We start from the raw sequence: 144179 nt of genomic DNA, 5'->3' as shown, positions 1-144179 counted from the left end.
GGGCTGTGTGTGTAGTTGTATTAGTAATATGGGGCTGTGTGTAGTTGTATTAGTAGTAGGGCTGTGTGTGTAGTTTTATTAGTAGCATAGGGCTGTGTGTGTAGTTGTATTAGTAGTATGGGCTGTGTGTAGTTGTATTAGTAGTATGGGGCTGTGTGTGTAGTTGTATTAGTAGTATAGGGCTGTGTGTGTAGTTGTATTAGTAATATGGGGCTGTGTGTAGTTGTATTAGTAGCAGGGCTGTGTGTGTAGTTGTATTAGTAATATGGGGCTGTGTGTAGTTATATTAGTAGTATAGGGCTGTGTGTGTAGTTGTATTAGTAGTAGGGCTGTGTGTGTAGTTGTATTAGTAGTATAGGGCTGTGTGTGTAGTTGTATTAGTAGTATAGGGCTGTGTGTGTAGTTGTATTAGTAGTATAGGGCTGTGTGTGTAGTTGTATTAGTAGTATAGGGCTGTGTGTCTAGTTGTATTAGTAGTATGGGGCTGTGTGTGTAGTTGTATTAGTAATATGGGGCTGTGTGTAGTTGTATTAGTAGTAGGGCTGTGTGTGTAGTTTTATTAGTAGTATAGGGCTGTGTGTGTAGTTGTATTAGTAGTATGGGGCTGTGTGTGTAGTTGTATTAGTAATATGGGGCTGTGTGTAGTTGTATTAGTAGTATGGGGCTGTGTGTAGTTGTATTAGTAGTAGGGCTGTAAGTGTAGTTGTATTAGTAATATGGGGCTGTGTGAAGTTGTATTAGTAGAAATGAGGCTGTGTGTAGTTGTATTAGTAGTATAGGGCTGTGTGTGTAGTTGTATTAGTAGTATAGGGCTGTATGTGTAGTTGTATTAGTCGTAGGGCTGTGTGTGTAGTTGTATTAGTAGTATAGGGCTGTGTGTGTAGTTGTATTAGTAGTATAGGGCTGTGTGTGTAGTTGAATTAGTAGTATATGGCTGTGTGTGTAGTTGTATTAGTAGTATAGGGCTGTATGTGTAGTTGTATTAGTAGTAGGGCTGTGTGTGTAGTTGTATCAGTAGTAGGGCTGTGTGTGTAGTTGTATTAGTAGTATAGAACTGTGTGTGTAGTTGTATTAGTAGTATACGGCTGTGTGTCTAGTTGTGTTAGTAGTATAGGGCTGTGTGTGTAGTTGTATTAGTAGTATAGGGCTGTGTGTGTAGTTGTATTAGTAGTATAGGGCTGTATGTGTAGTTGTATTAGTAGTATAGGGCTGTGTGTGTATTTGTATTAGTAGTATAGGGCTGTGTGTGTAGTTGTATTAGTAGTATAGGGCTGTGTGTGTAGTTGTATTAGTAGTATAGGGCTGTGTGTGTAGTTGTATTAGTAGTATAGGGCTGTATGTGTAGTTGTATTAGTAGTATAGGGCTGTGTGTGTAGTTGCATTAGTAGTATAGGGCTGTATGTGTAGTTGTATTAGTAGTAGGGCTGTGTGTGTAGTTGTATTAGTAGTATAGGGCTGTGTGTGTAGTTGTATTAGTAGTATAGGGCTGTGTGTGTAGTTGTATTAGTAGTATAGGGCTGTGTGTGTAGTTTTATTAGTAGTATAGGTGTTGTATGTGTAGTTGTATTAGTAGTAGGGCTGTGTGTGTAGTTGTATTAGTAGTATAGGGCTGTGTGTGTAGTTGTATTAGTAGTATAGGGCTGTGTGTGTAGTTGTATTAGTAGTATAGGGTTGTGTGTAGTTGTATTAGTAGTAAAGGGCTGTGTGTGTAGTTGTATTAGTATTAGGGCTGTGTGTGTAGTTGTATTAGTAGTAGGGCTGTGTGTGTAGTTGTATTAGTAGTATATGGCTGTGTGTGTTGTTGTATTAGTAGTATAGGGCTGTATGTGTAGTTGTATTAGTAGTATAGGGCTGTGTGTAGTTGTATTAGTAGTATAGGGCTGTGTGTGTAGTTGTATTAGTATTAGGGCTGTGTGTGTAGTTGTATTAGTAGTAGGGCTGTGTGTGTAGTTGTATTAGTAGTATGGGGCTGTGTGTAGTTGTATTAGTAGTATAGGGCTGTGTGTAGTTGTATTAGTAGTATAGGGCTGTGTGTGTAGTTGTATTAGTAGTAGGGCTGTGTGTGTAGTTGTATTAGTAGTAGGGCTGTGTGTGTAGTTGTATTAGTAGTATAGGGCTGTGTGTGTAGTTGTATTAGTAGTATAGGGCTGTGTGTGTAGTTGTATTAGTAGTAGGGCTGTGTGTAGTTGTATTAGTAGTATGGGGCTGTGTGTAGTTGTATTAGTAGTATAGGGCTGTGTGTGTAGTTGTATTAGTAGTAGGGCTGTGTGTGTAGTTGTATTAATAGTATAGGGCTGTGTGTGTAGTTGTATTAGTAGTATAGGGCTGTGTGTGTAGTTGTATTAGTAGTATGGGCTGTGTGTGTAGTTGTATTAGTAATATGGGGCTGTGTGTAGTTGTATTAGTAGTAGGGCTGTGTGTGTAGTTTTATTAGTAGCATAGGGCTGTGTGTGTAGTTGTATTAGTAATATGGGGCTGTGTGTAGTTGTATTAGTAGTAGGGCTGTGTGTGTAGTTTTATTAGTAGCATAGGGCTGTGTGTGTAGTTGTATTAGTAGTATGGGCTGTGTGTAGTTGTATTAGTAGTATGGGGCTGTGTGTGTAGTTGTATTAGTAGTATAGGGCTGTGTGTGTAGTTGTATTAGTAATATGGGGCTGTGTGTAGTTGTATTAGTAGCAGGGCTGTGTGTGTAGTTGTATTAGTAATATGGGGCTGTGTGTAGTTATATTAGTAGTATGGGGCTGTGTGTAGTTCTATTAGTAGTAGGGCTGTGTGTGTAGTTGTATTAGTAATATGGGGCTGTGTGAAGTTGTATTAGTAGAAATGAGGCTGTGTGTAGTTGTATTAGTAGTATAGGGCTGTGTGTGTAGTTGTATTAGTAGTATAGGGCTGTGTATGTAGTTGTATTAATAGTAGGGCTGTATGTGTAGTTGTATTAGTAGTATAGGGCTGTGTATGTAGTTGTATTAGTAGTAGGGCTGTGTGTGTAGTTGTATTAGTAGTATAGGGCTGTGTGTGTAGTTGTATTAGTAGTATAGGGCTGTGTGTGTAGTTGTATTAGTAGTATAGGGCTGTGTGTGTAGTTGTATTAGTAGTATAGGGTGGTGTGTGTAGTTGTATTAGTAGTATAGGGCTGTGTGTAGTTGTATTAGTAGTATGGGGCTGTGTGTAGTTGTATTAATAGTAGGGCTGTATTTGTAGTTGTATTAGTAGTATAGGGCTGTGTGTGTAGTTGTATTAGTAGTGTAGGGCTGTATGTGTAGTTGTATTAGTAGTATAGGGCTGTGCGTGTAGTTGTATTAGTAGTATAGGGCGGTGTGTGTAGTTGTATTATTAGTAGGGCTGTGTGTGTAGTTGTATTAGTAGTATAGGGCTGTGTGTGTAGTTGTATTAGTAGTATAGGGCTGTGTGTGTAGTTGTATTAGTAGTATGGGGCTGTGTGTGTAGTTGTATTATTAGTAGGGCTGTGTGTGTAGTTGTATTGGTAGTATAGGGCTGTGTGTAGTTGTATTAGTAGTATAGGGCTGTGTGTGTAGTTGTATTATTAGTAGGGCTGTGTTTGTAGTTGTATTAGTAGTATAGGGCTGTGTGTAGTTGTATTAGTAGTATGGGGCTGTGTGTAGTTGTATTAGTAGTATAGGGCTGTGTGTCTAGTTGTATTAGTAGTATAGGGCTGTGTGTCTAGTTGTATTAGTAGTATAGGGCTGTGTGTGTAGTTGTATTAGTAGTATAGGGCTGTGTGTGTAGTTGTATTAGTAATATGGGGCTGTGTGTGTAGTTGTATTAGTAATATGGGGCTGTGTGTAGTTGTATTAGTAGTAGGGCTGTGTGTGTAGTTGTAATAGTAGTATAGGGCTGTATGTGTAGTTGTATTAGTAGTATAGGGCTGTGTGTGTAGTTGTATTAGTAGTATAGGGCTGTGTGTGTAGTTGTACTAGTAGTATGGGGCTGTGTGTGTAGTTGTATTAGTAGTATAGGGCTGTGTGTGTAGTTGTATTAGTAGTATAGGGCTGTGGGAGTAGTTGTATTAGTAGTAGGGCTGTGTGTGTAGTTGTATTAGTAGTATAGGGCTGTGTGTGTAGTTGTATTAGTAGTATAGGGCTGTTTGTGTAGTTGTATTAGTAATATGGGGCTGTGTGTAGTTGTATTAGTAGTAGGGCTGTGTGTAGTTGTATTAGTAGTAGGGCTGTGTGTCTAGTTGTATTAGTATTATAGGGCTGTGTGTGTAGTTGTATTAGTAGTAGGGCTGTGTGTGTAGTTGTATTAGTAGTAGGGCTGTGTGTCTAGTTGTATTAGTAGTATGGGGCTGTGTGTAGTTGTATTAGTAGTATAGGGCTGTGTGTGTAGTTGTATTAGTAGTAGGGCTGTGTGTGTAGTTGTATTAGTAGTATAGGGCTGTGTGTGTAGTTGTATTAGTAGTATAGGGCTGTGTGTGTAGTTGTATTAGTATTAGGGCTGTGTGTGTAGTTGTATTAGTAGTAGGGCTGTGTGTAGTTGTATTAGTAGTAGGGCTGTGTGTAGTTGTATTAGTAGTATAGGGCTGTGTGTAGTTGTATTAGTAGTAGGGCTGTGTGTAGTTGTATTAGTAGTATAGGGCTGTGAGTAGTTGTATTAGTAGTATAGGGCTGTGTGTGTAGTTGTATTAGTAGTATAGGGCTGTGTGTGTAGTTGTATTAGTAGTATAGGGCTGTGTGTGTAGTTGTATTAGTAGTATAGGGCTGTGAGTAGTTGTATTAGTAGTATAGGGCTGTGTGTGTAGTTGTATTAGTAGTAGGGCTGTGTGTAGTTGTATTAGTAGTATAGGGCTGTGTGTGTAGTTGTATTAGTTGTATAGGGCTGTGTGTGTAGTTGTATTAGTTGTATAGGGCTGTGTGTGTAGTTGTATTAGTTGTATAGGGCTGTGTGTGTAGTTGTATTAGTAGTATAGGGCTGTGTGTAGTTGTATTAGTAGTATAGGGCTGTGTGTAGTTGTATTAGTAGTATAGGGCTGTGTGTGTAGTTGTATTAGTATTAGGGCTGTGTGTGTAGTTGTATTAGTAGTAGGGCTGTGTGTTTAGTTGTATTAGTAGTATGGGGCTGTGTGTAGTTGTATTAGTAGTATAGGGCTGTGTGTAGTTGTATTAGTAGTATAGGGCTGTGTGTAGTTGTATTAGTAGTATAGGTTTTTTGTGTGCGTTGTATTAGTATTAGGGCTTTGTTTGTAGTTGTATTAGTATTAGGGCTGTGTGTGTAGTTGTATTAGTAGTAGGGCTGTGTGTGTAGTTGTATTAGTAGTAGGGCGGTGTGTGTAGTTGTATTAGTTCTATAGGGCTGTGTGTGTAGTTGTATTAGTAGTATAGGGCTGTGTGTGTAGTTGTATTAGTAGTATAGGGCTGTGTGTAGTTGTATTAGTAGTATAGGGCTGTGTGTGTAGTTGTATTAGTAGTATGGGGCTGTGTGTGTAGTTGTATTAGTAGTATAGGGCTGTGTGTAGTTGTATTAGTAGTATAGGGCTGTGTGTGTAGTTGTATTAGTAGTATAGGGCTGTGTGTAGTTGTATTAGTTGTATAGGGCTGTGTGTGTAGTGGTATTAGTAGTATAGGGCTGTGTGTAGTTGTATTAGTAGTATAGGGCTGTGTGTGTAGTTGTATTAGTAGTAGGGCTGTGTGTGTAGTTGTATTAGTAGTAGGGCTGTGTGTAGTTGTATTAGTAGTATGGGGCTGTGTGTAGTTGTATTAGTAGTATAGGGCTGTGTGTAGTTGTATTAGTAGTATAGGGCTGTGTGTGTAGTTGTATTAGTAGTATAGGGCTGTGTGTGTAGTTGTATTAGTAGTAGGGCTGTGTGTAGTTGTATTAGTAGTATGGGGCTGTGTGTAGTTGTATTAGTAGTATAGGGCTGTGTGTAGTTGTATTAGTAGTATAGGGCTGTGTGTGTCGTTGTATTAGTAGTAGGGCTGTGTGTGTAGTTATATTAGTAGTATAGGGCTGTGTGTGTAGTTATATTAGTAGAATAGGGCTGTGTGTGTAGTTGTATTAGTAGTATAGGGCTGTGTGTGTAGTTGTATTAGTAATATGGGGCTGTGTGTAGTTGTATTAGTAGCAGGGCTGTGTGTGTAGTTGTATTAGTAGTATAGGGCTGTGTGTGTAGTTGTATTAGTAGCAGGGCTGTGTGTGTAGTTGTATTAGTAGCAGGGCTGTGTGTGTAGTTGTATTAGTAGCAGGGCTGTGTGTGTAGTTGTATTAGTAATATGGGGCTGTGTGTGTAGTTGTATTAGTAGTATGGGGCTGTGTGTGTAGTTGTATTAGTAATATGGGGCTGTGTGTAGTTGTATTAGTAGTATGGGGCTGTGTGTAGTTGTATTAGTAGTAGGGCTGTGTGTGTAGTTGTATTAGTAATATGGGGCTGTGTGAAGTTGTATTAGTAGAAATGAGGCTGTGTGTAGTTGTATTAGTAGTATAGGGCTGTGTGTGTAGTTGTATTAGTAGTATAGGGCTGTATGTGTAGTTGTATTAGTCGTAGGGCTGTGTGTGTAGTTGTATTAGTAGTATAGGGCTGTGTGTGTAGTTGTATCAGTAGTAGGGCTGTGTGTGTAGTTGTATTAGTAGTATAGGGCTGTGTATGTAGTTGTATTAGTAGTATAGGGCTGTGTGTGTAGTTGTATTAGTAGTATAGGGCTGTGTGTGTAGTTGTATTAGTAGTATAGGGCTGTATGTGTAGTTGTATTAGTAGTATATGGCTGTGTGTGTTGTTGTATTAGTAGTATAGGGCTGTATGTGTAGTTGTATTAGTAGTATAGGGCTGTGTGTAGTTGTATTAGTAGTATAGGGCTGTGTGTGTAGTTGTATTTGTATTAGGGCTGTGTGTGCAGTTGTATTAGTAGTAGGGCTGTGTGTGTAGTTGTATTAGTAGTATGGGGCTGTGTGTAGTTGTATTAGTAGTATAGGGCTGTGTGTAGTTGTATTAGTAGTATAGGGCTGTGTGTGTAGTTGTATTAGTAGTATAGGGCTGTGTGTGTAGTTGTATTAGTAGTAGGGGTGTGTGTAGTTGTATTAGTAGTATGGGGCTGTGTGTAGTTGTATTAGTAGTATAGGGCTGTGTGTGTAGTTGTATTAGTAGTATGGGGCTGTGTGTAGTTGTATTAGTAGTATGGGGCTGTGTGTAGTTGTATTAGTAGTATAGGGCTGTGTGTGTAGTTGTATTAGTAGTATGGGGCTGTGTGTAGTTGTATTAGTAGTATGGGGCTGTGTGTAGTTGCATTAGTAGTATAGGGCTGTGTGTGTAGTTGTATTAGTAGTAGGGCTGTGTGTAGTTGTATTAGTAGTATGGGGCTGTGTGTAGTTGTATTAGTAGTAGGGCTGTGTGTGTAGTTGTATTAGTAGTAGGGCTGTGTGTGTAGTTGTATTAGTAGTATAGGGCTGTGTGTGTAGTTGTATTAGTAGTATAGGGCTGTGTGTGTAGTTGTATTAGTAATATGGGGCTGTGTGTAGTTGTATTAGTAGCAGGGCTGTGTGTGTAGTTGTATTAGTAGTATAGGGCTGTGTGTGTAGTTATATTAGTAGTATGGGGCTGTGTGTGTAGTTGTATTAGTAGTATAGGGCTGTGTGTGTAGTTGTATTAGTAATATGGGGCTGTGTGTAGTTGTATTAGTAGTATGGGGCTGTGTGTAGTTGTATTAGTAGTATAGGGCTGTGTGTGTAGTTGTATTAGTAGTATAGGGCTGTGTGTGTAGTTGTATTAGTAATATGGGGCTGTGTGTAGTTGTATTAGTAGTATAGGGCTGTGTGTGTAGTTGTATTAGTAGTATAGGGCTGTGTGTGTAGTTGTATTAGTAATATGGGGCTGTGTGTAGTTGTATTAGTAGCAGGGCTGTGTGTGTAGTTGTATTAGTAGTATAGGGCTGTGTGTGTAGTTATATTAGTAGTATGGGGCTGTGTGTAGTTGTATTAGTAGTATAGGGCTGTGTGTGTAGTTGTATTAGTAGTATAGGGCTGTGTGTGTAGTTGTATTAGTAATATGGGGCTGTGTGTGTAGTTGTATTAGTAGCAGGGCTGTGTGTGTAGTTGTATTAGTAATATGGGGCTGTGTGTGTAGTTGTATTAGTAGTATGGGGCTGTGTGTGTAGTTGTATTAGTAGTAGGGCTGTGTGTGTAGTTGTAATAGTAATATGGGGCTGTGTGAAGTTGTATTAGTAGAAATGAGGCTGTGTGTAGTTGTATTAGTAGTATAGGGCTGTGTGTGTAGTTGTATTAGTAATATGGGGCTGTGTGAAGTTGTATTAGTAGAAATGAGGCTGTGTGTAGTTGTATTAGTAGTATAGGGCTGTGTGTGTAGTTGTATTAGTAGTATAGGGCTGTATGTGTAGTTGTATTAGTCGTAGGGCTGTGTGTGTAGTTGTATTAGTAGTATAGGGCTGTGTGTGTAGTTGTATTAGTAGTATAGGGCTGTGTGTGTAGTTGTATTAGTAGTATAGGGCTGTGTGTGTAGTTGAATTAGTAGTGTAGGGCTGTGTGTAGTTGTATTAGTAGTATAGGGCTGTATGTGTAGTTGTATTAGTAGTAGGGCTGTGTGTGTAGTTGTATCAGTAGTAGGGCTGTGTGTGTAGTTGTATTAGTAGTATAGGGCTGTGTGTGTAGTTGTATTAGTAATATAGGGCTGTGTGTCTAGTTGTGTTAGTAGTATAGGGCTGTGTGTGTAGTTGTATTAGTAGTATAGGGCTGTGTGTGTAGTTGTATTAGTAGTATAGGGCTGTGTGTGTAGTTGTATTAGTAGTAGGGCTGTGTGTAGTTGTATTATTAGTATAGGGCTGTGTGTGTAGTTGTATTAGTAGAATAGGGCTGTGTGTGTAGTTGTATTAGTAGTAGGGCTGTGTGTAGTTGTATTATTAGTATAGGGCTGTGTGTGTAGTTGTATTAGTAGAATAGGGCTGTGTGTGTAGTTGTATTAGTAGTATAGGGCTGTATGTGTAGTTGTATTATTAGTATAGGGCTGTGTGTGTAGTTGTATTAGTAGTATGGGGCTGTGTGTGTAGTTGTATTAGTAGTATAGGGCTGTATGTGTAGTTGTATTAGTAGTATAGGGCTGTGTGTGTAGTTGTATTAGTAGTATAGGGCTGTGTGTAGTTGTATTAGTAGTATGGGGCTGTGTGTAGGTGTAATAGTAGTATGGGGCTGTGTGTAGTTGTATTAGTAGTATAGGGCTGTGTGTGTAGTTGTATTAGTTGTATAGGGCTGTGTGTAGTTGTATTAGTAGCAGGGCTGTGTGTGTAGTTGTATTAGTTGTATAGGGCTGTGTGTAGTTGTATTAGTAGTAGGGCTGTGTGTGTAGTTGTATTAGTTGTATAGGGCTGTGTGTAGTTGTATTAGTAGTAGGGCTGTGTGTGTAGTTGTATTAGTAGTATAGGGCTGTGTGTGTAGTTGTATTAGTAGTAGGGCTGTGTGTAGTTGTTTTATTAGTATGGGGCTGTGTGTGTAGTTGTTTTATTAGTATGGGGCTGTGTGTGTAGTTGTATTAGTAGTATAGGGCTGTGTGTGTAGTTGTATTAGTAGTATAGGGCTGTGTGTGTAGTTGTATTAGTAGTATAGGGCTGTGTGTGTAGTTGTATTAGTCTCCAGCCTCCAGTATTTATGCTGCAGTAGTTTATGTGTCGGGGGGCTAGGGTCAGTTGGTTATACCTGGAGTACTTCTCCTGTCTTATCCAGTATCCTGTGTGAATTTAAGTATGCTCTCTCTAATTCTCTCGTTCTCTCTTTCTCTCTGAGAACCTGAGCCCTAGGACCATACGTCAGGACTACCGGGCATGCTGACACCTTGCTGTCCCCAGTCCGCCTGGCCTTGCTGCTATTCCAGTTTCAACTCTTCTGCCTGCGGTTATGGAACCACTACTTGTCCCAGACCTGCTGTTTTCAACTCTTAATGATCGGCTATGAAAAGCCAACTGAGATTTTTTCCTGATTATTATTTGACCATGCTTGTCATTTATGAACATTTTGAAAATCTTGGCTCTCTCTAATTTTCTCCTTCTCTCTTTCTCTCGGAGGACCTGAGCCCTAGGACCATACGTCGGGACTACCGGCCGTGGTGACTCCTTGCTGCCCCCAGTCCGCCTGGCCTTGCTGCTATTCCAGTTTCAACTCTTCTGCCTGCGGTTATGGAACCACTACCTGTCCCAGACCTGCTGTTTTCAACTCTTAATGATCGGCTATGAAAAGCCAACTGAGATTTATTCCTGATTATTATTTGACCATGCTTGTCATTTATGAACATTTTGAAAATCTTGGCTCTCTCTAATTTTCTCCTTCTCTCTTTCTTTCTCTCGGAGGACCTGGGCCCTAGGACCATGCGTCGGGACTGCCGCCCGTGGTGACTCCTTGCTGTCCCCAGTCCGCCTGGCCTTGCTGCTATTCCAGTTTCAGCTGTTCTGCCTGCGGTTATGGAAACGCCACCTGTCCCAGACCTGTTGTTTTTCAACTCTTAATGATCAGCTATGAAAAGCCAACTGAAAATTATTCATGATTATTATTTGACCATGCTTGTCACTTATGAACATTTTTGAACATCTTGGCATAGTTCTGTTATAATCTCCACCCGGCACAGCCAGAAGAGGACTGGCCACCCCTCATAGCCTGGTTCCTCTCTAGGTTTCTTCCTAGGTTTTGGCCTTTCTAGGGAGTTTTTCCTAGCCACCGTGCTTCTACACCTGCATTCTAGCTGTTTGGGGTTTTAGGCTGGGTTTCTGTACAGCACTTCGAGATATTATCTGATGTACGAAGGGCTATATAAAATAAAATTGACTGATTGATTGATTGATTAGTAGTATAGGGCTGTGTGTGTAGTTGTATTAGTAGTATGGGCTGTGTGTAGTTGTATTAATAGTAGGGCTGTGTGTGTAGTTGTATTAGTAGTATAGGGCTGTGTGTGTAGTTGTATTAGTAGTAGGGCTGTGTGTGTAGTTGTATTATTAGTATAGGGCTGTGTGTGTAGTTGTATTAGTAGTATAGGGCTGTGTGTGTAGTTGTATTAGTAGTATAGGGCTGTGTGTAGTTGTATTAGTAGTATAGGGCTGTGTGTAGTTGTATTAGTAGTAGGGCTGTGTGTGTAGTTGTATTAGTAGTATAGGGCTGTGTGTGTAGTTGTATTAGTAGTATGGGGCTGTGTGTGTAGTTGTATTAGTAGTATAGGGCAGTGTGTGTAGTTGTATTAGTAGTATAGGGCTGTGTGTGTAGTTGTATTAGTAGTAGGGCTGTGTGTGTAGTTGTATTAGTAGTATGGGGCTGTGTGTAGTTGTATTAGTAGTATAGGGCTGTGTGTAGTTGTATTAGTAGTATAGGGCTGTGTGTGTAGTTGTATTAGTAGTATAGGGCTGTGTGTGTAGTTGTATTAGTAGTAGGGCTGTGTGTAGTTGTATTAGTAGTATGGGGCTGTGTGTAGTTGTATTAGTAGTATAGGGCTGTGTGTAGTTGTATTAGTAGTATAGGGCTGTGTGTGTCGTTGTATTAGTAGTAGGGCTGTGTGTGTAGTTATATTAGTAGTATAGGGCTGTGTGTGTAGTTATATTAGTAGAATAGGGCTGTGTGTGTAGTTGTATTAGTAGTATAGGGCTGTGTGTGTAGTTGTATTAGTAATATGGGGCTGTGTGTAGTTGTATTAGTAGCAGGGCTGTGTGTGTAGTTGTATTAGTAGTATAGGGCTGTGTGTGTAGTTGTATTAGTAGCAGGGCTGTGTGTGTAGTTGTATTAGTAGCAGGGCTGTGTGTGTAGTTGTATTAGTAGCAGGGCTGTGTGTGTAGTTGTATTAGTAATATGGGGCTGTGTGTGTAGTTGTATTAGTAGTATGGGGCTGTGTGTGTAGTTGTATTAGTAATATGGGGCTGTGTGTAGTTGTATTAGTAGTATGGGGCTGTGTGTAGTTGTATTAGTAGTAGGGCTGTGTGTGTAGTTGTATTAGTAATATGGGGCTGTGTGAAGTTGTATTAGTAGAAATGAGGCTGTGTGTAGTTGTATTAGTAGTATAGGGCTGTGTGTGTAGTTGTATTAGTAGTATAGGGCTGTATGTGTAGTTGTATTAGTCGTAGGGCTGTGTGTGTAGTTGTATTAGTAGTATAGGGCTGTGTGTGTAGTTGTATCAGTAGTAGGGCTGTGTGTGTAGTTGTATTAGTAGTATAGGGCTGTGTATGTAGTTGTATTAGTAGTATAGGGCTGTGTGTGTAGTTGTATTAGTAGTATAGGGCTGTGTGTGTAGTTGTATTAGTAGTATAGGGCTGTATGTGTAGTTGTATTAGTAGTATATGGCTGTGTGTGTTGTTGTATTAGTAGTATAGGGCTGTATGTGTAGTTGTATTAGTAGTATAGGGCTGTGTGTAGTTGTATTAGTAGTATAGGGCTGTGTGTGTAGTTGTATTTGTATTAGGGCTGTGTGTGCAGTTGTATTAGTAGTAGGGCTGTGTGTGTAGTTGTATTAGTAGTATGGGGCTGTGTGTAGTTGTATTAGTAGTATAGGGCTGTGTGTAGTTGTATTAGTAGTATAGGGCTGTGTGTGTAGTTGTATTAGTAGTATAGGGCTGTGTGTGTAGTTGTATTAGTAGTAGGGGTGTGTGTAGTTGTATTAGTAGTATGGGGCTGTGTGTAGTTGTATTAGTAGTATAGGGCTGTGTGTGTAGTTGTATTAGTAGTATGGGGCTGTGTGTAGTTGTATTAGTAGTATGGGGCTGTGTGTAGTTGTATTAGTAGTATAGGGCTGTGTGTGTAGTTGTATTAGTAGTATGGGGCTGTGTGTAGTTGTATTAGTAGTATGGGGCTGTGTGTAGTTGCATTAGTAGTATAGGGCTGTGTGTGTAGTTGTATTAGTAGTAGGGCTGTGTGTAGTTGTATTAGTAGTATGGGGCTGTGTGTAGTTGTATTAGTAGTAGGGCTGTGTGTGTAGTTGTATTAGTAGTAGGGCTGTGTGTGTAGTTGTATTAGTAGTATAGGGCTGTGTGTGTAGTTGTATTAGGAGTATAGGGCTGTGTGTGTAGTTGTATTAGTAATATGGGGCTGTGTGTAGTTGTATTAGTAGCAGGGCTGTGTGTGTAGTTGTATTAGTAGTATAGGGCTGTGTGTGTAGTTATATTAGTAGTATGGGGCTGTGTGTGTAGTTGTATTAGTAGTATAGGGCTGTGTGTGTAGTTGTATTAGTAATATGGGGCTGTGTGTAGTTGTATTAGTAGTATGGGGCTGTGTGTAGTTGTATTAGTAGTATAGGGCTGTGTGTGTAGTTGTATTAGTAGTATAGGGCTGTGTGTGTAGTTGTATTAGTAATATGGGGCTGTGTGTAGTTGTATTAGTAGTATAGGGCTGTGTGTGTAGTTGTATTAGTAGTATAGGGCTGTGTGTGTAGTTGTATTAGTAATATGGGGCTGTGTGTAGTTGTATTAGTAGCAGGGCTGTGTGTGTAGTTGTATTAGTAGTATAGGGCTGTGTGTGTAGTTATATTAGTAGTATGGGGCTGTGTGTAGTTGTATTAGTAGTATAGGGCTGTGTGTGTAGTTGTATTAGTAGTATAGGGCTGTGTGTGTAGTTGTATTAGTAATATGGGGCTGTGTGTGTAGTTGTATTAGTAGCAGGGCTGTGTGTGTAGTTGTATTAGTAATATGGGGCTGTGTGTGTAGTTGTATTAGTAGTATGGGGCTGTGTGTGTAGTTGTATTAGTAGTAGGGCTGTGTGTGTAGTTGTAATAGTAATATGGGGCTGTGTGAAGTTGTATTAGTAGAAATGAGGCTGTGTGTAGTTGTATTAGTAGTATAGGGCTGTGTGTGTAGTTGTATTAGTAATATGGGGCTGTGTGAAGTTGTATTAGTAGAAATGAGGCTGTGTGTAGTTGTATTAGTAGTATAGGGCTGTGTGTGTAGTTGTATTAGTAGTATAGGGCTGTATGTGTAGTTGTATTAGTCGTAGGGCTGTGTGTGTAGTTGTATTAGTAGTATAGGGCTGTGTGTGTAGTTGTATTAGTAGTATAGGGCTGTGTGTGTAGTTGTATTAGTAGTATAGGGCTGTGTGTGTAGTTGAATTAGTAGTGTAGGGCTGTGTGTAGTTGTATTAGTAGTATAGGGCTGTATGTGTAGTTGTATTAGTAGTAGGGCTGTGTGTGTAGTTGTATCAGTAGTAGGGCTGTGTGTGTAGTTGTATTAGTAGTATAGGGCTGTGTGTGTAGTTGTATTAGTAATATAGGGCTGTGTGTCTAGTTGTGTTAGTAGTATAGGGCTGTGTGTGTAGTTGTATTAGTAGTATAGGGCTGTGTGTGTAGTTGTATTAGTAGTATAGGGCTGTGTGTGTAGTTGTATTAGTAGTAGGGCTGTGTGTAGTTGTATTATTAGTATAGGGCTGTGTGTGTAGTTGTATTAGTAGAATAGGGCTGTGTGTGTAGTTGTATTAGTAGTAGGGCTGTGTGTAGTTGTATTATTAGTATAGGGCTGTGTGTGTAGTTGTATTAGTAGAATAGGGCTGTGTGTGTAGTTGTATTAGTAGTATAGGGCTGTATGTGTAGTTGTATTATTAGTATAGGGCTGTGTGTGTAGTTGTATTAGTAGTATGGGGCTGTGTGTGTAGTTGTATTAGTAGTATAGGGCTGTATGTGTAGTTGTATTAGTAGTATAGGGCTGTGTGTGTAGTTGTATTAGTAGTATAGGGCTGTGTGTAGTTGTATTAGTAGTATGGGGCTGTGTGTAGGTGTAATAGTAGTATGGGGCTGTGTGTAGTTGTATTAGTAGTATAGGGCTGTGTGTGTAGTTGTATTAGTTGTATAGGGCTGTGTGTAGTTGTATTAGTAGCAGGGCTGTGTGTGTAGTTGTATTAGTTGTATAGGGCTGTGTGTAGTTGTATTAGTAGTAGGGCTGTGTGTGTAGTTGTATTAGTTGTATAGGGCTGTGTGTAGTTGTATTAGTAGTAGGGCTGTGTGTGTAGTTGTATTAGTAGTATAGGGCTGTGTGTGTAGTTGTATTAGTAGTAGGGCTGTGTGTAGTTGTTTTATTAGTATGGGGCTGTGTGTGTAGTTGTTTTATTAGTATGGGGCTGTGTGTGTAGTTGTATTAGTAGTATAGGGCTGTGTGTGTAGTTGTATTAGTAGTATAGGGCTGTGTGTGTAGTTGTATTAGTAGTATAGGGCTGTGTGTGTAGTTGTATTAGTCTCCAGCCTCCAGTATTTATGCTGCAGTAGTTTATGTGTCGGGGGGCTAGGGTCAGTTGGTTATACCTGGAGTACTTCTCCTGTCTTATCCAGTATCCTGTGTGAATTTAAGTATGCTCTCTCTAATTCTCTCGTTCTCTCTTTCTCTCTGAGAACCTGAGCCCTAGGACCATACGTCAGGACTACCGGGCATGCTGACACCTTGCTGTCCCCAGTCCGCCTGGCCTTGCTGCTATTCCAGTTTCAACTCTTCTGCCTGCGGTTATGGAACCACTACTTGTCCCAGACCTGCTGTTTTCAACTCTTAATGATCGGCTATGAAAAGCCAACTGAGATTTTTTCCTGATTATTATTTGACCATGCTTGTCATTTATGAACATTTTGAAAATCTTGGCTCTCTCTAATTTTCTCCTTCTCTCTTTCTCTCGGAGGACCTGAGCCCTAGGACCATACGTCGGGACTACCGGCCGTGGTGACTCCTTGCTGCCCCCAGTCCGCCTGGCCTTGCTGCTATTCCAGTTTCAACTCTTCTGCCTGCGGTTATGGAACCACTACCTGTCCCAGACCTGCTGTTTTCAACTCTTAATGATCGGCTATGAAAAGCCAACTGAGATTTATTCCTGATTATTATTTGACCATGCTTGTCATTTATGAACATTTTGAAAATCTTGGCTCTCTCTAATTTTCTCCTTCTCTCTTTCTTTCTCTCGGAGGACCTGGGCCCTAGGACCATGCGTCGGGACTGCCGCCCGTGGTGACTCCTTGCTGTCCCCAGTCCGCCTGGCCTTGCTGCTATTCCAGTTTCAGCTGTTCTGCCTGCGGTTATGGAAACGCCACCTGTCCCAGACCTGTTGTTTTTCAACTCTTAATGATCAGCTATGAAAAGCCAACTGAAAATTATTCATGATTATTATTTGACCATGCTTGTCACTTATGAACATTTTTGAACATCTTGGCATAGTTCTGTTATAATCTCCACCCGGCACAGCCAGAAGAGGACTGGCCACCCCTCATAGCCTGGTTCCTCTCTAGGTTTCTTCCTAGGTTTTGGCCTTTCTAGGGAGTTTTTCCTAGCCACCGTGCTTCTACACCTGCATTCTAGCTGTTTGGGGTTTTAGGCTGGGTTTCTGTACAGCACTTCGAGATATTATCTGATGTACGAAGGGCTATATAAAATAAAATTGACTGATTGATTGATTGATTAGTAGTATAGGGCTGTGTGTGTAGTTGTATTAGTAGTATGGGCTGTGTGTAGTTGTATTAATAGTAGGGCTGTGTGTGTAGTTGTATTAGTAGTATAGGGCTGTGTGTGTAGTTGTATTAGTAGTAGGGCTGTGTGTGTAGTTGTATTATTAGTATAGGGCTGTGTGTGTAGTTGTATTAGTAGTATAGGGCTGTGTGTGTAGTTGTATTAGTAGTATAGGGCTGTGTGTAGTTGTATTAGTAGTATAGGGCTGTGTGTAGTTGTATTAGTAGTAGGGCTGTGTGTGTAGTTGTATTAGTAGTATAGGGCTGTGTGTGTAGTTGTATTAGTAGTATGGGGCTGTGTGTGTAGTTGTATTAGTAGTATAGGGCAGTGTGTGTAGTTGTATTAGTAGTATAGGGCTGTGTGTGTAGTTGTATTAGTAGTAGGGCTGTGTGTGTAGTTGTATTAGTAGTATAGGGCTGTGTGTGTAGTTGTATTAGTAATATGGGGCTGTGTGTGTAGTTGTATTAGTAGCAGGGCTGTGTGTGTAGTTGTATTAGTAATATGGGGCTGTGTTTAGTTGTATTAGTAGTATGGGGCTGTGTGTAGTTGTATTAGTAGTATAGGGCTGTGTGTGTAGTTGTATTAGTAGTATAGGGCTGTATGTGTAGTTGTATTAGTAGTAGGGCTGTGTGTGTAGTTGTATCAGTAGTAGGGCTGTGTGTGTAGTTGTATTAGTAGTATAGGGCTGTGTGTGTAGTTGTATTAGTAATATAGGGCTGTGTGTCTAGTTGTGTTAGTAGTATAGGGCTGTGTGTGTAGTTGTATTAGTAGTATAGGGCTGTGTGTGTAGTTGTATTAGTAGTATAGGGCTGTATGTGTAGTTGTATTAGTAGTATATGGCTGTGTGTGTTGTTGTATTAGTAGTATAGGGCTGTATGTGTAGTTGTATTAGTAGTATAGGGCTGTGTGTGTAGTTGTATTAGTATTAGGGCTGTGTGTGTAGTTGTATTAGTAGTAGGGCTGTGTGTGTAGTTGTATTAGTAGTATGGGGCTGTGTGTAGTTGTATTAGTAGTATAGGGCTGTGTGTAGTTGTATTAGTAGTATAGGGCTGTGTGTGTAGTTGTATTAGTATTAGGGCTGTGTGTGTAGTTGTATTTGTAGTAGGGCTCTGTGTGTAGTTGTATTAGTAGTATGGGGCTGTGTGTAGTTGTATTAGTAGTATAGGGCTGTGTGTAGTTGTATTAGTAGTATAGGGCTGTGTGTGTAGTTGTATTAGTAGTAGGGCTGTGTGTGTAGTTGTATTAGTAGTATAGGGCTGTGTGTGTAGTTGTATTAGTAGTATAGGGCTGTGTGTGTAGTTGTATTAGTAGTATAGGGCTGTGTGTGTAGTTGTATTAGTAGTATAGGGCTGTGTGTCTAGTTGTATTAGTAGTATGGGGCTGTGTGTGTAGTTGTATTAGTAATATGGGGCTGTGTGTAGTTGTATTAGTAGTAGGGCTGTGTGTGTAGTTTTATTAGTAGTATAGGGCTGTGTGTGTAGTTGTATTAGTAGTATGGGGCTGTGTGTGTAGTTGTATTAGTAATATGGGGCTGTGTGTAGTTGTATTAGTAGTATGGGGCTGTGTGTAGTTGTATTAGTAGTAGGGCTGTAAGTGTAGTTGTATTAGTAATATGGGGCTGTGTGAAGTTGTATTAGTAGAAATGAGGCTGTGTGTAGTTGTATTAGTAGTATAGGGCTGTGTGTGTAGTTGTATTAGTAGTATAGGGCTGTATGTGTAGTTGTATTAGTCGTAGGGCTGTGTGTGTAGTTGTATTAGTAGTATAGGGCTGTGTGTGTAGTTGTATTAGTAGTATAGGGCTGTGTGTGTAGTTGAATTAGTAGTATATGGCTGTGTGTGTAGTTGTATTAGTAGTATAGGGCTGTATGTGTAGTTGTATTAGTAGTAGGGCTGTGTGTGTAGTTGTATCAGTAGTAGGGCTGTGTGTGTAGTTGTATTAGTAGTATAGAACTGTGTGTGTAGTTGTATTAGTAGTATACGGCTGTGTGTCTAGTTGTGTTAGTAGTATAGGGCTGTGTGTGTAGTTGTATTAGTAGTATAGGGCTGTGTGTGTAGTTGTATTAGTAGTATAGGGCTGTATGTGTAGTTGTATTAGTAGTATAGGGCTGTGTGTGTATTTGTATTAGTAGTATAGGGCTGTGTGTGTAGTTGTATTAGTAGTATAGGGCTGTGTGTGTAGTTGTATTAGTAGTATAGGGCTGTGTGTGTAGTTGTATTAGTAGTATAGGGCTGTATGTGTAGTTGTATTAGTAGTATAGGGCTGTGTGTGTAGTTGCATTAGTAGTATAGGGCTGTATGTGTAGTTGTATTAGTAGTAGGGCTGTGTGTGTAGTTGTATTAGTAGTATAGGGCTGTGTGTGTAGTTGTATTAGTAGTATAGGGCTGTGTGTGTAGTTGTATTAGTAGTATAGGGCTGTGTGTGTAGTTTTATTAGTAGTATAGGTGTTGTATGTGTAGTTGTATTAGTAGTAGGGCTGTGTGTGTAGTTGTATTAGTAGTATAGGGCTGTGTGTGTAGTTGTATTAGTAGTATAGGGCTGTGTGTGTAGTTGTATTAGTAGTATAGGGTTGTGTGTAGTTGTATTAGTAGTAAAGGGCTGTGTGTGTAGTTGTATTAGTATTAGGGCTGTGTGTGTAGTTGTATTAGTAGTAGGGCTGTGTGTGTAGTTGTATTAGTAGTATATGGCTGTGTGTGTTGTTGTATTAGTAGTATAGGGCTGTATGAGTAGTTGTATTAGTAGTATAGGGCTGTGTGTAGTTGTATTAGTAGTATAGGGCTGTGTGTGTAGTTGTATTAGTATTAGGGCTGTGTGTGTAGTTGTATTAGTAGTAGGGCTGTGTGTGTAGTTGTATTAGTAGTATGGGGCTGTGTGTAGTTGTATTAGTAGTATAGGGCTGTGTGTAGTTGTATTAGTAGTATAGGGCTGTGTGTGTAGTTGTATTAGTAGTAGGGCTGTGTGTGTAGTTGTATTAGTAGTAGGGCTGTGTGTGTAGTTGTATTAGTAGTATAGGGCTGTGTGTGTAGTTGTATTAGTAGTATAGGGCTGTGTGTGTAGTTGTATTAGTAGTAGGGCTGTGTGTAGTTGTATTAGTAGTATGGGGCTGTGTGTAGTTGTATTAGTAGTATAGGGCTGTGTGTGTAGTTGTATTAGTAGTAGGGCTGTGTGTGTAGTTGTATTAATAGTATAGGGCTGTGTGTGTAGTTGTATTAGTAGTATAGGGCTGTGTGTGTAGTTGTATTAGTAGTATGGGCTGTGTGTGTAGTTGTATTAGTAATATGGGGCTGTGTGTAGTTGTATTAGTAGTAGGGCTGTGTGTGTAGTTTTATTAGTAGCATAGGGCTGTGTGTGTAGTTGTATTAGTAATATGGGGCTGTGTGTAGTTGTATTAGTAGTAGGGCTGTGTGTGTAGTTTTATTAGTAGCATAGGGCTGTGTGTGTAGTTGTATTAGTAGTATGGGCTGTGTGTAGTTGTATTAGTAGTATGGGGCTGTGTGTGTAGTTGTATTAGTAGTATAGGGCTGTGTGTGTAGTTGTATTAGTAATATGGGGCTGTGTGTAGTTGTATTAGTAGCAGGGCTGTGTGTGTAGTTGTATTAGTAATATGGGGCTGTGTGTAGTTATATTAGTAGTATGGGGCTGTGTGTAGTTGTATTAGTAGTAGGGCTGTGTGTGTAGTTGTATTAGTAATATGGAGCTGTGTGAAGTTGTATTAGTAGAAATGAGGCTGTGTGTAGTTGTATTAGTAGTATAGGGCTGTGTGTGTAGTTGTATTAGTAGTATAGGGCTGTGTGTGTAGTTGTATTAGTAGTATAGGGCTGTGTGTGTAGTTTTATTAGTAGTATAGGTGTTGAATGTGTAGTTGTATTAGTAGTAGGGCTGTGTGTGTAGTTGTATTAGTAGTATAGGGCTGTGTGTGTAGTTGTATTAGTAGTATAGGGCTGTGTGTGTAGTTGTATTAGTAGTATAGGGTTGTGTGTAGTTGTATTAGTAGTAAAGGGCTGTGTGTGTAGTTGTATTAGTATTAGGGCTGTGTGTGTAGTTGTATTAGTAGTAGGGCTGTGTGTGTAGTTGTATTAGTAGTATATGGCTGTGTGTGTTGTTGTATTAGTAGTATAGGGCTGTATGTGTAGTTGTATTAGTAGTATAGGGCTGTGTGTAGTTGTATTAGTAGTATAGGGCTGTGTGTGTAGTTGTATTAGTATTAGGGCTGTGTGTGTAGTTGTATTAGTAGTAGGGCTGTGTGTGTAGTTGTATTAGTAGTATGGGGCTGTGTGTAGTTGTATTAGTAGTATAGGGCTGTGTGTAGTTGTATTAGTAGTATAGGGCTGTGTGTGTAGTTGTATTAGTAGTAGGGCTGTGTGTGTAGTTGTATTAGTAGTAGGGCTGTGTGTGTAGTTGTATTAGTAGTATAGGGCTGTGTGTGTAGTTGTATTAGTAGTATAGGGCTGTGTGTGTAGTTGTATTAGTAGTAGGGCTGTGTGTAGTTGTATTAGTAGTATGGGGCTGTGTGTAGTTGTATTAGTAGTATAGGGCTGTGTGTGTAGTTGTATTAGTAGTAGGGCTGTGTGTGTAGTTGTATTAATAGTATAGGGCTGTGTGTGTAGTTGTATTAGTAGTATAGGGCTGTGTGTGTAGTTGTATTAGTAGTATGGGCTGTGTGTAGTTGTATTAATAGTAGGGCTGTGTGTGTAGTTGTATTAGTAGTATAGGGCTGTGTGTTAAGTTGTATTAGTAATATGGGGCTGTGTGTAGTTGTATTAGTAGTAGGGCTGTGTGTGTAGTTTTATTAGTAGTATAGGGCTGTGTGTGTAGTTGTATTAGTAGTATGGGGCTGTGTGTGTAGTTGTATTAGTAGTATAGGGCTGTGTGTGTAGTTGTATTAGTAATATGGGGCTGTGTGTAGTTGTATTAGTAGCAGGGCTGTGTGTGTAGTTGTATTAGTAATATGGGGCTGTGTGTAGTTGTATTAGTAGTATGGGGCTGTGTGTAGTTGTATTAGTAGTAGGGCTGTGTGTGTAGTTGTATTAGTAATATGGGGCTGTGTGAAGTTGTATTAGTAGAAATGAGGCTGTGTGTATTTGTATTAGTAGTATAGGGCTGTGTGTGTAGTTGTATTAGTAGTATAGGGCTGTGTGTGTAGTTGTATTAGTAGTATATGGCTGTGTGTGTTGTTGTATTAGTAGTATAGAGCTGTGTGTGTAGTTGTATTAGTCGTAGGGCTGTGTGTCTAGTTGTATTAGTAGTATAGGGCTGTATGTGTAGTTGTATTAGTATTAGGGCTGTGTGTGTAGTTGTATCAGTAGTAGGGCTGTGTGTGTAGTTGTATCAGTATTAGGGCTGTGTGTGTAGTTGTATCAGTAGTATGGGGCTGTGTGTGTAGTTGTATTAGTAGTATAGAACTATGTGTGTAGTTGTATTAGTAGTATACGGCTGTGTGTCTAGTTGTATTAGTAGTATAGGGCTGTATGTGTAGTTGTATTAGTAGTATAGGGCTGTGTGTAGTTGTATTAGTAGTATAGGGCTGTGTGTGTAGTTTTATTAGTAGTATAGGTGTTGTATGTGTAGTTGTATTAGTAGTAGGGCTGTGTGTGTAGTTGTATTAGTAGTAAAGGGCTGTGTGTGTAGTTGTATTAGTATTAGGGCTGTGTGTGTAGTTGTATTAGTAGTAGGGCTGTGTGTGTAGTTGTATTAGTAGTATATGGCTGTGTGTGTTGTTGTATTAGTAGTATAGGGCTGTATGTGTAGTTGTATTAGTAGTATAGGGCTGTGTGTAGTTGTATTAGTAGTATAGGGCTGTGTGTGTAGTTGTATTAGTATTAGGGCTGTGTGTGTAGTTGTATTAGTAGTAGGGCTGTGTGTGTAGTTGTATTAGTAGTATGGGGCTGTGTGTAGTTGTATTAGTAGTATAGGGCTGTGTGTAGTTGTATTAGTAGTATAGGGCTGTGTGTGTAGTTGTATTAGTAGTAGGGCTGTGTGTGTAGTTGTATTAGTAGTAGGGCTGTGTGTGTAGTTGTATTAGTAGTATAGGGCTGTGTGTGTAGTTGTATTAGTAGTATAGGGCTGTGTGTGTAGTTGTATTAGTAGTAGGGCTGTGTGTAGTTGTATTAGTAGTATGGGGCTGTGTGTAGTTGAATTAGTAGTATAGGGCTGTGTGTGTAGTTGTATTAGTAGTAGGGCTGTGTGTGTAGTTGTATTAGTAGTATAGGGCTGTGTGTGTAGTTGTATTAGTAGTATGGGCTGTGTGTAGTTGTATTAATAGTAGGGCTGTGTGTGTAGTTGTATTAGTAGTATAGGGCTGTGTGTGTAGTTGTATTAGTAATATGGGGCTGTGTGTAGTTGTATTAGTAGTAGGGCTGTGTGTGTAGTTTTATTAGTAGTATAGGGCTGTGTGTGTAGTTGTATTAGTAGTATGGGGCTGTGTGTGTAGTTGTATTAGTAGTATAGGGCTGTGTGTGTAGTTTTATTAGTAGTATAGGGCTGTGTGTGTAGTTGTATTAGTAGTAGGGCTGTGTGTGTAGTTTTATTAGTAGTATAGGGCTGTGTGTGTAGTTGTATTAGTAGTATGGGCTGTGTGTAGTTGTTTTAATAGTAGGGCTGTGTGTGTAGTTGTATTAGTAGTATAGGGCTGTGTGTGTAGTTGTATTAGTAATATGGGGCTGTGTGTAGTTGTATTAGTAGCAGGGCTGTGTGTGTAGTTGTATTAGTAATATGGGGCTGTGTGTAGTTGTATTAGTAGTATGGGGCTGTGTGTAGTTGTATTAGTAGTAGGGCTGTGTGTGTAGTTGTATTAGTAATATGGGGCTGTGTGAAGTTGTATTAGTAGAAATGAGGCTGTGTGTATTTGTATTAGTAGTATAGGGCTGTGTGTGTAGTTGTATTAGTAGTATAGGGCTGTGTGTGTAGTTGTATTAGTAGTATATGGCTGTATGTGTAGTTGTATTAGTCGTAGGGCTGTGTGTGTAGTTGTATTAGTAGTATAGGGCTGTGTGTGTAGTTGTATTAGTAGTATATGGCTGTGTGTGTTGTTGTATTAGTAGTATAGAGCTGTGTGTGTAGTTGTATTAGTAGTGTAGGGCTGTGTGTGTAGTTGTATTAGTAGTATGGGGCTGTGTGTGTAGTTGTATTAGTCGTAGGGCTGTGTGTCTAGTTGTATTAGTAGTATAGGGCTGTGTGTGTAGTTGTATTAGTAGTATAGGGCTGTGTGTGTAGTTGTATTGGTAGTATAGGGCTGTGTGTGTAGTTGTATTAGTATTAGGGCTGTGTGTGTAGTTGTATCAGTAGTAGGGCTGTGTGTGTAGTTGTATTAGTAGTATAGAACTGTGTGTGTAGTTGTATTAGTAGTATACGGCTGTGTGTCTAGTTGTGTTAGTAGTATAGGGCTGTGTGTGTAGTTGTATTAGTAGTATAGGGCTGTGTGTGTAGTTGTATTAGTAGTATAGGGCTGTATGTGTAGTTGTATTAGTAGTATAGGGCTGTGTGTGTAGTTGTATTAGTAGTATAGGGCTGTGTGTGTAGTTGTATTAGTAGTATAGGGCTGTGTGTGTAGTTGTATTAGTAGTATAGGGCTGTGTGTGTAGTTGTATTAGTAGTATAGGGCTGTATGTGTAGTTGTATTAGTAGTATAGGGCTGTGTGTGTAGTTGCATTAGTAGTATAGGGCTGTATGTGTAGTTGTATTAGTAGTAGGGCTGTGTGTGTAGTTGTATTAGTAGTATAGGGCTGTGTGTGTAGTTGTATTAGTAGTATAGGGCTGTGTGTGTAGTTGTATTAGTAGTATAGGGCTGTGTGTGTAGTTTTATTAGTAGTATAGGTGTTGTATGTGTAGTTGTATTAGTAGTAGGGCTGTGTGTGTAGTTGTATTAGTAGTATAGGGCTGTGTGTGTAGTTGTATTAGTAGTATAGGGCTGTGTGTGTAGTTGTATTAGTAGTATAGGGTTGTGTGTAGTTGTATTAGTAGTATAGGTTTGTGTGTGTAGTTGTATTAGTAGTAGGGCTGTGTGTGTAGTTGTATTAGTAGTAGGGCTGTGTATGTAGTTGTATTAGTAGTAGGGCTGTGTGTGTAGTTGTATTAGTAGTAGGGCTGTGTGTAGTTGTATTAGTAGTAGGGCTGTGTGTGTAGTTGTATTAGTAGTATAGGGCTGTGTGTAGTTGTATTAGTAGTAGGGCTGTGTGTGTAGTTGTTTTATTAGTATAGGGCTGTGTGTGTAGTTGTATTAGTAGTATAGGGCTGTGTGTGTAGTTGTATTAGTAGTATAGGGCTGTGTGTGTAGTTTTATTAGTAGTAGGGCTGTGTGTGTAGTTGTATTAGTAGTATAGGGCTGTGTGTGTAGTTGTATTAGTAGTATAGGGCTGTGTGTGTAGTTGTATTAGTAGTATAGGGCTGTGTGTGTAGTTGTATTAGTAGTATAGGGCTGTGTGTGTAGTTGTATTAGTAGTATAGGGCTGTGTGTGTAGTTGTATTAGTAGTAGGGCTGTGTGTGTAGTTGTATTAGTAGTATAGGGCTGTGTGTGTAGTTGTATTAGTAGTATAGGGCTGTGTGTGTAGTTGTATTAGTAGTAGGGCTGTGTGTAGTTGTATTAGTAGTATGGGGCTGTGTGTAGTTGTATTAGTAGTATAGGGCTGTGTGTGTAGTTGTATTAGTAGTAGGGCTGTGTGTGTAGTTGTTTTAGTAGTATAGGGCTGTGTGTGTAGTTGTATTAGTAGTATAGGGCTGTGTGTGTAGTTGTATTAGTAGTAGGGCTGTGTGTGTAGTTGTTTTATTAGTATAGGGCTGTGTGTGTAGTTGTATTAGTAGTATAGGGCTGTGTGTGTAGTTGTATTAGTAGTATAGGGCTGTGTGTGTAGTTGTATTAGTAGTAGGGCTGTGTGTGTAGTTGTATTAGTAGTATAGGGCTGTGTGTGTAGTTGTATTAGTAGTATAGGGCTGTGTGTGTAGTTGTATTAGTAGTAGGGCTGTGTGTAGTTGTATTAGTAGTATGGGGCTGTGTGTAGTTGTATTAGTAGTATAGGGCTGTGTGTGTAGTTGTATTAGTAGTAGGGCTGTGTGTGTAGTTGTTTTAGTAGTATAGGGCTGTGTGTGTAGTTGTATTAGTAGTATAGGGCTGTGTGTGTAGTTGTATTAGTAGAATGGGCTGTGTGTAGTTGTATTAATAGTAGGGCTGTGTGTAGTTGTATTAGTAGTATAGGGCTGTGTGTGTAGTTATATTAGTAGTATAGGGCTGTGTGTGTAGTTGTATTAGTAGTATAGGGCTGTGTGTGTAGTTGTATTAGTAATATGGGGCTGTGTTTAGTTGTATTAGTAGTAGGGCTGTGTGTGTAGTTGTATTAGTAGTATAGGGCTGTGTGTGTAGTTGTATTAGTAGTATGGGGCTGTGTGTGTAGTTGTATTAGTAGTATAGGGCTGTGTGTGTAGTTGTATTAGTAATATGGGGCTGTGTGTGTAGTTGTATTAGTAGTAGGGCTGTGTGTGTAGTTGTATTAGTAGTATAGGGCTGTGTGTAGTTGTATTAGTAGTAGGGCTGTGTGTGTAGTTGTATTAGTAGTAGGGCTGTGTGTAGTTGTATTAGTAGTAGGGCTGTGTGTGTAGTTGTATTAGTAGTAGGGCTGTGTGTGTAGTTGTTTTATTAGTATAGGGCTGTGTGTGTAGTTGTATTAGTAGTATAGGGCTGTGTGTAGTTGTATTAGTAGTATAGGGCTGTGTGTGTAGTTGTATTAGTAGTAGGGCTGTGTGTGTAGTTGTATTAGTAGTATAGGGCTGTGTGTGTAGTTGTATTAGTAGTATAGGGCTGTGTGTGTAGTTGTATTAGTAGTAGGGCTGTGTGTAGTTGTATTAGTAGTATGGGGCTGTGTGTAGTTGTATTAGTAGTATAGGGCTGTGTGTGTAGTTGTATTAGTAGTAGGGCTGTGTGTGTAGTTGTTTTAGTAGTATAGGGCTGTGTGTGTAGTTGTATTAGTAGTATAGGGCTGTGTGTGTAGTTGTATTAGTAGAATGGGCTGTGTGTAGTTGTATTAATAGTAGGGCTGTGTGTAGTTGTATTAGTAGTATAGGGCTGTGTGTGTAGTTATATTAGTAGTATAGGGCTGTGTGTGTAGTTGTATTAGTAGTATAGGGCTGTGTGTGTAGTTGTATTAGTAATATGGGGCTGTGTGTAGTTGTATTAGTAGTAGGGCTGTGTGTGTAGTTGTATTAGTAGTATAGGGCTGTGTGTGTAGTTGTATTAGTAGTATGGGGCTGTGTGTGTAGTTGTATTAGTAGTATAGGGCTGTGTGTGTAGTTGTATTAGTAATATGGGGCTGTGTGTGTAGTTGTATTAGTAGTAGGGCTGTGTGTGTAGTTGTATTAGTAATATGGGGCTATGTGTAGTTGTATTAGTAGCAGGGCTGTGTGTAGTTGTATTAGTAGTATGGGGCTGTGTGTAGTTGTATTAGTAGTATGGGGCTGTGTGTAGTTGTATTAGTAGTAGGGCTGTGTGTGTAGTTGTATTAGTAATATGGGGCTGTGTGAAGTTGTATTAGTAGAAATGAGGCTGTGTGTAGTTGTATTAGTAGTATAGGGCTGTGTGTGTAGTTGTATTAGTAGTATAGGGCTGTGTGTGTAGTTGTATTAGTAGTATAGGGCTGTGTGTGTAGTTGCATTAGTAGTATAGGGCTGTGTGTGTAGTTGTATTAGTAGTATAGGGCTGTGTGTGTAGTTGTATTAGTAGTATAGGGCTGTGTGTGTAGTTGTATTAGTAGTATAGGGCTGTATGTGTAGTTGTATTAGTAGTATAGGGCTGTGTGTGTAGTTGCATTAGTAGTATAGGGCTGTATGTGTAGTTGTATTAGTAGTAGGGCTGTGTGTGTAGTTGTATTAGTAGTATAGGGCTGTGTGTGTAGTTGTATTAGTAGTATAGGGCTGTGTGTGTAGTTGTATTAGTAGTATAGGGCTGTGTGTGTAGTTTTATTAGTAGTATAGGTGTTGTATGTGTAGTTGTATTAGTAGTAGGGCTGTGTGTGTAGTTGTATTAGTAGTATAGGGCTGTGTGTGTAGTTGTATTAGTAGTATAGGGCTGTGTGTGTAGTTGTATTAGTAGTATAGGGTTGTGTGTAGTTGTATTAGTAGTATAGGGCTGTGTGTGTAGTTGTATTAGTATTAGGGCTGTGTGTGTAGTTGTATTAGTAGTAGGGCTGTGTATGTAGTTGTATTAGTAGTAGGGCTGTGTGTGTAGTTGTATTAGTAGTATGGGGCTGTGTGTAGTTGTATTAGTAGTATAGGGCTGTGTGTAGTTGTATTAGTAGTATAGGGCTGTGTGTGTAGTTGTATTAGTAGTAGGGCTGTGTGTGTAGTTGTATTAGTAATATGGGGCTGTGTGTAGTTGTATTAGTAGTATGGGGCTGTGTGTAGTTGTATTAGTAGTAGGGCTGTGTGTGTAGTTGTATTAGTAATATGGGGCTGTGTGAAGTTGTATTAGTAGAAATGAGGCTGTGTGTAGTTGTATTAGTAGTACAGGGCTGTGTGTGTAGTTGTATTAGTAGTATAGGGCTGTGTGTGTAGTTGTATTAGTAGTATAGGGCTGTGTGTGTAGTTGCATTAGTAGTATAGGGCTGTGTGTGTAGTTGTATTAGTAGTATAGGGCTGTGTGTGTAGTTGTATTAGTAGTATAGGGCTGTGTGTGTAGTTGTATTAGTAGTATATGGCTGTATGTGTAGTTGTATTAGTAGTATAGGGCTGTGTGTGTAGTTGCATTAGTAGTATAGGGCTGTATGTGTAGTTGTATTAGTAGTAGGGCTGTGTGTGTAGTTGTATTAGTAGTATAGGGCTGTGTGTGTAGTTGTATTAGTAGTATAGGGCTGTGTGTGTAGTTGTATTAGTAGTATAGGGCTGTGTGTAGTTGTATTATTAGTATAGGGCTGTGTGTGTAGTTGTTTTATTAGTATAGGGCTGTGTGTAGTTGTATTAGTAGTATGGGGCTGTGTGTGTAGTTTTATTAGTAGTATAGGTGTTGTATGTGTAGTTGTATTAGTAGTAGGGCTGTGTGTGTAGTTGTATTAGTAGTATAGGGCTGTGTGTGTAGTTGTATTAGTAGTATAGGGCTGTGTGTGTAGTTGTATTAGTAGTATAGGGTTGTGTGTAGTTGTATTAGTAGTATAGGGCTGTGTGTGTAGTTGTATTAGTATTAGGGCTGTGTGTGTAGTTGTATTAGTAGTAGGGCTGTGTATGTAGTTGTATTAGTAGTAGGGCTGTGTGTGTAGTTGTATTAGTAGTATGGGGCTGTGTGTAGTTGTATTAGTAGTATAGGGCTGTGTGTAGTTGTATTAGTAGTATAGGGCTGTGTGTGTAGTTGTATTAGTAGTAGGGCTGTGTGTGTAGTTGTATTAGTAGTATAGGGCTGTGTGTGTAGTTGTATTAGTAGTATAGGGCTGTGTGTGTAGTTGTATTAGTAGTAGGGCTGTGTGTAGTTGTATTAGTAGTATGGGGCTGTGTGTAGTTGTATTAGTAGTATAGGGCTGTGTGTGTAGTTGTATTAGTAGTAGGGCTGTGTGTGTAGTTGTTTTAGTAGTATAGGGATGTGTGTGTAGTTGTATTAGTAGTATAGGGCTGTGTGTGTAGTTGTATTAGTAGTAGGGCTGTGTGTGTAGTTGTATTAGTAATATGGGGCTGTGTGTAGTTGTATTAGTAGTAGGGCTGTGTGTGTAGTTGTATTAGTAGTATGGGGCTGTGTGTAGTTGTATTAGTAGTAGGGCTGTGTGTGTAGTTGTATTAGTAGTATAGGGCTGTGTGTGTAGTTGTATTAGTAGTATGGGGCTGTGTGTAGTTGTATTAGTAGTAGGGCTGTGTGTGTAGTTGTATTAGTAATATGGGGCTGTGTGAAGTTGTATTAGTAGAAATGAGGCTGTGTGTAGTTGTATTAGTAGTATAGGGCTGTGTGTGTAGTTGTATTAGTAGTATAGGGCTGTGTGTGTAGTTGTATTAGTAGTATAGGGCTGTGTGTGTAGTTGAGTTAGTAGTATATGGCTGTGTGTGTTGTTGTATTAGTAGTATAGGGCTGTGTGTGTAGTTGTATTAGTAGTATAGGGCTGTATGTGTAGTTGTATTAGTAATATAGGGCTGTGTGTCTAGTTGTGTTAGTAGTATAGGGCTGTGTGTGTAGTTGTATTAGTAGTATAGGGCTGTGTGTGTAGTTGTGTTAGTAGTATAGGGCTGTATGTGTAGTTGTATTAGTAGTATATGGCTGTGTGTGTTGTTGTATTAGTAGTATAGAGCTGTATGTGTAGTTGTATTAGTAGTATAGGGCTGTGTGTAGTTGTATTAGTAGTATAGGGCTGTGTGTGTAGTTGTATTAGTATTAGGGCTGTGTGTGTAGTTGTATTAGTAGTAGGGCTGTGTGTGTAGTTGTATTAGTAGTATGGGGCTGTGTGTAGTTGTATTAGTAGTATAGGGCTGTGTGTAGTTGTATTAGTAGTATAGGGCTGTGTGTGTAGTTGTATTAGTAGTATAGGGCTGTGTGTGTAGTTGTATTAGTAGTAGGGCTGTGTGTAGTTGTATTAGTAGTATGGGGCTGTGTGTAGTTGTATTAGTAGTATAGGGCTGTGTGTGTAGTTGTATTAGTAGTAGGGCTGTGTGTGTAGTTGTATTAATAGTATAGGGCTGTGTGTGTAGTTGTATTAGTAGTATGGGCTGTGTGTAGTTGTATTAATAGTAGGGCTGTGTGTGTAGTTGTATTAGTAGTATAGGGCTGTGTGTGTAGTTGTATTAGTAGTATAGGGCTGTGTGTGTAGTTGTATTAGTAGTATAGGGCTGTATGTGTAGTTGTATTAGTAGTATAGGGCTGTGTGTGTAGTTGTATTAGTAGTATAGGGCTGTGTGTGTAGTTGTATTAGTAGTATAGGGCTGTGTGTGTAGTTGTATTAGTAGTATAGGGCTGTGTGTGTAGTTGTATTAGTAGTATAGGGCTGTGTGTAGTTGTATTAGTAGTATAGGGCTGTGTGTGTAGTTGTATTAGTAGTAGGGCTGTGTGTGTAGTTGTATTAGTAGTAGGGCTGTATGTGTAGTTGTATTAGTAGTATAGGGCTGTGTATGTAGTTGTATTAGTAGTATAGGGCTGTGTGTGTAGTTGTATTAGTAGTAGGGCTGTGTGTGTAGTTGTATTAGTAGTAGGGCTGTATGTGTAGTTGTATTAGTAGTATAGGGCTGTGTATGTAGTTGTTTTATTAGTATAGGGCTGTGTGTGTAGTTGTATTAGTAGTATAGGGCTGTGTGTGTAGTTGTATTAGTAGTAGGGCTGTGTGTAGTTGTATTAGTAGTATGGGGCTGTGTGTAGTTGTATTAGTAGTATAGGGCTGTGTGTGTAGTTGTATTAGTAGTAGGGCTGTGTGTGTAGTTGTATTAGTAGTATAGGGCTGTGTGTGTAGTTGTATTAGTAGTATAGGGCTGTGTGTGTAGTTGTATTAGTAGTATGGGCTGTGTGTAGTTGTTTTAATAGTAGGGCTGTGTGTGTAGTTGTATTAGTAGTATAGGGCTGTGTGTGTAGTTGTATTAGTTATATGGGGCTGTGTGTAGTTGTATTAGTAGTAGGGCTGTGTGTGTAGTTGTATTAGTAGTATAGGGCTGTGTGTGTAGTTGTATTAGTAGTATGGGGCTGTGTGTTTAGTTGTATTAGTAGTATAGGGCTGTGTGTGTAGTTGTATTAGTAATATGGGGCTGTGTGTAGTTGTATTAGTAGCAGGGCTGTGTGTGTAGTTGTATTAGTAATATGGGGCTGTGTGTAGTTGTATTAGTAGTATGGGGCTGTGTGTAGTTGTATTAGTAGCAGGGCTGTGTGTGTAGTTGTATTAGTAGTATAGGGCTGTGTGTGTAGTTGTATAAGTAGTATAGGGCTGTGTGTGTAGTTGAATTAGTAGTATATGGCTGTGTGTGTTGTTTTATTAGTAGTATAGGGCTGTGTGTGTAGTTGTATTAGTAGTATAGGGCTGTATGTGTAGTTGTACTAGTAGTATAGGGCTGTGTGTGTAGTTGTATTAGTAGTATAGGGCTGTGTGTGTAGTTGTATTAGTAGTATAGGGCTGTGTGTAGTTGTATTAGTAGTATAGGGCTGTATGTGTAGTTGTATTAGTAGTATAGGGCTGTGTGTGTAGTTGTATTAGTAGTATAGGGCTGTATGTGTAGTTGTATTAGTAGTAGGGCTGTGTGTGTAGTTGTATTAGTAGTATAGGGCTGTGTGTGTAGTTGTATTAGTAGTATAGGGCTGTGTGTGTAGTTGTATTAGTAGTATAGGGCTGTGTGTGTAGTTTTATTAGTAGTATAGGTGTTGTATGTGTAGTTGTATTAGTAGTAGGGCTGTGTGTGTAGTTGTATTAGTAGTATAGGGATGTGTGTGTAGTTGTATTAGTAGTATAGGGCTGTGTGTGTAGTTGTATTAGTAGTATAGGGCTGTGTGTGTAGTTTTATTAGTAGTATAGGTGTTGTATGTGTAGTTGTATTAGTAGTAGGGCTGTGTGTGTAGTTGTATTAGTAGTAGGGCTGTATGTGTAGTTGTATTAGTAGTATGGGGCTGTGTGTAGTTGTATTAGTAGTATAGGGCTGTGTTTAGTTGTATTAGTAGTATAGGGCTGTGTGTGTAGTTGTATTAGTAGTAGGGCTGTGTGTGTAGTTGTATTAGTAGTATAGGGCTGTGTGTTTAGTTGTATTAGTAGTATAGGGCTGTGTGTGTAGTTGTATTAGTAGTATAGGGCTGTGTTTAGTTGTATTAGTAGTATAGGGCTGTGTGTGTAGTTGTATTAGTAGTATAGGGCTGTGTGTGTAGTTGTATTAGTAGTATATGGCTGTGTGTGTAGTTGTATTAGTAGTATAGGGCTGTGTGTGTAGTTGTATTAGTAGTAGGGCTGTGTGTAGTTGTATTAGTAGTATGGGGCTGTGTGTAGTTGTATTAGTAGTATAGGGCTGTGTGTGTCGTTGTATTAGTAGTAGGGCTGTGTGTGTAGTTGTATTAGTAGTATGGGGCTGTGTGTAGTTGTATTAGTAGTAGGGCTGTGTGTGTAGTTGTATTAGTAGTATAGGGCTGTGTGTGTAGTTGTATTAGTAGTATGGGGCTGTGTGTTTAGTTGTATTAGTAGTATAGGGCTGTGTGTGTAGTTGTATTAGTAATATGGGGCTGTGTGTAGTTGTATTAGTAGCAGGGCTGTGTGTGTAGTTGTATTAGTAATATGGGGCTGTGTGTAGTTGTATTAGTAGTATGGGGCTGTGTGTAGTTGTATTAGTAGCAGGGCTGTGTGTGTAGTTGTATTAGTAATATGGGGCTGTGTGTAGTTGTATTAGTAGTATGGGGCTGTGTGTAGTTGTATTAGTAGCAGGGCTGTGTGTGTAGTTGTATTAGTAGTATAGGGCTTTGTGTGTAGTTGTATAAGTAGTATAGGGCTGTGTGTGTAGTTGAATTAGTAGTATATGGCTGTGTGTGTTGTTTTATTAGTAGTATAGGGCTGTGTGTGTAGTTGTATTAGTAGTATAGGGCTGTATGTGTAGTTGTACTAGTAGTATAGGGCTGTGTGTGTAGTTGTATTAGTAGTATAGGGCTGTGTGTAGTTGTATTAGTAGTATAGGGATGTATGTGTAGTTGTATTAGTAGTATAGGGCTGTGTGTGTAGTTGTATTAGTAGTATAGGGCTGTGTGTGTAGTTGTATTAGTAGTATAGGGCTGTGTGTGTAGTTTTATTAGTAGTATAGGTGTTGTATGTGTAGTTGTATTAGTAGTAGGGCTGTGTGTGTAGTTGTATTAGTAGTATAGGGCTGTGTGTGTAGTTGTATTAGTAGTATAGGGCTGTGTGTGTAGTTGTATTAGTAGTATAGGGCTGTATGTGTAGTTGTATTAGTAGTATAGGGCTGTGTGTGTAGTTGTATTAGTAGTATAGGGCTGTATGTGTAGTTGTATTAGTAGTAGGGCTGTGTGTGTAGTTGTATTAGTAGTATAGGGCTGTGTGTGTAGTTTTATTAGTAGTATAGGTGTTGTATGTGTAGTTGTATTAGTAGTAGGGCTGTGTGTGTAGTTGTATTAGTAGTATAGGGCTGTGTGTGTAGTTGTATTAGTAGTATAGGGCTGTGTGTGTAGTTGTATTAGTAGTATAGGGCTGTCTGTGTAGTTGTATTAGTAGTATAGGGCTGTGTGTGTAGTTTTATTAGTAGTATAGGTGTTGTATGTGTAGTTGTATTAGTAGTAGGGCTGTGTGTGTAGTTGTATTAGTAGTATAGGGCTGTGTGTGTAGTTGTATTAGTAGTATAGGGCTGTGTGTGTAGTTGTATTAGTAGTATAGGGCTGTGTGTAGTTGTATTAGTAGTATAGGGCTGTGTGTGTAGTTGTATTAGTATTAGGGCTGTGTGTGTAGTTGTATTAGTAGTAGGGCTGTGTGTGTAGTTGTATTAGTAGTAGGGCTGTATGTGTAGTTGTATTAGTAGTATGGGGCTGTGTGTGTAGTTGTATTAGTAGTATAGGGCTGTGTTTAGTTGTATTAGTAGTATAGGGCTGTGTGTGTAGTTGTATTAGTAGTAGGGCTGTGTGTGTAGTTGTATTAGTAGTATAGGGCTGTGTGTGTAGTTGTATTAGTAGTATAGGGCTGTGTGTGTAGTTGTATTAGTAGTAGGGCTGTGTGTAGTTGTATTAGTAGTATGGGGCTGTGTGTAGTTGTATTAGTAGTATAGGGCTGTGTGTTTAGTTGTATTAGTAGTATAGGGCTGTGTGTGTCGTTGTATTAGTAGTAGGGCTGTGTGTGTAGTTGTATTAGTAGTATAGGGCTGTGTGTGTAGTTGTATTAGTAGTATAGGGCTGTGTGTGTAGTTGTATTAGTATTATAGGGCTGTGTGTGTAGTTATATTAGTAATATGGGGCTGTGTGTAGTTGTTTTAGTAGTAGGGCTGTGTGTGTAGTTGTATTAGTAGTATAGGGCTGTGTGTGTAGTTGTATTAGTAGTATGGGGCTGTGTGTGTAGTTGTATTAGTAATATGGGGCTGTGTGTAGTTGTGTTAGTAGTATGTGGCTGTGTGTGTAGTTGTATTAGTAGTATAGGGCTGTGTGTGTAGTTGTATTAGTAATATAGGGCTGTATGTGTAGTTGTATTAGTAGTATAGGGCTGTGTGTGTAGTTGTATTAGTAGTATAGGGCTGTGTGTGTAGTTGTATTAGTAGTATAGGGCTGTGTGTGTAGTTGTATTAGTAGTATAGGGCTGTATGTGTAGTTGTATTAGTAGTATAGGGCTGTGTGTGTAGTTTTATTAGTAGTATAGGGCTGTGTGTGTAGTTGTATTAGTAGTAGGGCTGTGTGTGTAGTTGTATTAGTAGTATAGGGCTGTGTGTGTAGTTGTATTAGTAGTATAGGGCTGTGTGTGTAGTTGTATTAGTAGTATAGGGCTGTGTGTGTAGTTTTATTAGTAGTATAGGTGTTGTATGTGTAGTTGTATTAGTAGTAGGGCAGTGTGTGTAGTTGTATTAGTAGTATAGGGCTGTGTGTGTAGTTGTATTAGTAGTATAGGGCTGTGTGTGTAGTTGTATTAGTAGTATAGGGCTGTGTGTAGTTGTATTAGTAGTATAGGGCTGTGTGTGTAGTTGTATTAGTATTAGGGCTGTGTTTGTAGTTGTATTAGTAGTAGGGCTGTGTGTGTAGTTGTATTAGTAGTAGGGCTGTATGTGTAGTTGTATTAGTAGTATGGGGCTGTGTGTAGTTGTATTAGTAGTATAGGGCTGTGTTTAGTTGTATTAGTAGTATAGGGCTGTGTGTGTAGTTGTATTAGTACTATAGGGCTGTGTGTAGATGTATTTGTAGTATACGACTGTAAGTGTAGTTGTATTAGTAGTATAGGGCTGTGTGTGTAGTTGTATTAGTAGTAGGGCTGTGTGTAGTTGTATTAGTAGTATGGGGCTGTGTGTAGTTGTATTAGTAGTATAGGGCTGTGTGTGTCGTTGTATTAGTAGTAGGGCTGTGTGTGTCGTTGTATTAGTAGTATAGGGCTGTGTGTGTAGTTGTATTAGTAGTATAGGGCTGTGTGTGTAGTTGTATTAGTAGTATAGGGCTGTGTGTGTAGTTATATTAGTAATATGGGGCTGTGTGTAGTTGTTTTAGTAGTAGGGCTGTGTGTGTAGTTGTATTAGTAGTATAGGGCTGTGTGTGTAGTTGTATTAGTAGTATGGGGCTGTGTGTGTAGTTGTATTAGTAATATGGGGCTGTGTGTAGTTGTGTTAGTAGTATGTGGCTGTGTGTGTAGTTGTATTAGTAGTATAGGGCTGTGTGTGTAGTTGTATTAGTAATATAGGGCTGTATGTGTAGTTGTATTAGTAGTATAGGGCTGTGTGTGTAGTTGTATTAGTAGTATAGGGCTGTGTGTGTAGTTGTATTAGTAGTATAGGGCTGTGTGTGTAGTTGTATTAGTAGTATAGGGCTGTATGTGTAGTTGTATTAGTAGTATAGGGCTGTGTGTGTAGTTTTATTAGTAGTATAGGGCTGTGTGTGTAGTTGTATTAGTAGTATAGGGCTGTGTGTGTAGTTGTATTAGTAGTATAGGGCTGTGTGTAGTTGTATTAGTTGTATAGGGCTGTGTGTGTAGTTGCATTAGTATTAGGACTGTGTGTGTAGTTGTATTAGTAGTAGGGCTGTGTGTGTAGTTGTATTAGTAGTAGGGCTGTGTGTAGTTGTATTAGTAGTATAGGGCTGTGTGTGTAGTTGTATTAGTAGTAGGGCTGTGTGTGTAGTTGTATTAGTAGTATAGGGCTGTGTGTGTAGTTGTATTAGTAGTATAGGGCTGTGTGTGTAGTTGTATTAGTAGTAGGGCTGTGTGTAGTTGTATTAGTAGTATGGGGCTGTGTGTAGTTGTATTAGTAGTATGGGGCTGTGTGTGTAGTTGTATTAGTAGTAGGGCTGTGTGTGTAGTTGTATTAGTAGTACAGGGCTGTGTGTGTAGTTGTATTAGTAATATGGGGCTGTGTGTAGTTGTTTTAGTAGTAGGGCTGTGTGTGTAGTTGTATTAGTAGTATAGGGCTGTGTGTGTAGTTGTATTAGTAGTATGGGGCTGTGTGTGTAGTTGTATTAGTAATATGGGGCTGTGTGTAGTTGTGTTAGTAGTATGTGGCTGTGTGTGTAGTTGTATTAGTAGTATAGGGCTGTGTGTGTAGTTGTATTAGTAATATAGGGCTGTATGTGTAGTTGTATTAGTAGTATAGGGCTGTGTGTGTAGTTGTATTAGTAGTATAGGGCTGTGTGTGTAGTTGTATTAGTAGTATAGGGCTGTGTGTGTAGTTGTTTTAGTAGTATAGGGCTGTATGTGTAGTTGTATTAGTAGTATAGGGCTGTGTGTGTAGTTTTATTAGTAGTATAGGGCTGTGTGTGTAGTTGTATTAGTAGTAGGGCTGTGTGTGTAGTTGTATTAGTAGTATAGGGCTGTGTGTGTAGTTGTATTAGTAGTATAGGGCTGTGTGTGTAGTTGTATTAGTAGTATAGGGCTGTGTGTGTAGTTTTATTAGTAGTATAGGTGTTGTATGTGTAGTTGTATTAGTAGTAGGGCTGTGTGTGTAGTTGTATTAGTAGTATAGGGCTGTGTGTGTAGTTGTATTAGTAGTATAGGGCTGTGTGTGTAGTTGTATTAGTAGTATAGGGCTGTGTGTAGTTGTATTAGTAGTATAGGGCTGTGTGTGTAGTTGTATTAGTATTAGGGCTGTGTGTGTAGTTGTATTAGTAGTAGGGCTGTGTGTGTAGTTGTATTAGTAGTAGGGCTGTATGTGTAGTTGTATTAGTAGTATGGGGCTGTGTGTAGTTGTATTAGTAGTATAGGGCTGTGTTTAGTTGTATTAGTAGTATAGGGCTGTGTGTGTAGTTGTATTAGTAGTAGGGCTGTGTGTGTAGTTGTATTAGTAGTATAGGGCTGTGTGTGTAGTTGTATTAGTAGTATAGGGCTGTGTGTGTAGTTGTATTAGTAGTAGGGCTGTGTGTAGTTGTATTAGTAGTATGGGGCTGTGTGTAGTTGTATTAGTAGTATAGGGCTGTGTGTGTCGTTGTATTAGTAGTAGGGCTGTGTGTGTAGTTGTATTAGTAGTATAGGGCTGTGTGTGTAGTTGTATTAGTAGTATAGGGCTGTGTGTGTAGTTGTATTAGTAGTATAGGGCTGTGTGTGTAGTTATATTAGTAATATGGGGCTGTGTGTAGTTGTTTTAGTAGTAGGGCTGTGTGTGTAGTTGTATTAGTAGTATAGGGCTGTGTGTGTAGTTGTATTAGTAGTATGGGGCTGTGTGTGTAGTTGTATTAGTAATATGGGGCTGTGTGTAGTTGTGTTAGTAGTATGTGGCTGTGTGTGTAGTTGTATTAGTAGTATAGGGCTGTGTGTGTAGTTGTATTAGTAATATAGGGCTGTATGTGTAGTTGTATTAGTAGTATAGGGCTGTGTGTGTAGTTGTATTAGTAGTATAGGGCTGTGTGTGTAGTTGTATTAGTAGTATAGGGCTGTGTGTGTAGTTGTATTAGTAGTATAGGGCTGTATGTGTAGTTGTATTAGTAGTATAGGGCTGTGTGTGTAGTTTTATTAGTAGTATAGGGCTGTGTGTGTAGTTGTATTAGTAGTATAGGGCTGTGTGTGTAGTTGTATTAGTAGTATAGGGCTGTGTGTAGTTGTATTAGTTGTATAGGGCTGTGTGTGTAGTTGCATTAGTATTAGGACTGTGTGTGTAGTTGTATTAGTAGTAGGGCTGTGTGTGTAGTTGTATTAGTAGTAGGGCTGTGTGTGTAGTTGTATTAGTAGTATGGGGCTGTGTGTAGTTGTATTAGTAGTATAGGGCTGTGTGTAGTTGTATTAGTAGTATAGGGCTGTGTGTGTAGTTGTATTAGTAGTAGGGCTGTGTGTGTAGTTGTATTAGTAGTATAGGGCTGTGTGTGTAGTTGTATTAGTAGTATAGGGCTGTGTGTGTAGTTGTATTAGTAGTAGGGCTGTGTGTAGTTGTATTAGTAGTATGGGGCTGTGTGTAGTTGTATTAGTAGTATGGGGCTGTGTGTGTAGTTGTATTAGTAGTAGGGCTGTGTGTGTAGTTGTATTAGTAGTACAGGGCTGTGTGTGTAGTTGTATTAGTAGTATAGGGCTGTGTGTGTAGTTGTATTAGTAGTATAGGGCTGTGTATGTAGTTGTATTAGTAGTATAGGGCTGTGTGTGTAGTTGTATTAGTAGTAGGGCTGTGTGTAGTTGTATTAGTAGTATGGGGCTGTGTGTAGTTGTATTAGTAGTATAGGGCTGTGTGTGTAGTTGTATTAGTAGTAGGGCTGTGTGTGTAGTTGTATTAGTAGTATAGGGCTGTGTGTGTAGTTGTATTAGTAGTATAGGGCTGTGTGTGTAGTTGTATTAGTAGTATGGGCTGTGTGTAGTTGTTTTAATAGTAGGGCTGTGTGTGTAGTTGTATTAGTAGTATAGGGCTGTGTGTGTAGTTGTATTAGTAATATGGGGCTGTGTGTAGTTGTATTAGTAGTAGGGCTGTGTGTGTAGTTGTATTAGTAGTATAGGGCTGTGTGTGTAGTTGTATTAGTAGTATGGGGCTGTGTGTTTAGTTGTATTAGTAGTATGGGGCTGTGTGTAGTTGTATTAGTAGCAGGGCTGTGTGTGTAGTTGTATTAGTAATATGGGGCTGTGTGTAGTTGTATTAGTAATATGGGGCTGTGTGTAGTTGTATTAGTAGCAGGGCTGTGTGTGTAGTTGTATTAGTAATATGGGGCTGTGTGTAGTTGTATTAGTAGTATGGGGCTGTGTGTAGTTGTATTAGTAGCAGGGCTGTGTGTATAGTTGTATTAGTAGTATAGGGCTGTGTGTGTAGTTGTATTAGTAGTATAGGGCTGTGTGTGTAGTTGTATTAGTAGTATAGGGCTGTGTGTAGTTGTATTAGTAGTATAGGGCTGTGTGTGTAGTTGTATTAGTAGTATAGGACTGTGTGTGTAGTTGAATTAGTAGTATATGGCTGTGTGTGTTGTTGTATTAGTAGTATAGGGCTGTGTGTGTAGTTGTATTAGTAGTATAGGGCTGTATGTGTAGTTGTATTAGTAGTAGGGCTGTGTGTGTAGTTGTATCAGTAGTAGGGCTGTGTGTGTAGTTGTATTAGTAGTATAGGGCTGTGTGTGTAGTTGTATTAGTAGTATAGGGCTGTGTGTGTAGTTGTATTAGTAGTATAGGGCTGTATGTGTAGTTGTACTAGTAGTATAGGGCTGTGTGTGTAGTTGTATTAGTAGTATAGGGCTGTGTGTGTAGTTGTATTAGTAGTATAGGGCTGTGTGTAGTTGTATTAGTAGTATAGGGCTGTATGTGTAGTTGTATTAGTAGTATAGGGCTGTGTGTGTAGTTGTATTAGTAGTATAGGGCTGTATGTGTAGTTGTATTAGTAGTAGGGCTGTGTGTGTAGTTGTATTAGTAGTATAGGGCTGTGTGTGTAGTTGTATTAGTAGTATAGGGCTGTGTGTGTAGTTGTATTAGTAGTATAGGGCTGTGTGTGTAGTTTTATTAGTAGTATAGGTGTTGTATGTGTAGTTGTATTAGTAGTAGGGCTGTGTGTGTAGTTGTATTAGTAGTATAGGGCTGTGTGTGTAGTTGTATTAGTAGTATAGGGCTGTGTGTGTAGTTGTATTAGTAGTATAGGGCTGTGTGTGTAGTTGTATTAGTAGTATAGGGCTGTGTGTGTAGTTGTATTAGTAGTATAGGGCTGTGCTTAGTTGTATTAGTAGTACAGGGCTGTGTGTGTAGTTGTATTAGTAGTAGGGCTGTGTGTGTAGTTGTATTAGTAGTAGGGCTGTATGTGTAGTTGTATTAGTAGTATGGGGCTGTGTGTAGTTGTATTAGTAGTATAGGGCTGTGTGTGTAGTTGTATTAGTAGTATAGGGCTGTGTTTAGTTGTATTAGTAGTATAGGGCTGTGTTTGTAGTTGTATTAGTAGTAGGGCTGTGTGTGTAGTTGTATATAGTTGTATTAGTAGTAGGGCTGTATGTGTAGTTGTATTAGTAGTATAGGGCTGTATGTGTAGTTGTATTAGTAGTATAGGGCTGTGTGTGTAGTTGTATTAGTAGTATAGGGCTGTGTGTGTAGTTGTATTAGTAATATGGGGCTGTGTGTAGTTGTTTTAGTAGTAGGGCTGTGTGTGTAGTTGTATTAGTAGTATAGGGCTGTGTGTGTAGTTGTATTAGTAGTATGGGGCTGTGTGTGTAGTTGTATTAGTAGTAGGGCTGTGTGTAGTTGTATTAGTAGTATGGGGCTGTGTGTAGTTGTATTAGTAGTATAGGGCTGTGTGTGTCGTTGTATTAGTAGTAGGGCTGTGTGTGTAGTTGTATTAGTAGTATAGGGCTGTGTGTGTAGTTGTATTAGTAATATGGGGCTGTGTGTAGTGGTTTTAGTAGTAGGGCTGTGTGTGTAGTTGTATTAGTAGTATAGGGCTGTGTGTGTAGTTGTATTAGTAGTATGGGGCTGTGGTTGTAGTTGTATTAGTAATATGGGGCTGTGTGTAGTTGTGTTAGTAGTATAGGGCTGTGTGTGTAGTTGTATTAGTAGTATAGGACTGTGTGTGTAGTTGTATTAGTAATATAGGGCTGTATGTGTAGTTGTATTAGTAGTATAGGGCTGTGTGTGTAGTTGTATTAGTAGTATAGGGCTGTGTGTGTAGTTGTATTAGTAGTATAGGGCTGTGTGTGTAGTTGTATTAGTAGTATAGGGCTGTATGTGTAGTTGTATTAGTAGTATAGGGCTGTGTGTGTAGTTTTATTAGTAGTATAGGGCTGTGTGTGTACTTGTATTAGTAGTATAGGGCTGTGTGTGTAGTTGTATTAGTAGTATAGGGCTGTGTGTAGTTGTATTAGTTGTATAGGGCTGTGTGTGTAGTTGTATTAGTATTAGGGCTGTGTGTGTAGTTGTATTAGTAGTAGGGCTGTGTGTGTAGTTGTATTAGTAGTAGGGCTGTGTGTGTAGTTGTATTAGTAGTATGGGGCTGTGTGTAGTTGTATTAGTAGTATAGGGCTGTGTGTAGTTGTATTAGTAGTATAGGGCTGTGTGTGTAGTTGTATTAGTAGTAGGGCTGTGTGTGTAGTTGTATTAGTAGTATAGGGCTGTGTGTGTAGTTGTATTAGTAGTATAGGGCTGTGTGTGTAGTTGTATTAGTAGTAGGGCTGTGTGTAGTTGTATTAGTAGTATGGGGCTGTGTGTAGTTGTATTAGTAGTATAGGGCTGTGTGTGTAGTTGTATTAGTAGTAGGGCTGTGTGTGTAGTTGTATTAGTAGTACAGGGCTGTGTGTGTAGTTGTATTAGTATTATAGGGCTGTGTGTGTAGTTGTATTAGTAGTATGGGCTGTGTGTAGTTGTATTAATAGTAGGGCTGTGTGTGTAGTTGTATTAGTAATATGGGGCTGTGTGTAGTTGTATTAGTAGCAGGGCTGTGTGTGTAGTTGTATTAGTAGTATAGGGCTGTGTGTGTAGTTGTATTAGTAGTATAGGGCTGTGTGTGTAGTTGAATTAGTAGTATATGGCTGTGTGTGTAGTTGTATTAGTAGTATAGGGCTGTGTGTGTAGTTGTATTAGTAGTATGGGCTGTGTGTAGTTGTTTTAATAGTAGGGCTGTGTGTGTAGTTGTATTAGTAATATGGGGCTGTGTGTAGTTGTATTAGTAGTAGGGCTGTGTGTGTAGTTGTATTAGTAGTATAGGGCTGTGTGTGTAGTTGTATTAGTAGTATGGGGCTGTGTGTTTAGTTGTATTAGTAGTATAGGGCTGTTTGTGTAGTTGTATTAGTAATATGGGGCTGTGTGTAGTTGTATTAGTAGCAGGGCTGTGTGTGTAGTTGTATTAGTAATATGGGGCTGTGTGTAGTTGTATTAGTAGTATGGAGCTGTGTGTAGTTGTATTAGTAGCAGGGCTGTGTGTGTAGTTGTATTAGTAGTATAGGGCTGTATGTGTAGTTGTATTAGTAGTATAGGGCTGTGTGTGTAGTTGAATTAGTAGTATATGGCTGTGTGTGTTGTTGTATTAGTAGTATAGGGCTGTGTGTGTAGTTGTATTAGTAGTATAGGGCTGTATGTGTAGTTGTATTAGTAGTAGGGCTGTGTGTGTAGTTGTATCAGTAGTAGGGCTGTGTGTGTAGTTGTATTAGTAGTATAGGGCTGTGTGTGTAGTTGTATTAGTAGTATAGGGCTGTGTGTCTAGTTGTGTTAGTAGTATAGGGCTGTGTGTGTAGATGTATTAGTAGTATAGGGCTGTGTGTGTAGTTGTATTAGTAGTATAGGGCTGTATGTGTAGTTGTACTAGTAGTATAGGGCTGTGTGTGTAGTTGTATTAGTAGTATAGGGCTGTGTGTGTAGTTGTATTAGTAGTATAGGGCTGTGTGTAGTTGTATTAGTAGTATAGGGCTGTATGTGTAGTTGTATTAGTAGTATAGGGCTGTGTGTGTAGTTGTATTAGTAGTATAGGGCTGTATGTGTAGTTGTATTAGTAGTAGGGCTGTGTGTGTAGTTGTATTAGTAGTATAGGGCTGTGTGTGTAGTTGTATTAGTAGTATAGGGCTGTGTGTGTAGTTGTATTAGTAGTATAGGGCTGTGTGTGTAGTTTTATTAGTAGTATAGGTGTTGTATGTGTAGTTGTATTAGTAGTAGGGCTGTGTGTGTAGTTGTATTAGTAGTATAGGGCTGTGTGTGTAGTTGTATTAGTAGTATAGGGCTGTGTGTGTAGTTGTATTAGTAGTATAGGGCTGTGTGTAGTTGTATTAGTAGTATAGGGCTGTGTGTGTAGTTGTATTAGTATTAGGGCTGTGTGTGTAGTTGTATTAGTAGTAGGGCTGTGTGTGTAGTTGTATTAGTAGTAGGGCTGTATGTGTAGTTGTATTAGTAGTATGGGGCTGTGTGTAGTTGTATTAGTAGTATAGGGCTGTGTTTAGTTGTATTAGTAGTATAGGGCTGTGTGTGTAGTTGTATTAGTAGTAGGGCTGTGTGTGTAGTTGTATTAGTAGTATAGGGCTGTGTGTGTAGTTGTATTAGTAGTAGGGCTGTGTGTAGTTGTATTAGTAGTATGGGGCTGTGTGTAGTTGTATTAGTAGTATAGGGCTGTGTGTGTCGTTGCATTAGTAGTAGGGCTGTGTGTGTAGTTGTATTAGTAGTATAGGGCTGTGTGTAGTTGTATTAGTAGTACAGGGCTGTGTGTGTAGTTGTTTTAGTAGTATGGCTGTGTGTGTAGTTGTATTAGTAGTATAGGGCTGTGTGTGTAGTTGTATTAGTAGTATGGGGCTGTGTGTGTAGTTGTATTAGTAATATGGGGCTGTGTGTAGTTGTGTTAGTAGTATAGGGCTGTGTGTGTAGTTGTATTAGTAGTATAGGGCTGTGTGTGTAGTTTTATTAGTAGTATAAGGCTGTGTGTGTAGTTGTATTAGTAGTATAGGGCTGTGTGTGTAGTTGTATTAGTAGTATAGGGCTGTGTGTAGTTGTATTAGTAGTATAGGGCTGTGTGTGTAGTTTTATTAGTAGTATAAGGCTGTGTGTGTAGTTGTATTAGTAGTATAGGGCTGTGTGTGTAGTTGTATTAGTAGTATAGGGCTGTGTGTAGTTGTATTAGTTGTATAGGGCTGTGTGTGTAGTTGTATTAGTATTAGGGCTGTGTGTGTAGTTGTATTAGTAGTAGGGCTGTGTGTGTAGTTGTATTAGTAGTATGGGGCTGTCTGTAGTTGTATTAGTAGTATAGGGCTGTGTGTAGTTGTATTAGTAGTAGGGCTGTGTGTGTAGTTGTATTAGTAGTAGGGCTGTGTGTGTAGTTGTATTAGTAGTACAGGGCTGTGTGTGTAGTTGTATTAGTAGTATAGGGCTGTGTGTGTAGTTGTATTAGTAGTAGGGCTGTGTGTGTAGTTGTATTAGTAGTACAGGGCTGTGTGTGTAGTTGTATTAGTAGTATAGGGCTGTGTGTGTAGTTGTATTAGTAGTACAGGGCTGTGTGTAGTTGTATTAGTAGTAGGGCTGTGTGTGTAGTTGTATTAGTAGTATAGGGCTGTGTGTGTAGTTGTATTAGTAATATGGGGCTGTGTGTGTAGTTGTATTAGTAGTAGGGCTGTGTGTGTAGTTGTATTAGTAGTATAGGGCTGTGTGTGTAGTTGTATTAGTAGTATGGGGCTGTGTGTGTAGTTGTATTAGTAATATGGGGCTGTGTGTAGTTGTATTAGTAGCAGGGCTGTGTGTGTAGTTGTATTAGTAATATGGGGCTGTGTGTAGTTGTATTAGTAGCAGGGCTGTTCGTAGTTGTATTAGTAGAAATGAGGCTGTGTGTAGTTGTATTAGTAGTATAGGGCTGTGTGTGTAGTTGTATTAGTAGTATAGGGCTGTATGTGTAGTTATATTAGTCGTAGTGCTGTGTGTGTAGTTGTATTAGTAGTATAGGGCTGTGTGTGTAGTTGTATTAGTAGCAGGGCTGTGTGTAGTTGTATTAGTAGAAATGAGGCTGTGTGTAGTTGTATTAGTAGTATAGGGCTGTGTGTGTAGTTGTATTAGTAGTATAGGGCTGTATGTGTAGTTATATTAGTCGTAGTGCTGTGTGTGTAGTTGTATTAGTAGTATAGGGCTGTGTGTGTAGTTGTATTAGTAGTAAAGGGCTGTGTGTGTAGTTGAATTAGTAGTATATGGCTGTGTGTGTTGTTGTATTAGTAGTATAGGGCTGTGTGTGTAGTTGTATTAGTAGTATAGGGCTGTATGTGTAGTTGTTTTATTAGTAGTAGGGCTGTGTGTGTAGTTGTATTAGTAGTATAGGGCTGTGTGTGTAGTTGTATCAGTAGTAGGGCTGTGTGTGTAGTTGTATTAGTAGTATAGGGCTGTATGTGTAGTTGTATTAGTAGTATAGGGCTGTGTGTGTAGTTGTATTAGTATTATAGGGCTGTGTGTGTAGTTGTATTAGTAGTAGAGGGCTGTGTGTAGTTGTATTAGTAGTATAGGGCTGTATGTGTAGTTGTATTAGTAGTATAGGGCTGTGTGTGTAGTTGTATTAGTAGTATGGGGCTGTGTGTGTAGTTGTATTAGTAGTATAGGGCTGTGTGTGTAGTTGTATTAGTAGTATAGGGCTGTGTGTGTAGTTGTATTAGTAGTATAGGGCTGTGTGTGTAGTTGTATTAGTAGTATAGGGCTGTGTGTGTAGTTGTATTAGTAGTAGGGCTGTGTGTGTAGGTGTATTAGTAATATGGGGCTGTGTGTAGTTGTATTAGTAGTATAGGGCTGTGTGTAGTTGTATTAGTAGTATAGGGCTCTGTGTAGTTGTATTAGTAGTATAGGGCTGTGTGTGTAGTTGTATTAGTATTAGGGCTGTGTGTGTAGTTGTATTAGTAGTAGGGCTGTGTGTGTAGTTGCTTTATTAGTATAGGGCTGTGTGTAGTTGTATTAGTAGTATAGGGCTGTGTGTGTAGTTGTATTAGTAGTATAGGGCTGTGTGTAGTTGTATTAGTAGTATAGGGCTGTGTGTAGTTGTATTAATAGTAGGGCTGTGTGTGTAGTTGTATTAGTAGTATAGGGCTGTGTGTAGTTGTATTAGTAGTATAGGGCTGTGTGTGTTGTTGTATTAGTAGTATGGGACTGTGTGTGTAGTTGTATTAGTAGTATAGGGCTGTGTGTAGTTGTATTAGTAGTATAGGGCTGTATGTGTAGTTGTATTAGTAGTATAGGGCTGTTTGTGTAGTTGTATTAGTAGTATTAGGGCTGTGTGTGTAGTTGTATTAGTAGTATTAGGGCTGTGTGTGTAGTTGTATTAGTAGTAGGGCTGTATGTGTAGTTGTATTAGTAGTAGGGCTGTGTGTAGTTGTATTAGTAGTATGGGACTGTGTGTAGTTGTATTAGTAGTATAGGGCTGTATGTGTAGTTGTATTAGTAGTATAGGGCTGTTTGTGTAGTTGTATTAGTAGTATGGGGCTGTGTGTGTAGTTGTATTAGTAGTATAGGGCTGTGTGTGTAGTTGTATTAGTAGTATAGGGCTGTGTGTGTAGTTGTATTAGTAGTATGGGCTGTGTGTAGTTGTATTAATAGTAGGGCTGTGTGTGTAGTTGTATTAGTAGTATAGGGATGTGTGTGTAGTTGTATTAGCAATATGGGGCTGTGTGTAGTTGTATTAGTAGTAGGGCTGTGTGTGTAGTTGTATTAGTAGTATAGGGCTGTGTGTGTAGTTGTATTAGTAGTATGGGGCTGTGTGATTAGTTGTATTAGTAGTATAGGGCTGTGTGTGTAGTTGTATTAGTAATATGGGGCTGTGTGTAGTTGTATTAGTAGCAGGGCTGTGTGTGTAGTTGTATTAGTAACATGGGGCTGTGTGTAGTTGTATTAGTAGTATGGGGCTGTGTGTAGTTGTATTAGTAGTAGGGCTGTGTGTGTAGTTGTATTAGTAATATGGGGCTGTGTGAAGATGTATTAGTAGAAATGAGGCTGTGTATAGTTGTATTAGTAGTATAGGGCTGTGTGTGTAGTTGTATTAGTAGTATAGGGCTGTATGTGTAGTTGTATTAGTAGTAGGGCTGTGTGTGTAGTTGTATAAATAGTATAGGGCTGTATGTGTAGTTGTATTAGTAGTATAGGGCTGTGTGTGTAGTTGTATTAGTAGTATAGGGATGTATGTGTAGTTGTATTAGTAGTATAGGGCTGTGTGTGTAGTTGTATTAGTAGTATAGGGCTGTATGTGTAGTTGTATTAGTGGTAGGGCTGTGTGTGTAGTTGTTTTAGTAGTATAGGGCTGTGTGTGTAGTTGTATTAGTAGTATGGGGCTGTGTGTGTAGTTGTATTAGTAGTATAGGGCTGTGTGTGTAGTTGTATAAATAGTATAGGGCTGTATGTGTAGTTGTATTAGTAGTATAGGGCTGTGTGTGTAGTTGTATTAGTAGTATAGGGCTGTGTGTGTAGTTGTATTAGTAGTATAGGGATGTATTTGTAGTTGTATTAGTAGTATAGGGCTGTGTGTGTAGTTGTATTAGTAGTATAGGGCTGTATGTGTAGTTGTATTAGTAGTAGGGCTGTGTGTGTAGTTGTATTAGTAGTATAGGGCTGTGTGTGTAGTTGTATTAGTAGTATAGGGCTGTGTGTGTAGTTTTATTAGTAGTATAGGTGTTGTATGTGTAGTTGTATTAGTAGTAGGGCTGTGTGTGTAGTTGTATTAGTAGTATAAGGCTGTGTGTGTAGTTGTATTAGTAGTATAGGGCTGTGTGTGTAGTTGTATTAGTAGTATAGGGATGTATGTGTAGTTGTATTAGTAGTATAGGGCTGTGTGTGTAGTTGTATTAGTAGTATAGGGCTGTATGTGTAGTTGTATTAGTAGTATGGGGCTGTGTGTAGTTGTATTAGTAGTAGGGCTGTGTGTGTAGTTGTATTAGTAGTATAGGGCTGTGTGTGTAGTTGTATTAGTAGTATAGGGCTGTGTGTGTAGTTGTATTAGTAGTATAGGGATGTATTTGTAGTTGTATTAGTAGTATAGGGCTGTGTGTGTAGTTGTATTAGTAGTATAGGGCTGTGTGTATAGTTGTATTAGTAGTATAGGGCTGTGTGTGTAGTTGTATTAATAGTATAGGGCTGTGTGTGTAGTTTTATTAGTAGTATAGGTGTTGTATGTGTAGTTGTATTAGTAGTAGGGCTGTGTGTGTAGTTGTATTAGTAGTATAAGGCTGTGTGTGTAGTTGTATTAGTAGTATAGGGCTGTGTGTGTAGTTGTATTAGTAGTATAGGGCTGTATGTGTAGTTGTATTAGTAGTATAGGGCTGTGTGTAGTTGTATTAGTAGTATAGGAATGTGTGTGTAGTTGTATTAGTAGTATAGGGCTGTGTGTAGTTGTATTAGTAGTATAGGGCTGTGTGTGTAGTTGTATTAGTAGTAGGGCTGTGTGTGTAGTTGCATTAGTAGTATGGGGCTGTGTGTAGTTGTATTAGTAGTAGGGCTGTGTGTGTAGTTGTATTAGTAATATGGGGCTCTGTGTAGTTGTATTAGTAGTATGGGGCTGTGTGTGTAGTTGTGTTAGTAGTATAGGGCTGTGTGTGTAGTTGTATTAGTAATATAGGGCTGTGTGTGTAGTTGTATTAGTAGTATAGGGCTGTGTGTGTAGTTGTATTAGTAGTATAGGGCTGTGTGTGTAGTTGTATTAGTAGTAGAGGGCTGTGTGTAGTTGTATTAGTAGTATAGGGCTGTGTGTGTAGTTGTAGTAGTAATATGGGGCTGTGTGTAGTTGTATTAGTAGAAATGGGGCTATGTGTAGTTGTATTAGTAGTATGGGACTGTGTGTAGTTGTATTAGTAGTATAGGGCTGTGTGTGTAGTTGTATTAGTAGTAGGGCTGTGTGTGTAGTTGTATTAGTACTATGGGGCTGTGTGTAGTTGTATTAGTAGTAGGCCTGTGTGTGTAGTTGTATTAGTAGTATAGGGCTGTGTGTAGTTGTATTAGTAGTATAGGGCTGTGTGTGTAGTTGTATTAGTAGTATGGGGCTGTATGTAGTTGTATTAGTAGTATGGGGCTGTATGTAGTTGTATTAGTAGTATGGGGCTGTGTGTGTAGTTGTATTAGTAGTATGGGGCTGTGTGTGTAGTTGTATTAGTAGTATAGGGCTGTGTGTGTAGTTGTAGTAGTAATATGGGGCTGTGTGTAGTTGTATTAGTAGAAATGGGGCTATGTGTAGTTGTATTAGTAGTATAGGGCTGTGTGTGTAGTTGTATTAGTAGTATAGGGCTGTATGTGTAGTTGTATTAGTAGTAGGGCTGTGTGTGTAGTTGTATTAGTACTATAGGGCTGTGTGTGTAGTTGTATTAGTAGTATAGGGTTGTATGTGTAGTTGTATTAGTAGTATGGGGCTGTGTGTAGTTGTATTAGTAGACATGGGGCTGTGTGTAGTTGTATTAGTAGACATGGGGCTGTGTGTAGTTGTATTAGTAGTATAGGGCTGTGTGTGTAGTTGTATTAGTAGTATAGGGCTGTATGTGTAGTTGTATTAGTAGTAGGGCTGTGTGTGTAGTTGTATTAGTAGTATAGGGCTGTGTGTGTAGTTGTATTAGTAGTAGGGCTGTGTGTGTAGTTGTATTAGTAGTATAGGGCTGTGTGTGTAGTTGTATTAGTAGTGTAGGGCTGTGTGTGTAGTTGTATTAGTAGTATAGGGCTGTGTGTGTAGTTGTATTAGTAGTATAGGGCTCTGTGTGTAGTTGTATTAGTAGTATAGGGTTGTATGTGTAGTTGTATTAGTAGTATGGGGCTGTGTGTGTAGTTGTGATAGTAGTATAGGGCTGTGTGTAGTTGTATTAGTAGTATAGGGCTGTGTGTAGTTGTATTAGTAGTATAGGGCTGTATGGGTAGTTGTATTAGTAGTAGGGCTGTATGCGTAGTTGTATTAGTAGTATAGGGCTGTGTGTAGTTGTATTAGTAGTATAGGGCTGTGTGTAGTTGTATTAGTAGTATAGGGCTGTGTGTGTAGTTGTGATAGTAGTATAGGGCTGTGTGTAGTTGTATTAGTAGTATAGGGCTGTGTGTGTAGTTGTGTTAGTAGTAGAGGGCTGTGTGTAGTTGTATTAGTAGTATAGGGCTGTATGGGTAGTTGTATTAGTAGTATAGGGCTGTATGTGTAGTTGTATTCGTAGTATAGGGCTGTATGTGTAGTTGTATCAGTAGTATAGGGATGTTTGTGTTGTTGTATTAGTAGTACGGCTGTCTGTGTAGTTGTATTAGTAGTATAGGGCTGTGTTTGTAGTTTTATTGGTAGTATAGGGCTGTGTGTAGTTGTATTAGTAGTAGGGCTGTGTGTGTAGTTGTATTAGTAGTATAGGGCTGTGTGTGTAGTTGTATTAGTAGTATGGGGCTGTATGTGTAGTTGTATTAGTAGTATAGGGCGGTTTGTGTAGTTGTATCAGTAGTAGAGGGCTGTGTGTGTAGTTGTATTAGTAGTAGAGGGCTGTGTGTGTAGTTTTATTAGTAGTATAGGGCTGTGTGTGTAGTTGTATTAGTAGTATAGGGCTGTGTGTGTAGTTTTATTAGTAGTGTAGGGCTGTGTGTGTAGTTGTATTAGTAGTATAGGGCTGTGTGTGTAGTTTTATTAGTAGTGTAGTTGTGTCACCTTAATATAGATGTTGTGCTTTTCCTCTCTAACTCTATCTAGGTTACGATGAGTAAACAATCCCAATTGTTTCAGAATGTTTGATGTGTTTTGTTGTTGTCAGGTCGTCCTCAAGGCTGGAACATCGGGTCCTGTGCTCCAAGGGAACGGAGACGTCGGAACCAAAACAATGAGGTCCTTGATCCCATAGCAGTTAGATTCCCCTCTTCAGGCTTGGCTTTGAAATGATTGAACATGTCTGGTGTAATATGACTGTTTTTAAAAAATGTGCTTGAATTGATGATTAAACTAATTCAGTTTGACGTCTGATTGCAGTCAGTGCTTATGAACTGTAATACACTCACAGAAGATCTGGGCCCTTATTCACACAACATCTTAGAGTAGAAGATCTGGGTCCTTATTCACACAACATCTTAGAGTAGAAGATCTAGGTCCTTATTCACACAACATCTTAGAGTCTAAATCTGGGCCCTTATTCTCAAAGTGTCGCAGAGTAGAAGATCTGGGCCCTTATTCACAAAGTGTTTCAGAGTAGAAAATCTGGGCCCTTATTCACAAAGTGTCTCAGAGTAGAAGATCTGGGCCCTTATTCACAAAGTGTCTCGGAATAGAAGATCTGGGCCCTTATTCTCAATGTGTCTCAGAGTAGAATATCTGAGCCCTTTTCACAAAGAGTCTCAGAGTAGAAGATCTGGGCCCTTATTCACAAATTGTCTCAGATTAGAAAATCCAGACCTTTTTCACACAACGTCTCAGAGTTGAAGATCTGGGCCCTAATTCACAAAGTGTCTCAGATTAGAAAACCTGGGCCCTTTTCACAAAGTGTCTCAGAGTTGAATATCTGGGCCCAGAGTGTCTCAGAGGAGAAGAACTTGGATTTGTATATATTGTATGTAGCTGAGTGCTCCTCTGCCGCTCCCCCCTCCTTGATCGCCTTTATCTGGTTGTGTAGCCTACAAACTTCATGTTGTACACCAAACTGTTCTGTTACATTCCCTCTGTAGTCTATTCATTGATAGGGATGTGACATTACAACAGAAAGTCTTCAGTTGGGCTACAGGTGATCATGCTGAATACCAGATGGGTTACAGGTGATCATAGTGAATAACAGATGGGTTACAGGTGATCATGCTGAATACAGATGGGTTACAGGTGATCCTGGTGAATAACAGATATGTTACAGGTGATCATGCTGAATAACAGATGGGTTACAGGTGACAATGCTGAATTACAGATGGGGGACAGGTGATCATAGTGAATAACAGATGGGTTACAGGTGACAATGCTGAATTACAGATGGGTTACAGGTGATCATGCTGAATAACAGATGGGCTACAGGTGATCATGCTGAATAACAGATGGGTTACAGGTGATCGTGCTGAATTTTTACATTTACATTTACATTTAAGTCATTTAGCAGACGCTCTTATCCAGAGCGACTTACAAATTGGTGCATTCACCTAATGACATCCAGTGGAACAGCCACTTTACAATAGTGCATCTAAATCTTTTAAGGGGGGGGGGGGGCAGAAGGATTGCTTTATCCTATCCTAGGTATTCCTTGAAGAGGTGGGGTTTCAGGTGTCTCCGGAAGGTGGTGATTGACTCCGCTGTCCTGGCGTCGTGAGGGAGTTTGTTCCACCATTGGGGTGCCAGAGCAGCGAACAGTTTTGACTGGGCTGAGCGGGAACTGTACTTCCTCAGTGGTAGGGAGGCGAGCAGGCCAGAGGTGGATGAACGCAGTGCCCTTGTTTGGGTGTAGGGCCTGATCAGAGCCTGAAGGTACTGAGGTGCCGTTCCCCTCACAGCTCCGTAGGCAAGCACCATGGTCTTGTAGCGGATGCGAGCTTCAACTGGAAGCCAGTGGAGAGAGCGGAGGAGCGGGGTGACGTGAGAGAACTTGGGAAGGTTGAACACCAGACGGGCTGCGGCGTTCTGGATGAGTTGTAGGGGTTTGATGGCACAGGCAGGGAGCCCAGCCAACAGCGAGTTGCAGTAATCCAGACGGGAGATGACAAGTGCCTGGATTAGGACCTGCGCCGCTTCCTGTGTGAGGCAGGGTCGTACTCTGCGGATGTTGTAGAGCATGAACCTACAGGAACGGGCCACCGCCTTGATGTTAGTTGAGAACGACAGGGTGTTGTCCAGGATCACGCCAAGGTTCTTAGCGCTCTGGGAGGAGGACACAATGGAGTTGTCAACCGTGATGGCGAGATCATGGAACGGGCAGTCCTTCCCCGGGAGGAAGAGCAGCTCCGTCTTGCCGAGGTTCAGCTTGAGGTGGTGATCCGTCATCCACACTGATATGTCTGCCAGACATGCAGAGATGCGATTCGCCACCTGGTCATCAGAAGGGGGAAAGGAGAAGATTAGTTGTGTGTCGTCTGCATAGCAATGATAGGAGAGACCATGTGAGGTTATGACAGAGCCAAGTGACTTGGTGTATAGCGAGAATAGGAGAGGGCCTAGAACAGAGCCCTGGGGGACACCAGTGACAGTGAATAACAGATGGGTTACAGGTGATCATGGTGAATAACAGATGGGTTACAGGTGATCATGGTGAATAACAGATGGGTTACAGGTGATCATGGTGAATAACAGATGGGTTACTGGTGATCATGCTGAGTAACAAATGGGTTACAGGTGACCATTGTGAATAACATATTTTATATGGGTTACTGGTGATCATGCTGAATAACAGATGGGTTACAGGGGATCATGGTAAATAACTGACAGGTTAAAGGTGATCATGCAGAATAATAGATGGGTTACAGGTGATCATGCTGAATAACAGATGAGTTACAGGTGATCATGCTGAATAAAAGATGGGTTATAGGGGATCATGGTAAATAACAGATATGTTACAGGTGATCATGCTGAATAACAGATGGGTTACAGGTGATCATGTTGAATAACAGATGGGTTACAGGTGATCATGCTGAATAACATATGGGTTACTGGTGACAATGCTGAATTACAGATGGGTTACAGGTGATCATGCTGAATAACAGATGGGCTACAGGTGATCATGCTGAATAACAGATGGGTTACAGGTGATCATGCTGAATAACATATGGGTTACAGGTGATCATGGTGAATAACATATGGGTTACAGGTGATCATGCTGAATAACAGATGGGTTACAGTTGATCATGCTGAATAACAGATGGGTTACAGGTGATCATGCTGATTAACAGATGGGTTACAGGTGATCATGCTAAATAACAGATGGGTTACAGGTGATCATGGTGAATAACAGACGGTAAACAGGTGATCATGCTGAATAACAGATGGGTCACAGGGGATCATGGTAAATAACTGATAGGTTAAAGGTGATCATGCAGAATAACAGATGGGTTACAGGTGATCATACTAAGTATCAGATGGGTTACATGTGGGTCACATTTGATCATGGTAAATAGCAGATTGAATATGGGCAACAGGTGATCTTGGTGAATTACAGATGGGCTACAGGTGATCATGCTGAATAACAGATGGGTTACAGGTGATCATCCTGAATATTAGATGGTAAACAGGTGATCATGCTGAATAACAGATAGGTTACAGGTGATCATGCTGAATAAAAGATAGGTTACAGGTGATCATGCTGAATAAAAGATAGGTTACAGGTGATCATGCTGAATAACAGATGGCTTACAGGTGATCATGGTGAATAACAGATGGGTTACAGGTGATCATAATGAATAACAGATGGGCAACAGGTGATCATGCTGAATAACAGATGGGCAACAGGTGATCATGCTGAATAACAGATGGGTTACAGGTGATCATGCTGAATAACAGATGGGCAACAGGTGATCATGCTGAATAACAGATAGGTTACAGGTGATCATGCTGAATAACAGATAGGTTACAGGTGATCATGCTGAATAACAGATGGGTTACAGGTGATCATGGTGAATAACAGATGGGTTACAGGTGATCATGCTGAATAACAGATGGGCAACAGGTGATCATGCTGAATAACAGATGGGCAACAGGTGATCATGCTGAATAACAGATGGGCTACAGGTGATAATGCTGAATAACAGATGGGTTATAGGTGATCATGGTGAATAACAGATGGTAAACAGGTGATCATGCTGAATAACAGATGGGTTACTGGTGATCATGCTGAGAAACAAATGGGTTACAGGTGACCATTGTGAATAACATATTTTATATGGGTTACTGGTGATCATGCTGAATAACAGATGGGTAACAAGGGATCATGGTAAATAACTGACAGGTTAAAGGTGATCATGCAGAATAATAGATGGGTTACAGGTGATCATGCTGAATAACAGATGGGTTACAGGTTATCATGGTGAATAACAGATGGGTTACAGGTGATCATGCTGAATAACAGATGGTAAACAGGTGATCATGCTGAGTAACAGATGGGTTACAGGTTTTCACGCCGAAAAACAGATGGGTTACAGGTGATCATGCTGAATAACAGATGGGCAACAGGTGATCATGCTGAATAACAGATGGGTTACAGGTGATCATGCTGAATAACAGATGGGGTACAGGTGATCATGCTGAATAACAGATGGGCAACAGGTATTAATGCTGAATAACAGATGGGTTACAGGTGATCATGCTGAATAACAGATGGGTTACAGGTGATCATGCTGAATAACAGATGGGTTACAGGTTATCATGGTGAATAACAGATGGGTTACAGGTGATCATGCTGAATAACAGATGGTAAACAGGTGATCATGCCGAATAACAGATGGGTTACAGGTGATCATGTTGAATAAAATATGGGTTACACGTGATCTTGCTGAATAACAGATTGGTTACAGGGGATCATGGTAAATAACAGATGGGTTACAGGTGATCATACTAAGTAAGAGATGGGTTACATGTGGGTCACATGTGATCATGGTGAATAGCAGATTGGATATGGGCAACAGGTGATCTTTGTGAATTACAGATGGGCTACAGGTGATCATGCTGAACAACAGATGGGTTATAGGTGATCATGGTGAATAATTGATGGGTTACAGATGATCATGCTGAAAAACAGATGGGTTACATGTGATCATGCTGAATAACAGATAGGATACAGGTGATCATGCTGAATAACAGATGGGTTCCAGGTGATCATCGTGAATAACAGATGGGTTACAGGTGATCATGCTGAATAACAGATGGGCAACAGGTGATCATGCTGAATAACAGATGGGTTACAGGTGATCATGCTGAATAACAGATGGGCAACAGGTGATCATGCTGAATAACAGATAGGTTACAGGTGATCATGCTGAATAACAGATGGGTTACAGGTTATCATGGTGAATAACAGTTGGGTTACAGGTGATCATGGTGAAGAACAGATAGGTTACAGGTGATCATGCTGAATAACAGATGGGTTACAGGTGATCATGGTGAATAACAGATGGGTTACAGGTGATCATGCTGAATAACAGATGGGCAACAGGTGATCATGCTGAATAACAGATGGGCAACAGGTGATCATGCCTAATAACAGATGGGCAACAGGTATTAATGCTGAATAACAGATGGGTTACAGGTGATCATGCTGAATAACAGATGGGTTACAGGTGATCATGCTGAATAACAGATGGGTTACAGGTTATCATGGTGAATAACAGATGGGTTACAGGTGATCATGCTGAATAACAGATGGTAAACAGGTGATCATGCCGAATAACAGATGGGTTACAGGTGATCATGTTGAATAAAATATGGGTTACACGTGATCTTGCTGAATAACAGATTGGTTACAGGGGATCATGGTAAATAACAGATGGGTTACAGGTGATCATACTAAGTAAGAGATGGGTTACATGTGGGTCACATGTGATCATGGTGAATAGCAGATTGGATATGGGCAACAGGTGATCTTTGTGAATTACAGATGGGCTACAGGTGATCATGCTGAACAACAGATGGGTTATAGGTGATCATGGTGAATAATTGATGGGTTACAGATGATCATGCTGAAAAACAGATGGGTTACATGTGATCATGCTGAATAACAGATAGGATACAGGTGATCATGCTGAATAACAGATGGGTTCCAGGTGATCATCGTGAATAACAGATGGGTTACAGGTGATCATGCTGAATAACAGATGGGCAACAGGTGATCATGCTGAATAACAGATGGGTTACAGGTGATCATGCTGAATAACAGATGGGCAACAGGTGATCATGCTGAATAACAGATAGGTTACAGGTGATCATGCTGAATAACAGATGGGTTACAGGTTATCATGGTGAATAACAGTTGGGTTACAGGTGATCATGGTGAAGAACAGATAGGTTACAGGTGATCATGCTGAATAACAGATGGGTTACAGGTGATCATGGTGAATAACAGATGGGTTACAGGTGATCATGCTGAATAACAGATGGGCAACAGGTGATCATGCTGAATAACAGATGGGCAACAGGTGATCATGCTGAATAACAGATGGGCTACAGGTGATAATGCTGAATAACAGATGGGTTATAGGTGATCATGGTGAATAACAGATGGTAAACAGGTGATCATGCTGAATAACAGATGGGTTACTGGTGATCATGCTGAGAAACAAATGGGTTACAGGTGACCATTGTGAATAACATATTTTATATGGGTTACTGGTGATCATGCTGAATAACAGATGGGTAACAAGGGATCATGGTAAATAACTGACAGGTTAAAGGTGATCATGCAGAATAATAGATGGGTTACAGGTGATCATGCTGAATAACAGATGGGTTACAGGTTATCATGGTGAATAACAGATGGGTTACAGGTGATCATGGTGAATAACAGATGGTAAACAGGTGATCATGCCGAATAACAGATGGGTTACAGGTGATCATGCTGAATAACAGATGGTAAACAGGTGATCATGATGAGTAACAGATGGGTTACAGGTTTTCACGCCGAAAAACAGATGGGTTACAGGTGATCATGCTGAATAACAGATGGGCAACAGGTGATCATGCTGAATAACAGATGGGTTACAGGTGATCATGCTGAATAACAGATGGGGTACAGGTGATCATGCTGAATAACAGATGGGCAACAGGTATTAATGCTGAATAACAGATGGGTTACAGGTGATCATGCTGAATAACAGATGGGTTACACGTGATCTTGCTGAATAACAGATTGGTTACAGGGGATCATGGTAAATAACAGATGGGTTACAGGTGATCATACTAAGTAAGAGATGGGTTACATGTGGGTCACATGTGATCATGGTGAATAGCAGATTGGATATGGGCAACAGGTGATCTTTGTGAATTACAGATGGGCTACAGGTGATCATGCTGAACAACAGATGGGTTATAGGTGATCATGGTGAATAATTGATGGGTTACAGATGATCATGCTGAAAAACAGATGGGTTACATGTGATCATGCTGAATAACAGATAGGATACAGCTGATCATGCTGAATAACAGATGGGTTCCAGGTGATCATGGTGAATAACAGATGGGTTACAGGTGATCATGCTGAATAGCAGATGGGCAACAGGTGATCATGCTGAATAACGGATGGGCAACAGGTGATCATGCTGAATAACAGATGGGTTACAGGTGATCATGCTGAATAACAGATGGGGTACAGGTGATCATGCTGAATAACAGATGGGTTACAGGTGATCATGCTGAATAACAGATGGGTTACACGTGATCTTGCTGAATAACAGATTGGTTACAGGGGATCATGGTAAATAACAGATGGGTTACAGGTGATCATACTAAGTAAGAGATGGGTTACATGTGGGTCACATGTGATCATGGTGAATAGCAGATTGGATATGGGCAACAGGTGATCTTGGTGAATTACAGATGGGCTACAGGTGATCATGCTGAACAAAAGATGGGTTACAGGTGATCATGGTGAATAATTGATGGGTTACAGATGATCATGCTGAAAAACAGATGGGTTAAATGTGATCATGCTGAATAACAGATAGGATACAGGTGATCATGCTGAATAACAGATGGGTTCCAGGTGAAAATCGTGAATAACAGATGGGATACAGGTGATCATGCTGAATTGCAGATGGGCAAGAGGTGATCATGCTGAATAACAGATGGGCAACAGGTATTAATGCTGAATAACAGATGGGTTACAGGTGATCATGCTGAATAACAGATGGGCAACAGGTGATCATGCTGAATAACAGATGGGTTACAGGCGATCATGCTGAATAACAGATAGGTTACAGGTGATCATGCTGAATAACAGATGGGTTACAGGTTATCATGGTGAATAACAGTTGGGTTACAGGTGATCATGGTGAAGAACAGATAGGTTACAGGTGATCATGCTGAATAACAGATGGGTTACAGGTGATCATGGTGAATAACAGATGGGTTACAGGTGATCATGCTGAATAACAGATGGGCAACAGGTGATCATGCTGATTAACAGATGGGCAACAGGTGATCATGCTGAATAACAGATGGGTTACAGGTGATAATGCTGAATAACAGATGGGTTACAGGTGATCATGGTGAATAACAGATGGTAAACAGGTGATCATGCTGAATAACAGATGGGTTACTGGTGATCATGCTGAGAAACAAATGGGTTACAGGTGACCATTGTGAATAACATATTTTATATGGGTTACTGGTGATCATGCTGAATAACAGATGGGTAACAGGGGATCATGGTAAATAACTGACAAGTTAAAGGTGATCATGCAGAATAATAGATGGGTTACAGGTGATCATGCTGAATAACAGATGGGTTACAGGTGATCATGCTGAACAACAGATGGGTTACAGGTGATCATGCCGAATAACAGATGGGTTACAGGTGATCATGTTGAATAAAATATGGGTTATAGGTGATCTTGCTGAATAACAGATGGGTTACAGGGGATCATGGTGAATAACAGATGGGTTACAGGTGATCATACTAAGTAACAGATGGGTTACATGTGGGTCATATGTGATCATGGTGAATAGCAGATTGGATATGGGCAACAGGTGATCTTTGTGAATTACAGATGGGCTACAGGTGATCATGCTGAATAACAGATGGGTTACAGGTGATCATGCTGAATAACAGATGGGCAAGAGGTGATCCTGCTGAATAACAGATGGGCAACAGGTATTAATGCTGAATAACAGATGGGTTACAGGTGATCATGCTGAATAACAGATGGGCAACAGGTGATCATGCTGAATAACAGATGGGTTACTGGCGATCATGCTGAATAACAGATAGGTTACAGGTGATCATGCTGAATAACAGATGGGTTACAGGTTATCATGGTGAATAACAGTTGGGTTACAGGTGATCATGGTGAAGAACAGATAGGTTACAGGTGATCATGCTGAATAACAGATGGGTTACAGGTGATCATGGTGAATAACAGATGGGTTACAGGTGATCATGCTGAGTAACAGATGGGCAACAGGTGATCATATTGAATAACAGATGGGCAACAGGTGATCATGCTGAATAACAGATGGGTTACAGGTGATAATGCTGAATAACAGATGGGTTAGAGGTGATCATGGTGAATAACAGATGGTAAACAGGTGATCATGCTGAATAACAGATGGGTTACTGGTGATCATGCTGAGAAACAAATGGGTTACAGGTGACCATTGTGAACAACATATTTTATATGGGTTACTGGTGATCATGCTGAATAACAGATGGGTAACAGGGGATCATGGTAAATAACTGACAGGTTAAAGGTGATCATGCAGAATAATAGATGGGTTACAGGTGATCATGCTGAATAACAGATGGGTTACAGGTGATCATGCTGAATAACAGATGGGTTACAGGTGATCATGCTGAATAACAGATGGGTTACAGGTGATCATGCTGAATAACAGATGGGTTACAGGTGATCATACTAAGTAACAGATGGGTTACATGTGGGTCACATGTGATCATGGTGAATAGCAGATTGGATATGGGCAACAGGTGATCTTTGTGAATTACAGATGGGCTACAGGTGATCATGCTGAATAACATATGGGTTACAGGTGATAATGCTGAATAACAGATAGGTTACAGGTGATCATGCTAAATAACAGATAGGTTACAGGTGATCATGCTGAATAACAGATGGGCAACAGGTGATCATGCTGATTAACAGATGGGCAACAGGTGATCATGCTGAATAACAGATGGGTTACAGGTGATAATGCTGAATAACAGATGGGTTACAGGTGATCATGGTGAATAACAGATGGTAAAGAGGTGATCATGCTGAATAACAGATGGGTTACAGGTGATCATGGTGAATAACAGATGGGTTACAGGTGATCATGCTGAATAACAGATGGGCAACAGGTGATCATGCTGATTAACAGATGGGCAACAGGTGATCATGCTGAATAACAGATGGGTTACAGGTGATAATGCTGAATAACAGATGGGTTACAGGTGATCATGGTGAATAACAGATGGTAAACAGGTGATCATGCTGAATAACAGATGGGTTACTGGTGATCATGCTGAGAAACAAATGGGTTACAGGTGACCATTGTGAATAACATATTTTATATGGGTTACTGGTGATCATGCTGAATAACAGATGGGTAACAGGGGATCATGGTAAATAACTGACAAGTTAAAGGTGATCATGCAGAATAATAGATGGGTTACAGGTGATCATGCTGAACAACAGATGGGTTACAGGTGATCATGCCGAATAACAGATGGGTTACAGGTGATCATGTTGAATAAAATATGGGTTATAGGTGATCTTGCTGAATAACAGATGGGTTACAGGGGATCATGGTGAATAACAGATGGGTTACAGGTGATCATGCCGAATAACAGATGGGTTACAGGTGATCATGTTGAATAAAATATGGGTTATAGGTGATCTTGCTGAATAACAGATGGGTTACAGGGGATCATGGTGAATAACAGATGGGTTACAGGTGATCATACTAAGTAACAGATGGGTTACATGTGGGTCATATGTGATCATGGTGAATAGCAGATTGGATATGGGCAACAGGTGATCTTTGTGAATTACAGATGGGCTACAGGTGATCATGCTGAATAACAGATGGGTTACAGGTGATCATGCTGAATAACAGATGGGCAAGAGGTGATCATGCTGAATAACAGATGGGCAACAGGTATTAATGCTGAATAACAGATGGGTTACAGGTGATCATGCTGAATAACAGATGGGCAACAGGTGATCATGCTGAATAACAGATGGGTTACTGGCGATCATGCTGAATAACAGATAGGTTACAGGTGATCATGCTGAATAACAGATGGGTTACAGGTTATCATGGTGAATAACAGTTGGGTTACAGGTGATCATGGTGAAGAACAGATAGGTTACAGGTGATCATGCTGAATAACAGATGGGTTACAGGTGATCATGGTGAATAACAGATGGGTTACAGGTGATCATGCTGAGTAACAGATGGGCAACAGGTGATCATATTGAATAACAGATGGGCAACAGGTGATCATGCTGAATAACAGATGGGTTACAGGTGATAATGCTGAATAACAGATGGGTTACAGGTGATCATGGTGAATAACAGATGGTAAACAGGTGATCATGCTGAATAACAGATGGGTTACTGGTGATCATGCTGAGAAACAAATGGGTTACAGGTGACCATTGTGAACAACATATTTTATATGGGTTACTGGTGATCATGCTGAATAACAGATGGGTAACAGGGGATCATGGTAAATAACTGACAGGTTAAAGGTGATCATGCAGAATAATAGATGGGTTACAGGTGATCATGCTGAATAACAGATGGGTTACAGGTGATCATGCTGAATAACAGATGGGTTACAGGTGATCATGCTGAATAACAGATGGGTTACAGGTGATCATGCTGAATAACAGATGGGTTACAGGTGATCTTGCTGAATAACAGATGGGTTACAGGGGATCATGGTGAATAACAGATGGGTTACAGGTGATCATACTAAGTAACAGATGGGTTACATGTGGGTCACATGTGATCATGGTGAATAGCAGATTGGATATGGGCAACAGGTGATCTTTGTGAATTACAGATGGGCTACAGGTGATCATGCTGAATAACATATGGGTTACAGGTGATAATGCTGAATAACAGATAGGTTACAGGTGATCATGCTAAATAACGGATAGGTTACAGGTGATCATGCTGAATAACAGATGGGCAACAGGTGATCATGCTGATTAACAGATGGGCAACAGGTGATCATGCTGAATAACAGATGGGTTACAGGTGATAATGCTGAATAACAGATGGGTTACAGGTGATCATGGTGAATAACAGATGGTAAAGAGGTGATCATGCTGAATAACAGATGGGTTACAGGTGATCATGGTGAATAACAGATGGGTTACAGGTGATCATGCTGAATAACAGATGGGCAACAGGTGATCATGCTGATTAACAGATGGGCAACAGGTGATCATGCTGAATAACAGATGGGTTACAGGTGATAATGCTGAATAACAGATGGGTTACAGGTGATCATGGTGAATAACAGATGGTAAACAGGTGATCATGCTGAATAACAGATGGGTTACTGGTGATCATGCTGAGAAACAAATGGGTTACAGGTGACCATTGTGAATAACATATTTTATATGGGTTACTGGTGATCATGCTGAATAACAGATGGGTAACAGGGGATCATGGTAAATAACTGACAAGTTAAAGGTGATCATGCAGAATAATAGATGGGTTACAGGTGATCATGCTGAACAACAGATGGGTTACAGGTGATCATGCCGAATAACAGATGGGTTACAGGTGATCATGTTGAATAAAATATGGGTTATAGGTGATCTTGCTGAATAACAGATGGGTTACAGGGGATCATGGTGAATAACAGATGGGTTACAGGTGATCATACTAAGTAACAGATGGGTTACATGTGGGTCATATGTGATCATGGTGAATAGCAGATTGGATATGGGCAACAGGTGATCTTTGTGAATTACAGATGGGCTACAGGTGATCATGCTGAATAACAGATTGGTTACAGGTGATCATGCTGAATAACAGATGGGCAAGAGGTGATCCTGCTGAATAACAGATGGGCAACAGGTATTAATGCTGAATAACAGATGGGTTACAGGTGATCATGCTGAATAACAGATGGGCAACAGGTGATCATGCTGAATAACAGATGGGTTACTGGCGATCATGCTGAATAACAGATAGGTTACAGGTGATCATGCTGAATAACAGATGGGTTACAGGTTATCATGGTGAATAACAGTTGGGTTACAGGTGATCATGGTGAAGAACAGATAGGTTACAGGTGATCATGCTGAATAACAGATGGGTTACAGGTGATCATGGTGAATAACAGATGGGTTACAGGTGATCATGCTGAGTAACAGATGGGCAACAGGTGATCATATTGAATAACAGATGGGCAACAGGTGATCATGCTGAATAACAGATGGGTTACAGGTGATAATGCTGAATAACAGATGGGTTACAGGTGATCATGGTGAATAACAGATGGTAAACAGGTGATCATGCTGAATAACAGATGGGTTACTGGTGATCATGCTGAGAAACAAATGGGTTACAGGTGACCATTGTGAACAACATATTTTATATGGGTTACTGGTGATCATGCTGAATAACAGATGGGTAACAGGGGATCATGGTAAATAACTGACAGGTTAAAGGTGATCATGCAGAATAATAGATGGGTTACAGGTGATCATGCTGAATAACAGATGGGTTACAGGTGATCATGCTGAATAACAGATGGGTTACAGGTGATCATGCTGAATAACAGATGGGTTACAGGTGATCATGCTGAATAACAGATGGGTTACAGGTGATCATACTAAGTAACAGATGGGTTACATGTGGGTCACATGTGATCATGGTGAATAGCAGATTGGATATGGGCAACAGGTGATCTTTGTGAATTACAGATGGGCTACAGGTGATCATGCTGAATAACATATGGGTTACAGGTGATAATGCTGAATAACAGATAGGTTACAGGTGATCATGCTAAATAACAGATAGGTTACAGGTGATCATGCTGAATAACAGATGGGCAACAGGTGATCATGCTGATTAACAGATGGGCAACAGGTGATCATGCTGAATAACAGATGGGTTACAGGTGATAATGCTGAATAACAGATGGGTTACAGGTGATCATGGTGAATAACAGATGGTAAAGAGGTGATCATGCTGAATAACAGATGGGTTACAGGTGATCATGGTGAATAACAGATGGGTTACAGGTGATCATGCTGAATAACAGATGGGCAACAGGTGATCATGCTGATTAACAGATGGGCAACAGGTGATCATGCTGAATAACAGATGGGTTACAGGTGATAATGCTGAATAACAGATGGGTTACAGGTGATCATGGTGAATAACAGATGGTAAACAGGTGATCATGCTGAATAACAGATGGGTTACTGGTGATCATGCTGAGAAACAAATGGGTTACAGGTGACCATTGTGAATAACATATTTTATATGGGTTACTGGTGATCATGCTGAATAACAGATGGGTAACAGGGGATCATGGTAAATAACTGACAAGTTAAAGGTGATCATGCAGAATAATAGATGGGTTACAGGTGATCATGCTGAACAACAGATGGGTTACAGGTGATCATGCCGAATAACAGATGGGTTACAGGTGATCATGTTGAATAAAATATGGGTTATAGGTGATCTTGCTGAATAACAGATGGGTTACAGGGGATCATGGTGAATAACAGATGGGTTACAGGTGATCATACTAAGTAACAGATGGGTTACATGTGGGTCATATGTGATCATGGTGAATAGCAGATTGGATATGGGCAACAGGTGATCTTTGTGAATTACAGATGGGCTACAGGTGATCATGCTGAATAAGAGATTGGTTACAGGTGATCATGCTGAATAACAGATGGGCAAGAGGTGATCCTGCTGAATAACAGATGGGCAACAGGTATTAATGCTGAATAACAGATGGGTTACAGGTGATCATGCTGAATAACAGATGGGCAACAGGTGATCATGCTGAATAACAGATGGGTTACTGGCGATCATGCTGAATAACAGATAGGTTACAGGTGATCATGCTGAATAACAGATGGGTTACAGGTTATCATGGTGAATAACAGTTGGGTTACAGGTGATCATGGTGAAGAACAGATAGGTTACAGGTGATCATGCTGAATAACAGATGGGTTACAGGTGATCATGGTGAATAACAGATGGGTTACAGGTGATCATGCTGAGTAACAGATGGGCAACAGGTGATCATATTGAATAACAGATGGGCAACAGGTGATCATGCTGAATAACAGATGGGTTACAGGTGATAATGCTGAATAACAGATGGGTTACAGGTGATCATGGTGAATAACAGATGGTAAACAGGTGATCATGCTGAATAACAGATGGGTTACTGGTGATCATGCTGAGAAACAAATGGGTTACAGGTGACCATTGTGAACAACATATTTTATATGGGTTACTGGTGATCATGCTGAATAACAGATGGGTAACAGGGGATCATGGTAAATAACTGACAGGTTAAAGGTGATCATGCAGAATAATAGATGGGTTACAGGTGATCATGCTGAATAACAGATGGGTTACAGGTGATCATGCTGAATAACAGATGGGTTACAGGTGATCATGCTGAATAACAGATGGGTTACAGGTGATCATGCTGAATAACAGATGGGTTACAGGTGATCATGCTGAATAACAGATGGGTTACAGGTGATCTTGCTGAATAACAGATGGGTTACAGGGGATCATGGTGAATAACAGATGGGTTACAGGTGATCATACTAAGTAACAGATTGGATATGGGCAACAGGTGATCTTTGTGAATTACAGATGGGCTACAGGTGATCATGCTGAATAACATATGGGTTACAGGTGATAATGCTGAATAACAGATAGGTTACAGGTGATCATGCTAAATAACAGATAGGTTACAGGTGATCATGCTGAATAACAGATGGGCAACAGGTGATCATGCTGATTAACAGATGGGCAACAGGTGATCATGCTGAATAACAGATGGGTTACAGGTGATAATGCTGAATAACAGATGGGTTACAGGTGATCATGGTGAATAACAGATGGTAAACAGGTGATCATGCTGAATAACAGATGGGTTACTGGTGATCATGCTGAGAAACAAATGGGTTACAGGTGACCATTGTGAATAACATATTTTATATGGGTTACTGGTGATCATGCTGAATAACAGATGGGTAACAGGGGATCATGGTAAATAACTGACAGGTTAAAGGTGATCATGCAGAATAATAGATGGGTTACAGGTGATCATGCTGAATAACAGATGGGTTACAGGTGATCATGCTGAACAACAGATGGGTTACAGGTGATCATGCCGAATAACAGATGGGTTACAGGTGATCATGTTGAATAAAATATGGGTTATAGGTGATCTTGCTGAATAACAGATGGGTTACAGGGGATCATGGTGAATAACAGATGGGTTACAGGTGATCATACTAAGTAACAGATGGGTTACATGTGGGTCACATGTGATCATGGTGAATAGCAGATTGGATATGGGCAACAGGTGATCTTTGTGAATTACAGATGGGCTACAGGTGATCATGCTGAATAACAGATGGGTTACAGGTGATCATGCTGAATAACAGATGGGCAAGAGGTGATCATGCTGAATAACAGATGGGCAACAGGTATTAATGCTGAATAACAGATGGGTTACAGGTGATCATGCTGAATAACAGATGGGCAACAGGTGATCATGCTGAATAACAGATGGGTTACTGGCGATCATGCTGAATAACAGATAGGTTACAGGTGATCATGCTGAATAACAGATGGGTTACAGGTTATCATGGTGAATAACAGTTGGGTTACAGGTGATCATGGTGAAGAACAGATAGGTTACAGGTGATCATGCTGAATAACAGATGGGTTACAGGTGATCATGGTGAATAACAGATGGGTTACAGGTGATCATGCTGAATAACAGATGGGTTACAGGTGATCATGCTGAATAACAGATGGGTTACAGGTGATCATGCTGAATAACGGATGGGTTACAGGTGATCATGCTGAATTACAGATGGGTTACAGGTGATCATGCTGAATAACAGATGGGTTACAGGGGATCATGGTGAATAACAGATGGGATATGGGCAACAGGTGAACTTTGTGAATTACAGATGGGCTACAGGTGATCATGCTGAATAACAGATGGGTTACAGGTGATCACGCTGAAAAACAGATGGGTTACAGGTGATCATGCTGAATAACAGATGGGCAACAGGTGATCATGCTGAATAACAGATGGGTTACAGGTGATAATGCTGAATAACAGATGGGTTACAGGTGATCATGGTGAATAACAGATGGGTTACAGGTTTTCACGCTGAAAAACAGATGGGTTACAGGTGATCATGCTGAATAACAGATGGGCAACAGGTGATCATGCTGAATAACAGATGGGTTACTGGTGATCATGCTGAGAAACAAATGGGTTACAGGTGACCATTGTGAATAACATATTTTATATGGGTTACTGGTGATCATGCTGAATAACAGATGGGTAACAGGGGATCATGGTAAATAACTGACAGGTTAAAGGTGATCATGCAGAATAATAGATGGGTTACAGGTGATCATGCTGAATAACAGATGGGTTACAGGTGATCATGCTGAACAACAGATGGGTTACAGGTGATCATGCCGAATAACAGATGGGTTACAGGTGATCATGTTGAATAAAATATGGGTTATAGGTGATCTTGCTGAATAACAGATGGGTTACAGGGGATCATGGTGAATAACAGATGGGTTACAGGTGATCATACTAAGTAACAGATGGGTTACATGTGGGTCACATGTGATCATGGTGAATAGCAGATTGGATATGGGCAACAGGTGATCTTTGTGAATTACAGATGGGCTACAGGTGATCATGCTGAATAACAGATGGGCAAGAGGTGATCATGCTGAATAACAGATGGGCAACAGGTATTAATGCTGAATAACAGATGGGTTACAGGTGATCATGCTGAATAACAGATGGGCAACAGGTGATCATGCTGAATAACAGATGGGTTACTGGCGATCATGCTGAATAACAGATAGGTTACAGGTGATCATGCTGAATAACAGATGGGTTACAGGTTATCATGGTGAATAACAGTTGGGTTACAGGTGATCATGGTGAAGAACAGATAGGTTACAGGTGATCATGCTGAATAACAGATGGGTTACAGGTGATCATGGTGAATAACAGATGGGTTACAGGTGATCATGCTGAGTAACAGATGGGCAACAGGTGATCATATTGAATAACAGATGGGCAACAGGTGATCATGCTGAATAACAGATGGGTTACAGGTGATAATACTGAATAACAGATTGGTTACAGGTGATCATGGTGAATAACAGATGGTAAACAGGTGATCATGCTGAATAACAGATGGGTTACTGGTGATCATGCTGAGAAACAAATGGGTTACAGGTGACCATTGTGAACAACATATTTTATATGGGTTACTGGTGATCATGCTGAATAACAGATGGGTAACAGGGGATCATGGTAAATAACTGACAGGTTAAAGGTGATCATGCAGAATAATAGATGGGTTACAGGTGATCATGCTGAATAACAGATGGGTTACAGGTGATCATGCTGAATAACAGATGGGTTACAGGTGATCATGCTGAATAACAGATGGGTTACAGGTGATCATGCTGAATAACAGATGGGTTACAGGTGATCATGCTGAATAACAGATGGGTTACAGGTGATCATGCTGAATTACAGATGGGTTACAGGTGATCATGCTGAATAACAGATGGGTTACAGGGGATCATGGTGAATAACAGATGGGTTACAGGTGATCATACTAAGTAACATATGGGTTACATGTGGGTCACATGTGATCATGGTGAATAGCAGATTGGATATGGGCAACAGGTGAACTTTGTGAATTACAGATGGGCTACAGGTGATCATGCTGAATAACAGATGGGTTACAGGTGATCATGCTGAATAACAGATGGTAAACAGGTGATCATGCTGAATAACAGATAGGTTACAGGTGATCATGCTGAATAACAGATAGGTTACAGGTGATCATGCTGAGTAACAGATGGTAAACAGGTGATCATGATGAGTAACAGATGGGTTACAGGTTTTCACGCTGAAAAACAGATGGGTTACAGGTGATCATGCTGAATAACAGATGGGCAACAGGTGATCATGCTGAATAACAGATGGGTTACAGGTGATCATGCTGAATAACAGATGGGGTACAGGTGATCATGCTGAATAACAGATGGGCAACAGGTATTAATGCTGAATAACAGATGGGTTACAGGTGATCATGCTGAATAACAGATGGGTTACACGTGATCTTGCAGAATAACAGATTGGTTACAGGGGATCATGGTAAATAACAGATGGGTTACAGGTGATCATACTAAGTAAGAGATGGGTTACATGTGGGTCACATGTGATCATGGTGAATAGCAGATTGGATATGGGCAACAGGTGATCTTGGTGAATTACAGATGGGCTACAGGTGATCATGCTGAACAACAGATGGGTTACAGGTGATCATGGTGAATAATTGATGGGTTACAGATGATCATGCTGAAAAACAGATGGGTTACATGTGATCATGCTGAATAACAGATAGGATACAGGTGATCATGCTGAATAACAGATGGGCAACAGGTGATCATGCTGAATAACAGATGGGTTACAGGTGATAATGCTGAATAACAGATGGGTTACAGGTGATCATGGTGAATAACAGATGGTAAACAGGTGATCATGCTGAATAACAGATGGGTTACTGGTGATCATGCTGAGAAACAAATGGGTTACAGGTGACCATTGTGAATAACATATTTTATATGGGTTACTGGTGATCATGCTGAATAACAGATGGGTAACAGGGGATCATGGTAAATAACTGACAGGTTAAAGGTGATCATGCTGAATAACAGATGGGTTACAGGTTATCATGGTTAATAACAGATGGGTTACAGGTGATCATGCTGAATAACAGATGGTAAACAGGTGATCATGCCGAATAACAGATGGGTTACAGGTTATCATGTTGAATAAAATATGGGTTACAGGTGATCTTGCTGAATAACAGATGGGTTACAGGGGATCATGGTGAATAACAGATGGGTTACAGGTGATCATACTAAGTGACAGATGGGTTACATGTGGGTCACAAGTGATCATGGGGAATAGCAGATTGGATATGGGCAACAGGTGATCTTTGTGAATTACAGATGGGCTACAGGTGATCATGCTGACTAACAGATGGTAAACAGGTGATCATGCTGAATAACAGATAGGTTACATGTGATCATGCTGAATAACAGATGGGTTACAGGTGATCATGCTGAATAACAGATGGGTTACAGGTGATCATGCTGAATAACAGATGGTAAACAGGTGATCATGCTGAATAACAGATGGTAAACAGGTGATCATGCTGAATAACAGATGGTAAACGGGTGATCATGCTGAATAACAGATAGGTTACAGGTGATCATGCTGAATAACAGATGGTAAACAGGTGATCATGCTGAATAACAGATAGGTTACAGGTGATCATGCTGAATAACAGATGGTAAACAGGTGATCATGATGAGTAACAGATGGGTTACAGGTTTTCACGCTGAAAAACAGATGGGTTACAGGTGATCATGCTGAATAACAGATGGGCAACAGGTGATCATGCTGAATAACAGATGGGTTACAGGTGATCATGCTGAATAACAGATGGGGTACAGGTGATCATGCTGAATAACAGATGGGCAACAGGTATTAATGCTGAATAACAGATGGGTTACACGTGATCTTGCTGAATAACAGATTGGTTACAGGGGATCATGGTAAATAACAGATGGGTTACAGGTGATCATACTAAGTAAGAGATGGGTTACATGTGGGTCACATGTGATCATGGTGAATAGCAGATTGGATATGGGCAACAGGTGATCTTGGTGAATTACAGATGGGCTACAGGTGATCATGCTGAACAACAGATGGGTTACAGGTGATCATGGTGAATAATTGATGGGTTACAGATGATCATGCTGAAAAACAGATGGGTTAAATGTTATCATGCTGAATAACAGATAGGATACAGGTGATCATGCTGAATAACAGATGGGTTCCAGGTGAAAATCGTGAATAACAGATGGGATACAGGTGATCATGCTGAATAACAGATGGGCAAGAGGTGATCATGCTGAATAACAGATGGGCAACAGGTATTAATGCTGAATAACAGATGGGTTACAGGTGATCATGCTGAATAACAGATGGGCAACAGGTGATTATGCTGAATAACAGATGGGTTACAGGCGATCATGCTGAATAACAGATAGGTTACAGGTGATCATGCTGAATAACAGATGGGTTACAGGTTATCATGGTGAATAACAGTTGGGTTACAGGTGATCATGGTGAAGAACAGATAGGTTACAGGTGATCATGCTGAATAACAGATGGTTTACAGGTGATCATGGTGAATAACAGATGGGTTACAGGTGATCATGCTGAGTAACAGATGGGCAACAGGTGATCATGCTGAATAACAGATGGGCAACAGGTGATCATGCTGAATAACAGATGGGTTACAGGTGATAATGCTGAATAACAGATGGGTTACAGGTGATCATGGTGAATAACAGATGGTAAACAGGTGATCATGCTGAATAACAGATGGGTTACTGGTGATCATGCTGAGAAACAAATGGGTTACAGGTGACCATTGTGAACAACATATTTTATATGGGTTACTGGTGATCATGCTGAATAACAGATGGGTAACAGGGGATCATGGTAAATAACTGACAGGTTAAAGGTGATCATGCAGAATAATAGATGGGTTACAGGTGATCAAGCTGAATAACAGATGGGTTACAGGTGATCATGCTGAATAACAGATGGGTTACAGGTGATCATGCTGAATAACAGATGGGTTACAGGTGATCATGCTGAATAACAGATGGGTTACAGGTGATCATGCTGAATAACAGATGGGTTACAGGTGATCATGCTGAATAACAGATGGTAAACAGGGGATCATGCCGAATAACAGATGGGTTACAGGTGATCATACTAAGTAACAGATGGGTTACATGTGGGTCACATGTGATCATGGTGAATAGCAGATTGGATATGGGCAACAGGTGATCTTTGTGAATTACAGATGGGCTACAGGTGATCATGCCGAATAACAGATGGGTTACAGGTGATCATGCTGAATAACAGATGGTAAACAGGTGATCATGCTGAATAACAGATAGGTTACAGGTGATCATGCTGAATAACAGATAGGTTACAGGTGATCATGCTGAATAACAGATGGTAAACAGGTGATCATGATGAGTAACAGATGGGTTACAGGTTTTCACGCTGAAAAACAGATGGGTTACAGGTGATCATGCTGAATAACAGATGGGCAACAGGTGATCATGCTGAATAACAGATGGGTTACAGGTGATCATGCTGAATAACAGATGGGGTACAGGTGATCATGCTGAATAACAGATGGGCAACAGGTATTAATGCTGAATAACAGATGTGTTACAGGTGATCATGCTGAATAACAGATGGGTTACACGTGATCTTGCTGAATAACAGATTGGTTACAGGGGATCATGGTAAATAACAGATGGGTTACAGGTGATCATACAAAGTAAGAGATGGGTTACATGTGGGTCACATGTGATCATGGTGAATAGCAGATTGGATATGGGCAACAGGTGATCTTGGTGAATTACAGATGGGCTACAGGTGTTCATGCTGAACAACAGATGGGTTACAGGTGATCATGGTGAATAATTGATGGGTTACAGATGATCATGCTGAAAAACAGATGGGTTACATGTGATCATGCTGAATAACAGATAGGATACAGGTGATCATGCTGAATAACAGATGGGTTCCAGGTGATCATGGTGAATAACAGATGGGTTACAGGTGATCATGCTGAATAACAGATGGGCAACAGGTGATCATGCTGAATAACGGATGGGCAACAGGTGATCATGCTGAATAACAGATGGGTTACAGGTGATCATGCTGAATAACAGATAGGTTACAGGTGATCATGCTGAATAACAGATGGGTTACAGGTTATCATGGTGAATAACAGTTGGGTTACAGGTGATCATGGTGAATAACAGATAGGTTACAGGTGATCATGCTGAATAACAGATGGGTTACAGGTGATCATGGTGAATAACAGATGGGTTACAGGTGATCATGCTGAATAACAGATGGGCAACAGGTGATCATGCTGAATAACAGATGGGCAACAGGTGATCATGCTGAATAACAGATGGGTTACAGGTGATAATGCTGAATAACAGATGGGTTACAGGTGATCATGGTGAATAACAGATGGTAAACAGGTGATCATGCTGAATAACAGATGGGTTACTGGTGATCATGCTGAGAAACAAATGGGTTACAGGTGACCATTGTGAATAACATATTTTATATGGGTTACTGGTGATCATGCTGAATAACAGATGGGTAACAGGGGATCATGGTAAATAACTGACAGGTTAAAGGTGATCATGCAGAATAATAGATGGGTTACAGGTGATCATGCTGAATAACAGATGGGTTACAGGTGATCATGCTGAATAACAGATGGGTTACAGGTTATCATGGTGAATAACAGATGGGTTACAGGTGATCATGCTGAATAACAGATGGTAAACAGGTGATCATGCCGAATAACAGATGGGTTACAGGTGATCATGTTGAATAAAATATGGGTTATAGGTGATCTTGCTGAATAACAGATGGGTTACAGGGGATCATGGTGAATAACAGATGGGTTACAGGTGATCATACTAAGTAACAGATGGGTTACATGTGGGTCACATGTGATCATGGTGAATAGCAGAATGGATATGGGCAACAGGTGATCTTTGTGAATTACAGATGGGCTACAGGTGATCATGCTGAATAACAGATGGGTTACAGGTGATCATGCTGAATAACAGATGGTAAACAGGTGATCATGCTGAATAACAGATAGGTTACAGGTGATCATGCTGAATAACAGATAGGTTACAGGTGATCATGCTGAATAACAGATGGTAAACAGGTGATCATGATGAGTAACAGATGGGTTACAGGTTTTCACGCTGAAAAACAGATGGGTTACAGGTGATCATGCTGAATAACAGATGGGCAACAGGTGATCATGCTGAATAACAGATGGGTTACAGGTGATCATGCTGAATAACAGATGGGGTACAGGTGATCATGCTGAATAACAGATGGGCAACAGGTATTAATGCTGAATAACAGATGGGTTACAGGTGATCATGCTGAATAACAGATGGGTTACACGTGATCTTGCTGAATAACAGATTGGTTACAGGTGTTCATGCTGAATAACAGATGGGTTACAGGTGTTCATGGTGAACTACATATGGGCTAGAGGTGATCATGCTGAATAACAGATGGGTTACAGGTTATCATGGTGAATAGCAGATTGGATATGGGCAACAGGTGATCATGCTGAATAACAGATGGGTTACAGGTGATAATGGTGAATAACAGATGGGTTACAGGTGATCATGCTGAATAACAGATGGGCAACAGGTGATCATGCTGAGTAACAGATGGGCAACAGGTATTAATGCTGAATTACAGATGGGTTACAGGTGATCATGTTGAATAACAGGTGGGTTACAGGTGATCATGCTGAATAACAGATGGGTTACAGGTGATCATGCTGAGTAACAGATGGGTTACAGGTGATCATGTTGAATAACAGATGGGTTACAGGTTATCATGGTGAATAACAGATGGGTTACAGGTGATCATGGTGAATAACAGATGGGTTACAGGTTATCATGGTGAATAACAGATGGGTTACAGGTGATCATGTTGAATAACAGATGGGTTACAGGGGATCATGGTGAATAACAGATGGGTTACAGGTGATCACCTAAGTAACAGATGGGTTACATGTGTGTCACATGTGATCATGGGGAATAGCAGATTGGATATGGGCAACAGGTGATCTTTGTGAATTACAGATGGGCTACAGGTGATCATGCTGAATAACAGATGGGTTACAGGTGATCATGCTGAATAACAGATGGGCAACAGGTGATCATGCTGAATAACAGATGGGTTACAGGTGATCATGCTGAATAACAGATGGGGTACAGGTGATCATGCTGAATAACAGATGGGCAACAGTTATTAATGCTGAATAACAGATGGGTTACAGGTGATCATGCTGAATAACAGATGGGTTACACGTGATCTTGCTGAACAACAGATTGGTTACAGGTGTTCATGCTGAATAACAGATGGGTTACAGGTGATCATGGTGAACTACATATGGGCTAGAGGTGATCATGCTGAATAACAGATGGGTTACAGGTTATCATGGTGAATAGCAGATTGGATATGGGCAACAGGTGATCATGCTGAATAACAGATGGGTTACAGGTGATAATGGTGAATAACAGATGGGTTACAGGTGATCATGCTGAATAACAGATGGGCAACAGGTGATCATGCTGAATAACAGATGGGCAACAGGTATTAATGCTGAAATTCAGATGGGTTACAGGTGATCATGTTGAATAACAGGTGGGTTACAGGTGATCATGCTGAATAACAGATGGGTTACAGGTGATCATGCTGAGTAACAGATGGGTTACAGGTGATCATGTTGAATAACAGATGGGTTACAGGTTATCATGGTGAATAACAGATGGGTTACAGGTGATCATGCTGAATAACAGATGGTAAACAGGTGATCATGCCGAATAACAGATGGGTTACAGGTGATCATGTTGAATAAAATATGGGTTACAGGTGACCTTGCTGAATAACAGATGGGTTACAGGGGATCATGGTGAATAACAGATGGGTTACAGGTGATCATACTAAGTAACAGATGGGTTACATGTGGGTCACATGTGATCATGGGGAATAGCAGATTGGATATGGGCAACAGGTGATCTTTGTGAATTACAGATGGGCTACAGGTGATCATGCTGAATAACAGATGGGTTACAGGTGATCATGCTGAATAACAGATGGTAAACAGGTGATCATGCTGAATAACAGATAGGTTACAGGTGATCATGTTGAATAACAGATAGGTTACATGTGATCATGCTGAATAACAGATGGTAAACAGGTGATCATGATGAGTAACAGATGGGTTACAGGTTTTCACGCTGAAAAACAGATGGGTTACAGGTGATCATGCTGAATAACAGATGGGCAACAGGTGATCATGCTGTATAACAGATGGGTTACAGGTGATCATGCTGAATAACAGATGGGGTATAGGTGATCATGCTGAATAACAGATGGGCAACAGGTATTAATGCTGAATAACAGATGGGTTACAGGTGATCTTGCTGAATAACAGATTGGTTACAGGGGATCATGGTAAATAACAGATGGGTTACAGGTGATCATACTAGGTAAGAGATGGGTTACATGTGGGTCACATGTGATCATGGTGAATAGCAGATTGGATATGGGCAACAGGTGATCTTGGTGAATTACAGATGGGCTACAGGTGATCATGCTGAACAACAAATGGGTTACAGGTGATCATGGTGAATAATTGATGGGTTACAGATGATCATGCTGAAAAACAGATGGGTTAAATGTGATCATGCTGAATGACAGATAGGATACAGGTGATCATGCTGAATAACAGATGGGTTCCAGGTGAAAATCGTGAATAACAGATGGGATACAGGTGATCATGCTGAATAACAGATGGGCAAGAGGTGATCATGCTGAATAACAGATGGGCAACAGGTATTAATGCTGAATAACAGATGGGTTACAGGTGTCCATGCTGAATAACAGATGGGCAACAGGTGATCATGCTGAATAACAGATAGGTTACAGGTGATCATGCTGAATAACAGATGGGTTACAGGTGATCATGGTGAATAACAGATGGGTTACAGGTGATCATGCTGAATAACAGATGGGCAACAGGTGATCATGCTGAATAACAGATGGGCAACAGGTGATCATGCTGAATAACAGATGGGTTACAGGTGATAATGCTGAATAACAGATGGGTTACAGGTGATCATGGTGAATAACAGATGGTAAACAGGTGATCATGCTGAATAACAGATGGGTTACTGGTGATCATGCTGAGAAACAAATGGGTTACAGGTGACCATTGTGAATAACATATTTTATATGGGTTACTGGTGATCATGCTGAATAACAGATGGGTAACAGGGGATCATGGTAAATAACTGACAGGTTAAAGGTGATCATGCAGAATAATAGATGGGTTACAGGTGATCATGCTGAATAACAGATGGGTTACAGGTGATCATGCTGAATAACAGATGGGTTACAGGTTATCATGGTGAATAACAGATGGGTTACAGGTGATCATGCTGAATAACAGATGGGTTACAGGTGATCATGTTGAATAAAATATGGGTTATAGGTGATCTTGCTGAATAACAGATGGATTACAGGGGATCATGGTGAATAACAGATGGGTTACAGGTGATCATACTAAGTAACAGATGGGTTACATGTGGGTCACATGTGATCATGGTGAATAGCAGATTGGATATGGGTAACAGGTGATCTTTGTGAATTACAGATGGGCTACAGGTGATCATGCTGAATAACAGATGGGTTACAGGTGATCATGCTGAATAACAGATGGGTTACAGGTGATCATGCTGAATAACAGATGGGGTACAGGTGATCATGCTGAATAACAGATGGGCAACAGGTATTAATGCTGAATAACAGATGGGTTACACGTGATCTTGCTGAATAACAGATTGGTTACAGGTGATCATGCTGAATAACAGATGGTAAACAGGTGATCATGATGAGTAACAGATGGGTTACAGGTTTTCACGCTGAAAAACAGATGGGTTACAGGTGATCATGCTGAATAACAGATGGGCAACAGGTGATCATGCTGAATAACAGATGGGTTACAGGTGATCATGCTGAATAACAGATGGGGTACAGGTGATCATGCTGAATAACAGATGGGCAACAGGTATTAATGCTGAATAACAGATGGGTTACACGTGATCTTGCTGAATAACAGATTGGTTGCAGGTGTTCATGCTGAATAACAGATGGGTTACAGGTGATCATGGTGAACTACATATGGGCTAGAGGTGATCATGCTGAATAACAGATGGGTTACAGGTTATCATGGTGAATAGCAGATTAGATATGGGCAACAGGTGATCATGCTGAATAACAGATGGGTTACAGGTGATAATGGTAAATAACAGATGGGTTACAGGTGATCATGCTGAATAACAGATGGTAAACAGGTGATCATGCTGAATAACAGATAGGTTACAGGTGATCATGCTGAATAACAGATAGGTTACAGGTGATCATGCTGAATAACAGATGGTAAACAGGTGATCATGATGAGTAACAGATGGGTTACAGGTTTTCACGCTGAAAAACAGATGGGTTACAGGTGATCATGCTGAATAACAGATGGGCAACAGGTGATCATGCTGAATAACAGATGGGTTACAGGTGATCATGCTGAATAACAGATGGGTAACAGGGGATCATGGTAAATAACTGACAGGTTAAAGGTGATCATGCAGAATAATCGATGGGTTACAGGTGATCATGCTGAATAACAGATGGGTTACAGGTGATCATGCTGAATAACAGATGGGTTACAGGTTATCATGGTGAATAACAGATGGGTTACAGGTGATCATGCTGAATAACAGATGGGTTACAGGTGATCATGTTGAATAAAATATGGGTTATAGGTGATCTTGCTGAATAACAGATGGATTACAGGGGATCATGGTGAATAACAGATGGGTTACAGGTGATCATACTAAGTAACAGATGGGTTACATGTGGGTCACATGTGATCATGGTGAATAGCAGATTGGATATGGGTAACAGGTGATCTTTGTGAATTACAGATGGGCTACAGGTGATCATGCTGAATAACAGATGGGTTACAGGTGATCATGCTGAATAACAGATGGGTTACAGGTGATCATGCTGAATAACAGATGGGGTACAGGTGATCATGCTGAATAACAGATGGGCAACAGGTATTAATGCTGAATAACAGATGGGTTACACGTGATCTTGCTGAATAACAGATTGGTTACAGGTGATCATGCTGAATAACAGATGGTAAACAGGTGATCATGATGAGTAACAGATGGGTTACAGGTTTTCACGCTGAAAAACAGATGGGTTACAGGTGATCATGCTGAATAACAGATGGGCAACAGGTGATCATGCTGAATAACAGATGGGTTACAGGTGATCATGCTGAATAACAGATGGGGTACAGGTGATCATGCTGAATAACAGATGGGCAACAGGTATTAATGCTGAATAACAGATGGGTTACACGTGATCTTGCTGAATAACAGATTGGTTGCAGGTGTTCATGCTGAATAACAGATGGGTTACAGGTGATCATGGTGAACTACATATGGGCTAGAGGTGATCATGCTGAATAACAGATGGGTTACAGGTTATCATGGTGAATAGCAGATTAGATATGGGCAACAGGTGATCATGCTGAATAACAGATGGGTTACAGGTGATAATGGTAAATAACAGATGGGTTACAGGTGATCATGCTGAATAACAGATGGTAAACAGGTGATCATGCTGAATAACAGATAGGTTACAGGTGATCATGCTGAATAACAGATAGGTTACAGGTGATCATGCTGAATAACAGATGGTAAACAGGTGATCATGATGAGTAACAGATGGGTTACAGGTTTTCACGCTGAAAAACAGATGGGTTACAGGTGATCATGCTGAATAACAGATGGGCAACAGGTGATCATGCTGAATAACAGATGGGTTACAGGTGATCATGCTGAATAACAGATGGGGTACAGGTGATCATGCTGAATAACAGATGGGCAACAGGTATTAATGCTGAATAACAGATGGGTTACAGGTGATCATGCTGAATAACAGATGGGTTACACGTGATCTTGCTGAATAACAGATTGGTTACAGGTGTTCATGCTGAATAACAGATGGGTTACAGGTGTTCATGGTGAACTACATATGGGCTAGAGGTGATCATGCTGAATAACAGATGGGTTACAGGTTATCATGGTGAATAGCAGATTGGATATGGGCAACAGGTGATCATGCTGAATAACAGATGGGTTACAGGTGATAATGGTGAATAACAGATGGGTTACAGGTGATCATGCTGAATAACAGATGGGCAACAGGTGATCATGCTGAGTAACAGATGGGCAACAGGTATTAATGCTGAATTACAGATGGGTTACAGGTGATCATGTTGAATAACAGGTGGGTTACAGGTGATCATGCTGAATAACAGATGGGTTACAGGTGATCATGCTGAGTAACAGATGGGTTACAGGTGATCATGTTGAATAACAGATGGGTTACAGGTTATCATGGTGAATAACAGATGGGTTACAGGTGATCATGGTGAATAACAGATGGGTTACAGGTTATCATGGTGAATAACAGATGGGTTACAGGTGATCATGTTGAATAACAGATGGGTTACAGGGGATCATGGTGAATAACAGATGGGTTACAGGTGATCACCTAAGTAACAGATGGGTTACATGTGGGTCACATGTGATCATGGGGAATAGCAGATTGGATATGGGCAACAGGTGATCTTTGTGAATTACAGATGGGCTACAGGTGATCATGCTGAATAACAGATGGGTTACAGGTGATCATGCTGAATAACAGATGGGCAACAGGTGATCATGCTGAATAACAGATGGGTTACAGGTGATCATGCTGAATAACAGATGGGGTACAGGTGATCATGCTGAATAACAGATGGGCAACAGGTATTAATGCTGAATAACAGATGGGTTACAGGTGATCATGCTGAATAACAGATGGGTTACACGTGATCTTGCTGAACAACAGATTGGTTACAGGTGTTCATGCTGAATAACAGATGGGTTACAGGTGATCATGGTGAACTACATATGGGCTAGAGGTGATCATGCTGAATAACAGATGGGTTACAGGTTATCATGGTGAATAGCAGATTGGATATGGGCAACAGGTGATCATGCTGAATAACAGATGGGTTACAGGTGATAATGGTGAATAACAGATGGGTTACAGGTGATCATGCTGAATAACAGATGGGCAACAGGTGATCATGCTGAATAACAGATGGGCAACAGGTATTAATGCTGAAATTCAGATGGGTTACAGTTGATCATGTTGAATAACAGGTGGGTTACAGGTGATCATGCTGAATAACAGATGGGTTACAGGTGATCATGCTGAGTAACAGATGGGTTACAGGTGATCATGTTGAATAACAGATGGGTTACAGGTTGTCATGGTGAATAACAGATGGGTTACAGGTGATCATGCTGAATAACAGATGGTAAACAGGTGATCATGCCGAATAACAGATGGGTTACAGGTGATCATGTTGAATAAAATATGGGTTACAGGTGACCTTGCTGAATAACAGATGGGTTACAGGGGATCATGGTGAATAACAGATGGGTTACAGGTGATCATACTAAGTAACAGATGGGTTACATGTGGGTCACATGTGATCATGGGGAATAGCAGATTGGATATGGGCAACAGGTGATCTTTGTGAATTACAGATGGGCTACAGGTGATCATGCTGAATAACAGATGGGTTACAGGTGATCATGCTGAATAACAGATGGTAAACAGGTGATCATGCTGAATAACAGATAGGTTACAGGTGATCATGTTGAATAACAGATAGGTTACATGTGATCATGCTGAATAACAGATGGTAAACAGGTGATCATGATGAGTAACAGATGGGTTACAGGTTTTCACGCTGAAAAACAGATGGGTTACAGGTGATCATGCTGAATAACAGATGGGCAACAGGTGATCATGCTGTATAACAGATGGGTTACAGGTGATCATGCTGAATAACAGATGGGGTATAGGTGATCATGCTGAATAACAGATGGGCAACAGGTATTAATGCTGAATAACAGATGGGTTACAGGTGATCTTGCTGAATAACAGATTGGTTACAGGGGATCATGGTAAATAACAGATGGGTTACAGGTGATCATACTAGGTAAGAGATGGGTTACATGTGGGTCACATGTGATCATGGTGAATAGCAGATTGGATATGGGCAACAGGTGATCTTGGTGAATTACAGATGGGCTACAGGTGATCATGCTGAACAACAAATGGGTTACAGGTGATCATGGTGAATAATTGATGGGTTACAGATGATCATGCTGAAAAACAGATGGGTTAAATGTGATCATGCTGAATGACAGATAGGATACAGGTGATCATGCTGAATAACAGATGGGTTCCAGGTGAAAATCGTGAATAACAGATGGGATACAGGTGATCATGCTGAATAACAGATGGGCAAGAGGTGATCATGCTGAATAACAGATGGGCAACAGGTATTAATGCTGAATAACAGATGGGTTACAGGTGTCCATGCTGAATAACAGATGGGCAACAGGTGATCATGCTGAATAACAGATAGGTTACAGGTGATCATGCTGAATAACAGATGGGTTACAGGTGATCATGGTGAATAACAGATGGGTTACAGGTGATCATGCTGAATAACAGATGGGCAACAGGTGATCATGCTGAATAACAGATGGGCAACAGGTGATCATGCTGAATAACAGATGGGTTACAGGTGATAATGCTGAATAACAGATGGGTTACAGGTGATCATGGTGAATAACAGATGGTAAACAGGTGATCATGCTGAATAACAGATGGGTTACTGGTGATCATGCTGAGAAACAAATGGGTTACAGGTGACCATTGTGAATAACATATTTTATATGGGTTACTGGTGATCATGCTGAATAACAGATGGGTAACAGGGGATCATGGTAAATAACTGACAGGTTAAAGGTGATCATGCAGAATAATAGATGGGTTACAGGTGATCATGCTGAATAACAGATGGGTTACAGGTGATCATGCTGAATAACAGATGGGTTACAGGTTATCATGGTGAATAACAGATGGGTTACAGGTGATCATGCTGAATAACAGATGGGTTACAGGTGATCATGTTGAATAAAATATGGGTTATAGGTGATCTTGCTGAATAACAGATGGATTACAGGGGATCATGGTGAATAACAGATGGGTTACAGGTGATCATACTAAGTAACAGATGGGTTACATGTGGGTCACATGTGATCATGGTGAATAGCAGATTGGATATGGGTAACAGGTGATCTTTGTGAATTACAGATGGGCTACAGGTGATCATGCTGAATAACAGATGGGTTACAGGTGATCATGCTGAATAACAGATGGGTTACAGGTGATCATGCTGAATAACAGATGGGGTACAGGTGATCATGCTGAATAACAGATGGGCAACAGGTATTAATGCTGAATAACAGATGGGTTACACGTGATCTTGCTGAATAACAGATTGGTTACAGGTGATCATGCTGAATAACAGATGGTAAACAGGTGATCATGCTGAATAACAGATGGGTTACAGGTGATCATGGTGAATAACAGATGGTAAACAGGTGATCATGCTGAATAACAGATGGGTTACTGGTGATCATGCTGAGAAACAAATGGGTTACAGGTGACCATTGTGAATAACATATTTGATATGGGTTACTGGTGATCATGCTGAATAACAGATGGGTAACAGGGGATCATACTAAGTAACAGATGGGTTACATGTGGGTCACATGTGATCATGGTGAATAGCAGATTGGATATGGGCAACAGGTGATCTTTGTGAATTACAGATGGGCTACAGGTGATCATGCTGAATAACAGATGGGTTACAGGTGATCATGCTGAATAACAGATGGGCAACAGGTATTAATGCTGAATAACAGATGGGTTACACGTGATCTTGCTGAATAACAGATTGGTTACAGGTGATCATGCTGAATAACAGATGGTAAACAGGTGATCATGATGAGTAACAGATGGGTTACAGGTTTTCACGCTGAAAAACAGATGGGTTACAGGTGATCATGCTGAATAACAGATGGGCAACAGGTGATCATGCTGAATAACAGATGGGTTACAGGTGATCATGCTGAATAACAGATGGGGTACAGGTGATCATGCTGAATAACAGATGGGCAACAGGTATTAATGCTGAATAACAGATGGGTTACACGTGATCTTGCTGAATAACAGATTGGTTGCAGGTGTTCATGCTGAATAACAGATGGGTTACAGGTGATCATGGTGAACTACATATGGGCTAGAGGTGATCATGCTGAATAACAGATGGGTTACAGGTTATCATGGTGAATAGCAGATTAGATATGGGCAACAGGTGATCATGCTGAATAACAGATGGGTTACAGGTGATAATGGTGAATAACAGATGGGTTACAGGTGATCATGCTGAATAACAGATGGGCAACAGGTGATCATGCTGAATAACAGATGGGCAACAGGTATTAATGCTGAATTACAGATGGGTTACAGGTGATCATGCTGAATAACAGATGGGTTACAGGTGATCATGCTGAATAACAGATAGGTTACAGGTGATCATGGTGAATAACAGTTGGGTTACAGGTGATCATGGTGAATAACAGATGGTAAACAGGTGATCATGCTGAATAACAGATGGGTTACTGGTGATCATGCTGAGAAACAAATGGGTTACAGGTGACCATTGTGAATAACATATTTTATATGGGTTACTGGTGATCATGCTGAATAACAGATGGGTAACAGGGGATCATGGTAAATAACTGACAGGTTAAAGGTGATCATGCAGAATAATAGATGGGTTACAGGTGATCATGCTGAATAACAGATGGGTTACAGGTGATCATGCTGAATAACAGATGGGTTACAGGTGATCATGCTGAATAACAGATGGTAAACAGGTGATCATGCCGAATAACAGATGGGTTACAGGGGATCATGGTGAATAACAGATGGGTTACAGGTGATCATACTAAGTAACAGATGGGTTACATGTGGGTCACATGTGATCATGGTGAATAGCAGATTGGATATGGGCAACAGGTGATCTTTGTGAATTACAGATGGGCTACAGGTGATCATGCTGAATAACAGATGGGTTACAGGTGATCATGCTGAATAACAGATGGGCAACAGGTATTAATGCTGAATAACAGATGGGTTACAGGTGATCATGCTGAATAACAGATGGTAAACAGGTGATCATGCTGAATAACAGATAGGTTACAGGTGATCATGCTGAATAACAGATGGGGTACAGGTGATCATGCTGAATAACAGATGGGCAACAGGTATTAATGCTGAATAACAGATGGGTTACACGTGATCTTGCTGAATAACAGATTGGTTACAGGTGATCATGCTGAATAACAGATGGTAAACAGGTGATCATGATGAGTAACAGATGGGTTACAGGTTTTCACGCTGAAAAACAGATGGGTTACAGGTTATCATGCTGAATAACAGATGGGCAACAGGTGATCACGCTGAATAACAGATGGGTTACAGGTGATCATGCTGAATAACAGATGGGGTACAGGTGATCATGCTGAATAACAGATGGGCAACAGGTATTAATGCTGAATAACAGATGGGTTACACGTGATCTTGCTGAATAACAGATTGGTTGCAGGTGTTCATGCTGAATAACAGATGGGTTACAGGTGATCATGGTGAACTACATATGGGCTAGAGGTGATCATGCTGAATAACAGATGGGTTACAGGTTATCATGGTGAATAGCAGATTAGATATGGGCAACAGGTGATCATGCTGAATAACAGATGGGTTACAGGTGATAATGGTGAATAACAGATGGGTTACAGGTGATCATGCTGAATAACAGATGGGCAACAGGTGATCAGGCTGAATAACAGATGGGCAACAGGTATTAATGCTGAATTACAGATGGGTTACAGGTGATCATGTTGAATAACAGGTGGGTTACAGGTGATCATGCTGAATAACAGATGGGTTACAGGTGATCATGCTGAATAACAGATAGGTTACATGTGATCATGCTGAATAACAGATGGTAAACAGGTGATCATGATGAGTAACAGATGGGTTACAGGTTTCCCGCTGAAAAACAGATGGGTTACAGGTGATCATGCTGAATAACAGATGGGCAACAGGTGATCATGCTGAATAACAGATGGGTTACAGGTGATCATGCTGAATAACAGATGGGTTACAGGCGATCATGCTGAATAACAGATAGGTTACAGGTGATCATGCTGAATAACAGATGGGTTACAGGTTATCATGGTGAATAACAGTTGGGTTACAGGTGATCATGGTGAAGAACAGATAGGTTACAGGTGATCATGCTGAATAACAGATGGGTTACAGGTGATCATGGTGAATAACAGATGGGTTACAGGTGATCATGGTGAATAACAGATGGTAAACAGGTGATCATGCTGAATAACAGATGGGTTACTGGTGATCATGCTGAGAAACAAATGGGTTACAGGTGACCATTGTGAATAACATATTTTATATGGGTTACTGGTGATCATGCTGGATAACAGATGGGTAACAGGGGATCATGGTAAATAACTGACAGGTTAAAGGTGATCATGCAGAATAATAGATGGGTCACAGGTGATCATGCTGAATAACAGATGGGGTACAGGTGATCATGCTGAATAACAGATGGGCAACAGGTATTAATGCTGAATAACAGATGGGTTACACGTGATCTTGCTGAATAACAGATTGGTTACAGGTGATCATGCTGAATAACAGATGGTAAACAGGTGATCATGATGAGTAACAGATGGGTTACAGGTTTTCACGCTGAAAAACAGATGGGTTACAGGTGATCATGCTGAAAAACAGATGGGCAACAGGTGATCATGCTGAATAACAGATGGGTTACAGGTGATCATGCTGAATAACAGATGGGGTACAGGTGATCATGCTGAATAACAGATGGGCAACAGGTATTAATGCTGAATAACAGATGGGTTACACGTGATCTTGCTGAATAACAGATTGGTTGCAGGTGTTCATGCTGAATAACAGATGGGTTACAGGTGATCATGGTGAACTACATATGGGCTAGAGGTGATCATGCTGAATAACAGATGGGTTACAGGTTATCATGGTGAATAGCAGATTGGATATGGGCAACAGGTGATCATGCTGAATAACAGATGGGTTACAGGTGATAATGGTGAATAACAGATGGGTTACAGGTGATCATGCTGAATAACAGATGGGCAACAGGTGATCATGCTGAATAACAGATGGGCAACAGGTATTAATGCTGAATTACAGATGGGTTACAGGTGATCATGTTGAATAACAGGTGGGTTACAGGTGATCATGCTGAATAACAGATGGGTTACAGGTGATCATGCTGAATAACAGATGGGTTACAGGTGATCATGTTGAATAACAGATGGGTTACAGGTTATCATGGTGAATAACAGATGGGTTACAGGTGATCATGCTGAATAACAGATGGTAAACAGGTGATCATTCCGAATAACAGATGGGTTACAGGTGATCATGTTGAATAAAATATGGGTTACAGGTGATCTTGCTGAATAACAGATGGGTTACAGGGGATCATGGTGAATAACAGATGGGTTACAGGTGATCATACTAAGTAACAGATGGGTTACATGTGGGTCACATGTGATCATGGGGAATAGCAGATTGGATATGGGCAACAGGTGATCTTTGTGAATTACAGATGGGCTACAGGTGATCATGCTGAATAACAGATGGGTTACAGGTGATCATGGTGAATAACAGATGGTAAACAGGTGATCATGCTGAATAACAGATAGGTTACAGGTGATCATGCTGAATAACAGATAGGTTACATGTGATCATGCTGAATAACAGATGGGCAACAGGTGATCATGCTGATTAACAGATGGGCAACAGGTGATCATGCTGAATAACAGATGGGTTACAGGTGATAATGCTGAATAACAGATGGTAAACAGGTGATCATGATGAGTAACAGATGGGCAACAGGTGATCATGCTGAATAACAGATAGGTTACATGTGATCATGCTGAATAACAGATGGTAAACAGGTGATCATGATGAGTAACAGATGGGTTACAGGTTTTCACGCTGAAAAACAGATGGGTTACAGGTGATCATGCTGAATAACAGATGGGCAACAGGTGATCATGCTGAGTAACAGATGGGTTACAGGTGATCATGCTGAATAACAGATGGGGTACAGGTGATCATGCTGAATAACAGATGGGCAACAGGTATTAATGCTGAATAACAGATGGGTTACAGGTGATCATGCTGAATAACAGATGGGTTACACGTGATCTTGCTGAATAACAGATTGGTTACAGGGGATCATGGTAAATAACAGATGGGTTACAGGTGATCATACTAAGTAAGAGATGGGTTACATGTGGGTCACATGTGATCATGGTGAATAGCAGATTGGATATGGGCAATAGGTGATCTTGGTGAATTACAGATGGGCTACAGGTGATCATGCTGAACAACAGATGGGTTACAGGTGATCATGGTGAATAATTGATGGGTTACAGATGATCATGCTGAAAAACAGATGGGTTAAATGTGATCATGCTGAATAACAGATAGGATACAGGTGATCATGCTGAATAACAGATGGGTTCCAGGTGAAAATCGTGAATAACAGATGGGATACAGGTGATCATGCTGAATAACAGATGGGCAAGAGGTGATCATGCTGAATAACAGATGGGCAACAGGTATTAATGCTGAATAACAGATGGGTTACAGGTGATCATGCTGAATAACAGATGGGCAACAGGTGATCATGCTGAATAACAGATGGGTTACAGGCGATCATGCTGAATAACAGATAGGTTACAGGTTATCATGGTGAATAACAGTTGGGTTACAGGTGATCATGGTGAAGAACAGATAGGTTACAGGTGATCATGCTGAATAACAGATGGGTTACAGGTGATCATGGTGAATAACAGATGGGTTACAGGTGATCATGCTGAGTAACAGATGGGCAACAGGTGATCATGCTGATTAACAGATGGGCAACAGGTGATCATGCTGAATAACAGATGGGTTACAGGTGATCATGCTGAATAACAGATGGGTTACAGGTGATCATGGTGAATAACAGATGGTAAACAGGTGATCATGCTGAATAACAGATGGGTTACTGGTGATCATGCTGAGAAACAAATGGGTTACAGGTGACCATTGTGAATAACATATTTTATATGGGTTACTGGTGATCATGCTGAATAACAGATGGGTAACAGGGGATCATGGTAAATAACTGACAGGTTAAAGGTGATCATGCAGAATAATAGATGGGTTACAGGTGATCATGCTGAATAACAGATGGGTTACAGGTGATCATGCTGAATAACAGATGGGTTACAGGTTATCATGGTGAATAACAGATGGGTTACAGGTGATCTTGCTGAATAACAGATGGGTTACAGGGGATCATGGTGAATAACAGATGGGTTACAGGTGATCATACTAAGTAACAGATGGGTTACATGTGGGTCACATGTGATCATGGTGAATAGCAGATTGGATATGGGCAACAGGTGATCTTTGTGAATTACAGATGGGCTACAGGTGATCATGCTGAATAACAGATGGGTTACAGGTGATCATGCTGAATAACAGATGGGTTACAGGTGATCATGGTGAATAACAGATGGTAAACAGGTGATCATGCTGAATAACAGATAGGTTACAGGTGATCATGCTGAATAACAGATGGGGTACAGGTGATCATGCTGAATAACAGATGGGCAACAGGTATTAATGCTGAATAACAGATGGTTTACACGTGATCTTGCTGAATAACAGATAGGTTACAGGTGATCATGCTGAATAACAGATGATAAACAGGTGATCATGATGAGTAACAGATGGGTTACAGGTTTTCACGCTGAAAAACAGATGGGTTACAGGTGATCATGCAGAATAACAGATGGGCAACAGATGATCATGCTGAATAACAGATGGGTTACAGGTGATCATGCTGAATAACAGATGGGGTACAGGTGATCATGGTGAACTACATATGGGCTAGAGGTGATCATGCTGAATAACAGATGGGTTACAGGTTATCATGGTGAATAGCAGATTGGATATGGGCAACACGTGATCATGCTGAATAACAGATGGGTTACAGGTGATAATGGTGAATAACAGATGGGTTACAGATGATCATGCTGAATAACAGATGGGCAACAGGTGATCATGCTGAATAACAGATGGGCAACAGGTATTAATGCTGAATTACAGATGGGTTACAGGTGATCATGTTGAATAACAGGTGGGTTACAGGTGATCATGCTGAATAACAGATGGGTTACAGGTGATTATGCTGAATAACAGATGGGTTACAGGTGATCATGTTGAATAACAGATGGGTTACAGGTTATCATGGTGAATAACAGATGGGTTACAGGTTATCATGGTGAATAACAGATGGGTTACAGGTGATCATGCTGAATAACAGATGGTAAACAGGTGATCATTCCGAATAACAGATGGGTTACAGGTGATCATGTTGAATGAAATATGGGTTACAGGTGATCTTGCTGAATAACAGATGGGTTACAGGTGATCATGCTGAATAACAGATGGGGTACAGGTGATCATGCTGAATAACAGATGGGCAACAGGTATTAATGTTGAATAACAGATGGGTTACACGTGATCTTGCTGAATAACAGATTGGTTGCAGGTGTTCATGCTGAATAACAGATGGGTTACAGGTGATCATGGTGAACTACATATGGGCTAGAGGTGATCATGCTGAATAACAGATGGGTTACAGGTTATCATGGTGAATAGCAGATTAGATATGGGCAACAGGTGATCATGCTGAATAACAGATGGGTTACAGGTGATAATGGTGAATAACAGATGGGTTACAGGTGATCATGCTGAATAACAGATGGGCAACAGGTGATCATGCTGAATAACAGATGGGCAACAGGTATTAATGCTGAATTACAGATGGGTTACAGGTGATCATGTTGAATAACAGGTGGGTTACAGGTGATCATGCTGAATAACAGATGGGTTACAGGTGATCATGCTGAATAACAGATAGGTTACATGTGATCATGCTGAATAACAGATGGTAAACAGGTGATCATGATGAGTAACAGATGGGTTACAGGTTTTCCCGCTGAAAAACAGATGGGTTACAGGTGATCATGCTGAATAACAGATGGGCAACAGGTGATCATGCTGAATAACAGATGGGTTACAGGTGATCATGCTGAATAACAGATGGGTTACAGGCGATCATGCTGAATAACAGATAGGTTACAGGTGATCATGCTGAATAACAGATGGGTTACAGGTTATCATGGTGAATAACAGTTGGGTTACAGGTGATCATGGTGAAGAACAGATAGGTTACAGGTGATCATGCTGAATAACAGATGGGTTACAGGTGATCATGGTGAATAACAGATGGGTTACAGGTGATCATGGTGAATAACAGATGGTAAACAGGTGATCATGCTGAATAACAGATGGGTTACTGGTGATCATGCTGAGAAACAAATGGGTTACAGGTGACCATTGTGAATAACATATTTTATATGGGTTACTGGTGATCATGCTGAATAACAGATGGGTAACAGGGGATCATGGTAAATAACTGACAGGTTAAAGGTGATCATGCAGAATAATAGATGGGTCACAGGTGATCATGCTGAATAACAGATGGGGTACAGGTGATCATGCTGAATAACAGATGGGCAACAGGTATTAATGCTGAATAACAGATGGGTTACACGTGATCTTGCTGAATAACAGATTGGTTACAGGTGATCATGCTGAATAACAGATGGTAAACAGGTGATCATGATGAGTAACAGATGGGTTACAGGTTTTCACGCTGAAAAACAGATGGGTTACAGGTGATCATGCTGAAAAACAGATGGGCAACAGGTGATCATGCTGAATAACAGATGGGTTACAGGTGATCATGCTGAATAACAGATGGGGTACAGGTGATCATGCTGAATAACAGATGGGCAACAGGTATTAATGCTGAATAACAGATGGGTTACACGTGATCTTGCTGAATAACAGATTGGTTGCAGGTGTTCATGCTGAATAACAGATGGGTTACAGGTGATCATGGTGAACTACATATGGGCTAGAGGTGATCATGCTGAATAACAGATGGGTTACAGGTTATCATGGTGAATAGCAGATTGAATATGGGCAACAGGTGATCATGCTGAATAACAGATGGGTTACAGGTGATAATGGTGAATAACAGATGGGTTACAGGTGATCATGCTGAATAACAGATGGGCAACAGGTGATCATGCTGAATAACAGATGGGCAACAGGTATTAATGCTGAATTACAGATGGGTTACAGGTGATCATGTTGAATAACAGGTGGGTTACAGGTGATCATGCTGAATAACAGATGGGTTACAGGTGATCATGCTGAATAACAGATGGGTTACAGGTGATCATGTTGAATAACAGATGGGTTACAGGTTATCATGGTGAATAACAGATGGGTTACAGGTGATCATGCTGAATAACAGATGGTAAACAGGTGATCATTCCGAATAACAGATGGGTTACAGGTGATCATGTTGAATAAAATATGGGTTACAGGTGATCTTGCTGAATAACAGATGGGTTACAGGGGATCATGGTGAATAACAGATGGGTTACAGGTGATCATACTAAGTAACAGATGGGTTACATGTGGGTCACATGTGATCATGGGGAATAGCAGATTGGATATGGGCAACAGGTGATCTTTGTGAATTACAGATGGGCTACAGGTGATCATGCTGAATAACAGATGGGTTACAGGTGATCATGCTGAATAACAGATGGTAAACAGGTGATCATGCTGAATAACAGATAGGTTACAGGTGATCATGCTGAATAACAGATAGGTTACATGTGATCATGCTGAATAACAGATGGGCAACAGGTGATCATGCTGATTAACAGATGGGCAACAGGTGATCATGCTGAATAACAGATGGGTTACAGGTGATAATGCTGAATAACAGATGGTAAACAGGTGATCATGATGAGTAACAGATGGGCAACAGGTGATTATGCTGATTAACAGATGGGCAACAGGTGATCATGCTGAATAACAGATAGGTTACATGTGATCATGCTGAATAACAGATGGTAAACAGGTGATCATGATGAGTAACAGATGGGTTACAGGTTTTCACGCTGAAAAACAGATGGGTTACAGGTGATCATGCTGAATAACAGATGGGCAACAGGTGATCATGCTGAGTAACAGATGGGTTACAGGTGATCATGCTGAATAACAGATGGGGTACAGGTGATCATGCTGAATAACAGATGGGCAACAGGTATTAATGCTGAATAACAGATGGGTTACAGGTGATCATGCTGAATAACAGATGGGTTACACGTGATCTTGCTGAATAACAGATTGGTTACAGGGGATCATGGTAAATAACAGATGGGTTACAGGTGATCATACTAAGTAAGAGATGGGTTACATGTGGGTCACATGTGATCATGGTGAATAGCAGATTGGATATGGGCAATAGGTGATCTTGGTGAATTACAGATGGGCTACAGGTGATCATGCTGAACAACAGATGGGTTACAGGTGATCATGGTGAATAATTGATGGGTTACAGATGATCATGCTGAAAAACAGATGGGTTAATAGTGATCATGCTGAATAACAGATAGGATACAGGTGATCATGCTGAATAACAGATGGGTTCCAGGTGAAAATCGTGAATAACAGATGGGATACAGGTGATCATGCTGAATAACAGATGGGCAAGAGGTGATCATGCTGAATAACAGATGGGCAACAGGTATTAATGCTGAATAACAGATGGGTTACAGGTGATCATGCTGAATAACAGATGGGCAACAGGTGATCATGCTGAATAACAGATGGGTTACAGGCGATCATGCTGAATAACAGATAGGTTACAGGTTATCATGGTGAATAACAGTTGGGTTACAGGTGATCATGGTGAAGAACAGATAGGTTACAGGTGATCATGCTGAATAACAGATGGGTTACAGGTGATCATGGTGAATAACAGATGGGTTACAGGTGATCATGCTGAGTAACAGATGGGCAACAGGTGATCATGCTGATTAACAGATGGGCAACAGGTGATCATGCTGAATAACAGATGGGTTACAGGTGATCATGCTGAATAACAGATGGGTTACAGGTGATCATGGTGAATAACAGATGGTAAACAGGTGATCATGCTGAATAACAGATGGGTTACTGGTGATCATGCTGAGAAACAAATGGGTTACAGGTGACCATTGTGAATAACATATTTTATATGGGTTACTGGTGATCATGCTGAATAACAGATGGGTAACAGGGGATCATGGTAAATAACTGACAGGTTAAAGGTGATCATGCAGAATAATAGATGGGTTACAGGTGATCATGCTGAATAACAGATGGGTTACAGGTGATCATGCTGAATAACAGATGGGTTACAGGTTATCATGGTGAATAACAGATGGGTAACAGGTGATCTTGCTGAATAACAGATGGGTTACAGGGGATCATGGTGAATAACAGATGGGTTACAGGTGATCATACTAAGTAACGGATGGGTTACATGTGGGTCACATGTGATCATGGTGAATAGCAGATTGGATATGGGCAACAGGTGATCTTTGTGAATTACAGATGGGCTACAGGTGATCATGCTGAATAACAGATGGGTTACAGGTGATCATGCTGAATAACAGATGGGTTACAGGTGATCATGGTGAATAACAGATGGTAAACAGGTGATCATGCTGAATAACAGATAGGTTACAGGTGATCATGCTGAATAACAGATGGGGTACAGGTGATCATGCTGAATAACAGATGGGCAACAGGTATTAATGCTGAATAACAGATGGTTTACACGTGATCTTGCTGAATAACAGATAGGTTACAGGTGATCATGCTGAATAACAGATGATAAACAGGTGATAATGGTGAATAGCAGATTGGATATGGGCAACAGGTGATCATGCTGAATAACAGATGGGTTACAGGTGATAATGGTGAATAACAGATGGGTTACAGGTGATCATGCTGAATAACAGATGGGCAACAGGTGATCATGCTGAATAACAGATGGGCAACAGGTATTAATGCTGAATTACAGATGGGTTACAGGTGATCATGTTGAATAACAGGTGGGTTACAGGTGATCATGCTGAATAACAGATGGGTTACAGGTGATTATGCTGAATAACAGATGGGTTACAGGTTATCATGGTGAATAACAGATGGGTTACAGGTGATCATGCTGAATAACAGATGGTAAACAGGTGATCATTCCGAATAACAGATGGGTTACAGGTGATCATGTTGAATAAAATATGGGTTACAGGTGATCTTGCTGAATAACAGATGGGTTACAGGGGATCATGGTGAATAACAGATGGGTTACAGGTGATCATACTAAGTAACAGATGGGTTACATGTGGGTCACATGTGATCATGGTGAATAGCAGATTGGATATGGGCAACAGGTGATCTTTGTGAATTACAGATGGGCTACAGGTGATCATGCTGAATAACAGATGGGCAACAGGTGATCATGCTGAATAACAGATGGGTTACAGGTGATCATGCTGAATAACAGATGGGGTACAGGTGATCATGCTGAATAACAGATGGGCAACAGGTATTAATGCTGAATAACAGATGGGTTACACGTGATCTTGCTGAATAACAGATTGGTTGCAGGTGTTCATGCTGAATAACAGATGGGTTACAGGTTATCATGGTGAATAGCAGATTGGATATGGGCAACAGGTGATCATGCTGAATAACAGATGGGTTACAGGTGATAATGGTGAATAACAGATGGGTTACAGATGATCATGCTGAATAACAGATGGGCAACAGGTGATCATGCTGAATAACAGATGGGCAACAGGTATTAATGCTGAATTACAGATGGGTTACAGGTGATCATGTTGAATAACAGGTGGGTTACAGGTGATCATGCTGAATAACAGATGGGTTACAGGTGATCATGCTGAATAACAGATAGGTTACATGTGATCATGCTGAATAACAGATGGTAAACAGGTGATCATGATGAGTAACAGATGGGTTACAGTTTTTCCCGCTGAAAAACAGATGGGTTACAGGTGATCATGCTGAATAACAGATGGGCAACAGGTGATCATGCTGAATAACAGATGGGTTACAGGTGATCATGCTGAATAACAGATGGGTTACAGGCGATCATGCTGAATAACAGATAGGTTACAGGTGATCATGCTGAATAACAGATGGGTTACAGGTTATCATGGTGAATAACAGTTGGGTTACAGGTGATCATGGTGAAGAACAGATAGGTTACAGGTGATCATGCTGAATAACAGATGGGTTACAGGTGATCATGGTGAATAACAGATGGGTTACAGGTGATCATGGTGAATAACAGATGGTAAACAGGTGATCATGCTGAATAACAGATGGGTTACTGGTGATCATGCTGAGAAACAAATGGGTTACAGGTGACCATTGTGAATAACATATTTTATATGGGTACTGGTGATCATGCTGAATAACAGATGGGTAACAGGGGATCATGGTAAATAACTGACAGGTTAAAGGTGATCATGCAGAATAATAGATGGGTTACAGGTGATCATGCTGAATAACAGATGGGCTACAGGTGATCATGTTGAATAAAATATGGGTTATAGGTGATCTTGCTGAATAACAGATGGGTTACAGGGGATCATGGTGAATAACAGATGGGTTACAGGTGATCATATTAAGTAACAGATGGGTTACAGGTGATCATGCTGAATAACAGATGGGGTACAGGTGATCATGCTGAATAACAGATGGGCAACAGGTATTAATGCTGAATAACAGATGGGTTACACGTGATCTTGCTGAATAACAGATTGGTTGCAGGTGTTCATGCTGAATAACAGATGGGTTACAGGTGATCATGGTGAACTACATATGGGCTAGAGGTGATCATGCTGAATAACAGATGGGTTACAGGTTATCATGGTGAATAGCAGATTGGATATGGGCAACAGGTGATCATGCTGAATAACAGATGGGTTACAGGTGATAATGGTGAATAACAGATGGGTTACAGGTGATCATGCTGAATAACAGATGGGCAACAGGTGATCATGCTGAATAACAGATGGGCAACAGGTATTAATGCTGAATTACAGATGGGTTACAGGTGATCATGTTGAATAACAGGTGGGTTACAGGTGATCATGCTGAATAACAGATGGGTTACAGGTGATCATACTAAGTAACAGATGGGTTACATGTGGGTCACATGTGATCATGGGGAATAGCAGATTGGATATGGGCAACAGGTGATCTTTGTGAATTACAGATGGGCTACAGGTGATCATGCTGAATAACAGATGGGTTACAGGTGATCATGCTGAATAACAGATGGTAAACAGGTGATCATGCTGAATAACAGATGGGTTACAGGCGATCATGCTGAATAACAGATAGGTTACAGGTGATCATGCTGAATAACAGATGGGTTACAGGTTATCATGGTGAATAACAGTTGGGTTACAGGTGATCATGGTGAAGAACAGATAGGTTACAGGTGATCATGCTGAATAACAGATGGGTTACAGGTGATCATGGTGAATAACAGATGGGTTACAGGTGATCATGGTGAATAACAGATGGTAAACAGGTGATCATGCTGAATAACAGATGGGTTACTGGTGATCATGCTGAGAAACAAATGGGTTACAGGTGACCATTGTGAATAACATATTTTATATGGGTTACTGGTGATCATGCTGAATAACAGATGGGTAACAGGGGATCATGGAAAATAACTGACAGGTTAAAGGTGATCATGCAGAATAATAGATGGGTTACAGGTGATCATGCTGAATAACAGATGGGCTACAGGTGATCATGTTGAATAAAATATGGGTTATAGGTGATCTTGCTGAATAACAGATGGGTTACAGGGGATCATGGTGAATAACAGATGGGTTACAGGTGATCATACTAAGTAACAGATGGGTTACAGGTGATCATGCTGAATAACAGATGGGGTACAGGTGATCATGCTGAATAACAGATGGGCAACAGGTATTAATGCTGAATAACAGATGGGTTACACGTGATCTTGCTGAATAACAGATTGGTTGCAGGTGTTCATGCTGAATAACAGATGGGTTACAGGTGATCATGGTGAACTACATATGGGCTAGAGGTGATCATGCTGAATAACAGATGGGTTACAGGTGATAATGGTGAATAACAGATGGGTTACAGGTGATCATGCTGAATAACAGATGGGCAACAGGTGATCATGCTGAATAACAGATGGGCAACAGGTATTAATGCTGAATTACAGATGGGTTACAGGTGATCATGTTGAATAACAGGTGGGTTACAGGTGATCATGCTGAATAACAGATGGGTTACAGGTGATCATACTAAGTAACAGATGGGTTACATGTGGGTCACATGTGATCATGGGGAATAGCAGATTGGATATGGGCAACAGGTGATCTTTGTGAATTACAGATGGGCTACAGGTGATCATGCTGAATAACAGATGGGTTACAGGTGATCATGCTGAATAACAGATGGTAAACAGGTGATCATGCTGAATAACAGATAGGTTACATGTGATCATGCTGAATAACAGATGGGCAACAGGTGATCATGCTGATTAACAGATGGGCAACAGGTGATCATGCTGAATAACAGATGGGTTACAGGTGATAATGCTGAATAACAGATGGTAAACAGGTGATCATGATGAGTAACAGATGGGCAACAGGTGATTATGCTGATTAACAGATGGGCAACAGGTGATCATGCTGAATAACAGATAGGTTACATGTGATCATGCTGAATAACAGATGGGGTACAGGTGATCATGCTGAATAACAGATGGGCAACAGGTATTAATGCTGAATAACAGATGGGTTACACGTGATCTTGCTGAATAACAGATTGGTTGCAGGTGTTCATGCTGAATAACAGATGGGTTACAGGTGATCATGGTGAATAACAGATTGGATATGGGCAACAGGTGATCATGCTGAATAACAGATGGGTTACAGGTTATCATGGTGAATAGCAGATTGGATATGGGCAACAGGTGATCATGCTGAATAACAGATGGGTTACAGGTTATCATGGTGAATAGCAGATTGGATATGGGCAACAGGTGATCATGCTGAATAACAGATGGGTTACAGGTGATAATGGTGAATAACAGATGGGTTACAGGTGATCATGCTGAATAACAGATGGTAAACAGGTGATCATGCTGAATAACAGATGGGTTACTGGTGATCATGCTGAGAAACAAATGGGTTACAGGTGACCATTGTGAATAACATATTTTATATGGGTTACTGGTGATCATGCTGAATAACAGATGGGTAACAGGGGATCATGGTAAATAACTGACAGGTTAAAGGTGATCATGCAGAATAATAGATGGGTTACAGGTGATCATGCTGAATAACAGATGGGTTACAGGTGATCATGCTGAATAACAGATGGGTTACAGGTTATCATGGTGAATAACAGATGGGTTACAGGTGATCATGCTGAATAACAGATGGTAAACAGGTGATCATGCCGAATAACAGATGGGTTACAGGTGATCATGTTGAATAAAATATGGGTTATAGGTGATCTTGCTGAATAACAGATGGGTTACAGGGGATCATGGTGAATAACAGATGGGTTACAGGTGATCATACTAAGTAACAGATGGGTTACATGTGGGTCACATGTGATCATGGTGAATAGCAGATTGGATATGGGCAACAGGTGATCATGCTGAATAACAGATGGGGTACAGGTGATCATGCTGAATAACAGATGGGCAACAGGTATTAATGCTGAATAACAGATGGGTTACACGTGATCTTGCTGAATAACAGATTGGTTACAGGTGATCATGCTGAATAACAGATGGTAAACAGGTGATCATGATGAGTAACAGATGGGTTACAGGTTTTCGCGCTGAAAAACAGATGGGTTACAGGTGATCATGCTGAAAAACAGATGGGCAACAGGTGATCATGCTGAATAACAGATGGGTTACAGGTGATCATGCTGAATAACAGATGGGGTACAGGTGATCATGCTGAATAACAGATGGGCAACAGGTATTAATGCTGAATAACAGATGGGTTACACGTGATCTTGCTGAATAACAGATTGGTTGCAGGTGTTCATGCTGAATAACAGATGGGTTACAGGTGATCATGGTGAACTACATATGGGCTAGAGGTGATCATGCTGAATAACAGATGGGTTACAGGTTATCATGGTGAATAGCAGATTGGATATGGGCAACAGGTGATCATGCTGAATAACAGATGGGTTACAGGTGATAATGGTGAATAACAGATGGGTTACAGGTGATCATGCTGAATAACAGATGGGCAACAGGTGATCATGCTGAATAACAGATGGGCAACAGGTATTAATGCTGAATTACAGATGGGTTACAGGTGATCATGTTGAATAACAGGTGGGTTACAGGTGATCATGCTGAATAACAGATGGGTTACAGGTGATCATGCTGAATAACAGATGGGTTACAGGTGATCATGTTGAATAACAGATGGGTTACAGGTTATCATGTTGAATAAAATATGGGTTACAGGTGATCTTGCTGAATAACAGATGGGTTACAGGGGATCATGGTGAATAACAGATGGGTTACAGGTGATCATACTAAGTGACAGATGGGTTACATGTGGGTCACATGTGATCATGGGGAATAGCAGATTGGATATGGGCAACAGGTGATCTTTGTGAATTACAGATGGGCTACAGGTGATCATGCTGAATAACAGATGGGTTACAGGTGATCATGCTGAATAACAGATGGTAAACAGGTGATCATGCTGAATAACAGATAGGTTACAGGTGATCATGCTGAATAACAGATGGGCAACAGGTGATCATGCTGATTAACAGATGGGCAACAGGTGATCATGCTGAATAACAGATGGGTTACAGGTGATCATCCTGAATATTAGATGGTAAACAGGTGATCATGATGAGTAACAGATGGGCAACAGGTGATTATGCTGATTAACAGATGGGCAACAGGTGATCATGCTGAATAACAGATAGGTTACATGTGATCATGCTGAATAACAGATGGTAAACAGGTGATCATGATGAGTAACAGATGGGTTACAGGTTTTCACGCTGTAAAACAGATGGGTTACAGGTGATCATGCTGAAAACAGATGGGCAACAGGTGATCATGCTGAATAACAGATGGGTTACAGGTGATCATGCTGAATAACAGATGGGGTACAGGTGATCATGCTGAATAACAGATGGGCAACAGGTATTAATGCTGAATAACAGATGGGTTACACGTGATCTTGCTGAATAACAGATTGGTTGCAGGTGTTCATGCTGAATAACAGATGGGTTACAGGTGATCATGGTGAACTACATATGGGCTAGAGGTGATCATGCTGAATAACAGATGGGTTACAGGTTATCATGGTGAATAGCAGATTGGATATGGGCAACAGGTGATCATGCTGAATAACAGATGGGTTACAGGTGATAATGGTGAATAACAGATGGGTTACAGGTGATCATGCTGAATAACAGATGGGCAACAGGTGATCATGCTGAATAACAGATGGGCAACAGGTATTAATGCTGAATTACAGATGGGTTACAGGTGATCATGTTGAATAACAGGTCGGTTACAGGTGATCATGCTGAATAACAGATGGGTTACAGGTGATCATGCTGAATAACAGATGGTAAACAGGTGATCATGCTGAATAACAGATGGGTTACTGGTGATCATGCTGAGAAACAAATGGGTTACAGGTGACCATTGTGAATAACATATTTTATATGGGTTACTGGTGATCATGCTGAATAACAGATGGGTCACAGGTGATCATGCTGAATAACAGATGGGGTACAGGTGATCATGCTGAATAACAGATGGGCAACAGGTATTAATGCTGAATAACAGATGGGTTACACGTGATCTTGCTGAATAACAGATTGGTTACAGGTGATCATGCTGAATAACAGATGGTAAACAGGTGATCATGATGAGTAACAGATGGGTTACAGGTTTTCACGCTGAAAAACAGATGGGTTACAGGTGATCATGCTGAAAAAAAGATGGGCAACAGGTGATCATGCTGAATAACAGATGGGTTACAGGTGATCATGCTGAATAACAGATGGGGTACAGGTGATCATGCTGAATAACAGATGGGCAACAGGTATTAATGCTGAATAACAGATGGGTTACACGTGATCTTGCTGAATAACAGATTGGTTGCAGGTGTTCATGCTGAATAACAGATGGGTTACAGGTGATCATGGTGAACTACATATGGGCTAGAGGTGATCATGCTGAATAACAGATGGGTTACAGGTTATCATGGTGAATAGCAGATTGGATATGGGCAACAGGTGATCATGCTGAATAACAGATGGGTTACAGGTGATAATGGTGAATAACAGATGGGTTACAGGTGATCATGCTGAATAACAGATGGGCAACAGGTGATCATGCTGAATAACAGATGGGCAACAGGTATTAATGCTGAATTACAGATGGGTTACAGGTGATCATGTTGAATAACAGGTGGGTTACAGGTGATCATGCTGAATAACAGATGGGTTACAGGTGATCATGCTGAATAACAGATGGGTTACAGGTGATCATGTTGAATAACAGATGGGTTACAGGTTATCATGGTGAATAACAGATGGGTTACAGGTGATCATGCTGAATAACAGATGGTAAACAGGTGATCATTCCGAATAACAGATGGGTTACAGGTGATCATGTTGAATAAAATATGGGTTACAGGTGATCTTGCTGAATAACAGATGGGTTACAGGGGATCATGCTGAATAACAGATGGGCAACAGGTGATCATGCTGATTAACAGATGGGCAACAGGTGATCATGCTGAATAACAGATGGGTTACAGGTGATAATGCTGAATAACAGATGGTAAACAGGTGATCATGATGAGTAACAGATGGGCAACAGGTGATTATGCTGATTAACAGATGGGCAACAGGTGATCATGCTGAATAACAGATAGGTTACATGTGATCATGCTGAATAACAGATGGTAAACAGGTGATCATGATGAGTAACAGATGGGTTACAGGTTTTCACGCTGAAAAACAGATGGGTTACAGGTGATCATGCTGAATAACAGATGGGCAACAGGTGATCATGCTGAGTAACAGATGGGCTACAGGTGATCATGCTGAATAACAGATGGGGTACAGGTGATCATGCTGAATAACAGATGGGCAACAGGTATTAATGCTGAATAACAGATGGGTTACAGGTGATCATGCTGAATAACAGATGGGGTACAGGTGATCATGCTGAATAACAGATGGGCAACAGGTATTAATGCTGAATAACAGATGGGGTACATGTGATCATACTAAGTAAGAGATGGGTTACATGTGGGTCACATGTGATCATGGTGAATAGCAGATTGGATATGGGCAACAGGTGATCTTGGTGAATTACAGATGGGCTACAGGTGATCATGCTGAACAACAGATGGGTTACAGGTGATCATGGTGAATAATTGATGGGTTACAGATGATCATGCTGAAAAACAGATGGGTTAAATGTGATCATGCTGAATAACAGATAGGATACAGGTGATCATGCTGAATAACAGATGGGTTCCAGGTGAAAATCGTGAATAACAGATGGGATACAGGTGATCATGCTGAATAACAGATGGGCAAGAGGTGATCATGCTGAATAACAGATGGGCAACAGGTATTAATGCTGAATAACAGATGGGTTACAGGTGATCATGCTGAATAACAGATGGGCAACAGGTGATCATGCTGAATAACAGATGGGTTACAGGCGATCATGCTGAACAACAGATAGGTTACAGGTTATCATGGTGAATTACAGATGGGCTACAGGTGATCATGCTGAAGAACAGATAGGTTACAGGTGATCATGCTGAATAACAGATGGGTTACAGGTGATCATGGTGAATAACAGATGGGTTACAGGTGATCATGCTGAGTAACAGATGGGCAACAGGTGATCATGCTGAATAACAGATGGGTTCCAGGTGAAAATCGTGAATACCAGATGGGATACAGGTGATCATGCTGAATAACAGATGGGCAAGAGGTGATCATGCTGAATAACAGATGGGCAACAGGTATTAATGCTGAATAACAGATGGGTTACAGGTGATCATGCTGAATAACAGATGGGCAACAGGTGATCATGCTGAATAACAGATGGGTTACAGGCGATCATGCTGAATAACAGATAGGTTACAGGTGATCATGCTGAATAACAGATGGGTTACAGGTTATCATGGTGAATAACAGTTGGGTTACAGGTGATCATGGTGAAGAACAGATAGGTTACAGGTGATCATGCTGAATAACAGATGGGTTACAGGTGATCATGGTGAATAACAGATGGGTTACAGGTGATCATGCTGAATAACAGATGGGCAACAGGTGATCATGCTGATTAACAGATGGGCAACAGGTGATCATGCTGAATAACAGATGGGTTACAGGTGATAATGCTGAATAACAGATTGGTTACAGGTGATCATGGTGAATAACAGATGGTAAACAGGTGATCATGCTGAATAACAGATGGGTTACTGGTGATCATGCTGAGAAACAAATGGGTTACAGGTGACCATTGTGAATAACATATTTTATATGGGTTACTGGTGATCATGCTGAATAACAGATGGGTAATAGGGGATCATGGTAAATAACTGACAGGTTAAAGGTGATCATGCAGAATAATAGATGGGTTACAGGTGATCATGCTGAATAACAGATGGGTTACAGGTGATCATGCTGAACAACAGATGGGTTACAGGTTATCATGGTGAAAACAGATGGGTTACAGGTGATCATGCTGAATAACAGATGGTAAAATGGTGATCATGCCGAATAACAGATGGGTTACAGGTGATCATGTTGAATAAAATATGGGTTATAGGTGATCTTGCTGAATAACAGATGGGTTACAGGGGATCATGGTGAATAACAGATGGGTTACAGGTGATCATACTAAGTAACAGATGGGTTACATGTGGGTCACATGTGATCATGGTGAATAGCAGATTGGATATGGGCAACAGGTGATCTTTGTGAATTACAGATGGGCTACAGGTGATCATGCTGAATAACAGATGGGTTACAGGTGATCATGCTGAATAACAGATGGGCAAGAGGTGATCATGCTGAATAACAGATGGGCAACAGGTATTAATGCTGAATAACAGATGGGTTACAGGTGATCATGCTGAATAACAGATGGGCAACAGGTGATCATGCTGAATAACAGATGGGTTACAGGCGATCATGCTGAATAACAGATAGGTTACAGGTGATCATGCTGAATAACAGATGGGTTACAGGTTATCATGGTGAATAACAGTTGGGTTACAGGTGATCATGTTGAAGAACAGATAGGTTACAGGTGATCATGCTGAATAACAGATGGGTTACAGGTCATCATGGTGAATAACAGATGGGTTACAGGTGATCATGCTGAGTAACAGATGGGCAACAGGTGATCATGCTGAATAACAGATGGGCAACAGGTGATCATGCTGAATAACAGATGGGTTACAGGTGATAATGCTGAATAACAGATGGGTTACAGGTGACCATTGTGAATAACAAATGGTAAACAGGTGATCATGCTGAATAACAGATGGGTTACTGGTGATCATGCTGAGAAACAAATGGGTTACAGGTGACCATTGTGAATAACATATTTTATATGGGTTACTGGTGATCATGCTGAATAACAGATGGGTAACAGGGGATCATGGTAAATAACTGACAGGTTAAAGGTGATCATGCAGAATAATAGATGGGTTACAGGTGATCATGCTGAATAACAGATGGGTTACAGGTGATCATGCTGAATAACAGATGGGTTACAGGTTATCATGGTGAATAACAGATGCGTTACAGGTGATCATGCTGAATAACAGATGTGTTACAGGTGATCATGCCGAATAACAGATGGGTTACAGGTGATCATGTTGAATAAAATATGTGTTATAGGTGATCTTGCTGAATAACAGATGGGTTACAGGGGATCATGGTGAATAACAGATGCGTTACAGGTGATCATGCTGAATAACAGATGTGTTACAGGTGATCATGCCGAATAACAGATGGGTTACAGGTGATCATGTTGAATAAAATATGTGTTATAGGTGATCTTGCTGAATAACAGATGGGTTACAGGGGATCATGGTGAATAACAGATGGGTTACAGGTGATCATACTAAGTAACAGATGGGTTACATGTGGGTCACATGTGATCATGGTGAATAGCAGATGGGTTACACCTGATCATGCTGAATAACAGATGGGCAACAGGTATTAATGCTGAATAACAGATGGGTTACAGGTGATCATGCTGAATAACAGATGGATTACACCTGATCTTGCTGAATAACAGATTGGTTACAGGTGTTCATGCTGAATAACAGATGGGTTACAGGTGATCATGGTGAACTATATATGGGCTAGAGGTGATCATGCTGAATAACAGATGGGTTACAGGTTATCATGGTGAACAGCAGATTGGATATGGGCAACAGGTGATCATGCTGAATAACAGATGGGTTACAGGTGATCATGCTGAATAACATATGGGTTACAGGTGATCATGCTGAATAACAGATGGGCAACAGGTGATCATGCTGAATAACAGATGGGCAACAGGTATTAATGCTGAATTACAGATGGGTTACAGGTGATCATGTTGAATAACAGGTGGGTTACAGGTGATCATGCTGAATAACAGATGGGTTACAGGTGATCATGCTGAATAACAGATGGGTTACAGGTGATCATGTTGAATAACAGATGGGTTACAAGTTATAATGCTGAATAACAGATGGGTTACTAGTGACCATGTTAAATAACAGATGGGTTACATATGATCATGCTGAATAGCAGATGGGTCACAGGTGATCATGCTGAATAACAGATGGTATACAGGTGATCATGCTGAATAACAGATCCGTTACAGGTGATCATGCTGAATAACAGATTGGATATGGGCAACAGGTGATCATGCTGAATAACATACGGGTTACAGGTGATCATGCTGAATAACAGATGGGTTACAGGTGATCATGCTGAATAACAGATGGGCAACAGGTGATCATGCCTAATAACAGATGGGCAACAGGTATTAATGCTGAATAACAGATGGGTTACAGGTGATCATGCTGAATAACAGATGGGTTACAGGTGATCATGCTGAATAACAGATGGGTTACAGGTGATCATGCTGAATAACAGATGGGTTACAGGTGATCATGCTGAGTAACAGATGGGTTACAGGTGATCATGTTGAATAACAGATGGGTTACAGGTGATCATGCTGAATAACAGATGGGTTACATGTGATCATGCTGAATAACAGATGGGTTACAGGTGATCATGCTGAATAACTGATGGGTTACAGGTGATCATGCTGAATAACAGATGGGTTACAGGTGATCATGCTGAATAACAGATGGTAAACAGGTGATCATGCTGAATAACAGATGGGTTACAGGTTATCATGTTAAATAACAGATCCGTTACAGGTGATCATGCTGAATAACAGATTGGATATGGGCAACAGGTGATCATGCTGAATAACATATGGGTTACAGGTGATCATGCTGAATAACAGATGGGTTACAGGTGATCATGCTGACTAACAGATGGGCAACAGGTGATCATGCCTAATAACAGATGGGCAACAGGTATTAATGCTGAATAACAGATGGGTTACAGGTGATCATGCTGAATAACAGATCGGTTACAGGTGATCATGCTGAATAACAGATGGGTTACAGGTGATCATGCTGAATAACAGATGGGCTACAGGTGATCATGCTGAATAACATATGGGTTACAGGTGATCATGCTGAATAACAGATGGGCAACAGGTGATCATGCTGAATAACAGATGGGCAACAGGTATTAATGCTGAATTACAGATGGGTTACAGGTGATCATGTTGAATAACAGGTGGGTTACAGGTGATCATGCTGAATAACAGATGGGTTACAGGTGATCATGTTGAATAACAGATGGGTTACAAGTGATAATGCTGAATAACAGATGGGTTACTAGTGATCATGTTAAATAACAGATGGGTTACATATGATCATGCTGAATAGCAGATGGGTCACAGGTGATCATGCTGAATAACAGATGGTATACAGGTGATCATGCTGAATAACAGATCCGTTACAGGTGATCATGCTGAATAACAGATTGGATATGGGCAACAGGTGATCATGCTGAATAACATCCGGGTTACAGGTGATCATGCTGAATAACAGATGGGTTACAGGTGATCATGCTGAATAACATACGGGTTACAGGTGATCATGCTGAATAACAGATGGGTTACAGGTTATCATGGTGAATAGCAGATTGGATATGGGCAACAGGTGATCATGCTGAATAACAGATGGGTTACAGGTGATCATGCTGAATAACATATGGGTTACAGGTGATCATGCTGAATAACAGATGGGCAACAGGTGATCATGCTGAATAACAGATGGGCAACAGGTATTAATGCTGAATTACAGATGGGTTACAGGTGATCATGTTGAATAACAGGTGGGTTACAGGTGATCATGCTGAATAACAGATGGGTTACAGGTGATCATGCTGAATAACAGATGGGTTACAGGTGATCATGTTGAATAACAGATGGGTTACAAGTTATAATGCTGAATAACAGATGGGTTACTAGTGATCATGTTAAATAACAGATGGGTTACATATGATCATGCTGAATAGCAGATGGGTCACAGGTGATCATGCTGAATAACAGATGGTATACAGGTGATCATGCTGAATAACAGATCCGTTACAGGTGATCATGCTGAATAACAGATTGGATATGGGCAACAGGTGATCATGCTGAATAACATACGGGTTACAGGTGATCATGCTGAATAACAGATGGGTTACAGGTGATCATGCTGAATAACAGATGGGCAACAGGTGATCATGCCTAATAACAGATGGGCAACGGGTATTAATGCTGAATAACAGATGGGTTACAGGTGATCATGCTGAATAACAGATGGGTTACAGGTGATCATGCTGAATAACAGATGGGTTACAGGTGATCATGCTGAATAACAGATGGGTTACAGGTGATCATGCTGAGTAACAGATGGGTTACAGGTGATCATGTTGAATAACAGATGGGTTACAGGTGATCATGCTGAATAACAGATGGGTTACATGTGATCATGCTGAATAACAGATGGGTTACAGGTGATCATGCTGAATAACAGATGGGTTACAGGTGATCATGCTGAATAACAGATGGGTTACAGGTGATCATGCTGAATAACAGATGGTAAACAGGTGATCATGCTGAATAACAGATGGGTTACAGGTTATCATGTTAAATAACAGATCCGTTACAGGTGATCATGCTGAATAACAGATTGGTTATGGGCAACAGGTGATCATGCTGAATAACAGATGGGTTACAGGTGATCATGCTGAATAACATATGGGTTACAGGTGATCATGCTGAATAACAGATGGGCAACAGGTGATCATGCTGAATAACAGATGGGCAACAGGTATTAATGCTGAATTACAGATGGGTTACAGGTGATCATGTTGAATAACAGGTGGGTTACAGGTGATCATGCTGAATAACAGATGGGTTACAGGTGATCATGTTGAATAACAGATGGGTTACAAGTGATAATGCTGAATAACAGATGGGTTACTAGCGATCATGTTAAATAACAGATGGGTTACATATGATCATGCTGAATAGCAGATGGGTCACAGGTGATCATGCTGAATAACAGATGGTATACAGGTGATCATGCTGAATAACAGATCCGTTACAGGTGATCATGCTGAATAACAGATTGGATATGGGCAACAGGTGATCATGCTGAATAACATACGGGTTACAGGTGATCATGCTGAATAACAGATGGGTTACAGGTGATCATGCTGAATAACAGATGGGCAACAGGTGATCATGCCTAATAACAGATGGGCAACAGGTATTAATGCTGAATAACAGATGGGTTACAGGTGATCATGCTGAATAACAGATCGGTTACAGGTGATCATGCTGAATAACAGATGGGTTACAGGTGATCATGCTGAATAACAGATGGGTTACAGGTGATCATGCTGAATAACATATGGGTTACAGGTGATCATGCTGAATAACAGATGGGCAACAGGTGATCATGCTGAATAACAGATGGGCAACAGGTATTAATGCTGAATTACAGATGGGTTACAGGTGATCATGTTGAATAACAGGTGGGTTACAGGTGATCATGCTGAATAACAGATGGGTTACAGGTGATCATGTTGAATAACAGATGGGTTACAAGTGATAATGCTGAATAACAGATGGGTTACTAGTGATCATGTTAAATAACAGATGGGTTACATATGATCATGCTGAATAGCAGATGGGTCACAGGTGATCATGCTGAATAACAGATGGTATACAGGTGATCATGCTGAATAACAGATCCGTTACAGGTGATCATGCTGAATAACAGATTGGATATGGGCAACAGGTGATCATGCTGAATAACATACGGGTTACAGGTGATCATGCTGAATAACAGATGGGTTACAGGTGATCATGCTGAATAACAGATGGGCAACAGGTGATCATGCCTAATAACAGATGGGCAACAGGTATTAATGCTGAATAACAGATGGGTTACAGGTGATCATGCTGAATAACAGATGGGTTACAGGTGATCATGCTGAATAACAGATGGGTTACAGGTGATCATGCTGAATAACAGATGGGTTACAGGTGATCATGCTGAGTAACAGATGGATTACAGGTGATCATGTTGAATAACAGATGGGTTACAGGTGATCATGCTGAATAACAGATGGGTTACATGTGATCATGCTGAATAACAGATGGGTTACAGGTGATCATGCTGAATAACAGATGGGTTACAGGTGATCATGCTGAATAACAGATGGGTTACAGGTGATCATGCTGAATAACAGATGGTAAACAGGTGATCATGCTGAATAACAGATGGGTTACAGGTTATCATGTTAAATAACAGATCCGTTACAGGTGATCATGCTGAATAACAGATTGGATATGGGCAACAGGTGATCATGCTGAATAACATATGGGTTACAGGTGATCATGCTGAATAACAGATGGGTTACAGGTGATCATGCTGACTAACAGATGGGCAACAGGTGATCATGCCTAATAACAGATGGGCAACAGGTATTAATGCTGAATAACAGATGGGTTACAGGTGATCATGCTGAATAACAGATCGGTTACAGGTGATCATGCTGAATAACAGATGGGTTACAGGTGATCATGCTGAATAACAGATGGGTTACAGGTGATCATGCTGAATAACAGATGGGTTACAGGTGATCATGTTGAATAACAGATGGGTTACAAGTGATAATGCTGAATTACAGATGGGTTACACGTGATCTTGCTGAATAACAGATTGGTTACAGGTGTTCATGCTGAATAACAGATGGGTTACAGGTGATCATTGTGAACTACATATGGGCTAGAGGTGATCATGCTGAATAACAGATGGGTTACAGGTTATCATGGTGAATAGCAGATTGGATATGGGCAACAGGTGATCATGCTGAATAACAGATGGGTTACAGGTGATCATGCTGAATAACAGATGGGCAACAGGTATTAATGCTGAATTACAGATGGGTTACAGGTGATCATGTTGAATAACAGGTGGGTTACAGGTGATCATGCTGAATAACAGATGGGTTACAGGTGATCATGCTGAATAACAAATGGGTTACAGGTGATCATGTTGAATAACAGATGGGTTACAAGTGATAATGCTGAATAACAGATGGGTTACTAGTGATCATGTTAAATAACAGATGGGTTACATATGATCATGATGAATAGCAGATGGGTCACAGGTGATCATGCTGAATAACAGATGGTATACAGGTGATCATGCTGAATTACAGATCCGTTACAGGTGATCATGCTGAATAACAGATTGGATATGGGCAACAGGTGATCATGCTGAATAACATACGGGTTACAGGTGATCATGCTGAATAACAGATGGGTTACAGGTGATCATGCTGAATAACAGATGGGCAACAGGTGATCATGCCTAATAACAGATGGGCAACAGGTATTAATGCTGAATAACAGATGGGTTACAGGTGATCATGCTGAATAACAGATGGGTTACAGGTGATCATGCTGAATAACAGATGGGTTACAGGTGATCATGCTGAATAACAGATGGGTTACAGGTGATCATGCTGAGTAACAGATGGGTTACAGGTGATCATGTTGAATAACAGATGGGTTACAGGTGATCATGCTGAATAACAGATGGGTTACATCTGATCATGCTGAATAACAGATGGGTTACAGGTGATCATGCTGAATAACAGATGGGTTACAGGTGATCATGCTGAATAACAGATGGGTTACAGGTGATCATGCTGAATAACAGATGGTAAACAGGTGATCATGCTGAATAACAGATGGGTTACAGGTTATCATGTTAAATAACAGATCCGTTACAGGTGATCATGCTGAATAACAGATTGGATATGGGCAACAGGTGATCATGCTGAATAACATATGGGTTACAGGTGATCATGCTGAATAACATATGGGTTACAGGTGATCATGGTGAATAACAGATGGGTTACAGGTGATCATGCTGAATAACATATGGGTTACAGGTGATCATGCTGAATAACAGATGGGTTACAGGTGATCATGCTGACTAACAGATGGGCAACAGGTGATCATGCCTAATAACAGATGGGCAACAGGTATTAATGCTGAATAACAGATGGGTTACAGGTGATCATGCTGAATAACAGATCGGTTACAGGTGATCATGCTGAATAACAGATGGGTTACAGGTGATCATGCTGAATAACAGATGGGTTACAGGTGATCATGCTGAATAACAGATGGGTTACAGGTGATCATGTTGAATAACAGATGGGTTACAAGTGATAATGCTGAATTACAGATGGGTTACACGTGATCTTGCTGAATAACAGATTGGTTACAGGTGTTCATGCTGAATAACAGATGGGTTACAGGTGATCATTGTGAACTACATATGGGCTAGAGGTGATCATGCTGAATAACAGATGGGTTAAAGGTTATCATGGTGAATAGCAGATTGGATATGGGCAACAGGTGATCATGCTGAATAACAGATGGGTTACAGGTGATAATGGTGAATAACAGATGGGTTACAGGTGATCATGCTGAATAACAGATGGGCAACAGGTGATCATGCTGAATAATAGAATGGGCAAAAGGTATTAATGCTGAATTACAGATGGGTTACAGGTGATCATGCTGAATTACAGATGGGTTACATGTGATCTTGTTTAATAACAGATGGGTTACAGGTGATCATGCTGAATAACAGATGGGTTACATATGATCATGCTGAATAACAGATGGGTTACAGGTGATCATGCTGAATAACAGATTGTATACAGGTGATCATGTTGAATAACAAATCCGTTACAGGTGATCATGCTGAATAACAGATTGGATATGGGCAACAGGTGATCATGCTGAATAACATATGGGTTACAGGTAATCATGGTGAACTACAGATGGGCTAGAGGTGATCATGCTGAATAACAGATGGGTTACAGGTTATCATGGTGAATAGCAGATTGGATATGGGCAACAGGTGATCATGCTGAATAACAGATGGGTTACAGGTGATCGTGCTGAATAACAGATGGGTTACAGGTGATCATGCTGAATAACAGATGGGTTACAGGTGATCATGCTGAATAACAGATGAGTTGCAGGTGATCATGGTGAAAAACAGATGGGTTACAGGTGATCATGCTGAATAACAGATAGGTTGCAGGTTATCATGCTGAATAACAGATGGGTTACAGGTGATCATGCTGAATAACAGATGGGTTACAGGTGATCATGCTGAATAACAGATAGGTTACAGGTGATCATGCTGAATAACAGATGGGTTACAGGTTATCATGGTGAATAACAGTTGGGTTACAGGTGATCATGGAGAAGAACAGATAGGTTACAGGTGATAATGCTGAATAACAGATGGGTTACAGGTGATCATGGTGAACAACAGATGGTAAACAGGTGATCATGCTGAATAACAAATGGGTTACTGGTGATCATGCTGAGAAACAAATGGGTTACAGGCGACCATTGTGAATAACATATTTTATATGGGTTACTGGTGATCATGCTGAATAACAGATGGGTAACAGGGGATCATGGTAAATAACTGACAGGTTAAAGGTGATCATGCAGAATAATAGATGGGTTACAGGTTATCATGGTGAATAACAGATGGGTTACAGGTTATCATGGTGAATAACAGATGGTAAACTGGTGATCATGCTGAATAACAGATTGGTAACAGGTGATCATGGTGAATAATTGATGGGTTACAGGTGATCATTTTGAACAACAGATTGGATATGGGTTACATGTGATCATGGTGAATCACAGATGGGGAACAGGTGATCATGCTGAATAACAGATGGGTTACAGGTGATCATGCTGAATAACAGATGGGTTACAGGTGATCATTCTGAATAACAGATGGGTTACAGGTGATCATGCTGAATAAACAGATTTGTTACAGGTGATCATGCTGAATAACAGATGGACTACAGGTGATCATACTGCATAACAGATGGGTTACATGTGATCATGCTGAATAACAGATGTGTTACAGGTGATCATGCTGAAAAACTCTTGGACTACAAGTGATCATGCTGAATAACAGATGGGTTACAGGTGATCATGCTGAATAACAGATGGGTTACAGTTGATCATGCTGAGCAACAGACGGGTTACAGGTGATCATGCTGAGTAACAGATAGGTTACAGGTAAACATGCTGAATAACAGATAGGTTACAGGTGATCATGCTGAAAAACAGATCCGTTACAGGTGATCATGCTGAATAACAGATGGGTTACAGGTGATCATGCTGAAAAACTCTTGGACTACAAGTGATCATGCTGAATAACAGATAGGTTACAGGTGATCATGCTGAATTAAAGATCCGTTACAGGTGGTCATGCTGAATGAGAGATGGGTTACAGGTGATCATGGTGAATTACAGATGGGTTACATGTGGGTTGCATGTCATCATGGTGAATAGCAGATTTGATATGGGCAACAGGTGATAATGGTGATTTACAGATGGGCTACAGGTGATCATGCTGAATAACAGATGGGTTACAAGTTATCATGGTGAATAACAGATGGTAAATAGGTGATTATGCCGAATAACAGATGGGTTACATGTGATCATGCTGAAAAACTGATGGGTTACAGGTGATAATGCTGAATAACAGATGGGTTAGAGGTGATCATGCTGAGTAACAGATGGGTTACAGGTGATCATGCTGAATAACAGATGGGTTACAGGTGATCATGCTGAATAATAGATGGTAAACAGGTGATCATACTGAATAACAGATGGGTTACAGGTGATCATGGCGAGTAACAGATTGGTTACATGTGATCATGCTGAATAACAGATGGGTTACAGGTGATCATGCTGAATAACAGATGGTAAACAGGTGATCATACTGAATAACATATGGGTTACAGGTGATCATGCCAAGTAACAGATGGGTTACATGTGATCATGCTGAATAACAGATGGGTTACAGGTGATCATGGTGAATAACAGATGGGTTACAGGTGATCATGCTGAATAACAGATGGGTTACAGGTTATCATGCTGAATAACAGATGGGTTACAGGTGATCATGCCGAGTAACATATGGGTTACATGTGATCATGCTGAATAACAGATGGGTTACAGGTGATCATGCTGAATAACAGATGGGCAACAGGTGATCATGCTGAATAATAGAATGGGCAAAAGGTATTAATGCTGAATTACAGATGGGTTACAGGTGATCATGCTGAATTACAGATGGGTTACATGTGATCTTGTTTAATAACAGATGGGTTACAGGTGATCATGCTGAATAACAGATGGGTTACATATGATCATGCTGAATAACAGATGGGTTACAGGTGATCATGCTGAATAACAGATTGTATACAGGTGATCATGCTGAATAGCAGATGGGTCACAGGTGATCATGTTGAATAACAAATCCGTTACAGGTGATCATGCTGAATAACAGATTGGATATGGGCAACAGGTGTTCATGCTGAATAACATATGGGTTACAGGTGATCATGGTGAACTACAGATGGGCTAGAGGTGATCATGCTGAATAACAGATGGGTTACAGGTTATCATGGTGAATAGCAGATTGGATATGGGCAACAGGTGATCATGCTGAATAACAGATGGGTTACAGGTGATCGTGCTGAATAACAGATGGGTTACAGGTGATCATGCTGAATAACAGATGGGTTACAGGTGATCATGCTGAATAACAGATGAGTTACAGGTGATCATGGTGAAAAACAGATGGGTTACAGGTGATCATGCTGAATAACAGATAGGTTGCAGGTTATCATGCTGAATAACAGATGGGTTACAGGTGATCATGCTGAATAACAGATGGGTTACAGGTGATCATGCAGAATAACAGATAGGTTACAGGTGATCATGCTGAATAACAGATGGGTTACAGGTTATCATGGTGAATAACAGTTGGGTTACAGGTGATCATGGAGAAGAACAGATAGGTTACAGGTGATCATGCTGAATAACAGATGGGTTACAGGTGATCATGGTGAATAACAGATGGGTTACAGGTGATCATGCTGAATAACAGATGGGCAACAGGTGATCATGCTGAATAACAGATGGGCAACAGGTGATCATGCTGAATAACAGATGGGTTACAGGTGATAATGCTGAATAACAGATGGGTTACAGGTGATCATGGTGAATAACAGATGGTAAACAGGTGATCATGCTGAATAACAGATGGGTTACTGGTGATCATGCTGAGAAACAAATGGGTTACAGGCGACCATTGTGAATAACATATTTTATATGGGTTACTGGTGATCATGCTGAATAACAGATGGGTAACAGGGGATCATGGTAAATAACTGACAGGTTAAAGGTGATCATGCAGAATAATAGATGGGTTACAGGTTATCATGGTGAATAACAGATGGGTTACAGGTTATCATGGTGAATAACAGATGGTAAACTGGTGATCATGCTGAATAACAGATTGGTAACAGGTGATCATGGTGAATAATTGATGGGTTACAGGTGATCATTTTGAACAACAGGTTGGATATGGGTTACATGTGATCATGGTGAATAACAGATGGGGAACAGGTGATCATGCTGAATAACAGATGGGTTACAGGTGATCATGGTGAATAACAGATGGGTTACAGGTGATCATGCTGAATAACAGATGGGCAACAGGTGATCATGCTGAATAACAGATGGGCAACAGGTGATCATGCTGAATAACAGATGGGTTACAGGTGATAATGCTGAATAACAGATGGGTTACAGGTGATCATGGTGAATAACAGATGGTAAACAGGTGATCATGCTGAATAACAGATGGGTTACTGGTGATCATGCTGAGAAACAAATGGGTTACAGGCGACCATTGTGAATAACATATTTTATATGGGTTACTGGTGATCTTGCTGAATAACAGATGGGTAACAGGGGATCATGGTAAATAACTGACAGGTTAAAGGTGATCATGCAGAATAATAGATGGGTTACAGGTTATCATGGTGAACAACAGATGGGTTACAGGTTATCATGGTGAATAACAGATGGTAAACTGGTGATCATGCTGAATAACAGATTGGTAACAGGTGATCATGGTGAATAATTGATGGGTTACAGGTGATCATTTTGAACAACAGATTGGATATGGGTTACATGTGATCATGGTGAATAACAGATGGGGAACAGGTGATCATGCTGAATAACAGATGGGTTACAGGTGATCATGCTGAATAACAGATGGGTTACAGGTGATCATTCTGAATAACAGATGGGTTACAGGTGATCATGCTGAATAACAGATTTGTTACAGGTGATCATGCTGAATAACAGATGGACTACAGGTGATCATACTGTATAACAGATGGGTTACATGTGATCATGCTGAATAAGAGATGTGTTACAGGTGATCATGCTGAAAAACTCTTGGACTACAAGTGATCATGCTGAATAACAGATGGGTTACAGGTGATCATGCTGAATAACAGATGGGTTACAGTTGATCATGCTGAGCAACAGACGGGTTACAGGTGATCATAATGAGTAACAGATAGGTTACAGGTAAACATGCTGAATAACAGATAGGATACAGGTGATCATGCTGAAAAACAGATCCGTTACAGGTGATCATGCTGAATAACAGATGGGTTACAGGTGATCATGCTGAAAAACTCTTGGACTACAAGTGATCATGCTGAATAACAGATAGGTTACAGGTGATCATGCTGAATTACAGATCCGTTACAGGTGGTCATGCTGAATGAGAGATGGGTTACAGGTGATCATGGTGAATTACAGATGGGTTACATGTGGGTTACATGTCATCATGGTGAATAGCAGATTTGTTATGGGCAACAGGTGATAATGGTGAATTACAGATGGGCTACAGGTGATCATGCTGAATAACAGATAGTTTACAAGTTATCATGGTGAATAACAGATGGTAAATAGGTGATTATGCCGAATAACAGATGGGTTACATGTGATCATGCTGGAAAACTGATGGGTTACAGGTGATAATGCTGAATAACAGATGGGTTAGAGGTGATCATGCTGAGTAACAGATGGGTTACAGGTGATCATGCTGAATAACAGATGGGTTACAGGTGATCATGCTGAATAATAGATGGTAAACAGGTGATCATACTGAATAACAGATGGGTTACAGGTGATCATGGCGAGTAACAGATTGGTTACATGTGATCATGCTGAATAACAGATGGGTTACAGGTGATCATGCTGAATAACAGATGGTAAACAGGTGATCATACTGAATAACATATGGGTTATAGGTGATCAAGCCAAGTAACAGATGGGTTACATGTGATCGAGCTGAATAACAGATGGGTTACAGGTGATCATGGTGAATAACAGATGGGTTACAGGTGATCATGCTGAATAACAGATGGGTTACAGGTTATCATGCTGAATAACAGATGGGTTACAGGTGATCATGCCGAGTAACATATGGGTTACATGTGATCATGCTGAATAACAGATGGGTTACAGGTTATCATGATGAATAACAGATGGGTTACAGGTGATCATACCGAATAACAGATGGTTTACAGTTTATCATGCCGAGTAACAGATGGGTCACATGTGATCATGCTGAATAACAGATGGGTTACAGGTGATCATGGTGAATAACAGATGGGTTACAGGTGATCATGTTGGGTAAAAGATGGGTTACAGGTGATCATGCTGAATAACAGATGGGTTACAGGTGATCATGTTGGGTAAAAGATGGGTTACAGGTGATCATGCTGAATAACAGATGGGTTACAGGTGATCATGCTGAATAACAGATGGGTTACAGGTGATCATGCTGAATATCAGATGGGTTACAGGTGATCATGCTGAATAACACATGGGTTAAAGGTGATCATGGTGAATAACAGATGGGTTACAGGTGATCATGCTGAATAACAGATGGGTTACAGGTGATCATGCTGAATAACAGATGGGTTACAGGTGATCATGCTGAATAACAGATGGGTTACAGGTGATCATGGTGAATAACAGATGGGTAACAGGTGATCATGCTGAATAACACATAGGTTACATGTGATCATGGTGAATAACAGATGGGTTACAGGTGATCACGCTGAATAACAGATTGGTTACTGGTGATCATGCTGAATAACAGATGGGTTACAGGTGATCATGGTGAATAGCAGATTGGTTACAGGTGATCATGCTGAATTACAGATGGGTTACAGGTGATCATGGTGAATAACAGATGTGTTACAGGTGATCATGGTGAATAACAGATTGGTTACAGGTGATCATGCTGAATAACAGATTGGTTACAGGTGATCGTGCTGAATAACAGATGGGTTACAGGGGATCATGCTGAATAACAGATTGGTTACAGGTGATCATGCGGAATAACAGATGGGTTACAAGTGATCATGCTGAATAACAGATGGGTTACAGGTGATCATGCTGAATAACAGATGGGTTACAGGTGATCATGGTGAATAACAGATTGGTTACAGGTGATCATGCTGAATAACAGATGGTAAACAGGTGATCATACTGAATAACAGATGGGTTACAGGTAATCATGCTGAATAACAGATGGTAAACAGGTGATCATACTGAATAACAGATGGGTTACAGGTGATCATGCTGAGTAACAGCTGGGTTACATGTGTTCATGCTGAATAACAGATGGGTTACAGGTGATCATGGTGAATAACAGATGGGTTACAGGTGATCATGCTGAATAACAGATGGGTTACAGGTGATCATGGTGAATAACAGATGGGTTACAGGTGATCATGCCGAGTAACAGATGGGTTACATGTGATCATGCTGAATAACAGATGGGTTACAGGTGATCATGCTGAATAACAGATGGTAAACAGGTGATAATACTGAATAACAGGTGGGTTACAGGTAATCATGCCGAGTAACAGATGGGTTACATGTGATCATGCTGAATAACAGATGGGTTACAGGTGATCATGGTGAATAACAGATGGGTTACAGGTGATCATGCTGAATATCAGAGGGGTTACAGGTGATCATGCTGAAAAACAGATGGGCTACAGGTGATCATGCTGAAGAACTGATGGGTTACAGGTGATCATGCTGAATAACTGATGGGTTACAGGTGATCATGCTGAATAGCAGATGGGTCACAGGTGATCATGCTGAATAACAGAGGGGTTACAGGTGATCGTGCTGAATAACAGAGGGGTTACAGGCGATCATGCTGAATAACAAATGGGTTACAGGTGATCATGCTGAATAACAGATGGGTTACAGGTGATCATGCTGAATAACAGATGGGTTACAGGTGATCATGTTAAATGATAGATGGGCTACAGGTGGTCATGCTAAGTAAAATGTGGGTTACAGGGGATCATGCCGAATAACAGATGGGTTACAGGTGATCATGTTGAATAACAGATGGGTTACAGATGATCATGCTGAATAACAGATGGGTTACAGGTGATCATGGTGAATAACAGATGGGTTACAGGTGATAATGCTGAATAACAGATGGGTTAGAGGTGATCATGCTGAGTAACAGATGGGTTACAGATGATCATGCTGAATAACAGATGGGTTACAGGTGATCATGCTGAATAATAGATGGTAAACAGGTGATCATACTGAATAACAGATGGGTTACAGATGATCATGGCGAGTAACAGATTGGTTACATGTGATCATGCTGAATAACAGATGGGTTACAGGTGATCATGCTGAATAACAGATGGTAAACAGGTGATCATACTGAATAACATATGGGTTACAGGTGATCATGCCAAGTAACAGATGGGTTACATGTGATCATGCTGAATAACAGATGGGTTACAGGTGATCATGGTGAATAACAGATGGGTTACAGGTGATCATGCTGAATAACAGATGGGTTACAGGTGATCATGCTGAATAACAGATGGGTTACAGGTGATCATGCCGAGTAACATATGGGTTACATGTGATCATGCTGAATAATAGATGGGTTACAGGTGATCATGATGAATAACAGATGGGTTACAGGTGATCATACCGAATAACAGATGGTTTACAGTTTATCATGCCGAGTAACAGATGGGTTACATGTGATCATGCTGAATAACAGATGGGTTACAGGTGATCATGGTGAATAACAGATGGGTTGCAGGTGATCATGTTGGGTAAAAGATGGGTTACAGGTGATCATGCTGAATAACAGATGGGTTACAGGTGATCATGTTGGGTAAAAGATGGGTTACAGGTGATCATGCTGAATAACAGATGGGTTACAGGTGACCATGGTGAATAACAGATTGGTTACAGGTGATCATGCTGAATAAAAGATGGGTTACAGGTGATCATGCTGAATAAAAGATGGGTTACAGGTGATCATGCTGAATAACAGATGGGTTACAGGTGAACATGGTGAATAACAGAGTGGTTACAGGTGATCATGCTGAATAAAAGATGGGTTACAGGTGATCATGCTGAATAACAGATGGGTTACAGGTGATCATGGTGAATAACAGATGGGTTACAGGTGATCATGCTGAATAACAGATAGGTTACATGTGATCATGGTGAATAACCGATGGGTTACAGGTGATCATGCTGAATAACAGATAGGTTACAGGTGATCATGCTGAATAACAGATGGGTTACAGGTGATCATGGTGAATAACAGATGGGTTACAGGTGATCATGCTGAATAACACATGGGTTACAGGTGATCATGGTGAATATCAGATGGGTTACAGGTGATCATGCTGAATAACACATGGGTTACAGGTGATCATGGTGAATAACAGATGGGTTACAGGTGATCATGCTGAATAACAGATGGGTTACAGGTGATCATGCTGAATAACAGATGGGTTACAGATGATCATGCTGAATAACAGATGGGTTACAGGTGATCATGGTGAATAACAGATGGGTTACAGGTGATCATGCCGAATAACACATAGGTTACATGTGATCATGGCGAATAACAGATGGGTTACAGGTGATCACGCTGAATAACAGATTGGTTACTGGTGATCATGCTGAATAACAGATGGGTTACAGGTGATCATGCTGAATAACAGATGGGTTACAGGGGATCATGCTGAATAACAGATTGGTTACAGGTGATCATGCTGAACAACAGATTGGTTACAGGTGATCATGCTGAACAACAGATTGGTTACAGGTGATCATGTTGGGTAAAAGATGGGTTACAGGTGATCATGCTGAATAACAGATGGGTTACAGGTGATCATGCTGAATAACAGATGGGTTACAGGTGATCATGCTGAATAACAGATGGGTTACAGGTGATCATGGTGAATAACAGATTGGTTACAGGTGATCATGCTGAATAACATATGGGTTACAGGTGATCATGCTGAATAACAGATGGGTTACAGGTGATCATGGTGAATAACAGATTGGTTACAGGTGATCATGGTGAATAACAGATTGGTTACAGGTGATCATGTTGGGTAAAAGATGGGTTACAGGTGATCATGCTGAATAACAGATGGGTTATAGGTGATCATGGTGAATAACAGATTGGTTACAGGTGATCATGCTGAATAACAGATGGGTTACAGGTGATCGTGGTGAATAACAGATTGGTTACAGGTGATCATGGTGAATAACAGATTGGTTACAGGTGATCGTGTTGGGTAAAAGATGGGTTACAGGTGATCATGGTGAATAACAGATTGGTTACAGGTGATCATGGTGAATAACAGATTGGTTACAGGTGATCATGTTGGGTAAAAGATGGGTTACAGGTGATCATGGTGAATAACAGATGGGTTACAGGTGATCATGCTGAATAACAGATGGGTTACAGTTGATCATGGTGAATAACAGATTGGTTACAGGTGATCATGTTGGGTAAAAGATGGGTTACAGGTGATCATGCCGAATAACAGATGGGTTACAGGTGTTCATGTTGGGTAAAAGATGGGTTACAGGTGATCATGCTGAATAACAGATGGGTTACAGGTGATCATGTTGGGTAAAAGATGGGTTACAGGTGATCATGGTGAATAACAGATTGGTTACAGGTGATCATGGTGAATAACAGATGGTAAACAGGTGATCATACTGAATAACAGATGGGTTACAGGTGATCATGCCGAGTAACAGATGGGTTACATGTGATCATGCTGAGTAACAGATGGGTTACATGTGATCATGCTGAATAACAGATGGGTTACAGGTCATCATGCTGAATAACAGATGGTAAACAGGTGATCATACTGAATAACAGATGGGTTACAGGTGATTATGCCGAGTAACAGATGGGTTACAGTTGATCATGCTGAATAACAGATGGGTTACAGGTGATCATGCTGAATAACAGATGGTAAACAGGTGATCATGCCGAATAACAGATGGGTTAAAGGTGATAATGCTGAATAACAGATGTGTTAGAGGTGATCATGTTGAAAAACAGATGGGTTACATATGCTCATGCTGAATAGCAGATGGGTCACAGGTGATCATGCCGAATAACAGATGGGTTACAAGTGATAATGCTGAATAACAGATAGGTTACAGGTGATCATGCTGAATAGCAGATGGGTCACAGGTGATCATGCTGAATAGCAGATGGGTTACAGGTGATCATGGTGAATAACCTTTGGGTTACAGGTGATCATGCTGAATAACAGATAGGTTACAGGTGATCATGCTGAATAACAGATAGGTTACAGGTGATCATGCTGAATAACAGATGGGTTACAGGTGATCATGGTGAATAACAGATGGGTTACAGGTGATCATGGTGAATAACAGATGGTAAACAGGTGATCATGCTGAATAACAGATGGGTTACAGGTGATCATGGTGAATAACAGATGGGTTACAGGTTATCATGGTGAATAACAGATGGTAAACTGGCGATCATGCTGAATAACAGATAGGTAACAGGTGATCATATTGAATAACAGATGGGTTACATGTGATCATGCTGAATAACAGATGGGTTACAGGTGATCATGCTGAATAACAGATGGGTTACAGGTGATCATGGTGGATAGCAGATGGGTTACAGGTTATCATGGTGAATAACAGATGGTAAACAGGCGATCATGCTGAATAACAGATGGGTTACAGGTGATCATGAAGAGTAACATATCGGTTACAGGTGATCATGCTGAATAACAGATGGGTTACAGGTGATCATGCTGAATAACAGATGGTAACCAGGTGATCATGCCGAATAACAGATGGGCTAATGGTGATCATGCTGAATAACAGATGTGTTACAGGTGATCATGCAGAATAACAGATGGGTTACAGGTGATCATGTTGAATAACAGATGGGTTACAGGTGATCATGGTGAATAACAGATGGGTTACAGGTGACCATGGTGAATAACAGATGGGTTACAGGTGATAATGCTGAATAACAGATGGGTTACAGGTGATCACGTTGAATAACAGATGGGTTACATATGATCATGCTGAATAGCAGATGGGTCACAGGTGATCATGCTGAATAACAGATAGGTTACAGGTGATCATGTTGAATAACAGATGAGTTACATATGATCATGCTGAGTAACAGATGGGTTACAGGTGATCATGCTGAATAACAGATGGGTTACAGGTGATCCTGCGGAATATCAGATGGGCTACAGGTGATCATGCTGAGTAACAGATGGGTTACAGGTGATCTTGCAGAATAACAGATGGGTTACAGGTGATCATGCTGAGTAACAGATGGGTTACAGGTGATCATGCTGAACAACAGATTGGTTACAGGTGATCATGCTGAACAACAGATTGGTTACAGGTGATCATGTTGGGTAAAAGATGGGTTACAGGTGATCATGCTGAATAACAGATGGGTTACAGGTGATCATGCTGAATAACAGATGGGTTACAGGTGATCATGCTGAATAACAGATGGGTTACAGGTGATCATGGTGAATAACAGATTGGTTACAGGTGATCATGCTGAATAACATATGGGTTACAGGTGATCATGCTGAATAACAGATGGGTTACAGGTGATCATGGTGAATAACAGATTGGTTACAGGTGATCATGGTGAATAACAGATTGGTTACAGGTGATCATGTTGGGTAAAAGATGGGTTACAGGTGATCATGCTGAATAACAGATGGGTTATAGGTGATCATGGTGAATAACAGATTGGTTACAGGTGATCATGCTGAATAACAGATGGGTTACAGGTGATCGTGGTGAATAACAGATTGGTTACAGGTGATCATGGTGAATAACAGATTGGTTACAGGTGATCGTGTTGGGTAAAAGATGGGTTACAGGTGATCATGGTGAATAACAGATTGGTTACAGGTGATCATGGTGAATAACAGATTGGTTACAGGTGATCATGTTGGGTAAAAGATGGGTTACAGGTGATCATGGTGAATAACAGATGGGTTACAGGTGATCATGCTGAATAACAGATGGGTTACAGTTGATCATGGTGAATAACAGATTGGTTACAGGTGATCATGTTGGGTAAAAGATGGCTTACAGGTGATCATGCCGAATAACAGATGGGTTACAGGTGATCATGTTGGGTAAAAGATGGGTTACAGGTGATCATGCTGAATAACAGATGGGTTACAGGTGATCATGTTGGGTAAAAGATGGGTTACAGGTGATCATGGTGAATAACAGATTGGTTACAGGTGATCATGGTGAATAACAGATGGTAAACAGGTGATCATACTGAATAACAGATGGGTTACATGTGATCATGCTGAGTAACAGATGGGTTACATGTGATCATGCTGAATAACAGATGGGTTACAGGTCATCATGCTGAATAACAGATGGTAAACAGGTGATCATACTGAATAACAGATGGGTTACAGGTGATTATGCCGAGTAACAGATGGGTTACAGTTGATCATGCTGAATAACAGATGGGTTACAGGTGATCATGCTGAATAACAGATGGTAAACAGGTGATCATGCCGAATAACAGATGGGTTAAAGGTGATAATGCTGAATAACAGATGTGTTAGAGGTGATCATGTTGAAAAACAGATGGGTTACATATGCTCATGCTGAATAGCAGATGGGTTACAGGTGATCATGGTGAATAACCTTTGGGTTACAGGTGATCATGCTGAATAACAGATAGGTTACAGGTGATCATGCTGAATAACAGATAGGTTACAGGTGATCATGCTGAATAACAGATGGGTTACAGGTGATCATGGTGAATAACAGATGGGTTACAGGTGATCATGGTGAATAACAGATGGTAAACAGGTGATCATGCTGAATAACAGATGGGTTACAGGTGATCATGGTGAATAACAGATGGGTTACAGGTTATCATGGTGAATAACAGATGGTAAACTGGCGATCATGCTGAATAACAGATAGGTAACAGGTGATCATATTGAATAACAGATGGGTTACATGTGATCATGCTGAATAACAGATGGGTTACAGGTGATCATGCTGAATAACAGATGGGTTACAGGTGATCATGGTGGATAGCAGATGGGTTACAGGTTATCATGGTGAATAACAGATGGTAAACAGGCGATCATGCTGAATAACAGATGGGTTACAGGTGATCATGAAGAGTAACATATCGGTTACAGGTGATCATGCTGAATAACAGATGGGTTACAGGTGATCATGCTGAATAACAGATGGTAACCAGGTGATCATGCCGAATAACAGATGGGTTAATGGTGATCATGCTGAATAACAGATGTGTTACAGGTGATCATGCAGAATAACAGATGGGTTACAGGTGATCATGTTGAATAACAGATGGGTTACAGGTGATCATGGTGAATAACAGATGGGTTACAGGTGACCATGGTGAATAACAGATGGGTTACAGGTGATAATGCTGAATAACAGATGGGTTACAGGTGATCACGTTGAATAACAGATGGGTTACATATGATCATGCTGAATAGCAGATGGGTCACAGGTGATCATGCTGAATAACAGATAGGTTACAGGTGATCATGTTGAATAACAGATGAGTTACATATGATCATGCTGAGTAACAGATGGGTTACAGGTGATCATGCTGAATAACAGATGGGTTACAGGTGATCCTGCGGAATATCAGATGGGCTACAGGTGATCATGCTGAGTAACAGATGGGTTACAGGTGATCTTGCAGAATAACAGATGGGTTACAGGTGATCATGCTGAGTAACAGATGGGTTACAGGTGATCATGCTGAACAACAGATTGGTTACAGGTGATCATGCTGAACAACAGATTGGTTACAGGTGATCATGTTGGGTAAAAGATGGGTTACAGGTGATCATGCTGAATAACAGATGGGTTACAGGTGATCATGCTGAATAACAGATGGGTTACAGGTGATCATGCTGAATAACAGATGGGTTACAGGTGATCATGGTGAATAACAGATTGGTTACAGGTGATCATGCTGAATAACATATGGGTTACAGGTGATCATGCTGAATAACAGATGGGTTACAGGTGATCATGGTGAATAACAGATTGGTTACAGGTGATCATGGTGAATAACAGATTGGTTACAGGTGATCATGTTGGGTAAAAGATGGGTTACAGGTGATCATGCTGAATAACAGATGGGTTATAGGTGATCATGGTGAATAACAGATTGGTTACAGGTGATCATGCTGAATAACAGATGGGTTACAGGTGATCGTGGTGAATAACAGATTGGTTACAGGTGATCATGGTGAATAACAGATTGGTTACAGGTGATCGTGTTGGGTAAAAGATGGGTTACAGGTGATCATGGTGAATAACAGATTGGTTACAGGTGATCATGGTGAATAACAGATTGGTTACAGGTGATCATGTTGGGTAAAAGATGGGTTACAGGTGATCATGGTGAATAACAGATGGGTTACAGGTGATCATGCTGAATAACAGATGGGTTACAGTTGATCATGGTGAATAACAGATTGGTTACAGGTGATCATGTTGGGTAAAAGATGGCTTACAGGTGATCATGCCGAATAACAGATGGGTTACAGGTGATCATGTTGGGTAAAAGATGGGTTACAGGTGATCATGCTGAATAACAGATGGGTTACAGGTGATCATGTTGGGTAAAAGATGGGTTACAGGTGATCATGGTGAATAACAGATTGGTTACAGGTGATCATGGTGAATAACAGATGGTAAACAGGTGATCATACTGAATAACAGATGGGTTACATGTGATCATGCTGAGTAACAGATGGGTTACATGTGATCATGCTGAATAACAGATGGGTTACAGGTCATCATGCTGAATAACAGATGGTAAACAGGTGATCATACTGAATAACAGATGGGTTACAGGTGATTATGCCGAGTAACAGATGGGTTACAGTTGATCATGCTGAATAACAGATGGGTTACAGGTGATCATGCTGAATAACAGATGGTAAACAGGTGATCATGCCGAATAACAGATGGGTTAAAGGTGATAATGCTGAATAACAGATGTGTTAGAGGTGATCATGTTGAAAAACAGATGGGTTACATATGCTCATGCTGAATAGCAGATGGGTCACAGGTGATCATGCCGAATAACAGATGGGTTACAAGTGATAATGCTGCATAACAGATAGGTTACAGGTGATCATGCTGAATAGCAGATGGGTCACAGGTGATCATGCTGAATAGCAGATGGGTTACAGGTGATCATGGTGAATAACCTTTGGGTTACAGGTGATCATGCTGAATAACAGATGGGTTACAGGTGATCATGGTGAATAACAGATGGGTTACAGGTGATCATGGTGAATAACAGATGGTAAACAGGTGATCATGCTGAATAACAGATGGGTTACAGGTGATCATGGTGAATAACAGATGGGTTACAGGTTATCATGGTGAATAACAGATGGTAAACTGGCGATCATGCTGAATAACAGATAGGTAACAGGTGATCATATTGAATAACAGATGGGTTACATGTGATCATGCTGAATAACAGATGGGTTACAGGTGATCATGCTGAATAACAGATGGGTTACAGGTGATCATGGTGGATAGCAGATGGGTTACAGGTAAAAGATTACAGTAAAAGATGGGTTACAGGTGATCATGGTGAATAACAGATTGGTTACAGGTGATCATGGTGAATAACAGATTGGTTACAGGTGATCATGTTGGGTAAAAGATGGGTTACAGGTGATCATGGTGAATAACAGATGGGTTACAGGTGATCATGCTGAATAACAGATGGGTTACAGTTGATCATGGTGAATAACAGATTGGTTACAGGTGATCATGTTGGGTAAAAGATGGGTTACAGGTGATCATGCCGAATAACAGATGGGTTACAGGTGATCATGTTGGGTAAAAGATGGGTTACAGGTGATCATGCTGAATAACAGATGGGTTACAGGTGATCATGTTGGGTAAAAGATGGGTTACAGGTGATCATGGTGAATAACAGATTGGTTACAGGTGATCATGGTGAATAACAGATGGTAAACAGGTGATCATGCCGAGTAACAGATGGGTTACATGTGATCATGCTGAGTAACAGATGGGTTAGAGGTGATCATGTTGAAAAACAGATGGGTTACATATGCTCATGCTGAATAGCAGATGGGTCACAGGTGATCATGCCGAATAACAGATGGGTTACAAGTGATAATGCTGAATAACAGATAGGTTACAGGTGATCATGCTGAATAGCAGATGGGTCACAGGTGATCATGCTGAATAGCAGATGGGTTACAGGTGATCATGGTGAATAACCTTTGGGTTACAGGTGATCATGCTGAATAACAGATAGGTTACAGGTGATCATGCTGAATAACAGATAGGTTACAGGTGATCATGCTGAATAACAGATGGGTTACAGGTGATCATGGTGAATAACAGATGGGTTACAGGTGATCATGGTGAATAACAGATGGTAAACAGGTGATCATGCTGAATAACAGATGGGTTACAGGTGATCATGGTGAATAACAGATGGGTTACAGGTTATCATGGTGAATAACAGATGGTAAACTGGCGATCATGCTGAATAACAGATAGGTAACAGGTGATCATATTGAATAACAGATGGGTTACATGTGATCATGCTGAATAACAGATGGGTTACAGGTGATCATGCTGAATAACAGATGGGTTACAGGTGATCATGGTGGATAGCAGATGGGTTACAGGTTATCATGGTGAATAACAGATGGTAAACAGGCGATCATGCTGAATAACAGATGGGTTACAGGTGATCATGAAGAGTAACATATCGGTTACAGGTGATCATGCTGAATAACAGATGGGTTACAGGTGATCATGCTGAATAACAGATGGTAACCAGGTGATCATGCCGAATAACAGATGGGCTAATGGTGATCATGCTGAATAACAGATGTGTTACAGGTGATCATGCAGAATAACAGATGGGTTACAGGTGATCATGTTGAATAACAGATGGGTTACAGGTGATCATGGTGAATAACAGATGGGTTACAGGTGACCATGGTGAATAACAGATGGGTTACAGGTGATAATGCTGAATAACAGATGGGTTACAGGTGATCACGTTGAATAACAGATGGGTTACATATGATCATGCTGAATAGCAGATGGGTCACAGGTGATCATGCTGAATAACAGATGGGTTACAGGTGATCCTGCGGAATATCAGATGGGCTACAGGTGATCATGCTGAGTAACAGATGGGTTACAGGTGATCTTGCAGAATAACAGATGGGTTACAGGTGATCATGCTGAGTAACAGATGGGTTACAGGTGATCATGCTGAGTAACAGATGGGTTACAGGTGATAATGCTTAATAACAGATGGGTTACGGGTGATCATGCTGAACAACAGATGGTAAACAGGTGATCATGCTGAATAACAGATGGGTTACAGGTGATCATGCCGAGTAACAGATGGGTTACAAGTGATCATGCCAAATAACAGATGGGTTACATGTGATCATGGTGAATAACAGATGGGTTACAGGTGATCATGGTGAATAACAGATGGGTTACAGGTGATCATGCCGAGTAACAGATGGGTTACATGTGATCATGCTGAATAACAGATGGGTTACAGGTGTTCATGGTGAATAACATATGGGTTACAGGTGATCATGGTGAATAACAGATGGGTTACAGGTGATTATGCCGAGTAACACATGGGTTACATGTGATTATGCTGAATAACAGATGGGTTACATATGCTCATGCTGAATAGCAGATGGGTCACAGGTGATCATGGCGAATAACAGATGGGTTACAAGTGATAATGTTGAATAACAGATAGGTTACAGGTGATCATGTTGAATAACAGATGGGTTACATATGATCATGCTGAATAGCAGATGGGTCACAGGTGATCATGCTGAATAGCAGATGGGTTACAGGTGATCATGGTGAATAACAGATGGGTTACAGGTGATCATGCTGAATAACAGATGGGTTACAGGTGATCATGTTGAAAAACAGATGGGTTACATATGCTCATGCTGAATAGCAGATGGGTCACAGGTGATCATGGCGAATAACAGATGGGTTACAAGTGATAATGCTGAATAACAGATAGGTTACAGGTGATCATGTTGAATAACAGATGGGTTACATATGATCATGCTGAATAGCAGATGGGTCACAGGTGATCATGCTGAATAGCAGATGGGTTACAGGTGATCATGGTGAATAACAGATGGGTTACAGGTGATCATGCTGAATAACAGATGGGTTACAGGTGATCATGCTGAATAACAGATAGGTTACAGGTAATCATGCTGAATAACAGATGGGTTACAGGTGATCATGCGGAATAACAGATGGGTTACAGGTTATCATGCTGAATAACCTTTGGGTTACAGGTGATCATGCTGAATAACAGATAGGTTACAGGTGATCATGCTGAATAACAGATAGGTTACAGGTGATCATGCCGAATAACAGATGGGTTACAGGTGATCATGGTGAATAACAGATGGGTTACAGGTTATCCTGGTGAATAACAGATGGTAAACAGGTGATCATGCTGAATAACAGATGGGTCACAGGTGATCATGGTGAATAACAGATGGGTTACAGGTTATCATGGTGAATAACAGATGGTAAACTGGCGATCATGCTGAATAACAGATAGGTAACAGGTGATCATATTGAATAACAGATGGGTTACATGTGATCATGCTGAATAACAGATTGGTTACAGGTGATCATGCTGAATAACAGATGGGTTACAGGTGATCATGGTGGATAGCAGATGGGTTACAGGTTATCATGGTGAATAACAGATGGTAAACAGGCGATCATGCTGAATAACAGATGGGTTACAGGTGATCATGAAGAGTAACATATCGGTTACAGGTGATCATGCTGAATAACAGATGGGTTACAGGTGATCATGCAGAATAACAGATGGGTTACAGGTGATCATGTTGAATAACAGATGGGTTACAGGTGATCATGGTGAATAACAGATGGGTTACAGGTGACCATGGTGAATAACAGATGGGTTACAGGTGATAATGCTGAATAACAGATGGGTTACAGGTGATCACGTTGAATAACAGATGGGTTACATATGATCATGCTGAATAGCAGATGGGTCACAGGTGATCATGCTGAATAACAGATGGTAAACAGGTGATCATGCTGAATAACAGATGGGTTACAAGTGATAATGCTGAATAACAGATAGGTTACAGGTGATCATGTTGAATAACAGATGAGTTACATATGATCATGCTGAATAGCAGATGGGTCACAGGTGATCATGCTGAATAACAGATGGGTTACAGGTGATCATGCTGAATAATAGATGGGTTACAGGTTATCATGGTGATTAACATATGGGTTACAGGTGATCATGGTGAATAACAGATGGGTTACAGGTGATTATGCCGAGTAACACATGGGTTACATGTGATTATGCTGAATAACAGATGGGTTACATATGCTCATGCTGAATAGCAGATGGGTCACAGGTGATCATGGCGAATAACAGATGGGTTACAAGTGATAATGCTGAATAACAGATAGGTTACAGGTGATCATGTTGAATAACAGATGGGTTACATATGATCATGCTGAATAGCAGATGGGTCACAGGTGATCATGCTGAATAGCAGATGGGTTACAGGTGATCATGGTGAATAACAGATGGGTTACAGGTGATCATGCTGAATAACAGATGGGTTACAGGTGATCATGTTGAAAAACAGATGGGTTGCATATGCTCATGCTGAATAGCAGATGGGTCACAGGTGATCATGGCGAATAACAGATGGGTTACAAGTGATAATGCTGAATAACAGATAGGTTACAGGTGATCATGTTGAATAACAGATGGGTTACACATGATCATGCTGAATAGCAGATGGGTCACAGGTGATCATGCTGAATAGCAGATGGGTTACAGGTGATCATGGTGAATAACTGATGGGTTACAGGTGATCATGCTGAATAACAGATGGGTTACAGGTGATCATGCTGAATAACAGATAGGTTACAGGTAATCATAATGAATAACAGATGGGTTACAGGTGATCATGCGGAATAACAGATGGGTTACAGGTTATCATGCTGAATAACCTTTGGGTTACAGGTGATCATGCTGAATAACAGATAGGTTACAGGTGATCATGCTGAATAACAGATAGGTTACAGGTGATCATGCCGAATAACAGATGGGTTACAGGTGATCATGGTGAATAACAGATGGGTTACAGGTTATCATGGTGAATAACAGATGGTAAACAGGTGATCATGCTGAATAACAGATGGGTTACAGGTGATCATGGTGAATAACAGATGGGTTACAGGTTATCATGGTGAATAACAGATGGTAAACTGGCGATCATGCTGAATAACAGATAGGTAACAGGTGATCATATTGAATAACAGATGGGTTACATGTGATCATGCTGAATAACAGATGGGTTACAGGTGATCATGCTGAATAACAGATGGGTTACAGGTGATCATGGTGGATAGCAGATGGGTTACAGGTTATCATGGTGAATAACAGATGGTAAACAGGCGATCATGCTGAATAACAGATGGGTTACAGGTGATCATGAAGAGTAACATATCGGTTACAGGTGATCATGCTGAATAACAGATGGGTTACAGGTGATCATGTCGAATAACAGACGGTAAACAGGTGATCATGCTGAATAACAGATGGGTTACAGGTGATCATGCTGAATATCAGATGTCTTACAGGTGATCATGCAGAATAACAGATGGGTTACAGGTGATCATGTTGAATAACAGATGGGTTACAGGTGATCATGGTGAATAACAGATGGGCTAATGGTGATCATGCTGAATAACAGATGTCTTACAGGTGATCATGCAGAATAACAGATGGGTTACAGGTGATCATGTTGAATAACAGATGGGTTACAGGTGATCATGGTGAATAACAGATGGGTTACAGGTGATCATGTTGAATAACAGATGGGTTACAGGTGACCATGGTGAATAACAGATGGGTTACAGGTGATAATGCTGAATAACAGATGGGTTACATATGATCATGCTGAATAACAGATGGGCTAATGGTGATCATGCTGAATAACAGATGTCTTACAGGTGATCATGCAGAATAACAGATGGGTTACAGGTGATCATGTTGAATAACAGATGGGTTACAGGTGATCATGGTGAATAACAGATGGGTTACAGGTGACCATGGTGAATAACAGATGGGTTACAGGTGATAATGCTGAATAACAGATGGGTTACAGGTGATCACGTTGAATAACAGATGGGTTACATATGATCATGCTGAATAGCAGATGGGTCACAGGTGATCATGCTGAATAACAGATGGTAAACAGGTGATCATGCTGAATAACAGATGGGTTACAAGTGATAATGCTGAATAACAGATAGGTTACAGGTGATCATGTTGAATAACAGATGAGTTACATATGATCATGCTGAATAATAGATGGGTTACAGGTTATCATGGTGATTAAAAGATGGTGAACAGGTGATCATGCTGAGTAACAGATGGGTTACAGGTGATCATGCTGAATAACAGATGGGTTACAGGTGATCCTGCGGAATATCAGATGGGCTACAGGTGATCATGCTGAGTAACAGATGGGTTACAGGTGATCATGCAGAATAACAGATGGGTTACAGGTGATCATGCTGAGTAACAGATGGGTTACAGGTGATCATGCTGAGTAACAGATGGGTTACAGGTGATCATGCTGAGTAACAGATGGGTTACAGGTGATCATGCCGAATAACAGATGGGTTACAGGTGATCATGGTGAATAACAGATGGGTTACAGGTGATCATGGTGAATAACAGATGGGTTACAGGTGATCATGCCGAGTAACAGATGGGTTACATGTGATCATGCTGAATAACAGATGGGTTACAGGTGTTCATGGTGAATAACATATGGGTTACAGGTGATCATGGTGAATAACAGATGGGTTACAGGTGATTATGCCGAGTAACACATGGGTTACATGTGATTATGCTGAATAACAGATGGGTTACATATGCTCATGCTGAATAGCAGATGGGTCACAGGTGATCATGGCGAATAACAGATGGGTTACAAGTGATAATGTTGAATAACAGATAGGTTACAGGTGATCATGCTGAGTAACAGATGGGTTACAGGTGATCATGCTGAGTAACAGATGGGTTACAGGTGATCATGCTGAGTAACAGATGGGTTACAGGTGATCATGCCGAATAACAGATGGGTTACATGTGATCATGGTGAATAACAGATGGGTTACAGGTGATCATGGTGAATAACAGATGGGTTACAGGTGATCATGCCGAGTAACAGATGGGTTACATGTGATCATGCTGAATAACAGATGGGTTACAGGTGTTCATGGTGAATAACATATGGGTTACAGGTGATCATGGTGAATAACAGATGGGTTACAGGTGATTATGCCGAGTAACACATGGGTTACATGTGATTATGCTGAATAACAGATGGGTTACATATGCTCATGCTGAATAGCAGATGGGTCACAGGTGATCATGGCGAATAACAGATGGGTTACAAGTGATAATGTTGAATAACAGATAGGTTACAGGTGATCATGTTGAATAACAGATGGGTTACATATGATCATGCTGAATAGCAGATGGGTGACAGGTGATCATGCTGAATAGCAGATGGGTTACAGGTGATCATGGTGAATAACAGATGGGTTACAGGTGATCATGCTGAATAACAGATGGGTTACAGGTGATCATGTTGAAAAACAGATGGGTTACATATGCTCATGCTGAATAGCAGATGGGTCACAGGTGATCATGGCGAATAACAGATGGGTTACAAGTGATAATGCTGAATAACAGATAGGTTACAGGTGATCATGTTGAATAACAGATGGGTTACATATGATCATGCTGAATAGCAGATGGGTCACAGGTGATCATGCTGAATAGCAGATGGGTTACAGGTGATCATGGTGAATAACAGATGGGTTACAGGTGATCATGCTGAATAACAGATGGGTTACAGGTGATCATGCTGAATAACAGATAGGTTACAGGTAATCATGCTGAATAACAGATGGGTTACAGGTGATCATGCGGAATAGCAGATGGGTTACAGGTTATCATGCTGAATAACCTTTGGGTTACAGGTGATCATGCTGAATAACAGATAGGTTACAGGTGATCATGCTGAATAACAGATAGGTTACAGGTGATCATGTTGAATAACAGATGGGTTACAGGTGATCATGCTGAATAACAGATGGGTTACAGGTGATCATGCTGAATAACAGATGGTAAACAGGTGATCATGCTGAATAACAGATGGGTTACAAGTGATAATGCTGAATAACAGATAGGTTACAGGTGATCATGTTGAATAACAGATGAGTTACATATGATCATGCTGAATAGCAGATGGGTCACAGGTGATCATGCTGAATAACAGATGGGTTACAGGTGATCATGCTGAATAATAGATGGGTTACAGGTTATCATGGTGATTAAAAGATGGTGAACAGGTGATCATGCTGAGTAACAGATGGGTTACAGGTGATCATGCTGAATAACAGATGGGTTACAGGTGATCCTGCGGAATATCAGATGGGCTACAGGTGATCATGCTGAGTAACAGATGGGTTACAGGTGATCATGCAGAATAACAGATGGGTTACAGGTGATCATGCTGAGTAAAAGATGGGTTACAGGTGATCATGCTGAGTAACAGATGGGTTACAGGTGATAATGCTTAATAACAGATGGGTTACGGGTGATCATGCTGAACAACAGATGGTAAACAGGTGATCATACGGAATAACAGATGGGTTACTGGTGATCATGGCGAATAACAGATTGGTTACAAGTGATAATGCTGAATAACAGATAGGTTACAGGTGATCATGTTGAATAACAGATGGGTTACATATGATCATGCTGAATAGCAGATGGGTCACAGGTGATCATTATGAATAGCAGATGGGTTACAGGTGATCATGGTGAATAACAGATGGGTTACAGGTGATCATGCTGAATAACAGATGGGTTACAGGTGATCATGTTGAAAAACAGATGGGTTACATATGCTCATGCTGAATAGCAGATGGGTCACAGGTGATCATGGCGAATAACAGATGGGTTACAAGTGATAATGCTGAATAACAGATAGGTTACAGGTGATCATGTTGAATAACAGATGGGTTACATATGATCATGCTGAATAGCAGATGGGTCACAGGTGATCATGCTGAATAGCAGATGGGTTACAGGTGATCATGGTGAATAACAGATGGGTTACAGGTGATCATGCTGAATAACAGATGGGTTACAGGTGATCATGCTGAATAACAGATAGGTTACAGGTAATCATGCTGAATAACAGATGGGTTACAGGTGATCATGCGGAATAACAGATGGGTTACAGGTTATCATGCTGAATAACCTTTGGGTTACAGGTGATCATGCTGAATAACAGATAGGTTACAGGTGATCATGCTGAATAACAGATAGGTTACAGGTGATCATGCCGAATAACAGATGGGTTACAGGTGATCATGGTGAATAACAGATGGGTTACAGGTTATCATGGTGAATAACAGATGGTAAACAGGTGATCATGCTGAATAACAGATGGGTTACAGGTGATCATGGTGAATAACAGATGGGTTACAGGTTATCATGGTGAATAACAGATGGTAAACTGGCGATCATGCTGAATAACAGATAGGTAACAGGTGATCATATTGAATAACAGATGGGTTACATGTGATCATGCTGAATAACAGATGGGTTACAGGTGATCATGCTGAATAACAGATGGGTTACAGGTGATCATGGTGGATAGCAGATGGGTTACAGGTTATCATGGTGAATAACAGATGGTAAACAGGCGATCATGCTGAATAACAGATGGGTTACAGGTGATCATGAAGAGTAACATATCGGTTACAGGTGATCATTTAGAATAACAGATGGGTTACAGGTGATCATGTTGAATAACAGATGGGTTACAGGTGATCATGGTGAATAACAGATGGGTTACAGGTGACCATGGTGAATAACAGATGGGTTACAGGTGATAATGCTGAATAACAGATGGGTTACAGGTGATCACGTTGAATAACAGATGGGTTACATATGATCATGCTGAATAGCAGATGGGTCACAGGTGATCATGCTGAATAACAGATGGTAAACAGGTGATCATGCTGAATAACAGATGGGTTACAAGTGATCATGCTGAATAACAGATGGGTTACAGGTGATCATGCTGAATAATAGATGGGTTACAGGTTATCATGCTGAATAATAGATGGGTTACAGGTTATCATGGTGATTAAAAGATGGTGAACAGGTGATCATGCTGAGTAACAGATGGGTTACAGGTGATCATGCTGAATAACAGATGGGTTACAGGTGATCATGCGGAATATCAGATGGGCTACAGGTGATCATGCTGAGTAACAGATGGGTTACAGGTGATCATGCAGAATAACAGATGGGTTACAGGTGATCATGCTGAGTAACAGATGGGTTACAGTTGATCATGCTGAGTAACAGATGGGTTACAGGTGATAATGCTTAATAACAGATGGGTTACGGGTGATCATGCTGAATAACAGATGGTAAACAGGTGATCATACGGAATAACAGATGGGTTACAGGTGATCATGCTGAATAACAGATGGGTTACAGTTGATCATAACGAGTAACAGATGGGTTACATGTGATCATGCTGAATAACAGATGGGTTACAGATGATCATGCTGAATAACAGATGGGTTACAGGTGATCATGCTGAGTAACAGATGGGTTACATGTGACCATGCTGAATAACAGATGGGTTACAGGTGATCATGCTGAATAACAGATGGGTTACAGGTTATCATGGTGAATAACAGATGGGTTACAGGTGATCATGCTGAATAACAGATGGGTTACAGGTGATCATGCTGAATAACAGATGGGTTACAGGTGATCATGCTGAATAACAGATGGGTTACAGGTGTTCTTGCTGAGTAACAGATGGGTTACAGGTGATCATGCAGAATAACAGATGGGTTACAGGTGATCATGCTGAGTAACAGATGGGTTACAGGTGATCATGCTGAATAACAGATGGTAAACAGGTGATCATACTGAATAACAGATGGGTTACAGGTGATCATGCTGAGTAACAGATGGGTTACATGTGATCATGCTGAATAACAGATGGGTTACAGGTGATCATGGTGAATAACAGATGGGTTACAGGTGATCATGCTGAATAACAGATGGGTTACAGGTGATCATGGTGAATAACAGATGGGTTACAGGTGATCATGCCGAGTAACAGATGGGTTACATGTGATCATGCTGAATAACAGATGGGTTACAGGTGATCATGCTGAATAACAGATGGTAAACAGGTGATAATACTGAATAACAGGTGGGTTACAGTTAATCATGCCGAGTAACAGATGGGTTACATGTGATCATGCTGAATAACAGATGGGTTACAGGTGATCATGGTGAATAACAGATGGGTTACAGGTGATCATGCTGAATATCAGATGGGTTACAGGTGATCATACTGAAAAACGGATGGGCTACAGGTGATCATGCTGAATATCAGAGGGGTTACAGGTGATCATGCTGAAAAACAGATGGGTTACAGGTGATCATGCTGAAGAACTGATGGGTTACAGGTGATCATGCTGAATAACTGATGGGTTACAGGTGATCATGGTGAATAACAGATGGGTTACAGGTGATAATGCTGAATAACAGATGGGTTAGAGGTGATCATGCTGAGTAACAGATGGGTTACACGTGATCATGCTGAAAAACAGATGGGTTACAGGTGATCATGCTGAATAATAGATGGTAAACAGGTGATCATACTGAATAACAGATGGGTTACAGGTGATCATGGCGAGTAACAGATTGGTTACATGTGATCATGCTGAATAACAGATGGGTTACAGGTGATCATGCTGAATAACAGATGGTAAACAGGTGATCATACTGAATAACATATGGGTTACAGGTGATCATGCCAAGTAACAGATGGGTTACATGTGATCATGCTGAATAACAGATGGGTTACAGGTGATCATGGTGAATAACAGATGGGTTACAGGTGTCCAGCTGAATAACAGATGGGTTACAGGTGATCATGCTGAATAACAGATGGGTTACAGGTGATCATGCCGAGTAACATATGGGTTACATGTGATCATGGTGAATAACAGATGGGTTACAGGTGATCATGCTGAATATCAGATGGGTTACAGGTGATCATGCTGAAAAACGGATGGGCTACAGGTGATCATGCTGAATATCAGAGGGGTTACAGGTGATCATGCTGAAAAACAGATGGGCTACAGGTGATCATGCTGAAGAACTGATGGGTTACAGGTGATCATGCTGAATAACTGATGGGTTACAGGTGATCATGCTGAATAGCAGATGGGTCACAGGTGATCATGCTGAATAACAGAGGGGTTACAGGTGATCATGCTGAATAACAGAGGGGTTACAGGCGATCATGCTGAATAACAAATGGGTTACAGGTGATCATGCTGAATAACAGATGGGTTACAGGTGATCATGCTGAATAACAGATGGGTTACAGGTGATCATGTTAAATGATAGATGGGCTACAGGTGATCATGCTAAGTAAAATGTGGGTTACAGGGGATCATGCCGAATAACAGATGGGTTACAGGTGATCATGTTGAATAACAGATGGGTTACAGATGATCATGCTGAATAACAGATGGGTTACAGGTGATCATGGTGAATAACAGATGGGTTACAGGTGATAATGCTGAATAACAGATGGGTTAGAGGTGATCATGCTGAGTAACAGATGGGTTACAGGTGATCATGCTGAATAACAGATGGGTTACAGGTGATCATGCTGAATAATAGATGGTAAACAGGTGATCATACTGAATAACAGATGGGTTACAGGTGATCATGGCGAGTAACAGATTGGTTACATGTGATCATGCTGAATAACAGATGGGTTACAGGTGATCATGCTGAATAACAGATGGTAAACAGGTGATCATACTGAATAACATATGGGTTACAGGTGATCATGCCAAGTAACAGATGGGTTACATGTGATCATGCTGAATAACAGATGGGTTACAGGTGATCATGGTGAATAACAGATGGGTTACAGGTGTCCAGCTGAATAACAGATGGGTTACAGGTGATCATGCTGAATAACAGATGGGTTACAGGTGATCATGCCGAGTAACATATGGGTTACATGTGATCATGCTGAATAACAGATGGGTTACAGGTGATCATGATGAATAACAGATGGGTTACAGGTGATCATACCGAATAACAGATGGTTTACAGTTTATCATGCCGAGTAACAGATGGGTTACATGTGATCATGCTGAATAACAGATGGGTTACAGGTGATCATGGTGAATAACAGATGGGTTACAGGTGATCATGTTGGGTAAAAGATGGGTTACAGGTGATCATGCAGAATAACAGATGGGTTACAGGTGATCATGTTGGGTAAAAGATGGGTTACAGGTGATCATGCTGAATAACAGATGGGTTACAGGTGATCATGCTGAATAACAGATGGGTTACAGGTGATCATGCTGAATATCAGATGGGTTACAGGTGATCATGCTGAATAACACATGGGTTACAGGTGATCATGCTGAATAACAGATGGGTTACAGGTGATCATGCTGAATAACAGATGGGTTACAGGTGATCATGCTGAATAACAGATGGGTTACAGGTGATCATGCTGAATAACAGATGGGTTACAGGTGATCATGGTGAATAAAAGATGGGTAACAGGTGATCATGCTGAATAACACATAGGTTACATGTGATCATGGTGAATAACAGATGGGTTACAGGTGATCACGCTGAATAACAGATTGGTTACTGGTGATCATGCTGAATAACAGATGGGTTACAGGTGATCATGGTGAATAACAGATTGGTTACAGGTGATCATGCTGAATAACAGATGGGTTACAGGTGATCATGGTGAATAACAGATGTGTTACAGGTGATCATGGTGAATAACAGATTGGTTACAGGTGATCATGCTGAACAACAGATTGGTTACAGGTGATCATGCTGAACAACAGATTGGTTACAGGTGATCATGTTGGGTAAAAGATGGGTTACAGGTGATCATGCTGAATAACAGATGGGTTACAGGTGATCATGCTGAATAACAGATGGGTTACAGGTGATCATGCTGAATAACAGATGGGTTACAGGTGATCATGCTGAATAACAGATGGGTTACAGGTGATCATGCTGAATAACAGATGGGTTACAGGTGATCATGGTGAATAACAGATTGGTTACAGGTGATCATGCTGAATAACAGATGGGTTACAGGTGATCGTGGTGAATAACAGATTGGTTACAGGTGATCATGCTGAATAACATATGGGTTACAGGTGATCATGCTGAATAACAGATGGGTTACAGGTGATCATGGTGAATAACAGATTGGTTACAGGTGATCATGGTGAATAACAGATTGGTTACAGGTGAT

This window comes from Salvelinus fontinalis, unplaced genomic scaffold (genome assembly GCF_029448725.1).
Source record: "Salvelinus fontinalis isolate EN_2023a unplaced genomic scaffold, ASM2944872v1 scaffold_0224, whole genome shotgun sequence".
NCBI lineage: Eukaryota > Metazoa > Chordata > Actinopteri > Salmoniformes > Salmonidae > Salvelinus > Salvelinus fontinalis.
This window is presented reverse-complemented; position numbering follows the sequence as displayed.